Source organism: Myxine glutinosa, chromosome 13, assembly GCF_964187855.1.
Source record: "Myxine glutinosa chromosome 13, kmMyxGlut1.1, whole genome shotgun sequence".
In the NCBI taxonomy this organism is placed as follows: Eukaryota; Metazoa; Chordata; class Myxini; order Myxiniformes; family Myxinidae; genus Myxine; species Myxine glutinosa.
The window spans coordinates 17,390,361-17,512,506 of NC_136273.1; the positions used below are offsets into that span (position 1 = coordinate 17,390,361).

Below are 122,146 nucleotides of genomic sequence, written 5' to 3' on the forward strand. Positions count from 1 at the left end.
ATCCAGGAATTTTTTGGGGAATTTTTTGGGGAATTTATTTTCTGTTTTGCTGCATTAAAGCTTTTATTCTTATTCTTAAACGATGTTTTTCTCCTCGAATTCCGAGATATATCAAAATAAACTCTGTGACAGTTAGGGCCTACTTTCTTTTTCATTTATTGTTTTGGGGAGAGGGGATGTCAAACAAAACGTATTATTCCAACTTGACCCACGGCGGGAGTATGCGCTCTACTGAGTGGCGTTCTAGTTATTTGTGAGACCACTCGGTCAAAAAGTCAGGGTCACAAATCAGCAATTTTCTTCCGATCGACGTTTTATATATATATATATATATATATATATATATTATATATATATATATATATATATATATATATATATATATATGTATGTATGTATGTATGTATGTATGTATATATATATATATATATATATATATATATATATATATATATATATATATATATATATATATATATATTGTTACAGACACGACTTTGATGTTAGGGTGGGCCGAGCGGAATGGCCGCCGTGTCCGCACAAGTTACCCGATTATACTCGAACCTTGGCCGAGTCGCGCTACGCTAGATCAATGAAGGAAAAGGACACAACGGCTGGGATTAAAATGACACGACACCAGGGATACGGTTCTCAAGACCTCCGGAGGAGGTTATAATATGGCGGAAGGTTAGATTACAGGAATGAGAGGGACAGCATAGGAAGATAGGCACTTAAACACGGTCTTATACTAGCCCCGACAGACGACAGATAAACGGGACAAGGCTGACTCACACGGGGATTGATGGCAAGGAAAGGCGGGTAGTCGATGGCTCAAGGTGCACTCTTGGCTCAGGGACAGAATCGACCCGGTCCAGTCCAGAGATGCGGGAGGTCTCTCTCTCAGCGCTGGAAGGTGACGTTCTTTCTCCAAGCTGGGGGCGCATCTCTCGTCACATCCGGTCAGTCGCTGCGTATATCCGGCGGGGAGTGACACACCCTCGGCTAGTTAGCTCCGCCCCAGATGGAATCGGTCCGCCCTTCTTATTGGGTGCGGGGGGGTTACCGGCTCCGCCCTTGACGAGGAGCTGACAGCCAGCCCCTTCGTGGTAACCCCGTGGGCGCACATGGCAATGGCGGCTAACCAAGCCGGAGTGAGGACGCACACTCCCCGCGCCGCATCGCCCCCCTCTGCTGTTGTAGTTGTTGTTGTAGTTGTTGTTGTAGTTGTTGTTGTAGTTGTTGTTGTTGTAGTTGTTGTTGTTGTTGTGGGGAAGATGGGAGGAGGTAAGGGGAGGTCCTAAACTCACTACTGGTGCCATACAATCACATTCTGGTGCAACGAAGAGTCAGAATTAATGGAAACGAGTCCTTAACTGACATAGACTAAGAATAACTAGCAAGATGTCCGAAAGTTGTCTACGTGAGATGCGGTGGACCTGGGCACGACATTTAATGGGGGAAAAAGGGGAAGGTCGGTTCTACAGAGTGTTATTTACAGGCAATGGGACTAGGGAATGGGGGATTGGGGATAGTTGGGGAGTATTGGGGAAATAGGGGAATATTTACAAGCGGATATGGAGGCCAAATGCCATATCCGCAACAATATATATATATATATATATATATATATATATATATATAAATATATATATATATATATAAATATATATATATATATATATAAATATATATATATATATATATATATATATATATATATATATATATATATATATATATATATATATATATATATATATTGTTACAGTCTGCGGTTAAGGATGGTATGTTTGCCGAGCGGAGGCTCCGCGACCTCGAACAGTTGTTCCCCGACTAAACCCGATTCACCCAAACGTTGGCCGTATCGCGCCACAGATACTCAATGTGGAAAAGACTAAGACGACGAATGCAAAGAGGAAGAAGAAGAAGAAGACGTACAGAAGAGTAACGGGGTTTATTATTATTTACACACATAAGCAAAAAGAGCAGTCACGGGTATTTACAGCGGACATGAAAACGCAGGTGACACAGTGAAAATTACTAGCTTATACAGACTTAGTTACTACCCAGGACAGCACGAACAAAACAAACTCAGGTACGCAAATGGGGAACTTGCAGGCAGGAATGGCTGGAAAGGATGAGCAGGTGGGATCACAGGGCACAGCGAGCAGGTCCACTCTGGGCGGGAAGCGGGGAGCCGGCAGCTCCCTGTATTACCGCTTTACAGCGCACGCCGGCAGCTCCTGGTATTCGGCTTTACAGCGCATGCCGGCAGGGTCACTCGCTGCCCTGTCAGGGCTTCACGCGGCTGGTTGAAACGGGCCTGGACTCATCTGCCGTATCTCTTTGCAACTCGTTCGTAAAAGTTCCTCTGCTTTCTCTTGGACCCTTTCTTTGTCGTGTACCTCTCCACGCAGCTCAGCTCGTATTTCCTTCCTCTCACTTCTCTCCAGCGCGGGACTGACACGCCCTCTCCCCCGTGCTCTGTTTCGTGACCTTGTATCGTAATCCCACGGGCTTGTCTCCTTCTTTTGGGCATGGCGCCGACGGCACGCCCCTCGTGGCGAGCCACGGGCTTGTTTCCTTATTTGGGCATGGGGCTGAATAGCCCCGCCCTTCGTGGCGCGCCCTGGGCTTGCCTCTCCCTGGCGACCCCGCCCCTCCTGTTCAAACAGAGCACGGAGCACATATTCACCATCACAGCGAAATGAAGAGGGCGTGCATCCACGCTTGTGAACTGCTTTACCCACAGATGGAGAGTTTGGCTGGGAAATGGAATTATTGAAGGGGAGCTATTCTTAATTGATTCAGTGCAATGGAGTGTCGTTCTAATGGAAGACAAGGCCTTACTCTAAAACACATAATAAGATATAAGCTACTGAACAAGGGTTTTATCGTGTCCTTCAATGTGGTGTTTCATGGAATAAATACCGAGACGCCCTTTTTACCTTTACACAACTCTGGAGGCAGGAGGGGCCATATCCAACCAAGGTTACACAACAATTTACCACTACAATACACACAATCAAAAAAATGCAATCCTCATATCTGCAACAATATATATATATATACAGACTTGGCATTTAATATGGAATATATTTTTTTTCTTGACTTGGGTTTACTTTCTTAACTCAGTATATCAATCTGTGAGTTTCTTTTACACTTTGGTGATTTATTTGTTAAAAGAACCATGTCACTGATTGTCTGTCGCAGCAAGAATTCAACAACAGGATTATATCACAGGTGGCGTGGCAAAATGTACGGACAGGTGCATTTGATGATTGGCTTCACAGTCGGGTATACAAGGGTTGTTGCGTTCTGTGTTAGTGGAAAACAACTGCTGCAGCTGCACGTCTCCAAAAGTTCTTGCCGCTTCCTCTGGAGATGGTCCGTCAACTCGACAATGCTGTTTGTCATGGAGTGGTGGCTTTACGAAATTACGGCATGAAACAGCGTGCTATTGCTCGGCAGTATGGCATCACTCAAGGTCAGGTGTCAAAGATCCTGAAACGAAATGCTCAGAGGGGTGTCCCTACTCCAATACCGAGGCCAGGACGTCCCCACAGAACCACAAGGAGGGATGATCGCCAGCTGCACCGGTTAGTCCGCAATGGCCGTACCAAGTCAGCGAATCGGCTTAGGGCTGAGTGGCAGCAATTGACAAATGTGCCTGTATCCAGAAGGCGAGTCAACCAACGACTGGTTCAAGGAGGCTATCGTGCCAGGCGTCCCCTGAGAAAGCCACGCCTGACCAGACAACACTGCCAGCGCCGATTGCAGTGGGCCAGAGAGCACCGTCAATGGCAGCCAGGACACTGGAATCACGTGATCTTCAGTGACGAGTCTAGATTTCTCGTCTATCGTCAAGATGGCCCCGTCCGAGTGCGCAGACACGTGCTTGAAGCCTACAACAAAGATTGTATAGTGCCAAGAGTCCAAGCTGGAGGTGGTGGGGTGACCGTTTAGGCTGCTTTTCATGCAGGGGGCAAAACTGACGTGGTTGTTCTGAATGGAAACCTGAACCAGTTCAAGTACAGGGCCATTCTGGAAGAAACATTGCTTCCATTTGCTCGTGCAGCCTTTCGAGGAAACTTTGTCTTCCAAGATGACAATGCACGGCCTCATCGTGCTCGCATGATCCAACACTTTCTTGCTGACCGTGGTGTGGAGCATATGGAGTGGCCTGCCATGTCCCCGGATAGGAATCCAATAGAGAACTTGTGGGCAGAATTAACGCGTCAAATCAACCACTTGGACCAGCAGCCGACCTCCGTCCATGAATTGCAGCAGGCTATTGTCACTGCATGGCAAGCGATTCCTGTCCAAACCTTGGCAAATCTCGTGAACAGCATGCCTCAACGTGTACGTGCTCTCCTGAATGCTCGTGGGGGTTACACGAAGTACTGAACTGTAATTTTACTGTCCGTAATCCCAGTCGTAATTTAACTTTTGTTTTTGTTAAAAAAAAATTGGGCTAATGTGCAAAATAAAGAGATACTTCTGGAAAACGTACAGAAGTTTCACACAGTACTGTCCATGAATTGAGTTCGATATCAGTTTACATCACTTTCAAGGATCAATTTATTTGTTTCGAAATGTCAAATGTGGTTTTTGTTTCTTTTAAAGGTCACATGAACAAAATCTAGAATAATTTCAACATAATTCAAATGAACTTTTGGTTCTAAGACATCTTGAAAAGTAAGTTCACCCCCACAAAAAAAATATTCCATATTAAATGCCAAGTCTGTATATATATATATATTGTTACGGTTTTTAGAACCTTCACTTTGTAAATTTAGTATTAAAATTTCCTATGTACATTTCCCCTTTAATTGGCTGTTAATTGAAATGAGTGCACCGTAGCTAGTCCATGTACAAGCACGTAGGCCACCATATACCCTTCTAAATAGTTATTTCCATTGTTATGTGTATTAGCTTAAGGCTCTGTTTCCCACTAGTTGACCCTGCATTGCACCGAATTGAAATAAGATAGATCCCCTTACAATTGCCCCAAAACCTCCATTTCCAACTGCGTCATTGCCATTCGCATTGTCAGCGCCTTTGCCTCCATTACGCACGTGGTCAAGCCTCGGAGAAGAAGGGGGAGGAGCTACATTACGGGCATGGCCCGCACCTCGTCATCAGGAGGTGGAGCCAGGAAGCCCTTGCGCCCAACCAGGACTCGGTGGGCACGGCTTGGTAAGGTGTGGTCATGGCTTGGTAGGGCGTGGCTATATAACCCGCGGCACGACGCCCCCACCGCAGACGATTGAGGAAGGAGATGACCAAGGAAGCCCCCACCAGCGGATGACCGAGGAAGCCCCCACGAACCAATGAGTAAGGAGTCCACCGCAGCGGAATCCACCGCAGCTTTGAGACCACCGCAGCTTTTGACCACGGCAGCTTTGCGCTTTGACGGCAGTTGCGGCCGCGAAGCAACGCTGCTGTGCGAACACGCTTGAGGTGGGTCGGCGGCTGCTCACCTCGAGCCGCGCGATCACACCAACCGGACCCGCATCCTTCCCGGCTGTGATCCCACCTCCTCGTCCGTACAGCCATCCACATCCTGCCATTCATTCCTGCTTCATTCCCCGTGTAAGTCTGATTGTCGTCTGTCCTTCGTGTTGTCCCTGGGTATAAGTTAAGCCTGTTTAGATAAGCTAGTATTGCTCTGTGTCCTTCTGATCCTCCCATTTCCCTGTATATTACTTTGATTGCTTTTCTTCCTTTAGTTGTGTGTAAATAATTAATAAATCCTGTTCTTCCTACTGTTACGTGGTCCCCTCGGTGAATACCTGGTCTCAGTGACCCCCGGACCGTGAGAGGAACTTCGCCAGAAAGCTGTATTATATATGCGCTTTCGCCACGCAAGCCATATGAATTTCACCCAAGAGACAACTGCCGTTCCAGGATATATTTCAAGGGTAATGATACCAAACAATTTCAATGACACAACCATCAACAATATTTCAATGACACAACCACGGAGATTTTCCCCGAGCAATCAACAATACATAATCCTCACCAATTCACAATTCACAATCAATTCCCTATGATTAAGATGGCCATCTTATACATGTGTGTCCCGGGGAGTACTCACGAAACCCTTTTGGCCTCGGTCCCGCACAATGTCTCTGGGCCCCTCTTGACCAAGAGGATGGTCACCGTCACCGCACTCGGGCGGTTGAACGAGCCCCGGGCGGACGTGCTCCAAACGTGCCGTCTCGTACCGGGGACAGCTGTTGCAGCGCACCTCCTTGCCAAGCAACGGGGCAAAACCCAGCGCGGCTTCCAACGTGCGCGAGGCCCCGAAGTGCGACCCGTACGCGTCCTTGTAGACGGGGCGAAACCCAAACGCGGTTTTTCACCGCGTGCGAGGTTCGACGTGCGACCCGTACGCGGCCTTATAGATGGGGCAGAACCCGGCGCGGTTTGCAACGCGCGCGCGGCCCAACGTGCGACCGCTTGGTTCCGTGCACGAACTCACGGGGACTTCACGTGTCAACAGGTAGTTACGCGTCCAGGTAACTCCTCTCTCGCCAAACGGGTTTCGGAACGCCGCTGTTTTCCGCGCAGCGCAAGGTCGATTCCACCTTCTGTCGTCGCGGGGCGAGGAAAAAGAATCACCGTCCTTTTCTCTCCTCGTGTCTTTTCTTCTCCCGTTTCCGGCCACTTCCGTTTCCGGCCACTGGTTCCGAAGGGCTCCTGACCCTCCCATCACAACAACCCTTAATATAATACACACGGATAAGCAACCTGAATGGTAATTCACATACATTCACATAAATATGTAACACTCCCCCCCTTCAGGAAAGAAAGTTTGAACCCAGCGAAAACTTTCTTTGCCGGCCAATTTGGAGAAACAAACCAGATAACTCAACCCCCCCCACATTATCAGTTCCCCCCGGGCACAGTTATCACTTAAAAATAAAGCAACCAAAATTTCACCCCAACCCCTCCAGATTACTCCCTCTGGACTAAGTACCAACAACGACCTTGTCCCTGCCAAATCAAACTCCATCTCAGGACCCTCTGACTTTGCCCGTCCGTATCTTGGGAATGAAGGTTAAGGGGTTGATCAAAGATCCAAAGTTACGCAACTCGCTAGCACTTTTTTCCGGGAGGCCAAGCCGAGTATTCACTACCTGGATGCCTTTAGGAACGCGGAGTTCACGGTTAGTCCGTGCAGGAAAGTTCTCTACATGGGCGCCTTGAGGAACGTGGAGTTCACGGTTAGTCCGTGCATGAAAGTTCACTACCTGGACGCCTTTAGGAACGGCGTTCACGGTTAATTCGTGTAGGAATCTTGGCTCGGCGGCTCCGCCGCCTTCAGTGCTTCCACTTCTCAGAACTTCCCTAATAATTAGGGTGGGACCACTGGTCCCTGTAGTCCCATGAATAGCGGTCTCCTTCTCGGCCACCACCAAAACTACCGCCCAGTTGTCTTCTCCTGTAGACCTCTCGACGCCTACGAAATGCCTTCCCTACTGTTATGGTCCGACCCTCCAAATCCTTGCCATTCCAATTCTTCTCTGCCTCTCTGGCGTCTTTTGTGCTGGCAAACGTGACAAAGCCGAACCCTCTTGACTGTTGCGTTTCCCAGTCTCTTACCAACCGCACTTCCACCAGCGGCCCATATCTGTTGAAGACAGAGGTCAGAACCTCTTCCTCTGTTTTGAAGTTCAGTCCCCCTACAAATAGCTTGGCACTTTTGTCGCCATCCCGAGCTGGTGTGGCGTTATTTTCCCTGCTGGGCTCTTTACCAACCCTCAGGTTACCATAAACTTGACCCCCGGCCAAATCATTCCCGATAACCACAGATACACCCTCTACAGGAAGCGTGGCTTGTAAACCGACGGTGACCGGTCCTGACACCAAATCGGACTCCAAATGGATGACATGAAGGGGAGCACTAACACCGCCCCCGATCCCCTGTAAACGCACACTATCCCCCGTTGCCGTCTCCTCGGACCATGGCAAAATGCCTTCAAGCATTAAAGATTGATGGGCCCCTGTGTCCCTCAATATCCTAACCGGTCTCCGGTTAGTCGAGGCTCCATCCAGTGACACAAACCCCTCTGAAATAAATGGTTGGTAACCCTTTTGATGGCGATTTCTTACGCTAGCCATCGCATTCGGAGTTGTAATAGTCGGACTCCGCTCTGGGTTGTCCCTTTTCCTGAGGTAACAACTGGACATCAAGTGTCCCGGTTTCTTGCAAAACGCGCAAGTAGGCCCGGAGGAAAAACTCGGGGTCTGCCTCGGGCCCCCCGAACTATAAGTTTGTCTTGGGCCCGCATCCCTCTGATTTAGAACCGGTGGGTTATCATAGTTGTCCCCATAATCATCTCGAGGCCGCCGCCATGTATGGTCGTTCTCCGCACCTGCTGTTCCCCACCTCCCCTGCGGAGATCTAGGCGAGGAGTTAGGTTCGTGGACCCCTATTCGGTGGGTTAAGGCATAATCATCTGCCATGGTGGCTGCGTCCCACAACTTTGGTACCTTCTTTTCCTGCAGGTACACTTTGATGTCCTCGTGGACACACTGCTGGAATTCCTCCACCAGGATCAAGTCCCGCAATTTCTCGAAGTCTTTCCCGACTCCTTTTGACTCACACCACCGATCAAACATGTTTTCTTTCACTCTGGCAAACTCCACATGGGTCTCACTCTCCCTCTTCCTGGCATTCCTGAATTTTTGCCTGTAAGCTTCCGGAACCAACTCATAGGCCTTGAGGATGTGCTTCTTCAGTACCTCATAATCTGCACATTGGTCCATTGGTAGCGCCGAATAAATTTCCTGAGCTTTCCCCACCAGCACACTTTGCACGAGTATGGTCCAGGCCTCCTCCGGCCAGTTTAATTGTCGAGCCACTTTCTCAAAGTGTGGAAAAAATTTCGCGACTTCTTTTTCACTGAACGGTGGAACCAGCCTCACATGTCTGCCCACATCCCAGGTTTTCTGGTTAGGTGTCGACCCCGTCAGCAAGGGTGGTGCCTCTCCCCGTTCTCTCATTAACTCCAGCTCCTTGAATTTGATTTCTTGCTGAAGCTCCATGTCACGTTCCTTTAATTCCCTTTCCGCTTTTCTCTCCTCTGCTTCGAGGTCCCTTGCAGCTCTCCTTTCCTCTGCTTGTTCCTTTTCTCTTCTTTCCTGGAGTTCTCTTTCCACTCTCCTTTCCTCGGTTCTTTCTTGTGCTGTTTTCTCTTCCAACCTTTCCTGGAGTTCTCGTTCCACTCTCCTTTCCTCTGCTTTTTTGTCTTCTAACCTTTCCTGGAGTTCTCGTTCCACTCTCCTTTCCTCTGCTTGTGCTTTCCTTTCTTCTTCTTTTAACCTTTCCTGGAGTTCTCGTGCCACTCTCCTTTCCTCCGCTTGTTTCTCTTCCCTCCTCTCTTCTGCTTTCCTTTCTTCTTCTGCTCTTTCCTTTTCTGCTTTCCTTTCTTCTTCTTTAATCCGTTCCTGGCTCCGTAACTGCAACTCCAGTTTCCGGAGCTCAACGTCTTCTGGTTCTTCGGGTAGCCACTCCCAGGCTAACTCGTCCCATTTTCCTAATCCCACCATAGATTGTATCACCGTGGCCTGCAACTCTGCCTTCCTCAAATTAGTTCGGACCTCCAAGTTAAAATGTTTGGCCAATTTCAAGAGGTCCGACTTTAGCAACGCTCGGAACTGTGCCTCACTTGGTGTTACCCCAAAGTTCTGTGCCACAAACGCCATGGTGCCTATCGTTAACACCTGTTAACCTTCACCCAAGACTTTACCCCAATTTCTCAAAAAAAAATATATATTTACCAATTAATAATTAATTAATAAATTTTAATTAATAAAAAATATTATTATTTTATTATTTTATACAATTTTAAATCCCGGACGTAGACCCAATTGCGAAACCGCAAATCGTAATTTGGACGAGCCCCCAATTCTGTTACGTGGTCCCCTCGGTGAATACCTGGTCTCAGTGACCCCCGGACCGTGAGAGGAACTTCGCCAGAAAGCTGTATTATATATGCGCTTTCGCCACGCAAGCCATATGAATTTCACCCAAGAGACAACTGCCGTTCCAGGATATATTTCAAGGGTAATGATACCAAACAATTTCAATGACACAACCATCAACAATATTTCAATGACACAACCACGGAGATTTTCCCCGAGCAATCAACAATACATAATCCTCACCAATTCACAATTCACAATCAATTCCCTATGATTAAGATGGCCATCTTATACATGTGTGTCCCGGGGAGTACTCACGAAACCCTTTTGGCCTCGGTCCCGCACAATGTCTCTGGGCCCCTCTTGACCAAGAGGATGGTCACCGTCACCGCACTCGGGCGGTTGAACGAGCCCCGGGCGGACGTGCTCCAAACGTGCCGTCTCGTACCGGGGACAGCTGTTGCAGCGCACCTCCTTGCCAAGCAACGGGGCAAAACCCAGCGCGGCTTCCAACGTGCGCGAGGCCCCGAAGTGCGACCCGTACGCGTCCTTGTAGACGGGGCGAAACCCAAACGCGGTTTTTCACCGCGTGCGAGGTTCGACGTGCGACCCGTACGCGGCCTTATAGATGGGGCAGAACCCGGCGCGGTTTGCAACGCGCGCGCGGCCCAACGTGCGACCGCTTGGTTCCGTGCACGAACTCACGGGGACTTCACGTGTCAACAGGTAGTTACGCGTCCAGGTAACTCCTCTCTCGCCAAACGGGTTTCGGAACGCCGCTGTTTTCCGCGCAGCGCAAGGTCGATTCCACCTTCTGTCATCGCGGGGCGAGGAAAAAGAATCACCGTCCTTTTCTCTCCTCGTGTCTTTTCTTCTCCCGTTTCCGGCCACTTCCGTTTCCGGCCACTGGTTCCGAAGGGCTCCTGACCCTCCCATCACAACAACCCTTAATATAATACACACGGATAAGCAACCTGAATGGTAATTCACATACATTCACATAAATATGTAACACTACCTTGCCTTCTTTCCTTCACATCCGTTCATCCTTGTCTTTTCCACATTGAATACTTGTGGCGCGATTTTGGCCAACGTTTCGGAATCGGGTTAGTGAATGCTAATGACTCGAACTTCAGGTTGCTAAAGACCGCTCGGCAACTAGACCATCTAAAACCAGGGTTCGAGCGGTCCCCTGCTTTGCGGTCAGGAGTGGCACTTAGGTCCTTGGGACTGTTCATAGACCAAATACCCTGGCTGCTCCCGACCGGAAGGAGCGTTGGGACCCCCAGGACTCACGTCGGTCAGTTGCGGACAAGGGGATTAATCCCCCCTTCTTAAAGGGAAAAGGGGCGACGTTGAGATCTGTAACAATTGGTGTCAGGGTGGGATTCGGACCTGAAGTGCGCTTAGCACACTCAAATTCCGAGTAGTAAATTTTTTATATTTTATAACACCACTAAACTTTAAAATCGTGCCATGGATAGTCAAGGTGATTGGGTGCCGGGAGGGTAGTTAGAAGAGGGGTTAGAATCAACCCAGGACCCCAGGGAGGAGGTGGGAGTAATAATGCCCTAACTGCGCATGCCCTAACTGCGATCATTTTTCACAACTCTTGGATTGCGCATGCACAAGATTGGAGGTGACATCTATTCAAAGCTGTCCCTGCGCGCACGCTTTCGAAGTTAAGTAATTTTTCACAATTGTGTTTTTATCGAAACTGTATCTTTCTTTCGGTGTATGTACCTATTGGGGTGTCTTTAATAGGATTCTCGGTGTTGGTTTTCATACCTGTGTACAGAATCGTCGGTTCTTTCGTATCGCGTATTCTGAGGCCGAGTGTAGTAGGCCACCGTGTCCGACCTTGGCTTGAGGCTTTGTTTTTGTCTCAGCGGTTCTTCGATCACGCTGCAATTACTTTCGGTCTCTGGTTTTCCCGGTCTTTTCACCCCATACTTCCTTGTTTTAAAATCTCCTAAAAAAAAACTCAAAAAAATATTTTCCTTCTCTGTTCTTTCCGTTGTTCATTCTTATTTGTTCGTTCGTTCTTCGACCACGTTGTTTGTGATCACGTGATCACGTTGTTAAAATATGTTTAATCTGTCCCCTGAAGAACTGTATTCTGTCATATTCTATAACACCTTTTTCTTCTTCTTCTATAAAAGGATGCTTTCGCCTTGCTCACCAAATGTATTCATTCCAAAAAAAAATTCCATCTCTTATAGTGCATCTTTTTTTTTTTTTTTTTTTTTGGAATACAACATCGAGGCTCGTGAAAGAGCGAACATTAATCACACAGAAAGACAAACAGACACATAAAACAAATAACATCGGGAGCGTTAGAGAGAGGGGGAAGGACACAAACACAACATTTGAGAGCAGGGACCGAGAGACATGGAGACATCAAGAGAACTGTGGGAGGGAGAGGGCTTTGGGGGGGAGGCATGGGAAGGGGGGGGGGGGGGTGGGAGAGGTATAAAACATATGGACACTGCCAGGACTTCCAGGAAAGAAGTTGGAATTTCAAACAAGGTGGATCTGTGGTGAATTAGTGGGGGTAGAAAAGATCAAGGTTTTGGATGGGGGAAGATAAGAGATGGTGGTGAACAGCTGTTTTAAAGACCTGGAGGGAGGAGTGTGATTGAAGTGAGTGTGGGAGTTTGTTCCAGAGGTGGGAGAAAAGAGGAATGAAAGAGTGAAGGTGAGCAGAGAGCCGAGATTTCGGCAGTTTAACCATCAGAGGGTGGCTGGCAGATCTTGTGCGACCTGTAGGAATATTTGGGGGACAGAGCACAGAGAGAGCTGGGGGAGCAAGGCCGGAGAGGAGTCGGTAGAAGACAGAAAGACCACCGACCTGCCTGCGGTGAGTGAGTGAAAGGCCCTCAGAGATAGCTTCATCGCGGGAGATTCCAATGATTCTGAAAGCTTTGGATTCAACAGCGTGAAGCCGAGCCAGGTGTGAGGCAGGAGCACCAGCCCATAGGGGAGAACAGTATTCCATTGAGCTGCGGATGAAAGCCTTGTATGTGGTGAGGAGCTCAGGTGTGCCTAGGAATGGACTTCGCATGACGGAGGATGCCCAGTCGGCGACTGGCTTTGGAGGCCAGCTTGGAAATGTGGTTTTCCCAAGAAAGATCATGGCAGATAGTGAGACCCAAAAGCTTGAGCGACAGAACTTCTTGGAGAGGATTGTTGAGAAAGTAGATGGGAGGGTTGTCCAGTCGATCTTTTCGGAGAGACATAGTAAGAGTGTGAGATTTGTCAGGATTGAAAGACATGTTCCACTTGTTTGACCAGTCTGTGATTTTGTCCAGGTCTTTAGAGAGTGAGGAGGCTGCAGACTGCCGATCTGCGGGAAGAGGAATGGAGCGGCAGAGAGTGGAGTCATCAGCAAAGAGATAGAGAGGATTTTCCAGAGAGTCGGAGAGATCATTGATAAAGACCAGAAAAAGCACAGGGCCCAGCACACTGCCTTGGGGAACTCCAGCCTGAACAGGAAGGGGAGATGAGAGAAATCCATTCAGGGCCACACGTTGACGACGACCAGAGAGGAAGTCTGCAAGCCATGCATGGAGATTTCCATGGATACCATAGGAGGAGAGTTTGGTGAGCAGAGCTGGGTGCCAGACCGTATCGAAGGCACGTGATATGTCAAGGGAGACAGCTCTGATTTCCTGTTTGGCATTGAGGACCTCCATCCATTGTTGAGACAGCAGAAGCAGCATGTCCAGAGTAGAGTGACCTGGTCTGAAACCAAATTGATGATCAGAGATCAAGCCATTGGAGAAGAGGAAAGATTTCATATCCCAAGCAATGATGGATTCCATGACTTTGCTGATAATTGGGAGCAGGCTGATTGGTCTGTAGTTGCAAGGATCTGTTTTTGCACCTTTTTTGTGTAAAGCGGTAATGTTTGCTGATTTCCAGGATGCTGGCAGATGACCTTGAGCAAAAGATAGGGTGAAAAGAACAGAGAGAGGGTGAGATAGAGCGGCAGAGCAGGATTTTAGGACCCGTGGGCTGATGCCGTCTGGTCCAGTTGCAGAATCAGAGTCGAGGTTTGACAAAAACTCCTCCACCTTGTCAGGAGAGAAGGACACAGAGTCCAGGAGCAGTTGGGTTCGACTGGGAAAGGTGGGAACAGAGAGAGATGGGTTTGGGACTAAGGATTTTGAGGCAAACACAGAGTTGAGGCATTCGGCTTTGTCACATGCGATGTCAACTGTGTGGCCATTTGAGGTAAGGGAGGGGATGGAGGGGGAATCTTTCATTCATTCCCTAAACTCTCCAGCACTCCACCCATCCTTCAGCGTCCTCAAACGTATTTTTGACTCGAATGTCTCAAGAAACTCATTTTGCAATAAATGTTCGTTTTCCAATAAACGTACACTTTTCAAAATCCAAGCTCACCCCTCCCCTCCAAAACTTCCCCATCACCCCTCCCCTTCAAAACTTCCCCATCACCCCTCCCCTCCAAATCTACCCCTTTGCCCCTCCCCTCCAAATCTTCCCCATCACCCCTCCCCTTCAAAACTTCCCCATCACCCCTCCCCTCCAAATCTACCCCTTTGCCCCTCCCCTCCAAATCTTCCCCATCACCCATCTCTTTCAAATTTTCCCCCTTGCTCCTCCCCTCCAAATCTTCCCCTTCACCCCTTCCCGCCAAATCTTCCCCATCACCCCTCCCCTTCAAAACGTCCCCATCACCCCTCCCCTCCAAATCTACCCCTTTGCCCCTCCCCTCCAAATCTTCCCCATCACCCCTTCCCTCCAAAACTTCCCCATCACCCCTCCCCTCCAAAACTTCCCCCTTTGCCCCTCCCCTCCAAATCTTCCCCATCACCCATCCCTTTCAAATCTCCCCCCTTGCCCCTTCCCTCCCAAACTCCCCCCACACTCCTCCCCTCCGAGACTCTCCCTCACTCCTCCCCTCCTCGACTCCCCTCTCACCCCTCCTCCTCAAAGCGTCCTCCCCGCTTCTTCCCCCTTCCAACTTTCACCTTCATCTCCCTCAACCTTCTGCCTCACTCTTCCCCCTCCTCAAATAACACCTCACTGCGCCTCACCCAATCACCATCAAACCTTTTGTCCGTCCCATTCTTCCCTTTCTCCAAGCTATTCTGTAATCTCTGACACACCTTCAACAGCTCTCCCTACCTCTTCCTCCTCTTCCACATCTTACCCTACCGCTCCCCCCCCCCCCCCCCTGTTCTGTATCTGATGCTCCCCCTTCCTCTTCCTTAACGGTATGGACCTCAAACATCCGGGGCCTTCGCTCAAACTTGACTGACCTCTCCATACAGGTTGCTTCTGACTCGCCCTGCACTGCCCTCTCTCCACCTCACCCGCAGGAATACCTTTGGCTACGGGTTCCCCTTCGCTCCCATCTTTTGTTCATATGTGTGTTGTACCGTCCACCAAACAGTGATGACTCCATCTACATCTTGCTGTCTGATAATATGGACCAACTTCTATCTACCCATCCCAACTCTCTCTTCCTCATATGTGGTGATTTCAACTATCACCATGCCAGTTGGCTGGGTGTGGGTACCTCTCTCACCAGCCATGGCTCTTCAGCAAAGGACTTCTGTGACTCACTGGGACTGACACAATCTGTCAATTTCCCGACCCAGATCTCAGTCAACGGAGCATCTTCTCTTCTGGACTTGGTTATGACTAACTTCCCTGAAAATGTCTGCTGCTCTTCTTCTGCTCCAATCGGCTCTTCTGATCATGTGCTTGTTAAAGTGGACAGCTCTCTGACCATTCTCAGAGAGCCTCCTCAGCGTCGACAAGTCTGGCATTTCACTCAGGCCAACTGGCACGGTCTTCAAGCAGCCATCAATCATCTGGACTGGTCTCCCATCTTTACCGCCTCTGACATCAACTCATCCTGGGAATTCTTCCAAAGTAAATTGCTCTCTCTCATGCACAGATTTATCCCATCTCGTTTTCAGTTGTCATACCCTTCCTCCCGTCCATGGTACACTGAATCTTGTGGTGAGGCTATTGCCCAGAAACAACTTGCTTTCGTCTCCTGGAAAGCAAATCCAATGGAAGGAAATCTCATTTCCTTTCACAAAGCCCGAAACAAGTGTGTGTCCACCCTCAGGAAAGCCAGGAAACAATATCTCCGTTCTCAGGACAGAACTCTCTTATCTGTCTCCCTCTTCCAAATCCTGGTGGCGTCTGGTCAAATCTGTTTCTGGTGTTTGTTCCCCCTCCATCCCCTCCCTCACCTCAAATGGCCACACGGCTGACTCCGCACGTGAAAAAGCTGAATGCCTCAACTCTGTGTTTGCCTCTAAATCTTGTGTCCCAAACCCATCCCTCTCTGTACCCACCGTACCCAGTCGTACCCAGTTGCTCCTGGACTCTGTGTCCTTTCCTCCTGACAAGGTGGAAAAGTTTCTGTCAACCCTCGACTCTGATTCTGCAACTGGACCTGACGGCATCAGCCCACGGGTCCTAAAATCCTGTTCTTCCGCTCTTTCACTCCCTCTCTCTGTTCTCTTCACCCTCTCTTTTGCTCAAGGTCATCTTCCATCTGCTTGGAAATCTGCCAACATCCCCACTTTGCACAAAAAAGGTGCAAAAACAGATCCCAGCAACTACAACTACAGAATCAGCCTTCTCCCAATTATCAGCAAAGTCATGGAATCCATCATTGCTTCAGATATGAAATCTTTCCTCTTCTCCAATGGCTTGATCTCTGATCATCAATTTGGTTTCAGACCTGGACACTCTACTCTGGACATGCTGCTTCTGCTTTCTCAACAATGGATGGAGGTCCTCAATGCCAAACAGGAAATTAGAGCAGTCTCCCTTGACATATCACGTGCCTTCGATACGGTCTGGCACCCCGCTCTGCTCACAAAACACTCCTCTTTTGGTATCCATGGAAATCTCCACGCATGGCTGGCGGACTTCCTCTCTCGTCGTAGTCAACGTGTGGCCCTGAATGGGTTTCTCTCATCTCCTCTTCCTGTTCAGGCTGGAGTTCCCCAAGGCAGTGTTCTGGGCCCTGTGCTTTATCTGGTCCTCATCAGTGATCTCTCTGACTCTCTTGAAAATCCTCTCTATCTCTTTGCTGATGACTCTACTCTCTGTCGCTCCATTCTTCATCCCTCAGATCAGCAGTCTGCAGCCTCCTCACTCTCTGCAGACCTGGACAAAATCACAGACTGGGCAAACAAGTGGAACATGTCTTTCAATCCTGACAAATCTCACACTCTTACGATGTCTCTCCGAAAAGACCGACTGGACAACCCTCCCATCCACTTTCTGAATAATCCTCTCCAAGAAGTTCTGTCACTCAAGCTTTTGGGTCTCACTATCTGCCATGATCTTTCCTGGGGAAACCACATTTCAAATCTGGCCTCCAAAGCCAGTCGCCGACTGGGCATCCTCCGTCGTGCGAAGTCCTTCCTTGGCACACCTGACCTCCTCACCACATACAAGGCTTTCATCCACAGCTCAATGGAATACTGCTCTCCCCTCTGGGCTGGTGCTCCTGCCTCACACCTCGCTCGTCTTTATGCTGTTGAAACCAAAGCATTCAGAATCATTGGAATCTCCCGCGATGAAGCTAACTCCAAGGGCCTCTCACTCACTCACCGCAGGCAGGTTGGTGGTCTTTCCGTCTTCTACCGACTCCTCTCTGGCCTTGCCCCCCCCCCCCCCCCAGCTCTCTCTGGGCTCTGTCCCGCAAATATTCCTGCAGGTCACACAAGATCTGCCTGCAACCCTCTTATGGTTAAATTGCCAAAATCAAGACTCTCTGCTCACCTTCACTCCTTCATTCCTCTTTTCTCCCACCTCTGGAACAAACTCCCTCACTCTCTTCAATCCCACTCCACCCTCCAGGTCTTTAAAACAGCTGTTCACCACCATCTCTTATCTTCCCCCATCCAAAACCTTGATCTTTTCTACCCCCGCTAATTTCACCCCAATGCCACTTTTTTGAAATACCAACTTCTGTCCTGGAAGTCCTTGGTGTTCTTGTGTTTTATATTTCTCCCTCCCCCCCCCCCTTCCCACGCCTCCTCCCCCCAAGCCCTCTCCCTTCCACACATCTCCCTGCTCTCAAATGTTGTGTTTTTGTGCTTCCCCTTCTCTCCCCATCTTGTCTTCCACTCCCTCTTTTTATATATTTTGTTTGTCTGGTTGATTTGTTTGTGAAATAAATGTTAGCTCTTTCACGAGCCTCGATTCAGTATACAAAAAAAATAAAAAAAAAATGGGGGAGGAGAGCAATGAGGATGTGGTTTGCAGAGGGTTCAAGCACACAAAATGGCGACGCCACGCACGAGGTTGGAGGCGCACAAAATGGCGGCTCGCACGTGGTTGTGGCAGCTGAGCCCGCGCCACCAATGAATTTGGACCTGTTTATGAAGCAGATGATAGCCTTTATGGTAAAGACAGACAATAATTTCAGGGGAATGGGGCAGCAAATGGGAAACCAAATCGGAGGTTTGGAAAACAGAATGGGGGAAGCAATTGGGAAATCAAATCGGGGGGCTAGAAGCTAAATTTGAGGGAGACAACAAATTTGAGAGTTTAGACAATAAATTTGAGGGGTTATACAACAGGTTGGAAGGGCTAGAAGGTAAATTGGGGGGCCAACTAGAGGACATGGGTAATCAAATTTGGGAAATGAAGGAGGGGTTAACGTGGTTGGAAAATAGAATGGCTGCCCAGGAGAACCAGATGGAAGGGGTGAAGAATGGGTTAACGGGGTTAGAAAACACCATGGAAGGCAAATTGAGGGAAATAGGGGAGCAATCCGCCCGGGAAATTAAACAGATGGGAGATCAGATAGAGGAGGTGAAAATCGGGTTGGAAACTAAATTGGATGCCCAGAGGAATGATTTGGAACAGATGAGGGCAGCATCTACCAAGGAAATGGGAGAAATGGGGGAGGAGATCAGACGAGGTGTGGGCGAGGAGGTCGCGGGGGTACGCGAAGAGGTAAAGCGGGGTGAGGAGCGTATGGAGAAAGAGGTGAGAAATAGTACGGCTAGGTTAGAGGGGGGCATAGAAGATCTGACACGGGGAGTAGAACAGCTGACGGTGGGACAAAAAGAATTAGGGGAGCAAGTGGAGAAGAACACTGTGGTAATAGGGGGGTTAAAGGCGACACAGAAGGAGATAAAAAAGGAACTAATAGCGATGAAGAGGGAATGTAAGATGGTACATGAGGGGTTGACAAAGAGGTTGGATGAGGTAACAGAGGCAATTGAGACAAAAGAACGGGAAGTAAGGACGCACATAGAAATGACCAAGGTGGCATTAGAGGAAGAAATTGAGGGGGCGCACCGGGAAATGAAAGAGGTAAAGCAAAAATTAGAGGAAGTGGAAGAGGGGGTGAGTGAAATTAAGAAGAGACGGAGGGAAACTAAGAGGGAGATAAAGGAGGAGGTGATGGAATATGTACAAGGTCTGTACTCAAATCGTGATGATGTACTTACTGACCAAATAAAGAGTTTGCAGGTGGCGGAGGAGCGAAGACGAGGTGCCGAGGTGAGTGGCGATATTCTCGGAAATGTACATGGTGTGAGGGGAGATTCAGTCAGCTTGGGTGTTGGTTTAGACCCGGGTGTTCGTGAGGGACCAATGGTGAGGTGTATGACTGGTCCAGAGTATATGGAAAGAGGAGGTGTGCAAGGAGGTCCGACTATGGGGAGTGAGAGGGGTATTGGTGAGCAAGGGTGTGCGGGTATGGAGTGGGTAGCGGGTTGCGGAAGGGCGACCCAGGCATCGACACCAAGAGGGGTAGTGTTTGGAGGGACGGGGGATGCACGGGAGACCCCCGGGAATAGTGTACTGTGGGGGCCCGGACAGTTTGGTCCCGCGCTGATCCCGCAAGGAGTGACGCACAGGGTCCGGCCTTCGGGCGCCCACAAGGTCCCACTTGCGCCGTATGACGGCAAGAGTGATCTGAGGGCGTACCTGGCACAGTTTGAATACGTGTCTCGAGGCAACGGTTGGAAGCCGGACGAAGGTGGAGTACACCTTGTGGGGGCACTGCACGGTGCAGTGGCGGAGGTGCTGACAGCTTTACCACCGGGTGCTCTCACCCTGCCAGCTCTCCGTGCGGCCTTAATTAATCGTTTTGGTATTGAACAGCAAAGCGAGCTTGTTAAAGCTCAGCTTGCTCCGCGAAAACGCAAGCCCCAGGAGACCATCAGGGAACTTGCCCATGACATTCGCCGTGCAGTCAGAATCACACACGCGGACATGGCAGCGAGTTCCCAGGAAAGCCTGGTGCTGGATAACTTTATCCAGGCTCTTCCGGATCCAAAGCTCCGACAACAGCTCGCCATGTGGCGCCCACAGACCATGAGTCAGGCGGCCGACGCTGCAGCCCGTTGGGAGGCAGCGAGGCCGCTGGCCCGGGGAGGCGAGCGCCACACAGTGGCGGTGCGTCAGGTAGGGCCCGTGATGGGTGGCGGCCCCCCTAGGGGGCCCGCCCTGGAAGGGGGCCCCGACCTGGAGAGCATGGTCCGGAGGCTGGTGGATCGGCGCCTGGCGGGACCTGGACCATGGCAGGTGGCCCCAGCGGTGGCACCCGGTAGTCCACGACAAAGTACACCAATTCGGACATTCAGGGGGGGAAATTTGGAATACCGGAGGCAAGCACCTTACCAGGTGAGGTGCTATAATTGTGCTCGGCTGGGTCACCGTGCATGGGAGTGTCGAGCTCCGTGCCGGGAAGGTCTCCGCCAGCCGATGCCGTCAACTCCGCCCCGTATCGATCGGCCTAGCCGACCTCAGACACCCCCCCCCCCCCCCCCCGCCAGAGCCCGGGAAACTAGAACGTGCCGGGCATGCAGGGTGGTGTTCGGCAGTAGGGGATGGAGAGGAGCCCTCATTGACGCGACAGGTACAGAGTGTAACGGAGGAAAGGTGTGGAACAGAGGGTTGTGTGAGGAAAATGTGCGCGCCGAGGAGTGAGTGTGCTGTCGAGAGTGAGTTGGTCGTGGCGCGGGTGCGGGAGGCACATTGAAGCGCATGATGGGGAGTGTTACAGGGGATGTAACGGAAGAGTGCACACCTGTGGTGAGTGTTACGGAGGACGTAACGGGAGAGTGTGCACAGGAGGATGCACGAGAAAGGTGTGTAACGGACGGGTGCATGATATTGATAACAGAGTGCGCTGTCGAGAGTAAGGGTGAATGCGCGACCGAGTGTAGTGGTGAGAGTGACGAAAGCGACACGGAACACGAGTTGGTTGTAGCAGGTGAGAGAGGATGCACACCTGGAATGGAAGGATGCACACCTGGAATGGTCGAGCGCGTGTGGGAATGCACACTTGGGTTGGTAGTGAAGCACGTGATTGGGTGTGCGGAGGAGAGCACACCCATGGTTGTCACAGAGGATGTGACCGAGGAGTGGGCGCGAAGAGGTGTGTTGGTGAGGTGTGCGAACGACGAGTGTGTGCCAAGGTGTGCTGTGATCAAGTGTGTAGCGAAGTCGGTGAGCGGCATGAGTGTACCTGGGGGGTGTGTAAGAGAAGGTGCAATGACGAAGTGTATGGAGACAACTGGATGCGTGAGCAAGGAACGGAACGCGGGGTGTGAGCATGCAAGTGAAGCATCGACGTTAAATGGAGCAGCGGTTAGATCGACTTGTAGCCGAAGCAAGCCCTCGGTTCGTGCCGGGCTTTGTGTGCAGCGGGAACCAGCGGGGATCGTAACCACGGCGGTTTCGAAAGAACCGCCGTGCGCGATCCACGCCGGGCCTCACTCTGAACGGTCGCGTCCGTGCTCCGCTAAGCGGAGCGGGCGGCCCGGTTCGAGGACACCTAGGAAGGGTCAACACGGCGACCCCTTGTGGTTGCAGCGCTCCGGCCGGCCGAGATTGGGGCATCGGACGGTTCCGTGCCGAGATGGTGCATGGAATCTCGGCCCGAGTAAGCCTCCTTCCCTGCACCGAATGCCGGACGGACCCAACCGCCGGCAACGAACCACCTGCATTCATTGCTCGGCTGAACGAATTGACGCACCGAGGCTCAAGTTAAAGGACATTTGGTAGGGATAGGGAATTTGTGATTGGCAAAAATTTGATTGGCAACTGATTGGTAGAATGATTGGCAGTGATTGGCAAATTTTGATTGGTTGGAATTTGATGGCAAAATTGATAATGGGAGATGCCCTATGTGGTGGGATGGCAACTTTGCCATCCCTCACGATGGGGCACATGAGCTATAGGTTTATGGGGTTATGGCAGTGAAAACTAGCCCGGGAGGGTTAGGATAAAATGATAGGGATCTAGAGAAGAAGGACCATAGGTAACAGTAACGTTAAGTAGCGACATTCCACCTGTAGTGGGGACGTAGGTAGATTAGTTTGGATTATAATGACGAGGGAGCGCAATAGTATAAGGGGCGACTGGGAAGCGCGAGTTTCAGAGGGAGTAGTTAGATCAGATGATGCCGTGTGTGTGTAAAAGTGTATTCGGAAGTGTATTGTGAAAAGGGTGAGGTGATTGTGAGTTGTATTGAGCGTGAAAGTGTATGGAGCAGCGCATGAGGAACAATGGTGGTTGTGCATTGTATTGAATGATTGAAGAAGCCTGGGAGGAAGGAGGGTGCAGGAAGCACCAGGTGTGATGGCACAGGTGTGCAAGTGAACAGGTGTATGGAGCAGTGTATGACTGAGTCGTGGTGATTGTGTGTTGTGTTGAGCAAATGGTCCTGGAGGAAGGAGGGTGCAGGTGGCACCAGGTGTGAATGCACAGGTGTGCAAATACAGGTGTATGGAGAATGGTTGTGTGGAATACATGGAGTATGGAATGTATGGAGTATGGAATGGATGGTGTGGAGTGAGTATGGTGGAAACTGTGGAGTGGAGTGGATGGTGCGAAGGTGTGAATGGGGGAAGGATGGACCCCCATCACGAATACCCGGGGAGGGTAGTGTAAGTGTTAGGTAGAGGGTATAGGTAAATTGTGGATGGATATTGGCATCTGTGGTGCGGGTGGAAGAATGGTGATTGGATGGGTGCATTAGTGACGGGGAAATGGCTGGGCGTGTGGCCTGTTAGTGTGTGTAGTTAAATGGGCACTCCACCACTGTTAGGATGTCGGCCAGGTGAGGCCGCAGGTGGGCTCTGGGAGCCGGTAGAGTTGTTGTGGATGGGGCCCAAGGATCCGGAGGACGGACCCGGGTAGCCCAGTGCCAGAGAGGGCACCGAGTGGGGTAAGCGCCAAGGAGGGCCTTCCCCAGTTAGATAGGTTAGGTAAGGAGCAGGTAAGCTCGGAGGCAACTGCAGTGGTGGAGGTGTGCAGGTGGGTAGATCTGCTGGGAGAGCCACACGACCCAGTCCTGAAATTGTGCAAAGGCACAGGGAGTTGAATCGGGGGAGTGAGACCCCAAATTGATGAAGCACCACAGTTTGGTCAATGGGAATTTGGTTCTTAAAACCGCATAGAGAGTAAGATGGCCAATGGTTTGGCAGGGAAAGACCCCGGGTAGTGTAAAGTGTATTAAAGTCATTTAGAAGGTAGTTAGGATTGAAATCTCCTTGCACCATCTACATCCACTCACCTGAGGTGACGCAACTCCACACCATGCCATGGTTGTTGTTGTTTTTTTTTGTGCAAATGTTTGGAATGTGAGATGCATCATGACGTGGGTGTGACATTGTGTTGTTGTTCCATCTCTCCCTCCTTATGAGGATTGATGATGAATTGGGTGATGGCAAATTTGGTTAGAAATTGGGATTGTGGATGAATTTGGTATAGGTGAAATATGGGGAAGACGCGACGGTAGAGACGAATTGTAAATTGTTGTAAATATGGGGTAAGGGCAAGGGTAGCATAGGTAACAGGGGGGGTGACGTACGGTAGGGACGAGCTTTTCTCCGCTCAGTCTCCAGACGCACCTCACTCTGCATTGCCTTCGTTGATGTGTACCCTTGTGACCTTACCCCTCACTCACCTGTCTTCTCTGTCTTCCTTCCCCGACCCATGGATCGTGCTCTCTGGGCACTGAGGGCAGCGTGCGGGAGTTCGCCATTGTGTGCCCGAATCCCCGCAACCAGCTGCCTGTATCCACGCACCACTTATGGACCACATGTCTGTGGCTGAGCACCACTCATGGACCCCACGGGTTGGGGCATGGCCCCTCTGCTGGGACCGGCCACGATGGCCCAAGATCTTGCTTGCGGACCCGGTGAGGTGGCACCAAGCCCACAGGTGAACCACCCATAGTCAGCCCCTGTGGGCCATAAATAAAAATGGACACGTTCTGTGCTTTTTATAACCACCAAATAGGCCGCCAGTAAGAAGAACAAGTTGACAACATCTGGAAGAACAACGGCCAGCAGAGGGAGCCGAAGAGGAAGACCAGCATCAGTTTGTTGTTTTATTTGAACTATGGTGACTGTGCACTCTGGTGCTTTATGGTGCTTTGGTGTTTTGGTGCTCTTTATTGGTGCTGGTGCATCGATGCAGTGCATGTTGTCTCCTCCCCTCCCACAGGATTTTCTTTTTGTTTCCCCCAAAGAAAAATCACAGGTCCTGGGTTGCGTTTTGTAAATAGTCCAAGTAACGTCACTTGTAAATAATGCTCCCCACCGTCAATGTTTAGTTTGCGAATTAATTCCGCAATTCGGTTATCCTGTGGGCGTGAATCTGTTAGGCAGAGTGCAATGCAGCAGAGGGACATACTTATTTGTGTTTTAAAACTGTCACACTCAGGGTCAGGTTAATTGTAAAGGGGACTACACCTACGTGCCACACTAAGTTAACGTTTTGTCGGCCCGAGCCGTGCCGTGAGGAATGAGGGTGCTGTGTTACGGTTTTTAGAACCTTCACTTTGTAAATTTAGTATTAAAATTTCCTATGTACATTTCCCCTTTAATTGGCTGTTAATTGAAATGAGTGCACCGTAGCTAGTCCATGTACAAGCACGTAGAAAATCATATACCCTTCTAAATAGTTATTTCCTTATTATGTGTATTAGTTTAAGGCTGTGTTTCCCACTAGTTGACTCTGCATTGCACCGAATTGAAATAAGATAGGATCCCTCCGATGCCCCCATGGCATCTTCAAAATGCCAGTAACTTTGAGTGGGGTTATTGGCACCACCTTCTCCCCAAGACTCCATTACGCACGTGGTCAAGCCTCGGAGAAGAAGGGGGAGGAGCTACATTACGGGCGTGGCCCACACCTCGTCATCAGGAGGTGGAGCCAGGAAGCCCTTGTGCCCAACCAGGACTCGGTGGGCACGTCTTGGTAAGGTGTGGTCATGGCTTGGTAGGGCGTGGCTATATAACCCGCGGCGCGACGCCCCCACCGCAGACGATTGAGGAAGGAGATGACCGAGGAAGCCCCCACCAGCGGATGACCGAGGAAGCCCCCACTAACCAATGAGTAAGGAGTCCACCGCAGCGGCATCCACCGCAGCTTTGAGACCACCGCAGCTTTTGACCACGGCAGCTTTGAGCTTTGACAGCAGTTGCGGCCGCGAAGCAACGCCGCCGTGCGAACACGCTTGAGGAGGGTCGGCGGCTGCTCACCTCGAGCTGCGCGATCACACCAACCGGACCCGCATCCTTCCCGCCTGTGATCCCACCTCCTCGTCCGTCCAGCCATCCACCTCCTGCCATTCACTCCTGCTTCATTCCCCGTGTAAGTCTGATTGTCGTCTGTCCTTCATGTTGTCCCTGGGTATAAGTTAAGCCTGTTTAGATAAGCTAGTATTGCTCTGTGTCCTTCTGATCCTTCCATTTCCCTGTATATTACTTTGATTGCTTTTATTCCTTTAGTTGTGTGTAAATAATTAATAAAGCCTGTTCTTCCTACCTTGCCTTCTTTCCTTCACATCCGTTCGTCCTTGTCTTTTCCACATTGAATACCTGTGGCGCGATTTTGGCCAACGTTTCGGAATCGGGTTAGTGAATGCTAATGACTCGAACTTGGGGTTGCTGAAGACCGCTCGGCAACTAGACCATCTAAAACCGGGGTTCGAGCAGGAGTCCCTCCCCTGCTTCGCGATCAGGAGTGGCACTCAGGTCCTTGGGACTGTTCATAGACCAAATACCCTGGCTGCTCCCGACCGGAAGGAGCGTTGGGACCCCCAGGACTCATGTCGGTCAGTCGCGGACAAGGGGATTAATCCCCCGTTCTTAAGGGGAAAAGGGGCCGACGTTGAGATCCGTAACAATATATACCGTATAACCTAAAATCTGTCTGGTGGGGTGAACCCTCGGACGATGTTGGTGAATACTCGGTTGACCCATGTCGGTATGCCTATTAATTACCTCCATCACCAAAAGGTGGAAGGAGGTCGTTTTCACCCCTGACTGTTTGTCTGTCTGTTTGTGTGTAGGATCTGTGTGTGTCAAAACGTTGTGGATGGATTCGGATGAAATTTGGTGGACAGGTTGAGTGTGTGAAAAGGACGAATTGTTTCAAATTTGGTGCAGATCCGAATCTGGATCCGGATACGAGAATTTTCTAAAGTAATTCTTCACCATTGAAAAATGGGCCCAACGCGATATATAGCATGTTTCAAAAAGTTATTGTCGTGCTTGAACGAAACTTGGTAGACCGGTTGAGTGTGTGACAAGGACGAATTGATTCGATTTTGGTGAAGATCTGAATATAGATTTGGATACGATAATTATTTAATTTTCAAGTGATTCTTCCCCATTGAGAGATCGGGCAAAAAGCGATATATATCATGATATTTTAAAAAGTTATGGACGAGTAATGACGAAACTTGGTGGACGGGTTGGTTAGGTGACAAGAACAAACAGATTCGATTTTGGTTCAGGTCCGAATCCAGATCCGGCCTATCAGTGGGATACAAAACATAAACTCTTCAGCCTGGCAGAGGTATGTGCTCTACCGAGTGCAGTTATAGTTAATTTTCTGAAATTTGGAGAATTTGCTTTTCACTTTGAAGTTGTGGGTTACGATGTGTAAATAAATGTGGAAAAAGTCTGATTTAATGCAATTTAAAGGGAAAATTTTGAAAGAGGGTGTAGACTTTCTATCGGCACTGTATATACTATATACACTGAAGAAAACTCGATATTCACGGGGGATAATATTGTTACGTTTGTGGGCGTAGGGGATGAATTACCATAGTGGACATATAACTGTGCAGCGTAGCATGGACCGCATGCGAGGAGTAGGAAGCCAATCTCGATGTATTTAAGTAGAAAAACTGTGAGCTTATGGTTGTTTATGTGTTCTTAACATGGGGGGGGGGGGGGTGAAGACATGCTAATTCGCTCTAGGGTTTAAGATTAATCTCCCCAGTATGTGATTGCTTCATATGACCTTTTCCCCTGCGTTTTTTTTACAACTACCGGGCCGGCCATAAAAACGCACGTCTCTAACCAACAACAATAACAACAAAGGTCCATTAAACCACAATTACTGGCCTAAATGCCGACAGAAACTCGAACATTCCCGATTGGGCTAAACCCCGCCCCACCACCGCCGACAGACCCAAACATTTGCCGATCAACAATTAAACCCCGCCTCTAAAGGTTCGTAACTGACAGGCCACGCCCTGGGCTTCATGATTGATCATGGAGACATGGGATGATTTGACAGAGCTCAGGCATTGGAGAGAGTGTGGCGTCATCGAGAGACTTTGAGAACGGAGGAGGAAGAATCTCTCTCTTGTGCTTGCTTTCGGCTCGGGTGGTCGCTTTGTCTCATATGCTGTTCGGAGCTCAGAGAACCTTTGCAGCGTTGGAGCCAAGGGTGTTGTTTGACGATGGTGTTTTTTTGGGGGAGCTGGAGCGGCGTCACGTTTCGGAGGGAGACAAGAGCGAAAGAGGACCGGCCGCATGAACCCCCTCACGTTCGTGGCGACATGCAAGAGGAACTTTGCGCCATCTTGTGCATTTTTCGCGCGACCAGCTTCGGGCGGCCTTATGCTGCCGACACCACATTCAACAATCTCGTTGGGCAAGTTGAGTGCTGGCCGATATAAAAAAGAACATTGTTTTATCTTTATTTCATCCTTCCCCTTGTCTGTTTTCATGTCTAAGTGGAGACGTCTCACCGTAGGATTTATTTTACCTCAACATTTATTTGACATTTTATTCTTTAATTGAATTTAATTATATTAATTATTGTGCATTTCATTTGAAAGGTGGATCAGATTCGGCAACGGTTGCTGGAGTGAGATGTGCATGGAAGAAGTTTCGGGAACTGAGTCGCGTGCTGATGATGAGGGGAGTGTCGTTGAAGCTGAAGGGAAAGGTGTATGCTGCATGTGTGAGAAGTGTTATGATTTATGGGAGCGAGACATGGGTAATGAACGTAGAGCAGCAACGAAGGCTGGAAAGGGTGGAAATGCGAATGGTTTGGTGGATGTGCGGAGTATCGTTGAGAGAGAGAAAGACAAATGATGAATTGCGAAAGATGATGGGAATAGAGCCTGTGATGGATGCTGTGAAGAGAAACAGTTTGAGATGGTTTGGTCATGTGTTGAGGAAGGATGAAAGTGACTGGTGAGAAGAGTGATGGAAATGAATGTAGAAGGAAGTAGAAGATGGGGAAGACCGAGAAAGACTTGGCTAAAGGTGGTGGAAAAAGAAATGCGGGCAAGGGGGTTAACAAGGGGAGATGCAGAAAATAGGGCAAAATGGAGAAGATTGTCATGGGGCCAGCAAGGCTAACCCCCGCTCTAGCAGGGAAAATGGCCTTAAAATGCCCGTTGTTGTTGTTGTTATTGTGCATTTCATTTGTTGTCGTGTTTCTGTGTTTGTGGGTTTGAGTATAAGCCCTGTGAGCTCCGTGCAGGTAAGCACCTTGGTTCTGTCCCGCGCATGCCAAAAAGATTTCGGCAATTAAGGACCGTCCGGCTGTCCGGCCGAGGCTGGTGTTCATTGGCTACGGACATGACAATATACCTGAAAAATGCCACAAATGTCGAATCCACGAATGTTGGGCATTATTCCAATGGTAAAAAGGGGGATAGGTTCCGAACGGTTCGTGATTCATGAAAAAAGAAAAATACGAACATGAATGCATATCATTACAGTTTCATTAAGAATACATACACATAAAAGAACAGCAGCAGCAGGTACTGTTTCAAATGTTTAGTTAAGATGTGGTCCGATTAAGATATGGGGATCGTGGTGGGGGAAGATGGTGGCGGTGGACGGTTTATGCACATGTACAGCTGCTTGACGCATGGATGCGACTGATGGGAAATGATTTTTGTGCCCATGAAAAAGAATGAATACGCGATGCACAGGGCCGTGCGTGTTGAAGCAGGTCACATTTTATGAACCGCAAATTTGTGGGTTCCGCAAATGACAAGCCCACAAATGTTGGGGTTTTACTGTAGATATACATATAATCCAAAACAATGCCCTTCCAACCCGATAAATGCAACACAGGGTTAAACGCCATGGGCGCTAGCGTACCACTTCACCTCCGGCCCTAGATATCTCTCCATGGTTATTCCCTCCTCCGGTATGATAGACCTCAGTCGTCCTGGCAGCGGAGTTGCTCTCTTCATCAAACATTACATTCCTCACTCTCCCTGCAGTGCCCTCACTCAACCACACCCCCACGAGTACCTCTGGCTACAGCTTCTGCTCTGCTCCCACCTTTTGTTTATATATGTGCTGTCCCATCCACTAAACAGTGATGACTCCATTTATATCTCGCTCTCCGACAACATGGGCCAACTTCTGTCCACTCATCCAAACTCTTCCTCATACGTGGCAATTTCAACTGTCACCAGGCCAGTTGGCTGGGTGTGGGTACCTCTCTCACCTACTATGGCACCTCAGCAAAGGACTTCTGCGACTCATTGGGACTAACACAATCTGTCAACTTCCAGATCCGGATCTCAGTCAATGGTACATAATCTCTTCTGAATTTAGTCATGACGAACTTCCCTACAAATGTCTGCTGTTCTTCTTGTACTCCAATCTGTTCATCTGAGCATTTTTCTTGTTAAAGTGGACATCTCTCTGATCATTCTTAGAGAGCCACCTCAGTGCTGATGAGTCTGGCATTTTACTCAGGCCAATTGGCATGGTCTTAAAGCAGCCATACTGTAAATCATCTGGACTGGTCTCCCATCTCTACTGTTTCTGACATCAACTCATCCTGGGAATGTTTCCATGGAAAATTGTTCTCTCTCATGCACAAATTTATCCCATCTCCTCTGCAATTGTCTTACCCTTCCTCCCGTCCATAGTACACTGAAGTCTGTGGTGAGGCAGTTGCCCTGAAACAACTTGCCTTCGCCTCATGAAAGGCAAATCCAACTGAAGGCAATCTCAGTTCCTTCCACAAAGCTCAGAACATCAAAAGGCACAATTAAATGCATGATCCCCACACGTGCACCTTCCCTCAGGAGACCCAGGCAACAATATCTCTCTATGCTCAAGATTGAACATTTTCAAACCTTCCCCCCCCCCCCCCCCCCCCACTTCAAATTCTGGTGGCATCTGGTCAAGTCTGTTTCTGGTGTATGGTCCCCTTCAATCCCTTCCCTTACCTCAAACGGCTACACAGCTGGCACTGCCCATATAAAGGCTGAAAGCCTAAACTCTGTGTTTGCTTTGAAATATTGTGTCCCAAACCCATCGCTCTCTGTAGCTACCTTACCCAGTCCAAGCCAGCTGCTCCTGGACTGTGTCCTCTTAAAAGTGGAGTGGAGAAGTGGCTGTCAAACCTCGACTCTGATTCTGCAACTGGACCAGACAGCATCAGCCCACGGGACCTAAAAAGCTGCTCTGCTGCTCGATCACATCATCTCTCTATTCTATTCACCCTCTCATTTGTTCAATGTCATCTGCCATCTTCTTGGAAATCAGCAAACATTACTTCACATAAAAACGTGCAAAAACAGATCCCTGCAACTACAGACCAATCAGCCTACTTCCAATCATCAGCAAGGTCATGGAATCCATCATTGCTTCTAACAAATTCTTCCTCTTCTCCAATGGCTTGATCTCAGATCATCAATTTGGATTCAGACCAGGCAACGCTACCCTGGACATGCTGCTTCTGCTGTCTCAATAATGAATGGAGGTCCTCAATGACAGACAGGGGATTAAAGCCATCTTGAGTCTTCAATTGACATATCATAGAAACAGTCTTCCTTGACATATCTCGTGCTTTCAATACGGTCTGGCACCCCACACTGCTCACCAAACTCTCCTCTTATGGTATCCATGGCAATCTCTACTCATGGCTTGCAGTTTTCCTCTCCTGGCGTAGTCAACGTGTGGCTCTCGATGGAATTCTCTCATCTCCTCTTCCTGTCCAGGCTGGAGTTCCTCAAGGCAGTGTTCTGGGCCCTGTGCTTTTTCTGGTCTTGATCAATGATCTCTCCGACTCTCTGGAAAATCCTCTTTATCTTTTTGCTGATGGCTCCACCCTCTGCAACTCCACCTTTCATCCTTCAGATCAGCAGGCAACAGCCTCTTCATTCTCTACAGACCTGGATAAAATCACAAGCTGGCCAAACATGTGGAACATGTCTTTCAATGCTGACAAATCTCCCACTCTCACAATGTTTCTCCGAAAAGACCTTCTGGAAAACCCTCCCATCGACTTTCTCAACAATTCTCGTGAAGAAGTTCTGTCACTCAAGCTTTTGGGTCCCACTATCTGCTATGATCTTTCCTGGGAAAACCACATTTCCAAGCTGGCCTCCAAAGCCAGTTGCCGACTGGGCATGCTGCCTCATGTGAAGTCCTTCCTTGGTGCTACTGAGCTCCTCACCACGTGTGAAATTTTCATGCACAGCTTCATGGAGTACTGCTCTCCCCTCTGGGCTGGTGCTCCTGCCTCACACCTAGTTTGGCTTCACACTGTAGAAACCAAAGCTTTTAGAATCTTTCGTATCTCCCACGATGAAGCTGATTCTGAGGGCCTTTCACTCGCTCACCGCAGGCAGGTTTGTGGTCTTTCTGTGTTCTACCGACCCCTCTCCGGCCAAGTTCCCCCTGCTCTGTCCGTGCTCTGTCCCACCAATATTTCTGCAGGACGCACAAGGTGGGCCAGCAACCTTCTTCTTGTGAAACTGCCAATATCAAAACTCTCTGCTCACCTTCACTCTTTCACTCCTGTTTTTTTTCCGCCCCTGGAACAAACTCCCACACTCTCTTCAATCCCACTCCTTCCTCCAGGTGTTGTTGGTGAACAGCTGTCCACCACCATCTCACATCTCCCCCCATCCAAAACCTTGATGTAGTCAATCTCCGTTAATCCACCCCAAATCTACCTTCTTCAAATTCCCTGTTTTCTTTCCAGAAATCCCCTTTAGAGTCCATTTAGTTTATCCCACGTACCCATCCCCAGCCCTTCCCTTCCAAAGATTTCCCGATGTCCCTGTTCTCTACTGTTATTGTGCTTTCGTCTCTCTCTCCCCTCTTATCTCCCGCTCCCTTTATTATATGTTCTATGTGTTAGTTCTCACACGAGACTCGACTTAATACACAAAAACAAATGCCCAGTACCTTTTTTTCTGGTGGTATAGACAGACAAAGGGTTTTTTCACATTTTGTCAATGTTTTAGCAACTTTGTAATAAAATTGTCCTCTCTGACTTTCTTTCCCTTAGTTTGTTCAGCATGGTGCCCTCCTACAGGAGTGGAATGGGAGATTCAGGAACATTCTCCAAATGGTACCCCTGTCGAGAATATAACTGTTCCTGAGGGCCAAAACCTGATGGTTAAGAACAACAAGTATTTCGAATGGATTGCTCCTCACCTTGTTGTAAAGGATGGAACACTCTTGAATCGCTCGGTAAGGGAGTTCAAAGCACAATAAATTCTTGTGAATTTTTTTCAGGTTAAGCAAAGTAACTTAATTATAATATGATGATGAATCGCATTAAAGGACATATAGATTGAATGTATATTTCACACGGAAGAAAATGCAGGAACAAGAAAGTCCCCGTTCATTGCTTGACGGGTCTTGTCATATCAAATCAAAAGAGGCTGAACCGATGGGGACCAGGGCCCAGTTGCTAGAACCCCAGATACCCTAACCACAGGATAAGTGCTGTGGTTAAAATTCTTATCTGGTGGTTAACTATCTTCTTGTAAAAATCAAGTCTACAACATTGTCCCAACAGTAGGTTTAATTCAGTTTCGATCTCTGGCAACACCTGTAAGAAATCAAGAAGCTTTGTTTCAGTATTCCGTAATCATAGAAGTAACAGTGGATTAGCAATTAGTGCAAGCAAGCATGGAACATCTAGCAATACGCACCATTCGAGTATACACTACCACACAGAATAAATGTCACAGGAATGTGTCGGAGCGATGCCCATCCGAGTTCTTATGGGAGCCTCTCAGTGGTCGGAGACAGCATAACACCTGGGTTCAACTTAGACACAATTTCATTACATTCTCCCCGCCGTTAAAACTACACTTCCGCTAGGGCAGAAATCAAGCTTGCAGCACATAGCAGCAGAGTAATATCAGTGAGAAGCAGTTGCCAGTCCATATCAGTCAGTCCAACCATAGCGGTCGGGGCGGCGAATTTCTCTCCCGGCGTGGGTCCGGTAACTACCGTGTACTACATCCCCAAGACTGGAGTCCCCCGCATCAGAGTATCCGCCTAAATTGGGTGACAGCAGTGGCCCCACAGGGCCAGCCAGATCGGGTGCATGTAGCGGTGAGGAAGCCGGCAGATGCTCCATTGTCGGATCAATGGGGTCGTAAGCTGGTTCGTCAACTTCCCCGCATGGGGCCAGGTGGCGTACTGAGACCGTTGACTCATGTCCATTGGGCAACAACACACGGGCGTGCTCAGGATTAGCTTGGAGAACCTGCACCTTGTCCACCAGCAGGTCATATTTACTCATGCGAACTGCGCGTTTGAGAAAAGCCGGTCCCGGCTCAGCAAGCCAACCCGGTAAAGGTCGGGTACTGCCCGAACGCCTCGGGTAACGAAACATCCGGTCGTGGGGAGTTTGATTTGTAGCAGTACACAATAAAGTCCTGATCGAGCTTAATGCCCCGGGTAGTAACCAAGCCCATTGGTCTAGTCCTAGGCCACGGGACTTAAGACTCAGTGTAACGGCCCTCCATATAATGCCATTAAAGCGTTCTACCTCTCCATTTGCCTGTGGCCTATACGGAGTAGTATAGCTAGAAGCGACATTATGCTGGTTCCTCACATCCTGGGACAAGAAAAGAACACCGCGCCTCGATCGGTGCGCACATAGGCCGGATTCCCAAACATAGAAAACAAGTTCCGCAGGCACCGGATAACCATAGCAGCAGACATATCAACGCACGGGAAATCAAAAAGGAATCTGGAGAACTCATCAACTATCGTGAGTAGACAACGAGAATTACTCGAAGCCGGTGAAGCCGACAGGGGTCCTTTGAAGTCCATGCTAATCTCTCCCATGGCCTAGTGGCTTGGAACAGCGTGCCCATAGGAGGGTTGTAGAAGCGAGGTTTGAGTTCAGCGCAAACGGAACAAGTGCGACAGAGCTGCCGAGCATCCTCAACGGAATAGGGCAAGTTACGACTGCACACATAATGAGCGAAATGCGTCATGCCGGGATGACACAAGGTGTCATGAAGAACGCGCAGATCCTCAAAAGAGGTGAGGCTCGCACACATCGCCGGCCACGATAAAGCATCGGCAACGAGGTTATCCCGGCCTGGGCGATATTTGAATGTGTAGCAGAAATCGGCGAGCTCGATCCGCCAGCGAGTGATTTTCTCATTCTTAATGCGTTGAGCATGCTGCATGTCGTACATAAATGCAACACTCTGTTGATCTGTGATAATTTGGAAACATCGTCCGAGCAAATATGGACGCCAACGCCTGATCGACTCGACGATGGCATACGCCTCCTTTTCAACAGATGAATGTCTCCGTTCCGTGGAGGAGAGAGTCCTTGAAAAGAAGGCCACAGGGCGCCCCCCCCCCTCCCCCACCCCCGAAGAGAGTGTCACAGCTATCGAGTGATCCGGCGCATCGCTTTCCAAAACAAAGGACTTATTTTCGTCAATCGTCGACACAGCGGCGCCGGCGATGTCGGACTTCAGGCCAAGAAAAGCGGCCTTGGCAGCGGGACACATGGGAAACGCATTGCAATCCACAAGTGGGCGAGCTTGTAAAAAAAATTTTGAACCCACTTGGAATAATGAGCAAACAGCCCGAGAGAACGCTTCAATGAAGCACGATCGCGGGGCGGGGCCATGTCGAGCAAGGGTTGCAGACGCTCCTTATCCGGAGCGATAGAGCCATGGGTCATGGTGTACCCCAGGAGATCTATCATGCGAGCAGAATAGCGACATTTAGCCTCGTTCATAGTCAATCGATACCTGTGCGCAACCTCGAGGAAGCGCTTTAGATTAGCATCATGATGTTCTTTATCGTATCCGCAAACCGTGAGATTATCCAGATAAACAAAGACATCGGTTAAATTCTCCTTAGCGATGACATCATCCATAGCCCTTTGGAAGCACGCAACCCTGTTCGTGCCCCCGAAAGGTAGCCAGGTGAACTAGTACAACCTCTGGCCTGTTTCAAACGCAGTGTAGATGCGATCTGCCGCGGAGATGGGAATCTCATGATACGCACGACGTAGATCGAGAGTGCTATAGACCGAGTACTGTGCCACCTGTCATACCAGGGAGTCCATTCCCGGGAGTGGGTAGGCGTCCAATTGAGTAAACCGATTAATTGTCTGCGAATAGTCGATTACCATGCGTTTGCAATGTGATTCGGTTCGTACCACCAGAACTTGGGCCCGCCAAGGCAACCGACTAGGTTCTATGATACCTTACTTTAGTAGCTGCGCAGTCTCTTCCGCAATGAGATGGGAGTCGACAGTCTCGGTACGCCACCTGGCCCCATGCGGGGAAGTTGACGAACCGGCTTACGACCCCGTTGATCCGACAATGGAGCATCTGCCGGCTTCCTCACCGCTATATGCACCCGATCCGTCTGGCCCTGTGGGGCCACCGCCATCACCCGATTTAGGTGGATACTCTGACGCGGGGGACTCCAGTCTTGGGGATGTAGTACCCGGTAGTTACCGGACCCGCGCCGGGAGAGAAATTCGCCGCCCCGACCGCTATGTTTGGACTGACTGATATGGACTGACAACTGCTTCTCACTGATATTACTCTGCTGCTATGTGCTGCTAGCTTGATTTCTGCCCGAGCGGAAGTGTTGTTTTAACGGCGGGGAGAATGTAATGAAATTGTGTCTAAGTTGAACCCAGGTGTTATGCTGTCTCCGACCACTGAGAGGCTCCCATAAGAACTCAGACGGACATTGCTCCGACACATTCCTGTGACATTTAGATGATTATTTAGGAGCTTCAGCCAATGTATCAGTTGCGCGGCCGCGTCCGGCGCTTGGGAGTCCGCGCTGAAAACTGGAACTTGGATCAGCTTATGAGCCATGTCATTCTCGTTCAGGACGAAGAGAGGAAACTGAATTAATTGTTGTAAAAATCAAGTCTACACCATTGTCCCAATAGTAAGTTTAATTCAGTTTCGATCTCTGGCAACACCTGTAAGAAATCAACAAGCTTTGTTTCAGTATTCCGTAATCATAGAAGTAACAGTGGATTAGCAATTAGTGCAAGCAAGCCTTGAACATCCAGCAATACACACCATTCGAGTATACACTACCACACAGATTAAATGTCACAGGAATGTGGCGGAGCGATGTCCGTCCGAGTTCTTATGGGAGACTCTCAGTGGTCGGAGATAGCATAACACCTGGGTTCAACTTAGACACAATTTCATTACATATCTTATGGATAAAGTAGGGTTGGATAGCTATCCCCCGGATAAGGGTTGAATAAGATGTGTATAAACGTTTGATTGGTAGATGGCATGTCAATGTCCCACAATGCATTGCACTGTCTCATCCCCTTGCAATGCTATCATGGCGGCTGAAGTCAAACATACTGGAAAGAGGAAGGCAAACCTTAGGCCCACCGAACGGGATCTATTCTGTGTCTGGTGAAAGTAGATCATATAAAAGTCGTCTCATACCTGCTGTATCACATGCTGTAGCTGCGTCATCATGCTCGTACCTGCCGTATCAATCGTATCATCATGTCATCATGCTGGTACCCACCGTATCACCATGCTGGTACCTGCCATATCACCATGCTCATACCTTTGTCATCATGCTCGTACCTGCCGTATCATCATGCTCGTACCTGCCGTACCATTGTTGTAAGAAATCAAGATATACAACATTGTCCCAATGGTAGGTTTAATTCAGTTTTGATCTCTGGCAACACCTGTAAGAAATCATCAAGCATTGTATCAGTATTCTGTAATCATGGAAGTAGCAATCGATTAGCAATTAGAGCAAGCAAGCATGGATCATCTAGATATACGCACCATTCGAGTATACACTATCACACAGAATAAATGTCACAGGAATGTCCCAGAGCGATGTTCGTCCGAGTTCTTATAGAAGCCTCTCAGTGGTTGGAGACAGCATAACACCTGGGTTCAACTTAGACACAATTTCATTACATTCTCCCCGCCGTTAGAACTACACTTCCGCGACGGCACAAATCAAGCTAGCAGTACATAGCAGCAGAGTAATATCAGTGGGCGGCAGTTGCCAGTCCATAGCCGTCGGGGCAGCGAATTTCTCTCCCGGCGTGGGGCCGGTAACTACCGGATTCTACATCCCCAAGACGGGAGTCCCCCGCGTCAGAGTAGCCACCTAAATCGGGTGACGGCGGTGGCCCCACAGGGCCAGCCGGATCGGGTGCATGTAGCAGTGAGGAAGCCGGCAGATACTCCATAGGCGGATCATCGGGTGGATCAACGGGATCGTAAGCTGGTTCATCAACTTCCCCGCATGGGGCCAGGTGGCATACTGAGACCGTCGACTCCCTTCCATTGGGCAACAACACACGAGCGTGCTCGGGGTTAGCCTGGAGAACCTGCACCTTATCCACCAGTGAGTCATATTTACTCATGCGAACTGCACATTTGAGAAAAGCCGGTCCCGGCTCAGCAAGCCAACCCGGTAAAGGTCGGGTACTACCTGAATGCCTCGGGTAACGAAACATCCGTTCGTGGGGAGTTTGATGGGTAGCAGTACACAATAAAGTCCTGATCGAGCTTAATGCCCCGGGTAGTGACAAAGCCCATTTGTCTAGTCCGAGGCCACGGGACTTAGACTCAGAGTAATGGCCCTCCATATAATGCCATTAAAGTGTTCGACCTGTCCATTCGCCTGTGGCCTATATGGAGTTGTATAGCTAGAAGCAACATTATGCTGGAGCAAGAAGTTCCTCACATCCTGGGACAAGAACACCGTGCCACGATCGGTGTGCACATAGGCCGGATTCCCAAACATAGGAAACAAGATCTGCAGGCACCGGATAACCGTAGCAGCAGACATATATCCGCACCGGAAAGCAAAAGGGAATCTAGAGAACTCGTCAACGATCGTGAGGAGATAACGAGAATTACTCGAGGCCGGTGACGCCGGCAGTGGTCCTTTGAAATCCATCGCCAATCTCTCCCACGGCCTAGTGGCTTGGACTAGCGTGCCCATAGGAGGGTTGTAGAAGCGAGGTTTGAGTTCAGCGCATATGGAACATGTGCGACTGAGCTGACAAACATCCTCAACGGAATAGGGCAAGTTACGACTGCGCACGTAATGAGCGAAATGCATCACGCCAGGATGGCACGAGGTGTCATGAAGAACGCGCAGGTCCTCAAAAGAGGTGAGGCTCGCACACATCGCCGGCTGCGATAAAGCATCGGCAACAAGGTTATCCCGCCCTGGGCGATATTTCATTGTGTAGCAGAAATCGGCGAGCTCGATCCGCCAACGAGTGATTTTCTCATTCTTAATGTGTTGAGCATGCTGCGTGTCATACATAAATGCAACGCTCTTTTGATCTGTGATAATTTGGAAATATTGTCCAAGCAAATAGGGACGCCAACGCCTGATTGACTCGACAATGGCATATGCCTCCTTTTCGACTGACGAATGCCGCCGTTCCGCAGAGGAGACAGTCCTTGAAAAGAAGGCCACAGGGCGCCCCCCCTGAGAGAGTGTCGTAGCTATCGCATGATCCGACGCATCACTTTCCAAAACAAAGGATATATTTTCATCAATCGTCGACACAGCGGCGCCAGCGATGTTGGACTTAAGGCCAAGAAAAGCGGCCTTGGCAGCGAGACTCATGGGGAACGCATCGCAATCCACAAGTGGGCGGAGCTTCGTGGAAAAATTTTGAACCCACTTGGAATAATGAGCAAACAGCCCGAAAGCACGCTTCAATGAAGCACGATCGCAGGGCGGGGCCATGTCGAGCAAGGGTCGCAGACACTCCTTATCCAGAGCGACAGAGCCGTGGGTCACGGTGTACCCCAGGAGATCTATCGTGCGAGCAGAGTAGCGACATTTAGCCTCGTTCATAGTCAAGCGATACCTGTGCGCGACCTTGAGGAAGCGCTTCAGATTAGCATCATGATGTTCTTTGTCATACCCACAAACCGTGAGATGATCCAGATAAACAAAGACATTGGTTAAGTTCTCCTTAGAGATGAGGTCGTCCATAGCCCTTTGAAAATACGCAACCCCATTCGTGACCCCGAAAGGTAGCCGGGTGAACTGGTACAACCTCTGGCCTGATTCGAATGCAGTATAGATGCAATCCGCCGCGGAGATGGGGATCTGATGATACGCACTACGGAGATCGAGAATGCTATAGACCGAGTACTGTGCCACCTGTCGTACCAGGGAGTCCATTCCCGGGAGTGGGTAGGCATCCAATTGGGTAAACCGATTAATCGTCTGCGAATAGTCGATTACCATTCGTTTGCGAAGTGATTCGGTCCATACCACCAGAACTTGGGCCCGCCAAGGCGACCGACTAGGTTCTATGATACCTTCCTTTAGTAGCTGCGCAGTCTCTCCCGCAATGAATTGCGTGTCAGCTCGTGAGTAACGTCGCGATTTAACCGCAACATGTGTACAGTCTGAGGTCATATTGGGAAACAGCGACAGTGGTTCAATTTCCATCCCTGCAAGGGCACACACAGCAAGAGTATCAGTACCACCAAATTCCATTTCCAAGCGCCCATGTCGCCGGAGAAAATCATGTCCGAACAAAACTTCTGCACATAATGCTGGTAAGACCATTAAATGCACATCCGGAAACATTCGACCCTTAATGACAAGCTTCAGACGACATTCCCCCTTTGTGCTAAGCCATAGCCCTTAAGAAGCCATGAGGATTCTGCGTCTTGTCCCAAGAATCAGCCATCCATGTCTCCGTACAAGTCGAAAATCAACATAACTATCAGTGGATCCCGTGTCAATTAAAGCATTTGCAAAAATTCCTTCAATCATGAGTGGGATAATCGCACGTGACAGGCCAGGTGGCCCTGTAGATGTCGAATCGTCAAGATTAGGTGCTCGAGCCTCTCGTGTGGATCCGACGCCAGCTAATGTCTTTCGTGCCGTTGAATTTGCTTGTAGGCCAGTCGTGCCGCCTGCGGAGGGCGCTCGTGCCACGCGCGGAGTTTCAAAGCCAGCGTTCACCGATTGGTTGGCCGATCCCGGAAGTTGGCTGGGTTTTGAAAGAATTCCTGTCAAGGACGGTCGTGCCGCGTACTGAAGTGATTGAGCGAATTGTTTAGTCGGCGCGGCGAGTCTCATCAAGGTCGAGCTCTCAGCTCAGGGCCCAAGGAAAGGGGCGATCCCACTCAAGGTCGGGCGAGGCACGCCGTTCGTACCGCGGGCGCGGAGATAAGCACATTCAACGTCGAGCGAGCTCGCCGGCCTCGCGAAGCTCGACAAACTTTTGCAAAGTGGCCCGTCTTTGTGCACAAGTGACACTTTGCTTCCTAAGCCAGAAAAACTGACCTGAGATGGTTCCGGTTCCCGCAGAAATAGCACTTAGCTTTACTTCCTGGCTTGGGTCTGGCAGCAGCTGCCGCCATCAACCCCTGATCGCGATCCTCGAGTGTCTCTGTTGTCCCCAATTCCGGCGGAGGTGCAGATGCTGCATCCTTGAGCTCGGCGGTAGCTCTCTCCGGTCGTGTCTGTCGAGATATCCCCGCAGTGACATGGGCGTTCATACGTGCCGGATTGTTCCCGCGCTTCGGTGTACACGTGAGATAACCGAAGGGCTTCTTCTAGCGTCAGGTCGGGTTCTTCAAGTAGTTTTTGTCTGACGACTGGCGATCTTAGACCTGAGACGAAAGCATCGCGGACAAGGTCATCACAGACTTGTTCATGGGTGTGTACCGTAGGGGTGCTGTCCTTGGGGTACTCATTACAGTACCCCCGTAGGGGTACTCATTACAACCACCATGCTCGTACCTATGTTATCATGCTCGTACCTGCCATATCATCATGCTCGTACCTGCCGTATCACCATGCTCGTACCTATGTCATCATGCTTGTACCTGCCGTGCCATCATGCAGCGTGTGCCGACACTGCATTAAATTGCCATGATGAGTAATGAATATCGTTGTTTTCCACCAGTTCGCACCACACACTTATTTTCTCGCGCGATGACGTCATGACGCATGTGGATTGCTTATTTGATCGCAATTGAAGATATAGTTGCATGTCCACGCATGACACATTGGATCAACACGTTTGTACATTCGTACACGACATGGGACCAATACGTTTGTACATCTGTACATGAAACATTGGATCAACACGTTTGCACACACGTCCATACATGACACACTAGATCAACACATTTACATGTCCGTACATGACACACATGTTGTCCATGACATGTGTAAGTATACATGTATACGTGCCCAAAAGTTGTCATGACATGTATACGTGTCCACGTGTAAGGCCCATGGCACTGTAGTCAACCTCCCTGAACGTGGCCGCAAGAGAAATATTTGATCGTAGATTGCAGCGAAGGATTGTTCGAATGGTGGAGAAAGCACCTCAATCAACTGCCAAACAGATTCAAGCTGACCTTCAGACACAAGGTACAACCATCGGCCACTCAATGAAAGGGGGTTCTATGGAGAACACCACTTCTGAGAGAAAGACATAAGAAAGCCCGACTGCAGTTTGCCAAAACACACCTGAACAAGCTAAAACTGACTCTTGTGGTGAGGCAGTTGCCTTGAAACAACTTGCCTTTGCCTCTTGGAAGGCGAATCCAACTGAAGGCAATCTCAGTTCCTTCCACCAAGCTCGGAACAAGTGTGTGTTTCCCCTCAGGAGTGCCAGGAAGCACTATCATTCCATCTCAAGACCGAACTCTCTTATCTGTCTCCTTCCTCCAAATCCTGGTGGCGTCTGGTCAAATCCGTTTCTGGTGTTTGTTCCCCCTCCATCCCCTCCCTTACCTCAAATGGATACACAGTTGACACCGCAGGTGGCAAAGCCGAATGCCTCAACTCTGTGCCTCAACCCTCAACTCTGCTGCTCTTTCACACCCTCTCTCTGTTCCCTTCGCCCTCTCTTTTGCTCAAGGTCACCTGTCATCAGCTTAGAAATCAGCAAACATAACCGTTTTACACAAAAAGGTGCAAAAACAGATCTTTGCAACTACAGACCAATCAGCCTGCTCCCAATAATCAGCAAAGTAATGGAATCCATCATTGCTTCGGATATCAAATCCTTCCTCTTATCCAATGGCTTGATCTCCGATCATCAATTTTGTTTCAGACCAGGTCATTCTACTCTGGACATGTTGCTTCTGCTGTCTCAACAATGGATGGAGGTCCTCAATGTTAAACAGGAAGTCAGAGCTGTCTCCCTTGACATATCACGTGCCTTCGATACTGTCTGGCACCCCGCTCTGCTCACCAAACTCTCCTCCTATGGTATCCATGGACATCTCCACGCATGGCTTGCAGACTTCCTCTCTGGTCGTAGTCAACATGTGGCCCTGAATGGATTTCTCTGAGCTCCCCTTCCTGTTCAGGCTGGAGTTCCCCATGGCAGTGTTCTGGGCCCTGTGCTTTTTCTGGTCTTCATCAATGATCTCTCCGACTCTCTGGAAAATCCTCTCTATGTCTTTGCTGGTGACTCCACACTCTGCCGTTCCATTCCTCATCCCTCAGATCGGCATTCTGCAGCCTCCTCACTCTCTGCAGACCTGGACAAAATCACAGATTGGTCAAACAAGTGGAACTTGTCTTTCAATCCTGACAAATCTCACACTCTCACTTTGTCTCTCCGAAAAGACCAGCTGGACAACCCTCCCATCTACTTTCTGAACAATCCTCTCCAAGAAGTTCTGTCACTCAAGCTTTTGGATCTCACTATCTGCCATGATCTTCCCTGACAAAACCACATTTCCAAGCTGGCCTCCAAAGCCAGTCGCCGACTGGGCATCCTCCATCGAAAACTTCGCCAAATTTGTTATGCATAACAATCAATCATGTAAAACAATCGATAGGTGAAATTATTTAACTCACAAAATTGCTGTTTCCATGGAAACTATTGTTTAATCGGATTTCCCAAGTATTGTGCTATGTACGACATCCTACTTGTTTATTTTCTTTTCAATATAATAACATTGTGATCAATAATACGAGCTCTCCACGGCATCGAAGTTTGAGTGTTTTCCCGTTCTTGTCTTTGTCAAATTTCCACTGGTTATTTTGCTGTGTACGTGTTATTGTGTGTTTCTAGTTGGTGTTGGTTTGTGGGTCGTGCAAACTTGTGTGTAATTCATCGTTTTCTGGGTCGTACCTCGTGTGCGGCCTGGTGACTTGGGGCTTCCCTTCCCCCGTCGGTGTTTTTTCGGTTTGGGTTATTTCCTTCGCTGTATTGCTTGTTTCTTTTATTTTGTTTTCTCCCCCTCACCTCACCTCCCGAGACAAAGAATTCTATATTGATTCTTTCTCCTCCCGGACACGTGCTTGTTTGCTCTCCTCCTCGTCTCGGCTTGTGCCCCGCCCCCTGTATCTCGTTTTTCTTCCGCCTCTGCTCCTTCTTTCTCAAATCCACGTTCTTGCTTGGAGACTTTTCCCGGATTGTTTTTCATGGTTTTCATGGTTCTGTTTGGATATTGTTGGAATATGTTTAAACCGCAGCCGTGATGCTGACGCCCCCCTCCCCCCCCCCCCCAGAATTTACATGTTTTAAACGTTTCCCAGTGTGTACCCTGGTCAGAATAGGTACACCGTATCCCTGCGTGTCGTAAGAGATGACTAAGAGGGTTGGCGTCAGGAAGGGCATCCGGCCATAAAAACATTGCCTCAAAAAGAGAACCATGACAATTACAAGTACATATGGGCAGGGTGCAGCCCGAAGTGGAGATCGGTTTCTGAGGTTTGGGACATGGAATGTAGGGACAATGACAGGGAGATCAGGAGAAGTGGTGGAAGTATTGGTCAGAAGAAGAGTGGACATATGTTGTGTGCAAGAGACGAAATGGAAGGGAAGTGGTGTGAGAATGGTGAAGGGTAGGCAGGGACAGAAATACAAGTTTGTGTGGCAAGGGTGCCCAGAAGGCATGAATGGTGTTGGTGTCCTGTTTTCTGAGGAGTTTGTAGACAGTGTGATGAGTGTGACTAGAGTGAGTGATAGGTTGATGATGGTGAAAATGATGATTGGAAAGCTCTTGGTGAACGTCATCTCGGGATATGCTCCGCAGGTTGGTCGAAGCCATGAAGAGAAGGAAAAGTTCTGGTGTGCGATAGAGAAGCTGATGGAAAACGTGAAAGATGAGGAAGTTGTTGTGGTGGGAGGAGACCTGAATGGACATGTGGGAAGGAGTATGGATGGTTTTGAGGGAGTTCATGGGGGTTACGGATATGGTGTGAGAAGTGGAGAAGGTGAAAGGATTTTGGAGTTTGCTGATGGAGCTGATTTGTTGATTTGTAATACTCAGTTCCAGAAAGAGGATAATAAGCTTGTTACATACACGTCAGGTGGGTCGACGACAACCGTTGACTACCTGATGGTGCGTAGGCGAGATAGGGGGCATCTCCGGGACACAAAGGTGATCCCGGGGGAAGAGGCTGTTTCACAGCACCACTTGGTTGTCTGCGACATAAGGGTGAAAGGTGCGAGGAGAGCTCGGCGGGTGAAGTACCAACCGAGAATGAAGGTGTGGAGGTTGAAAGAGGTGACAGTAAGGGAGGCATTAAAAGAGAGGCTGAGTAGGGTCGAGGATGATGTGGTTGAGCTTGAAAGTGGTTGGATGTCAATGAAAGCTAGTCTGTTGGGAGCCGTTGGTGAGGTATGTGGATGGACAAAAGGACCACCGAGGCACTCGGAAACATGGTGGTGGGATGATGAAGTTGGAAAGAGGATTGACGAGAAGAGGAAGAAGTTCAAGGAGTGGCAGAAGGCGAAGGGTACGGGAGCAGAAACAGCAGAGCATGAAAGTTATAAGGCAGCTAAGAAGGCTGCAAAGAAAGAGGTAGCAAAGGCGCAGGAGGCATGTAGGAAAATGTTCGGAGAACGCTTGGATTCGGAAGAGGCTCAGAAAGCAGTACTCAGGATTGCAAAGCACATAGCGAAAGAGAGGTGTGATGTGATGGGGGTGAGTTGCTTGAAGGATGAAGTGGGACAAATCGTTGTCGACCCAGATGGAATTAAAGGAAGATGGAAAAGATATATGGAAATGCTGTTGAATACAGAGAATGAATGGGATGGCAACATAGACAGTAACCCAGTTTTAGGACCGGCAGAGAAGATAACTGAGAAGGAAGTTGAGGAAGCGATAAAAGCAATGAAGAGTGGAAAAGCGGGAGGGCCGACGGGAGTTTTGGGAGATATGTTGAAGGCAGCAGGAAGTTGGGGTGTGAACAGAATGACAGAGATCTGTAATCTGGTGGTGAAAGAAGGCCGCATTCCAGTGAATTGGGAACTGAGTGCCCTCATCCCTCTATACAAGGGGAAAGGTGACCCTCTGGAGTGTGGCTCGTACCGAGCGATAAAGTTATTGGAGCATGGAATGAAGGTATTGGAAAGGGTGTTGGAGAGGAGGATAAGGAAGAAAGTGAAGGTCGACGAAATGCAGTTTGGATTTATGCCAGGAAGAGGAATGACAGATGCGCTTTTCATTGTGAGGCAGTTGCAGGAGAAGTACATGGAGAAGAGGAAGAAGTTGTTTCTTGGGTTTGTTGATCTGGAGAAAGCATTCGATAGGGTTCCACGCAAAGTATTGACATGGGCAATGAGGTAGTTAGGAGTGGAGGAATGGTTGATCAGAGTAGTGATGGCAATGTACAAAAGAGCGCGCACAGCTGTAAGGACGAAGGACTGGAACAGTGGTGAGTTTGAGGTGAAGGTGGGAGTGCATCAGGGGTCGGTACTAAGTCCACTACTATTTGTAGCTGTGATGGAGGTGCTGGCTCAGAACGTAAAGGAGGGTTTACCATGGGAGTTGTTGTATGCAGATGATCTGGTGTTGATTGCGGAGAGTATGGATGGACTGAAGGAAAAGATGAACAAGTGGAAGGAATGTATAGAGACAAAAGGTCTGAAGGTGAATATCGGAAAGACGAAGGTGATGGCAAGTGGTAAAGCATGTGGTGAGGTGGAAAAAAGTGGGAAGTGGCCGTGTGCTGTGTGCAGGAAGGGTGTCGGAGTGAACTCCATTCAATGTACAATGTGCGCTGAGTGGGTTCATCAAAAATGTAGTGGTCTGAGAGGGTCATTTACCAGTGTGGCAGCTACATTCAAATGTAAGGTGTGCACAGAGGGAGCTGCAGATGGAGGAAATGTTGAGTTGGATCTTGGAGACGGCGTGAAGCTGGAAGGTGTGAAAACATTTTGCTACCTTGGAGACATGCTGAATGGAGAAGGTGGATCAGACTCAGCAACGGTTGCTCGAGTGAGATGTGCATGGAAGAAGTTTTGGGAACTGAGTGGCGTGCTGATGAGGAGGAGAGTGTCGCTGAAGCTGAAGGGAAAGGTGTATGCTGCATGTGTGAGAAGTGTTATGATTTATGGGAGCGAGACATGGGTAATGAACGTAGAGCAGCAACAAAGGCTGGAAAGGGTGGAAATGCGAATGGTTCGATGGATGTGGGGAGTATCGTTGAGAGAGAGGAAGACAAATGATGAATTGCGAAAGATGATGGGAATATTGCCTGTGATTGATGCTGTGAAGAGGATCAGGTTGAGATGGTTTGGTCATGTGTTGAGGAAGGATGAAAGTGACTGGTTGAGAAGAGTGATGGAAGTTAATGTAGAAGGAAGTAGAGGACGGGGAAGACCGAGAAAGACTTGGCTAAAGATGGTGGAAGAAGAAATGCGGGCAAGGGGCTTAACAAGGAGAGATGCAGAAAATAGGGCAAGATGGAGAAGATTGTCATGGGGACCGCAAGGCTAACCCCCGCTCTAGCAGGGGAAATGGCCTTAAAATGCATGTTGTTGTTGTTGTTGTGAGAATGATTTTGATTAATCATTGTTCAGCCTGGAAATGTTCGTTTTAGGCCATAATAGACATTTGATTAAAATAATGATGAAGGCTTGCATTGCGTGCTCTACTATAATTGTATTAAAATGTATTGTGACCCACAAAGTGTGTTTTTTGCAGATTATGACCATGACTTCTGTCCCGTTAACGTTATATTGCACAGAAAGCAAAACCCAGGTACGTACCATATTCGTAGTAAATGGGTAATGACAACACAATGAAATAAAAATGGTGTTTTCTATATCTTTGTGATCTGAGTATTTCCATGACGTTCGTTGGCATGATGGGGGGGGGGGGGGGGGGGGGGGGGGGAGGAACTCGAATTTCAATTCTCGTTCATGGATTTCTTCATTGTGATGTGTCTTTGTTCTGAAATTAATTACAGTCCAAAATAAAAGTCATGGAACAAACATGATTTTCATTGAGAATATCTCAGCCTTGTCCGACAGTGTGGTGTAGCTGTGGCACACTTTCCTCCGAGCTGTCACGTCTTGGTTTCGATTGTCGACCCGATTATAAACTGCCAGATTGGTGCTTGGCATGCAAGGCTTTGTTTGCATCAATGAGTATGGCGTCCCTTTGCTGATGTTGAACCGGGCACCCTTCTTTTAGCATTTACTGCTGGGAGTTGCTGATCCGTGCTATTCCATGGAATGCATGGCTTGATTAACTGTTTCTGCTTCACACCCTTCCTTCACACACACACACACACACACACACACACACACTTTGTGCAAATTAACCCACAACGGCCAATCCCCTCCCCTCCCCCCTCTAAAATGATTGTGTGTGTGCATGTGTTTAGAAGTTCTTTCACTAGTTTTGAAATATCGAAGTAAAAAGGACCTACTTTGTAAAAAAAAAATATATATATGTATGTATACGTTTGATTTCCTTTCGTACCACCTGTTCTTACCATCATTCCACTTGTTTAAAAAACTGAGTTTGCCATTATTACCCTCGCCAGAGGAGAGGGTATTGCATTTGAGGCAGTTTGTTTGTTTGTCTGTCTGTCTGTCTGTCTGTTTGTTTGTTTGACTGCACAGAATAAATTTGATTCTCTCTGCAACCGTTGGTCCGATTGACAGGAAATTTTCACCATAGGTGCAACTCCACTTGTATACTTTTTTAATGAAAATTATGACGTCATAGGTTACGTGGTATAGGTGCCATCTTGGAAAAACCGAAAAACTTTGCACCTCCATATCTCCGAAAGCACTGCATAGAAAAAAAATTGAGACATGGCTCATTGTAAAGAATTCTCCATGTAGAACAACATATCTTAATGATGATGTCATAGGTGCCTCCATTATGACGTCATAATTTGGCAAGTACAAAACTTCATCTGATCAAGATGAAATTTCTTAAGCATCATCGAGGGATAAATTGGTGGAGAAAATAATAATGATGACGTCATCGGTCACGTGGTTCGGCCGCCATATTTGTTTTAACACAAAGGCCTTTAAAAACCACTGAAAACACGTCCTGGCGAGGGTCGGCAATCTCTGATTACTCTTTCTAGTTCTAAATGCAGACAGGAAGGTGGGACAATGACTTTGTTATTCTTTCCAATCCATCACAGTATGCGTCTATTTCCGTGTTGGATGTGAATGATTTCCCACCGATTTTCGACGAACATTCACTATCACGCATTCCTGTGTCAGAGGTGAGGCTTGCACGAATGCTATTTTCAGTTTTGATACATTTAGATTACCATGAATTGATGAATTCTAACTTTTCTAATGATGGGACATGTCTATAATGTGTCCATCAAAATTTTCTTTTTTACACTTACGCACACACACACACACACACACACACACACACACACACACACACATGCATACGCGCACAGACACGCACACACACACACGCATACACACACACACACACACACACACACACACACACATGCATACGCACACACACGCACACACGCACACACATGCACGCACACGCACACACACGCATACATACACACACACACACACACACACACACACATGCATACACGCACACACGCACACACACGCTCACACACGCACACACAAGATTGAGTCCATCAAAATATGGTATAAAAATATATTATGGCAAATTATTTTGGCATTGCTGTTTTACAGATACACCGTTTCCTTTATTTTCATAAATGTCAACACCCAAACCATATTTTATACCTAATGAATTTGAAAGGAGGTGGACTTGGGGGTGGGGGCAGGGTGGTTAACAGGAGTGGGAAAATCATGGTTTCAGATGGGGATGATCTGAGATGGTGGTGAACAGCTGTCTTGAAGACCTGAAGGGAAGAATAATATCTACAGACTTGGCATTTAATATGGAATATATTTTTTTCCTTGACTTGGGTTTACTTTCTTAACTCAGTATATCAATCTGGTGAGTTTCTTTTACACTTTGGTGATTTATTTGTTAAAAGAACCATGTCACTGATTGTCTGTCGCAGCAAGAAGTCAACAACAGGATTATATCACAGGTGGCGTGGCAAAATGTACGGACAGGTGCATTTGATTATTGGCTTCACAGTCGGGTATACAAGGGTTGTTGCGTTCTGTATTAGTGGAAAACAACTGCTGCACGTCTCCAAAAGTTATTGCCGCTTCCTCTGGAGATGGTCCGTCAACTCGACAATGCTGTTTGTCATGGAGTGGTGGCTTTACGAAATTACGGCATGAAACAGTGTGCTATTGCTCGGCAGTATGGCATCACTCAAGGTCAGGTGTCAAAGATCCTGAAACGAAATGCTCAGAGGGGTGTCCCTACTCCAATACCGAGGCCAGGACGTCCCCGCAGAACCACAAGGAGGGATGATCGCCAGCTGCACCGGTTAGTCCGCAATGGCCGTACCAAGTCAGCTAATCGGCTTAGGGCTGAGTGGCAGCAACTGACAAATGTGCCTGTATCCAGAAGGCTAGTCAACCAACGACTGGTTCAAGCAGGCTATCGTGCCAGGCGTCCCCTGGGAAAGCCACGCCTGACCTGACAACACCGCCAGCACCGATTGCAGTGGGCCAGAGAGCACCGTCAATGGCAGCCAGGACACTGGAATCACGTGATCTTCAGTGACGAGTCTAGATTTCTGGTCTATCGTCAAGATGGCCGCGTCCGAGTGCGCAGACAAGTGCATGAAGCCTACGTCAAAGATTGTATAGTGCCAAGAGTCCAAGCTGGAGGTGGTGGGGTGACCGTTTGGGCTGCTTTTCATGCAGGCGGCAAAACGGACCTGGTTGTTCTGAATGGAAACCTGAACCAGTTCAAGTACAGGGCCATTCTGGAAGAAACATTGCTTCCATTTGCTCGTGCAGCCTTTCGAGGAAACTATGTCTTCCAAGATGACAATGCATGGCCTCATCGTGCTCGCATGATCCGAACACTTTCTTGCTGACCGTGGTGTAGAGCATATGGAGTGGCCTGCCATGTCCCCGGATATGAATCCGATAGAGAACTTGTGGGCAGAATTAACGCGTCAAATCGACCACTTGGACCAGCAGCCGACCTCTGTGTGTGAATTGCAGCAGGCTATTGTCATTGCATGGCAAGCGATTCCTGTCCAAAACTTGGCAAATCTCGTGAACAGCATGCCTCAACGTGTACGTGCTCTCCTGAATGCTCGTGGGGGTTACACGAAGTACTGAACTGTAATTTTACTGTCCGTAATCCCAGTCGTAATTTAACTTTTGTTTTTGTTAAAAAAATTTTTTGGCTAATGTGCAAAATAAAGAGATACTTCTGGAAAACGTACAGAAGTTTAACACAGTACTGTCCATGAATTGAGTTCGATATCAGTTTACATCACTTTCAAGGATCAATTTATTTGTTTCGAAATGTCAAATGTGGTTTTTGTTTCTTTTAAAGGTCACATTAACAAAATCTAGAATAATTTCAACATAATTCCAATGAACTTTTGGTTCTAAGACATCTTGAAAAGTAAGTTCGCCCCCACAAAAAAAATAATTCCATATTAAATGCCAAGTCTGTATGTTATAGATTCTGTCTGTCTGTCTGTCTGTCTGGGGGTGTGGCTTACTCCGTTTGCAGAGTAGCTTCACCCATTCTTGGAGAGGCTTCATGTAAACAAATATCCACCATTTTATTAACTCGAATAGCTTTGAGGCCTGTTTCGTTAGGCCCATGCTGTCTTTCTCTCTCACACAGGTTTATTTCAACTCAAATTCGATATATCATTTCATTTGTAACAGTCGCTAACATAGTTTTAGACTCGGTTGAAGACAATCCCATGAAAGTTTCCGTTTATAGAACGAAATGATTTCTCAAAGGCCTGTAAAATAAAGCCCATTCCTTGATTCACCCTCACGATTTTATCTCGAATTCACCATCTGATTTAATTTTTATCGATGGTTTTAGACTTGGTGTCAGAAATAATTGAGAACATTCACGCACACACGGGAAAATGCCGAGATATATTTTTTTTTAATCGCGGCACGGTTGGTTATACACCGCCTAAAATAACAGACGGGAAAATGGCAAGATACGTATATTAAAAATTCGTGGCGGACTTTTCCATTTGATGACAATCGTCACGATTAAATATTTAATTTATACGTTGTCACAATAATGTGGAGAGAGGGGCAAAGCTTCGTTCACGTATCGCCACAGACGGGAAATTGCCGACAGATATTTCTTAGTTATTATTTCATTCATCATTATTATACGGAAGTAAAGGTAATCCTGTTTAAACTGGCATTTATTCCAGCGAGGGGATGGAGAGGAGCGAGGGGTAGGAGAGGAGCGAGGGGTTGGAGAGGAGCGGGGGTTTGAGAGGAGCGAGGGGTTGGAGAGGTGTGTGTGTGTGTGTGTGTGTGTGTGTGTGTGTGTGTGTGTGTGTGTGTGTGTGTGTATGTATATATATATATATATGTGTGTGTGTGTGTGTGTGTGTGTGTGTGTGTGTGTGTGTGTGTGTGTGCATGTGTGTATGTATGTGTGTGTGTGTGTGTGTATGTGTGTATGTATGTACATGTATGTGTGTGTGTGTGTGTGTGTATGTATGTGTGTGTGTGTGTGTGTGTGTGTCTGTGAATAAGAGAGAGAGACAGAATTGTGAGGAACAGAAATGAAAAAACGAGATGTGTTTGTGTGTATGTGTATATGTGTGTGTGTGTTTGTGTGTGCGTGCGTGCGTGTATGTATGTGTGTGTGTATATATATATGTGTGTGTGTGTGTGTGTGTGTGTGTGTGTGTGTGTGTGTGTGTGTGTGAATAAGAGAGCGACAGAATTGTGAGGAACAGAAATGAAAAAACGAGATGTGTTGTGTGTGTGTGTGTGTGTGTGTGTGTGTGTGTGTGTGTGTATATATCTGTATGGGTGTGTGTGTGTGTGTGTGTGTGTGTGTGTGTGTGTGTGTGTGTGTGTGTGTGTGTGTGTGTGTGTGTGTGTGTGTATGTGTGTATGTGTGTATGTGTGTGTGGCTGTGCACGCACATGCATTCACATGTTATCAGAAGTAAATACATTGTGTAGATTACATCATTTGTGCATCTGATAAATTGCCAGTAACCATTTTGTGAAACTGAATGTGCAGGTGCAGCATCTAGCTCAATATGTCGAAATGGCACACACGTCCATGCCCGTGGGATTCCCACGGGTGACCCCACTAGTTGAAAATAATGTCCAAGCTGATTCCACAGGCAGGGCAAAAAAGAGGAACAAATGAGTGGAAGTGAGTAGTGATCCTGGATTTTGGAAGTTTCACCAGAAGGAGGTTGATTGTTGCCCATGTGCACCCTGCAGGAACCGAGGTGGGACAAATCACAGAAAGAACATAAGTGCAAGATCAGAAAGGAGGAGTTGCCAGAAAGTCCTTCCAAAGAGATATGGAGAAAGAGATAGAGAGAGAGAGATGGAGAGTCATATTCAAAGTGTTTGACCAGCTTGTGATTTCTTTTTTAATGTCTAAAGACAGGAAAGAGGCTCCTTCCTGCCTGTGTGAAGGATGAGGGATGTCATGGCACAGGGTAGAGTTATCAACAGATAGATAAAGAGGATTTTCCAGAATCAGGAATGAATGATCGTTTTAAGGCCATTTTTCCCTGCTAGAGCGGGGGTTAGCCTTGCGGGCCCCTTGACAATCATGGTTCCCTGTTTGAGGCAATGTTTTTTTATGGCCGGATGCCCTTCCTGACACCAACGCCAAGGATGCCCTTCCAGAGTCAGAGAGATCATTGATAAAGATTAGGAATAGTATGGGGCCTAGAACACTCCAGCCTTAACAGGGAGAGCAGATTAAAGATTCCGTTGAGAGCCACACGTTGGATACGAGAGTGGAGGAAATCAGTAAGGCATGTGTAGAGTTAGCGATGCCATCGGCAGAGAGTTTGGAGACTCCAAATGATGATCTGAGATGAGGTTGTTGGAGAGTAGGAAGGATTTCATGTCCACTGTGTTGATGGATTCCATGACCTTGCTGATGATTGGAAGTAAGCTAATAGTTCTGTAGTTCAGGGGATCCGTTTTTGCACCTTTTTACGTAGTGCAGTGATGTTGGCTGATTTCCAAGCAGAGGGAAGATGACCTTGGGCAAATTACAGGGTGAAAAGAGCAGAGAAAGGATGTGCAAGAGCAGCAGTGCAGGTTTGTAAGACACGTGAGCTGATGCCCTCCAGTTGCAGAGTTAGAGTCAGGGTTGCTACAAACTTCTCCACCTTCTCAAGTGCAAAAGACATAGTCCAGGAGCAGTTCGGTACGACAGTGTAGGATGGCTACAGAGAGAGAGAGGGGTTGGGGATAGAAGAGATGGAAGCAAACACAGAATTGAGGCAAACGAATTGAGGAAGCAAACACTTCTCATGAGCAGAGTCAGCTGTGGTGCCCTTGGCTACGTGGTATGGGTGTGGTATGGGTGCACCCTTGGCTCTAATAGGTGGTATTTCCCCCTTTGGCAGAAACAACCTCAAGTAGGTATTTCTTATAACTGTCTACCAGTCTCTGACATCGACTGGGAGAAATATTTGCCCACTCCTCCATGCAGAATTCTTTCAGCTGTGCGATGTTTGAGGGGTTTCTTGCATGCACAGCTCGTTTCAAATCCCCCCACAACATCTCGATGGGATTTAGATCCGGGCTTTGACTTGGCCATTCCAGAACCCTCCATTTCTTTCTTTTCAGCCATTCCTTGGTGGATTTACTGGTATGTTTAGGGTCATTGTTATGTTACAAGGTCCTTCTTCGGTTGAGCTTCAACTTTTTGACAGATGGCCTCACATTATCCTCAAGCACCCTCTGGTACAATGAATAATTCATAGTGGAATCTATGATGGTGAGCTGCCCAGGCCCTGATGCAGCAAAGCTGCCCCAAACCATAATATTTCCACCACCATGCTTTGCAGTTGGTATCAGGTTCTTGTGGTCAAATGCTGTCTTTGATTTTTGCCAAACATGTCTTCTGGTACTGTGGCCAAATAGCTCTACCTTTGACTCATCTGTGCAGAGCACATTGTTCCAGAAGTGCTGGTCTTTGCCGAGGTGTTCATTGGCAAACTTTAGTCTTCCCCTGATGTTCTTTCTGGACAGCAAAGGTTTCCTCCTGGCACACCTCCCATGTAGATCAAATTTGTGCAGCCTCTTTCTAATGGTAGACTCGTGCACTTTGACATCAACAGTGGCAAGAGCTACCTGTAGGTCCCGTGATGACATTCTGGGGTTCTTAGAGACTTCTTTCAGCATCTTGCGGTCTGCTCACGGGCTGAACTTGCTGGGGCGGCCTGGCCTGAACAAGTTGGCAGTTGTTTGGAATCTTCTCCACTTGTAGATGATCTTCCGGACAGTCGAATGATTGATTTCAAATTGTTTGGAGATCTTTTTAAATCCCTTCCCAGACTCGTAGGCATCTATAACCTTCTTTCTGAAGGCCTCAGAGAGCTCTTTTGATCTAGGCATGGTGATGCCGCACACTTCAACAACAAAGAGTAAACCAAACGAAATGTCTGAGGTTTAAATAAGACAGGTTCCTCCAACATCCTCTCTAACGATGTTCTAATCATTTGCACCTGAACTGGTGCACCTGATTCTAATTTTAGGTATTTGAAGTAGTGATAAATGTAGGGGTGTACTTACTTTTTCCACATGCGAAATTTGCATTTATGTCAATTTAAATTATACAATGGACTACAAAATGTAAATGTTTCATGATATTTGTTATCGTATATCACCTTTATCTATCAATATTGTTGAAATAAAGATCAAATAGCTGTATGTTGAAATATGTTGAAAAAGGCAAAACTTTACATGGGGTGTACTTACTTTTTCACGTGACTGTAGTTGTGTCCTGCCTAGAGTGGGCGTATTACGCCCATTGTGGGCGGAGCGACGCCCGAAAAAGATGTCTTTTTAGGGGGTAATCGAGTTCAAGCTACATCTTCTCCGAGGGGTTTGGTGGAATCTGACAGGGGTTTCAGTATTTGGTTCGGCCAATGTCATGTGTCTAGCCCCACGGAGCTCGATTTTTCATTTTCGCCCCAAGGTCAAGGTCACAAGGTCATGAAATTTAGAAAAGTTGATTTTTGATGGTTTTATTACATTGTTCGCTTCCTAATAGGGTGAAATGTCGTACATGATCTTATATTATCACATACATCATGAAATACAAGTTTTCCAACAAATTTCAGAATCTTCGACCTGTGAAGGTCACAAAGGTCAAATTTTCAAAGTTGTCGGAATCGAACCGAATTTTCGGTATTGTGTAGCTAACTAACCTCATAACTGATTATACATTATTTTCTATCTCATTTCAAGGTCAGTAACCTTCGTTTTGACATTTGAAGGTCACAAAGGTCAAATTTTCAAAGTTGTCGGAATCGAACCGAATTTTCGGTATTGTGTAGCTAACTAACCTCATAACTGATTATACATTATTTTCTATCTCATTTCAAGGTCAGTAACCTTCGTTTTGACATTTGAAGGTCACAAAGGTCAAATTTTCAAAGTTGTCAGAATCGAACCGAATTTTCGGTATTGTGTAGCTAACTAACCTCATAACTGATTATACATTATTTTCGATCTCATTTCAAGGTCAGTAACCTTCGTTTTGACATTTGAAGGTCACAAAGGTCAAATTTTCAAAGTTGTCGGAATCGAACCGAATTTTCGGTATTGTGTAGCTAACTAACCTCATAACTGATTATACATTATTTTCTATCTCATTTCAAGGTCAGTAACCTTCGTTTTGACATTTCCAGGCCAGCACCACATGCAATTACGTACAGATGGCTCTTAAAGGCCTGCGCATGCAGCGCATTGGGATCCTTTGTAAATAGGCATGTACACCGCATGTCAGGGGCCGACACCTGCCACGACACCTGGTCGACACCCGACCCCCCAGTCCGGGCCTGTTTCGGTTATAGTCCGTCCTTTGTCATTGAATACCGCTCGCTCGTGAACCATCGTCCTCTCCTGACTTTTCTGAATTTGCATTCATTATTATGTACCTTTTGCAAACAAAGGTCCTGCCCGGTCAAATGTGAAGCGTCCTCACAATTTATTATCTTCGTAATTCTGTTCAACTTAGTCATTTGTTTCCGCACCATATTTTTATGTATCCATCGTCCACCATTTGCTTTAAAGTTTGGTCTTGGCTTAACAGTTAGTGTGGCTGACTTGGGATCCTCGGGTCCTGAGTTCAAATCCTGATCAGCCGTTGAATTTAACACTGGGTGGGGTTGAAATTAATAATATTAATACCATTAACAATAGGAATTATTGATACTACCTGCAGTCCTGTGCTGTATACGAAAAAAGACCATTTGTTTTAATTGCGTGTTCATCCATATATCCATGTTGCTTATTTATCTTTCGCCAGTTTGAACGACCTGATAAAACAGTTGGTACCTTCATTGTTTCTGATGCTGATTGGAACCGATCTGCACATTTTGACTTCTCCCTCGAAGGATTCCTGGTAAGCAATACATTGGCGATGCCCACACTTTATTTTTCAACAAACATTGTCATGTAATCAAACCTTTAAACATGTAAAAGCTTTTCTACCCATCCTTTGCCTCCAGTCTTTCCAAGCTCATCACCTACAATTTTCTTTCCTGAATCTTCAATTTCCCATTTTCCAACTTCTTACATTGTAATTGAGAACATTTTTCTTGCTTTATATAGATTGTTCAATTGTACTCTTCCCTCCAAGGCCTCAATTAGGTGGTGCACCACCATCTCATGTCGTCACCATGATTCCTATCCATAATATTTTCTACCCCATTTAACCCAACCCTTTTACTTCACGTTACTGTGTTTCCTCACTGCCTCTCATCTCTTTTCTCTTTTCTCGTTTGTTCTTCCCCTTGCTGTCTGTGTCCAACTGACCCCACTGTCAGTACATTTGCATTTTACCCTGGGTCTCATCATTCCTCCATGAGACGAAATTGTGTATACAAAAACACTCTCAGTAAATTTCACACAATTCATTTATTCTGAGTCATCATCAAAAATCCTCGAGATTTCTACCTATATTCTTTGTTTTTTTTCTTATCCTCAGGCCAAAAATTACTTAAAGGTAGACGGATCTACTGAGGCAAGTATCAAGATCATGAAATTATTTGATTATGAGCTTCTTCAGCATGAAGATTTGACCGTCCGACTGATTGCAAAGGTGAGGATGGGTGTTGTGACTAAATAGTAAATTATGAGTGCACTAAATGATATCGGTCTCTGGTTAAAAAGCACAGATTGACCCATTAATAAATTGACCCAGGCCATGAGTCAAGTTCAAGATTAAGAACATTAGGTTATATTGCACTATAGTCTGATGTTGTTGTGTTCTTAACTGAAGATTTCAATTCAATAACCCTTTAGCTCAAATGTGGGCTAAAATTATATGAAAATGAAGTCCATGTGTGCGTCTTACATAAAGATCATATGATTTCTCATGTGATGTCATAAAACAAATGTTGTGATAGTCCCATCAGATGTGACCAGCCAACTGGATAAATAGTTTTATGGGACACAGCTCAGGGAATCGAAGCAATATTCTCACCACCTTGGTGATAATTTCACCATCTCTCAGAAAATCCTGTCTCCAAAGTTGCTAGATTTAAGAAATTCTCCTGAATTATATTGTTGTGTGACTACCCTGCTGTGAACACCACAGGGCGACACGGATGACCAAATGAGCTTTAAACTCCAAGGCGTTCAATCCAAAAATGACGGTATTCTTTACACGCGAGGGAAAGGAGGATGACAAACTTACCTGGGCGGCTTCCACCCTATGACCTCGCACCTGGATAATCAATCAACTCAAACGACACAGAATTCAATGTACAAAAATACCGGCTTTATTGAAGAAATTCCGGTAACCAAATGATGCACGATAAAATAAAGTCCTAACTGGAGCGCCCCCACACAGACGCAAATACAAACAATGGGAAAAATAACTGTGAAAATAAATGCGTTAATTTGTGTGTACTTAGCTCCGAGTCGCTCTTGAACCCTGTCAGGAATCGTAACCGGCCGTCACTGGCTTCCACGTCCTTGCTCGCGAAACCGCAGGCTGCACTGCCCGTGGCGCACGAACTAGGCCTCGCCACATGGTCCGCTCACTCTGGGCTCCGTGCGCGAAGTGAACAGCCCGCATCCGCTCGGTCGCTCCAGCCACGCTTGTCCTCACGATCTCGTTCACCAACACCAAAGACAGTTTTCACCAAACTTGGTATGATTATATATTATGATGCAAAGATAAACTGATTCGATTTTGGGATCAAGAGGTCAAAGATCAGAGGTCGTGTTAAGTTACAATTATTTAGTTACCGCGATAACAGCTGAAGGGATCGAAGTCAAACTTGGCACAGGTAAGTATAATGATGAAACGATGAACTGATTACATTTGGGGGTCAAAAGGTCAAAGGTCAGAGGTCATGTTAAGTGAAATCTATGTTGCCATGCCAACTTGTGAACAAGTGATGGGATTCTGAACAAATTTGGTATAAGTATCTATGATGCAAAGATTAACTGATTGGATTATGGCATTAAGAGGTCAAAGGTCACAGGTCATGTCAGGTAAAAATGTGATAACTTGAGAACAGCTGAAGGGATTTATATTCAACTTAGTACAAGTATTTACAATGATGTAAAAATGAACTGATTATATTATGGGGTCACTAGGCCAAAGGTCAGGTCCTGTTAAGTAAAAAATCTGTTAATATTCTAACTTGTGAATCGGTGATGGGATTTCGACCAAACTTGGTATAACTATATATTTTGATGCAAAGATTAACTGATTGTATTTTGGCATCAAAGGTGTGAGGAGTGAGGTTTTTGATGTTGTGATTTTGGTGAGGTCAGAGGTCATGTTAGGTAAAAATGTGATAATGACGGAGGCATATCAGTCGACGTCGTGACGTCACAGAGTGTCGTTCTTGGTTTGCCTTGGTTAAAGGTGCGCATTTGTTGTTGCGACAAGCTTTACGGTGTGCTTTGTTCTTGAAGTTCGAGTACATGTGTTTATCTTTATCACAATGTTTCATCAGCTCCTTTGTACCTAACATATATAGAAACTAGCAGAAGTACCTGGCATTGCCGGGTGGGGGAGGAGGAGGGGAGGGGGAAGAGGAGGGGAGGGGAACGGGGGGGGAGGGGGGAGGGGGAAGGGGGGGAGGAGGAGGGGAGGGGGAAGAGGAGGGGAGGGGAACATGGGGGAGGTGGAAAGGGGGGAGGGGGAGGGGAAGGGGGGAGGGGAGGGTGTGGGGGTGCCTGGGGGAAGAAGGGCCCCTCCCCCCCGTTCCCCTCCTCTTCCCCCTCCCCTCCTCCTCCCCCTTAACACCAGGGGGGTTGACTCTGCCTGTCATCCTACCGAGGTCGGCAAATTGAGTACCAGTTCACTGGTAATTCCCTGTGTGCCGCAAGAGGCGCCTAACAGGGTTGGCGGCACGAACCCGGAAGTCGGAACTCATTGTCGTCAAATAAATGTAGCATGTATGTTTCACTCTCTGTCACATGCCGTTGGTCCCATGTCAATCGGATGAAGTTGAAAAATTAACATTACGAAGTTTCTCTGGGACGTACTGATTCCGAATAATGAAGTTGAAAAATTCACGTTCCGAAATACGCTAATTACGCTAACAGAAGCGCTGGCGCTGCGAAGCGCTAGAGGGAGCGCTGCGCTCCCTCCCTTCGATTCCCTCCCTCTTCTGCTAGCGCTTCTGCGCTAATACGCTTATTTTAAAACCCGAAGTTTTTTAAAATTTAAGGTGTGCTGTAGTTGCTCTGAGACGTACTGATTCCGAATATGCCTTTGGTTTTTCTCTGCGATGAGTAGTTCTCGAGTTATAAGAGGACAAACAAACAAACTTACTTTACTGCTTTATATATATAGATAGCCTTTCTTATTTTACAAACACGTGCCAAAGACTGATGCTTTGAATGCTGAGCTTAAACACTTCGCCTTAACGGTTGTTGTCTTTGGTAATTTACAGGGAGATTTGAAAGAGACATATTTATGTTATTGAATTAAATTTGCCATCATTAATGATCTACTCCTGATTTGGTTGTTGCCATTAAACTTATACAGTGATGAGTTTTCTTTTCTTTTCTACACGTCTACCTTCTTTTTTTCCCCAGGATCGATGCAACCACCCGTGCATTGCAAATTATCCAATTAAAACATCAAGTTTCACTTTCACTATTGACATCAAACAAGAAGATACCCTTCCACCAATATTTCTGCCCCCTCATTGCATTCATTTTGATGTCGATGGTGAAACCCAACTTGCCTGTGCAAATGCAATGTACGATGGTATGGCCATTCATAATACGGTGAGTTCTGTGTACATCTGGATTTGGGGTGAGATTTTATTATCAATATTTTTGGGATGAATATTTTGATTTTGAAAAATAAAATAAGATTTTGGGATGTCGATGCAGTAGATTTTGGATTTTTTTTGGAGATGTAGATTTTGGGAAACCAAAGGAGGAGCAAGATGAATGGTGATTTGATCTCTTAATCCTCTGATTAAAGTCAACAATAATGATTCTAAAAGCATACATTTCTCTGTTTTTCTTGCAGACAACGATCAACATGATAAATCATATCACAGCAAAAGATGGAGATGAGCAGCTGAACGCATCAATAGCTTATCAGATTGTAGGCGGTGAGCTGCCTTGGTTCTTATTGACTCACTCACTGATTTTATGCTGACTGCATTGGGAAGCAAGTGTTAACGTTGTGTCAGACAGAGCAAAAGAGCTTTGCCCTCGTTTGTTCCGATGAAGCGTTAACGCCTGAAACGTCAGCTTATCCTTGCTTCCCATGGTGATTAGCGTATCTCGATCAACGTTATTTTGACGTCATACATTATTTACTGACCAACGAGAAAATCGAGAGGCAAATTTACCTGAAAAAAAGTGAACTCAAGAAGAGGAAATATAGGGTTGGAACGAAGAGATGAGTAAATTATTTCAATTAATTAAAAGTGACAGGTTGAAGGGGGGATCGTTTGCAGAAGGAAAACAAGATTTCAAAATCATAAATATCCTGCAGACACTGTATTTGTCACAGATGTTATGTGAGATTGTATACCAACGAGGGTGGTGGAAATAAAGACAACAGAACATTAAAAAGGAGAATTTCACATGCACATAGAAAATAAAAGTATGGACTATTGCTGATGGAAAGTCTACACCCCCTTTCAAAATTTTCATCTTTTGTTGCCTTATGCTTATAGCCTGAAATTAAAATGCGTTAAATCAGACTTTTCCACCTTTATTTACACATTTTAACCCACAACTTCCAAGTGAAAAACACATTCTACAAATTTCTGAAAATTAAGTAAAAATACAAAACAATAATATTTTGGTTGGATAAGTGTCCACCCCCTTCACACAGCCGGAGAGGAGTCGGTAGAAGACGGAAAGACCACCAACCTGCCTGCGGTGAGTGAGTGAAAGGCCCTCGGAGTTAGCTTCATCGCGGGAGATTCCAATGATTCTGAAAGATTTGGTTTCAACAGCGTGAAGCCGAGCTTGGTGTGATGCAGGAGCACCAGCCCAGAGGGGAGAGCAGTATTCCATTGAGCTGCGGATTAAAGTCTTGTATGTGGTGAGGAGCTCAGGTGTACCAAGGAAGGACTTCACACGACGGAGGATGCCCAGTCGGCGACTGACTTTGGAGGCCAGATTGGAAATGTTGTATTCCCAGGAAAGATCATGGCAGATAGTGAGACCCGAGAGCTTGAGTGACAAAACTTATTGGAGAGGATTATTCAGAAAGTGGATGGGAGTCGTTGTCCAGTTGGTCTTTTCGGAGAGACATAGTGAGAGTGTGAGATTTGTCAGGATTGAAAGACATGTTCCACTTGTTTGCCCGGTCTGTGATTTTGTCCAGGTCTGCAGAGAGTGAGGAGGCTGCAGACTACCGATCTGAGGGATGAGGAATGGAGCGGCAGAGAGTAGAATCATCAGCAAAGAGATAGAGAGGATTTTCCAGAGAGTCGGAGAGATCATTGAAGACAGTTCAGCTATTTATTATATAGATCATACATATTACGCACACACACACACACACACCGATACACCTATATGTGCACACACACGATATGTATATATACAGACACACACACATACACACACACATACACACACACATACACACACACACACACACACACACACACACACACACACACACAAAGGGTGTCCCATATGTCTGGAACCATAGGGCAAAATAAGTTATTCATGATTTTTTCACGATTTTTTTTCGATTCTCCGATCACAGCCCAATGGATTTTTTTTTTTTTTTTTTTTACCTCTGATCACTTGAAGGCATTGGTGTATGCAAAAAAAATAAATTCAGAGTGCTGTACCTTTGCGGGAGCACATCAGCGACACATGTGACACCATCACTCCTGACACCATTCGCTGTGTGACTGCTGACTGGTACATCGTCTGCATTTTTGTATCAGCCATAATTGTGGACACATTGAACACATTCTGTGAATACAAGGTGTTTTCATCATTTTACCCCATAGTTACAGATTATGGGACTTAGTTTGCAATAGAGTGTGAAATATTTAGGGAGTTTGACAAGAATGTTCTTTGACAGCATAATGGCAGGGGCCCATGGAAATTCCTCGGGGTCTTTGGGGTCTTTTTGGTCATTGGGGTCTCTTGGTTGTTTGGGGTCTTTAAGGGTCTTTATGGGATTTCGGGTATTTAAGGGTCTTTTGTGTCTTCGTGGTCTTTTGGGTCTTTAAAGGTCTTTAAGGTCTTTGGGGTATTTTGGGGTTTCAGGGTTTGTAAGGGTCTTCGGAGTATTTAAGGGTCTTTTTTTCTTTTCTTTTTCTTTTTGTATACAAGATCGAGGCTCGTGAAAGAGCTAACATTAATCACACAAAAAGTCAAACCGACACACAAAAGTCAAACCAACACACAAGTCTTCGTGATCTTTTGGGTATTTTTGGTCTACTGGGTCTTTTGCATTTTTTAAAGTCTTTAAGGGTCTTCGGGGCATTTTGGGTCTTCTTCATTCAAATGGAAATGTGCTAAATGTGTTAAAGGAGTTGATCCAATTTGGGAACCTTTCCATTCGGTCACTGAACCAATCACACATTGTTGCTTGTCTTGCCATGTCATTCGGAGTTAGTTTATGCCTTACAGATATGATGTTGGGGTAGAGCTTGAGTTCAGAAGTGAGAAAGCATCACAAGGATATGGCTGAGATCACCAGTTCTTGGGAACGCTGACTGGGATTTCTTAGGACTTTAGATAGAATCTCTCACAAGATCAATGTTCCCTTGGACCCTGGTAACACTAGGTGGTCGGCCATTGTTGCCTTTATTTTGATTGTTCATGCTTCCATGGGTTTGAAAGTGCTGCACAAACCACTGAATGCTCCCATTGGAAGGTCCATTATGGGTGTGAACATTGTGATACTGACAGTATCGTCAGATTTTCTAACAGCAATATCACTCATTTTTTGGTTTCAGAGGATCATAGTATGAGATTACAACCAATGTCTGTGTTTTTTTTTTAATATTAAACGACTGCAAGATTAACTCGCTGAACATGGACGCAATCTCTAAATAACAATTCGTTACGGTCCCAGATATGACTCAAAGTCCTTTGATTGCCCTTTGACACTTACATCATGACCTACAAAACAAATGTCTGTATAACCGATGACATTTTCCACATGTACAAGGTGTTTACAAAGTCCTGTTAACTCCTCCACAGAACTTGATACATGAATATAATGAACACGAGAGGAAAGGCTCACATTAATTGTTAATTAAACTTAACATTAAGATTAACATTAACATATACTCGCAGCGGTACCCGTCCTATGGGCGGGGCTTCAATTGGGAGGCCCAAATGAAAAGGTAAAATATCAGAAATTGAAGGCTTTTTTTTATTTTAAACGATTTATATAAACATCCGTTAAATCATATCACACGCAAATCATCAAAATCTAAACAGTATTTGTAGAATTTCAATAAAAGCCACATCACTGCTCGTATCGGTAAATATTATTCCATCGTGTTTGGAAAAACTGGAAAATTGGAAAAATTGGAAAATTGGAAAAACAATATGGCCTATTTTACTCCAGGGGGTCCCAGGATTACCCACCCAAAATTTCGTTGCGATCGGTGCAGCCGTTTTTGCGGCACCTGGGAACAGACGGACGGACGGACAGACAGACGGACATTTGGTGAATTAATTATAGTAAGATGCAAAACATAGCAAAGTAGATGATGATCGGAAGGTAATATGACTTTGTAAACACCCTGTATAACTTTGTTTGTTCTGAGATTGATGTCACCCCATTTATTTATTTTTAAGAATAACAGATGAATTGAAGGAATGTGACTGTTCTTTCGTTCAGGAAATAATGAACACATTTTCAGCATTGGAGATGATGGCCACCTGACTCTGAATGACGCAGTAAAGAAGAAATACAACGATACGTACAATCTGGATATCTTGGTAACCTTATTTATTACCATCAACCCTGATATCTTATCATTATTGTTATGGTCAGTTTGACCATTTTTAAACTCGAGAGTAACTGAATCACAATGATTCGTTGCTGTTAATACAGGGTAACACAACTGCGGAAAGAAAACACGTATTAAAACTCGCTCAAAGAAGCAATAAATGAAATGATGCAAAAGTTGGCTTAGTGGGTAAAACAAAACATAGACAAACAGATACAGACAGGATACAAATGTTATCTTTATTTATTTTTTTAAATTTATGTTATCTGTCCGGCAGGCGGTGCAGAAAAACAATAACTTGAGATCTGCCCTCACAACTGCCAAAATACGAGTCATTCAAGAAAACAAGCATCCACCAACATTTTGCAAAGGCAATTGTGGATATATCCCATCTACTGAGTACATGGTGGTTGTGTTTGAATGCAATTCATCATCTGCACTGCATGTTGTTGTCTGCGACGACGACTATCCACCAGAGGTTTGCCTCTTTTGTTTTCTGAAGTCATTAAAGCTTAATTGCTCATGCTGTGGCAGTAGATCGGGTATGTGAGCATTGCTGTCGTCCCATCTGTGTGCTTGTCTGTTTGTCGGCAAAATAACTGGACAACAAGGGCAGCTAGAATTGCCAGATGTGGCGCGGAGCTTCATGTTGTGAATGTCTTGGACAAGTTCAACTTTGAGCTCACAAGGAAAAATAGAAAATTAATGTTAGTACAGAACTAGATTTGCTTTATACGGTACTGTTTTTAGTCTGAACTGGCATCGCTCAAAAATGTATTTCAATTCAAAGCCGAGGCCCATGGAAGAGCGAGATGACAGAGGGTAAAGAGGCAACAAGTTAACAGTACGACAATGGGGTCACACTTGGACAAAACCAGCAAGGAAATGAACGAACAGGAAAAAATGAAAGGAGGAGGGGAGGAAACATGAACTTGCAAGTAAGATGGCTTTTTTTTTCTTTTCTTTTTTTTCTTTTTTTTGTATACTGAATCGAGGCTCGTGAAAGAGCTAACATTTATTTCACAAACAAATCAACCAGACAAACAAAACACACAAAAAGAGGGAGCGGAAGACAAGATGGGGAGAGAAGGGGAAGCACACAACCACAACATTTGAGAGCAGGGAGAAGTGTGGGAGGGAGAGGGCTTGGGGGCAGGAGGCGTGGGAAGGGGGGGGGGGGGGTGAGAGGTATTTCCGCTCCCTCTTTTTGTGTGTTTTGTTTGTCTGGTTGATTTGTTTGTGAAATAAATGTTAGCTCTTTCACGAGCCTCGATTCAGTATACAAATTTTTTTTTCTACCCCCACTAATTTCAGTCCCCTTGCTTGGTTATATTAGGTAGGGTTAATGGGTGTACAAAAGACTGAAGGTGGCGATAGGGGGTGATATGAGATGGTAGTGCATCGCCTGTTTGAAGGCTCGGAGGGAAGAATGGGATTAAAATCCTGGAGGGAAGAATTTATTAAAGACTTCACTGAAACTATTGAATATTATACTGGAAAATACCGTAGTACGACATTTAAAGTAAAATTGGAGGGTGTCTGGGATTGGTTCAGTGATAATTCTTGAAAGAGCATTCGGAACAAAGAAGTGAGTGCAGAAGAGGCTCTGAAAACATCACAACTTAGTCCTCAAAACTTCCTTGTAAAATGAAGGGGATACTTTGGGCTCTGGAAGTGCTCCGTTCCAGTTTCTGACATCCACTAAAGGAAATTACAAGACATGAGGAAACGGTTTTGGAAAGGCGTACTGCTATAAATTGCTTCATGAAGGATTTTGTCATTGCAAAGACATTTTCTGCACAATGTAGAGGAAAAGTAATCTCTCAAATATTTTCTTTACCAATATTCTTTATGTGATATTTTCTTTCTGCAGAACATTAATCCAAACGCAAAAACGACAATCATTCCTGAACAACCAAGTTGGGCCACACTTACCGCAGATGGTTACCTTCTGGTAAATACTAGCAGAATCCTTCCTCAAGGCCTCCTCCTACCTTCTGTCATGGTGAGCACTGAGACATTGGATTCGCATCGTCGGGATGAGAGCCATCTCCTCGCCATTTCATACCTTCCTCTCCAAAAAAATCTCCAAAAACATTCATACCTTCCTCCTTACCTTACATGCACCTGTCCCAAATTATATTTGTATATACTTGCATAACCCACTACTTTTCATACTCCTTAAAGTTTGTTTATGGTATTTAGCGGGATTTGCTTTGTTTTAGTGTTGTACGTATTTATATTTCCTTTTTCTGAAATCGCAAACTCTTCCTGTTTCTCAAAATGCATTTGCAAATTAACAAACAATGTAGAGGAAAATTATTATTGAAATATTGAAATTGAAATTGAAATATTGAAAAATATTATTGAAAGTTGTTAAATTGTCTGAAAAATGGAGCATATTCTGTACTTTATTGTGAGATTAAACTACTATCGTTTTACAAACATTAAAAAATTATACCATTGGTTCAAAAGTTAGTTACCATGAGGATAACACAGTTGCATTGTGGGAGAAGTAACCAGACTCAGTGGCATAATGGTGAGACCATTAGACCATTCGCTCTGAGCCTGGGAGGTCCATGGTTCAAACTCTGTGTGAGTATCCCATCTAACACAACACTGTTGGGCCAACGTTGGGCCAACGTTGGGCCAACGGTGTTGTGTTAGTTGGGATACCAAAGACTCCAAAAAGTCATACATATCATCATATTTAAAACGTGCTGTTTCCTTGGTTGACAATCAGCATTTTAAGGACAGAGCAACGACAAACCCCATCGGTGACATCCATTGGGATGAGGAAATTTCTCCTTAGTTTCCCCACTGTGTGGAAAGAAAAGCGACGTCATCAAAAAAAAACAATTGGCATCGTTGGTACCTAGAGTGCTCTGGGAAGTGATGTCACTTCCTGTCTTTCATCGGAAATTGTTCACAAGACGTAGCTTCCTCTATAGAAAGTTATCAGAAATGTACTTGTGTTATATTTCTGACTTAATGATGCATTTTTCCCTTGTGAATGAATGAATGAATGAATGATCGTTTTAAGGCCATTTTCCCCGCTAGAGCGGGGGTTAGCCCCGTGACGATCATGGTTCCCTGTTTGAGGCAATGTTTTTATGGCCGGATGCCCTTCCTGGCGCCAACCCTTGGTCGCCTCTTACGATGCGCAGGGATACGGTGTACCTATTCTAAACCGGGGTACACACCGGGATCATTCATCCCAGCAAGCTGGTACTCAATTTGCCGACCTCGGAAGGATGACAGGCTGAGTCAACCCCCCTGGCATTAATTCAGCGATCGCCCGGGATTCGAACCCAGGATCCTAGGATCCCAAGCCGGCACCCTAACCGCTAAGCCAACAGTAACACCAACACCAACAACACCTTGTCATGAAGGAAAATGGAAAACTGAAACATGCAAAATTTCTTAACAATCAGATCTACAGTAATTCTTAGTTGTTTTTTTTTTAAGTCTGCCTTTAATTCACATGACTTAAAATATATATTTCGGATGGTTTTGGACGTTTTTGCTGAAGCTGTTGCTGTCTTTGTTGCCATCGAATCGACATTGTCATTGATTTATCAATTCCTCTTGCTTTTGATTTTTTGTTCATGTTCTCTCCCCTAAAGGTAACAACCACAGATATGGAAACTCATGAAACTGTCACAATGAAGATTTCTCTTACAACCTCAAAAGGTACGCTGCAGTTTGAAAAGCACTTGATGATCAAAAATATTGGATAGGCAGTCTGTTATGGAGCTTGTATTTCCGATAAGAACATTGAGAAAAGTTGGGAGAGTTTGAAAAGTTAAGCTAATTAAAAAAAAATGGCGTTATGAAGTTAAATCATTTCTCAACTTTTCAATTTAACGAATCTCGTGGATTTTGAAGCCTGAATTCCATAGATCTGTTTGTGCCATTGAAGAAGTACTGAATGACATCACAACCAGCACAACAATATAAAGAGTACTACCATGACCACATTACGTTTTACACCAAATTAAATAGACGAGGGATAAAACCAAACAATTAAAGTTCAGAATAATAATCAGTCTCCTCCAAATCATCCACCTCATTACCAAAGCGCATACTATGCACACCAGCACACGTTTTTACATTTGAGTAAAAAAAATACATATTCCCAAGGCATCCCCATTTACAGGCATGTCTTCAACCATGGAATCATCAACCATCGTTACCACCAGCTCAGCATCATCTTCTTCAATTACAGACCAAACCACTGGCCCTTCTACCACAGCAGCAAGTTCAGTAACCCCAACCACCCTCTCTACAGGCGCAACAACCTCAACCACTTTTTTCACAACCATTGCCACTTCATCCTCAGGTCTATTGTCCTCATCCACATCTCCATTGTCCTCACCCACAGCCCCATTGCCCTCATCCACATCTCCATTGTCCTCATCCACATCTCCATTGTCCTCATCTACATCTCCATTGTCCTCATCCACAGCTCCATTGTCCTCATCCACAGATTTCACCACTTTATTAATAGATACATCGACATCAGTAAACTTGCTAACAGGTTCCACCATAAACGCAAGTACATCCGGAGCATTTTCGGTTAGTCCAACTAGTTCAGTAAGCTTCTCCACACGGGCTTCTTCAGCTGTAACAACTTCAAGCCCCTCATCTACAGGCAAAACCACTTCAATCACAGACATCATCACCACCTCAGTTTCACCTCAAGTCATCACCACCCTGATGCCAGACACCTCAAGTCGCTCAACAGAATCCATAGTAACCGAGGACCATACTGTGACTTGGAGTACAACTGGAGCACCTGAGAAAGGTATTGGAATGCATGTGAAACTTGTGATACACATAATAATGTCTCATTATTGTATGATTTTTTTTTTTTTTTGTATACTGAATCGAGGCTCGTGAAAGAGCTAAAATACACAACGTCTCATGTATTCCCAATGGAGAATTATAATAGAGCCAATATGTTTAATGAGAAAATATTTGCTATCAACAAATGGAAACGGTACCTTGTAAAAATCTCTGTCAAATTTAATCAACTGCTAAAGTGCTCGTCAGTTATCATTTCCTCATATAATTGGGTGTATAATAATATAATACCCAATAATAATATAATTAATAATAAACTAATAATAATATATTAATAATATAATAATAATATATATTATAATAAAATATTATATTATATTATTATTTAATATTTATTTTATTTTTATTTATTTAATATAACCCAATTACACCAATTTATTATTGATTATATTAATTAATTATATTATATTACCCACCACAATATTATTAATGTAATATGATTATTATATTATTAATAATATAATATAATATTTTATTATAATATATATTATTATTATATTATTATTTATTAATATATGATTATTAATTTATTATTAATTATATTATTATTGGGTATGATTACACCCAATTATATGAAGAAATGATAACTGACGAGCACTTTAGCAGTTGATTAAATTTGACAGAGATTTTTACAAGGTACCTTTTCCATTTGTTGATAGCAAATATTTTCTCATTAAACATATTGGCTCTATTATAATTCTCCATTGGGAATACATGAGACGTTGTGTATTGGATAAAAGTTTCATTTTTTTGATTTTGGGTATTTTGGATACAACAACAACAACAACATGCATTTTAAGGCCATTTTCCCTGCAAGAGCAGGGGTTAGCCTTGCGGTCCCCATGACAATCTTCTCCATTTTGCCCTATTTTCTGCATCTCCCCTTGTTAACCCCATTGCCCGCATTTCTTCTTCCACAATCTTTAGCCAAGTCTTTCTCGGTCTTCCCCGTCTTCTACTTCCTTCTACATTCATTTCCATCAATCTTCTCAACCAGTCACTTTCATCCTTCCTCAACACATGACCAAACCATCTCAACCTGTTTCTCTTCACAGCATCCATCACAGGCTCTATTCCCATCATCTTTCGCAATTCATCATTTGTCTTCCTCTCTCTCAACGATACTCCGCACATCCACCGAACCATTCGCATTTCCACCCTTTCCAGCCTTCGTTGCTGCTCTACGTTCATTACCCATGTCTCGCTCCCATAAAACATAACACTTCTCACACATGCAGCATAATACACCTTTCCCTTCAGCTTCAACGACACTCCCCTCCTCATCAGCAGGCCACTCAGTTCCCGAAACTTCTTCCATGCACATCTCACTCTAGCAACCGTTGCCGAGTCTGATCCACCTTCTCCATTCAACATGTCTCCTAGGTAGCAAAATGTTTTGGATATACAGTATTATTTTGGATATACAGTATTAATTGGATATTTTGAAAACATAGTGGTGAAAATTCATTTCTCGCTGGTGAAGAATCACACGTGAATATGAAAAAATCATTGTATCCGGACGCAGATCTTCACCAAAATCTAATCATTTCGTTCTTGTCACACACCCAACCTGTCCACCAAATTTCATCCAAATCCATCCACAACTTTTTGAGATATCCTGTTCACAGACAGACAGACAAACAAACAAGAAAGACGTCATGCAGAGCACGATACTTGCGAAATCCCTAAAACAAATTTGACCTTCAAAATAATTGATGGTTGAATTCGATCACCAAATATGGAAATCCTCTTCAGATTTCAAGTGAATTGGATGAAAATTGAGGATTTTAGAAATTCGACCTAAGTTGTTGACATTTTGACCTTATAATCAATAGGATTCTTGCTCATGACCAACTCTAGCATTTGGTGAGGTTTTGTGAAGATCGGTTGAAAATTGTGACCTGTAGGCGATTGACATACAATACAGGCAGACGGAATAACACACACGACCAACCAATACACTTGAAACATCTTTGATTTTCGCAAGTAACAGAGACACAGACAGGGGTGAAAATGTAACCTCCCCGTCAGCACTCGGTAGGGAGCAAACCTCCGCCAGGCTCAACATTATACGTTTTGTATCCCACTGATAGGGTGGATCTGGATCCGGATCTGAACCAAAATCTAATTGGCTCGTTCTCGTCACTTAACCAACTCATCCACCGATTTTTTTCATTACTCATCCACAACTTTTTGAGATATCGTGCTATATACATGTAGTTTTTGGCCTTATCGCTCAATGGTGAAGAATCACTTAAAAATTTATCTGATCCGGATCTGGATCTTCATCAAAATTGAATCAATTGGTCCTTGTCACACAACAAACCTGCCCACCAAGTTTTGTACGAATCTGTCCATGTTTATTCGAGATATCCTGTCCACAGACAGATAAACAGGGTTAAAAACATAACGTCCGTCCACCTCTAGTAGTGAAGGTAAGGATGGGCAGTGAGAAGGATGAGCCATGATGTACATGGAGAATATTCCACAATTGGGAGAATACAGAGACAAATTAACGCAGATGGGCAAACAGCCTGGAGTTGGTGAGGAAGTGAGGGTTTTGATACAAGGCAACCACAGTTCCTCCTGTTTCAGTAATTATTGTCATTTGGACAACTGTGCCAAGACACGACTACCTTTTCATTTCCTTAAAAAAAAAAAATTGTGGTATTGCCCTTTCATTTCTTAAAATTGAACCATACAAATGTTTTTTTATAAGACTTATTCCTATATCTTGTCTTGGATGCTTCTAAAATGTTGGAAGAGTAAGTAGTTAAATTATCTGTGTAAGATCATTCACGTTGTCCCGTCCAATCACCTTCCTAGCTTGCTTCTCAGCTTCAGATATGGGCTGGCTTGGTGGAGTGCTTGGAGCCATTTTATTTATTTGTCTTCTGGCCCTTGGCTTTCTGATTTATAAGCTCTACCGAGTCTCAGGGCTCAAGTCTGACATGGTGAGGAACTTGTGTGTCTTATATTCTTGTCTTGTAAGAATGAGTGTTTACATTTATGCAGATCAATTTATTAACCATTTAATTCCACACAAAATTGAATTATTTACTTCATAATGATTCATTCTTACATTTATTTTTCACCTTTAAAAGTGTGCAATTTTATATTTATGAATATATAATAATGTCCTGTCTGTAGCCGATGAACACCATCCTCGGACGAATAGCCGAAACGGTCCTTAATTCCAAGGCGAGTAGCCGAAAATTGGTGGTTGATCCACCGCGCGCGGGTTAAAGGAAACAAAGTGCTTACCTGAACGGAAGCACACGGGTTTATTCCCGAACCCACAACGAATAAACAAACACAACGAATGAGAAATGCCACACAATGAATTTAATGAAGTAAATCGAGGAATAAATAATTCCGACGGTGAGACGTCTCTACTCAGTCACAAATATAACACATAGGGAAACTAGAACAATGCGACTGTGTCGCCAATATGCCTCCACATAGTCCCACAAAGGGTAGATGCCATCACTCTGCATATGTATGGGTAGGGGATCACGCTTGTGAAGTTTCGTGTTGATCGGATAAGGTTCGTTTTTCTATCCAAGATGGCTGGCAAAACCACGTGACCTATGACATCATTTTCAAACTATATGCAACAGTGCTGTTAGATGATATTTGTAAAATTTCACATCGATAGGGTGAGCGGTTTCAGAGATATAATTATTTAATATTTTCCTTCAATCCAATATGGCTGCCAAACCATGTGACCTATGATGTCATAAATTTAATATATCAATACAAATGGGTCATACATCATGTGCATGCAATTTCAGATTTTTAGGATAAGGAATTCGATTAAAACATTTTTGGCTGGTATACCACTTCACCTATGATGTCATCATTATCACGATTTTATTCCCCATTTGGAGTACTTGGCAACGTGCCAAGTTTCAAATTTTTCCATTCAGCGGTTTCCAAGAAATAATTTTTTCATTATTTGCTTTTAATCAAAGATGGCTGCTGTGGTGAAAATGTAAGTTGAACCCAGGTGTGACGCTCACTTAAACCACTGGGCGGTGTCTATAAGACCTCGGGACGTCCGCGACTCGAGGCCACTCCTGCGACTTTATACAATGACATGTAGAATTGAATGGTACGTACCCACTTATATTCTAGGCTTGCTTGCATTGACTGATATATCCAATCTTTCTCATATGATGCCTTGATCCTGACATATATGTTGCATGGTGTATTTTACAGGATGATGTTACGATCTAATTGAAATTAAACCTATCTATGGGACGAGTTGTGGATCTGGTTGATTTTTCACGACACTTAATTTCAATTATGATCTTCGGAAATGGCGGGACACGAGTCTTGCGATGGCCGGATGACCGCAGATCACAGACGAGCGTTCCCGACATTCTCTGCGCTCCTGCGAGGCCCACCTCGGAGAAGGATGACCGGCGGAGGACCCGTCGAGCTAGCTCCAGCTACGGAGCTCCGACTACTCTCGCCGCCGGTCTGCCTCAAAAGGACCGGATGTGATGGGGACCTCGCAAGCCTTTTGCGGGACCGCGTCGTCAAAACGCAAACTGCTCTCCTGAGGCCCGAACGCCGGAGCAGGCATGACGGACTCCGGCAAGGCGCCTGCTGAAGGAGGCCACTGGGAAATGTCCTGGGCCGCAACCCCGTCGGAACGACGGACCCGCTTGGCGCCGCAGGTACGAGTCTAGCCTCGGTTGCTCGAAACGCTAACGGCTCCGTCCGAGAGAATCATCCTAGATTTGCGTGCCTCGGCCCGATATGAGATTCCCACGTGAGTGATCACGACTCCCATGTCGGCCATGCCTCCACACGGCCGGCACACTCCGACCACTCGCTACTCGGTGGAATCGCCTCCTCCGCGGGGGGCCGGCACACTCCGACCACTCGCTGCTCGGTGGAATCGCCTCCTCCGCACGGATCACGCACTGCTCGTCGGGATCACGCCGTGCCTCACACGGCCGGCTCACCCTGACCACTCGCTTCTCGGTGGAACCACCTCCTCCATGCGAATCACGCACTGCTCGTCGGAATCACGCCGTGCCTCACACGGCCGGCTCACCCTGACCACTCGCTTCTCGGTGGAACCACCTCCTCCGCGCGAATCGCGCACTGCTCGTCGGGATCACGCCGTGCCTCACACGGCCGGCTCACCCTCACCACTCGCTTCTCGGTGGAACCACCTCCTCCACGCGAATCGCGCACTGCTCGTCGGAATCACGCCGTGCCTCACACGGCCGGCTCACCCTGACCACTCGCTTCTCGGTGGAACCACCTCCTCCGCGCGAATCGCGCACTGCTCGTCGGAATCACGCCGTGCCTCACACGGCCGGCTCACCCTGACCACTCGCTTCTCGGTGGAACCACCTCCTCCGCGCAACTCGCGCACTGCTCGTCGGAATCACGCCGTGCCTCACACGACCGGCTCACTCCGGCTGCTCGGGCACTGCGCCCTTCGCGGGCACCACTCTGCTAGGCCGGCGATTCTGATCGCGGCTCGTCGACATCCCACCTACGCGCGAATCACGCGCTGCCCCATCGTGGGCACAACCCGATCAATCGCTGCACGGTGGAATCACCTCCTACGCGCAAATCGCGCACTGCGCACCACTCTGTGAGGCCGGCGATTCTGATCGCGGCTCGTCGAAATCCCACCTACATGTGGCTACTCAACGAGGCCGGCGAACTCCGCTGCCCGGAATCGCCTCAATGGAGGCTCGCTTGGCACCATGCGAGGACTCGTCGCAGCACGGATGAGTTTCTAAGGACGTCGAGCGGGACCTTCATAGCCTTTCACGACACTCGGGCTTATGCTTATGATAGATGATCGTATACCATGTGTATTCTATATGACTATCATCGTATACCATGTGTATTCTATATGACTATCAGCCTTTCACGACACTCGGGCTTATGCTTATGATAGATGATCGTATACCATGTGTATTCTATATGACTATCTATGTCTAAAACTCCGGACAAAACACGGCCCGAAAGCTAAACAAACGAGACGCTACTTCAGGGCGTGATATGTATTCGATCCTTTGACCCGAAAGCTAAACAAACGAGACGCTACTTCAGGGCGTGATATGTATTCGATCCTTTGACCCGAAAGCTAACAAACGAGACGCTACTTCAGGGCGTGGTATGTATTCGATCCTCTGACCCGAAAGCTAACAAACGAGACGCTACTTCAGGGCGTGATATGTATTCGATCCTTTGACCCGACAGCTAAACAAACGAGACGCTACTTCAGGTCGTGCAGTCTATCGCTGCCAGGCATGCTCGCCCTCTCGACTCGGCGTGCTCACCCTCTCGACTCGGCGAAGCCGCACTGGTTCAACGGGCCGAGCTCAACTTTCGGTTTCCCTCGTACGCGGTGCGCCCTAGATAATACTTTTCGCTCGTCGGCCGGGTTCGTATTCCGTACACCGATCTCGAGCCCGCTCGAATGCTGCTGCCCAATGGACGCGAGACTTTAGATTTCGGAGTGCTACTTTACTCCGTCTGGGGATACTGCTCAGCTGGAACTCGCCGTCAAACCCGCCCGCACGCGCCCGAACCAATTGATGACGTCATCGACTAAATCACGCGTTTGCTTTACAGCACCATTTAACTGTTTCCCGCGCTTGCGTCATCAGAGTTCGTCTACCTGGGTACCTCTCTACAGATAGTAATCTGACCGCCCCTGCCCGAAAGTGCGTGTCATAACGTGGCGGCCTTCGAGGGCGACTAGCCAACATCGCGGACTTATGCCGTTAATCGATAAGGCACGGGGCATTTGGGGGTGCACGGTGACCCCATGACACGGTGACATTGAGCGTTGCGCCCGACTCCCTCGTCTCAGGGCACCGGCCCGCCGGATCGCCCTTGACTCTGGGCTTGTTGCTTCTAGGACAGGTCTCCTGGCTCGCCTCCACACATTTCGAGACTGCGAGATGCCTCGCCCGGCCGCTGCCTGATTGCGTTCCCTCTGACCCAGACTGTGAAGGTCGCTCGCCTTCGGTGCGCGATGCGCGGCTGTTATCTCGCACTTCACGACGGGGGTGGGGGGATGGATGAGTGAGGGGGTGAGGTGCTGATCTGGGATGTCGAGCCATCCATCCGGGCCATTCTCTTGGATGTCGATCCATCCGGGACATTTTCCATTTCTCGATCTCGGCCATCCTCTTGGATGTCGATCCATCCATCCGGGCCATTCTCTTGGATCTCGATCCATCCGGGACGTTTTCCATTTCTCGGTCTCGACGTTTTCTCTCTGGGACACTCCCTCCGGGACGGTAGCCGGTATAGCCGATCTTCTCCGATCCTCTGCGCGGGCGATTCTGCGCGCTTCGCTGGGAAGGCGCATTTCGGTCGTTTTGTGCGTCGTCGTATCTGCCATGCCGGTCGTTCGGGCTGCCTACGGAGGGCACTCGTGGCAATCGTTTTGCTTGAAACTATTTGCCGGAGCTTGTAATTCGTACGCGCTGCCGTCAGGGAGCGCTCGAGTCTCGTGATTTCAAAACAGGGGGACTCTGGGGTATCGCGTAACTCTCGTTATGGCTCTCGTCGGTTCTCTCCCTCGGCAATTCCATGGCATGGATCTATTGTGGATCGACCATGTACCCTTGGGAGCCAAGGCAGGTACAGACTTACTGTAATGGACTTACTGTAGTGGCCTCCTGTCATGTAATCTTACTTACTGTTACAGCTTACTGTAAAGAGGCTTACTGATTTACACATCTTCCACATCGACACATCTTCCTGTAATGTGTTGCTTTGCGACGAATAGACATGGCTTACTGGTTTACACATCTTCCACATCGACACATCTGCCTGAAATGCGTTGCATTGCGACGATTGGACATACACATCTTCCACATCGACACATCTGCCTGAAATGCGTTGCATTGCGACGAATGGACATTCGCTCTTCGACAAGGTACACCTTATGTAATGAGTTACATATCGCAAAGGTACACCTTATCCAGCACATAGGCCTGTGAGACTAGCCTATTGTGACCCACAGGCTCATCGTCTGCCAGTATCGAACATGTTTGCTAACCAGGCTATGAGTGCGCCTAGAGAACATCTGCCGTCCCTCCCTTCGCCTGATACACCCCTGCCTGAAGCGGTGAGGGCACTGAGGTGCCCCTCCGACACCTGCCTCCAGCGGCTACTCCGAAGCAGGGGACATCCTGGATTTGGGGACGACGTACCCGGTAGTTCCCGAACCTTTGCTGGCAGGGTAATTCGCCACACTGACCTCTACGGATGGACCGACTGACCTGTACTACTGATAATGGATTTGTTTCGTATAGCGCTTTCCAGGAAGCCCTAAAGACGCTTTGACAGTGTGCGAAACATAACACAATGGCGCAAAGACAAGAATCAATAGGGATATTTCTTTGACACCCTAATAATGATATAATGACTTCCTCTACCTATTAATGCTGACGCGCGCTCGCTTCCTGCCTAGTGGCAGCATAGTTCTAACGGCGGGGAGAATGTGGTGAAAATGTAAGTTGAACCCAGGTGTGACGCTCACTTAAACCACTGGGCGGTGTCTATAACACCTCGGGACGTCCGCGACTCGAGGCCACTCCTGCGACTTTATACAATGACATGTAGAATTGAATGGTACGTACCCACTTATATTCTAGGCTTGCTTGCATTGACTGATATATCCAATCTTTCTCATATGATGCCTTGATCCTGACATATATGTTGCATGGTGTATTTTACAGGATGATGTTATGATCTAATTGAAATTAAACCTATCTATGGGACGAGTTGTGGATCTGGTTGATTTTTCACAACAGCTGCCATACCACGTGACCTATGACATCACATTTATCATAACATTCTGCATGGGTGTCACACCTACCCTGAAAGTTTCGTCTCAATCGGACATATGATTGCTGAGAAAAACGAGGTTTAGCCCGTACGGACGGACGGAAAACCCGAAAACATAATGCCTGTTATTGAAAATAAAATGGTTATTTTAGACGGCCGGCACTCAGCTTTAGCCTCAATGAGGACTTTTAGGAGCTTGGTGGTTGTTGAAGCCCCACAGGTGGGAAGCGTGCAAGTTGGCCATAGAGTCACGCACCTCAGCCCCACAAACATGAGGTACTTTGTGAGGGCGGTCCTCTTTTGGGTCCCTCTGCCATCCGGGGAAGCACAACGCGGACCCAGTCCATCACGACCTCAGCAGTGCCTGAAAAACCCCTCAAAATCCTGCCGACTCAGCCAAAGCGATCCTCTCGGGCGCACACACAAAATAAAAGATGCAGCTCATCCTCCAACGTCCGTTTCTCTCCAAAAACCCACACTGAGAGCGCGAGCGAGACATGCTCTTCTTCCTCCAACTCCTCTCGAACCTCCTCTCCTGAGGTCATACCGACCAATCGCCGAGCTCTATTGAATCACCCCACGGTCTTCTCGCCCAATCATGAACTTCGGGTTGTGGCCTGCCGGCTTTGCTTGGCATCAGTGTTAATTAAGGCGGGGCTTACTTGCCGATCGGCAATGTTCGTGTTTTGTCGGCGGTTGTGGTGGTTTAATGGAGGCTTTACATGACTGGCCTTGTGTAGTTTTAAAAACATAGGGACAAAATCACAGAGGGAATATCACGTACTGGGGAGAACTAACCTTAATCCCTAACTAGTTAACACAGCTTCACCCCTTGTGTGAAGACACATCAACAATCTTAAGCTCCAATTTCCGTACATAAATACATCGAGATGTCTCCTACGCATCCACTGTCCATGCTATAACTATACAATCCTATCTTTACTATGGGATTCCTCCATCTACTCCCAAAAAAATGTAACAAAAATATACTTAACCAGTCTTATTGAGACAGATACAGAATATTGATCAATCAAGCCCATTTTACAAATTAGAGGAGCTCTGCTATGTCTCCTTCCCACTTCCCACAATCACTGTACATAAATAGCCCCATCGTTTGGCCGTTTGTACATTATTGATACAGATACAGAATTAAAGTTAGCAATACCTCCAATGAAAGTGCATTGACATATGGGAGTACATACGCAAAAGTCGCTTCTTAGCTCCTTATATATGTACATTGAAAGTTCGCTATAAAAGCAAATTGCTGTCACTATCACCATCATTCTGAGCACTTCTAAAATTATGACAGCTCATTGAATATTGACATGATGTAAGTAGTTTACAATTAAGATTAAAACATCCCGTATTTAAACGTGAGTAACAAAAATGAACGTAAAATGTATTTGTGATTTCACGTACTGTTACGTGCTCCTCCCCGACCCCCTGGTCACGGTGTACCTCCGAGCCCCGAGAGGAGTCACGCCAGAAAAAAGTTTTATTCCGTATGTCAAAGATCAATGGTGAAGCCACACCAATTGTTACTCACAAACAAATATTGTATTAAGATCACACAAGAATAACAGTACAACAATAATAGGAATCAAAAGTACAATCCATATATCCTATGATGGTACCATCAGTTTCATAATATATAACTCACTGTGCTCCAAGTGAGTGAAACCAGAACATTCCCAATGTCTCTTTCCTGGCCACAAACCCAAGTTGATTCCGGTTTCAAGCCAAAGTCGATTCGCTCCAGCGATCGCCAGAAAGATGTCCAATCGAGACCAGAATCCCGTGCGGATGGCAAGTACAGTCACACAGCCCAAAGCTGCACAAAGGCGCCCTCAAGGCGACTGCGAAATCACACCCTTGGGTATGGACTTTCACGGCTCACTGTCGGCGAACCGCAAATTAATCTTCAAAAGCCACGGTGCACACACACACACCAGATACATCTGAAAGCGGTGAAAACGGCTGACGAAGTAAAGAAACCCTGCTCGACACACGAAGCGCGCGAGTCAAAATGGCCGACGACCCGTTCTTGAGACGTAACGGCCCGACGATAATTCTCCTCGGAATCCACCGCCAAAAACCTGACACGCAGGTTGCTCGGTCACAGCGATGACAACTCTGTCGCAGGAATCCCTTTCCCGGGAACCCAAAAGTTCACTTGTGACTCTTGCTCGCCAACGTTCGCTCCAGACCGCAAGTAGCTCGGCTCCTTCTTGTCCGACTCACTCGCTCCGCCCTCTTTTTCTCCTCTTCCTCTTCATCGCCATCCGGTTCCTGTTTCATTTAAAACATTAACCTTTTACCTTTTGACAATAATAATTGCTATTTCCCTCAAACAACAATAATAATAATACATGGAACCAGAAATGTTTCAAGTGAATGAAAACCACAACAACGGAAGTGACGAATCCGTAACAGTACATTGTAACTACACTATCAAACAGTAATTTTGGAAGCCAGACCTAGCTACCCATTTTTAATATTAAGCCCTTCCCCCCCCCCCCCCCCCTCCAAATAGAAAAATCAAACTTCGCCTTTGTACCTGTTCATAAACAAACATACAGACAGACAGACAGACAAACAGACAGGGGTGAAATATAACCTCCATCCATCCTCCTGCGGTAGTGGAGGTAATAAGAACATTAATGATAGCAGTATAATATTAATGTTATTACAAAACAATATCGATAGTAATTATGCCGGGTACCAAATGCCGCCCTTACCAATGAAGATGCCATCCCATGCTGCCCGTTCCTATGACAATTTCACCCCACGCCACCCACTCCAATGATGATACCGTCTCACTCCGCCTGTTGCAATGGCGATGTTATCCTATTTTGTCATTTTTTATCAAACTATATTTACCATAGCTATTCCATCCCAAATACTGCCAATTAGAACTGCGGGCAGTGATTTATACGTGGGCACTTGCAAAACTGTGAGCTGCCAGGAATATAAAGTTTAATCAGTATGATGTCATAGTTCACACCATTTGGCAACCATATTGGATCTAAGGAAAATGTTTTAAAATGCTCCGCTCTGGACCTTGTTCACCAATTGAAGCGAAACTTGAAATATATCATCCACTTCCCATGTGGAAAAAGGTGTGCCTTTAAAAATCATTTTCTCTGAAACCACTTAACCGATGATGTTTTATCGTCATGGGTACTCAATGATATACCGAGTTGTTGGTAGTGGAGTAGCAGTCGAAACCCGAATCCTATCCAGGTTCCTCCTGATGACTCCATCTTTGTCTATTTGGGTTACTCACGATACTTCAACGCCCTATCTGGTCAGCTATTTGATCCAAAACCTTTGCATTGTCACATCTACCCTGTAGTGAAGACCTCAGGGCGAAAGATGACCAAACGAGCTTTAACTCCGAGGCGTATACCCAACTATGGCTGTACCTTGTGCATGTGCAGGGTTGGTGGAGGGTAGCGAGGTCCTTACCTGTACGGACGGACGCGACTGGGGTTTATTCCCCGAACCCACGAATGAATAAACGTACAAGACAAGAAATTGAAAATGTAACAAATAATGGTTCAATGAAAATTAAAGCCAGGATAACAAAGAAATGTACGGTAAAATCTAATTCCTATATGGAGGGACCCTCCACAAGGACTCGTATACAACACAAGGGGATGAAGAAAGCAAAAATAATTGTGTGGTGTGGGGCGTTTGCTGATACTCCGCCTGGCGTCCTTGACCAGTCTCGGAACCACCATGGCGTGCAGTCGTGCCCATAGTAGCCATCAACCCGCAGAGCGACGGCAAACTCCCTCCTCCTCCGATCGTCGCGATCCACTGAGCTCCACCACTCGCTTTACTAGCGCGCACTGCTCCACGCGCAGCCGCCTCCGTTGAGGGCACAGGGAGAGCGAGAAAAATGGGTCCACCTTCCACGCAGACAGGAACAGAGAGAGAGAAAATGGTGGGACTTTTCCTTTTTACTCTCTGACGTCACACTTGCTCCAATCATCGAGCACCGCCCGCTCACCCCATCGTTCTTTAACCAATCAGTCTTCGGGGCATGGCCTCACGGCCACTCTTGGCGCCAATCGAGATGATTCGGCTAGGTGGTGTAATCACGTCTGGGTGTAATCGGGTGTAATCTGGGTGTAATCGCAAAAAGTGGCTACACAGCATACGGCTCACACTAATCTATACAATGCTACCTTGACTACGGTATTTCATTACCTACCCCCATACACGTAACTTCATGCTTTACAAGGTCTCCAAACAATTCAACCTTAGGGATGTCTTCGGTAGAACAGTTTATCAGCGCTACAGTTGACAAAATTCCCTGGGTTGGCAGATGCTTTAAAGTTTAAATGATAAGTGGTACGACATGCCTTAACAAAATATATCAGAAAACATATTTATGCAATAAAAACCAATGATCACCAGCAACCGCCGATTTCACAAATTCTGCATTCGGAATCTTTTGATAGCGATTCCGCGAACCGCCAGCCGAAGCGAGCGACCCGTGCTACTCACAGCAAATGCCCTTTTTTATATTTATGCAATTTTTATATTTATGCAATGAGATACTGTAATATGACCTGTCGTTTCGGAGCCCCGCTTTGTACACAAAGTACAACACTAGATCCACAGCTGTCCAGTCTCAGTTGTCAGCCCGCTACTGCATTCAGATGTATGACATCGTTAATTGATAGCTAAAATCATGTTTTCTCCCCTGTAGTGTACTCATTTAAATAGTTTTGAACAATAATCCCAATAAGATGTTGTGAGCACAAACCATAGGTGTATTCCACAGCCTATTGATATAAATGTTACTTGGCTATGTCGCATCCCTATATTTTGTGGCATAGTATATTCCATCTTAATTACCATTTTATTAATAATAATCGATTTTTTTTTTTCAATTCTTTGTCAGGCCACAGAAGAAGGTACCAATTGTTATTGTACTTCCCCTTCCAAGCATTTCACTACCAATAGTGAAGTGGGATGGATTAACAACGGTGGATATGATTCTCTCAATGACCATAAAACAAGTGATGAAGTGGTCAATGGTGAGTATGACAGTGATTGTGGGACTGGAGTGAGCGGGGAAGGATCTGGAAGCGATGGAGGGGGAGGCGGAGAAGAAGAGAGTGGGGAAGAGAAAGGAAGATCAATACTGGCTCAAGGAGGATCACCAACCCCTGGTTATAAGGCCGTATGGTTTCGGGATGAAGTTATTCCAGGGAAGAATGGAGCACAGGAAATGACTCAACAGCATCAGCAAAATGGAGAAGAAAATAATCAATCAGTACTTTTGTGAAAGCATTTTCTGCAGCATCTTTCCTGATCCTTACCCAGTAAAATGTATTCTGACGCAGAATTTGCTTCTTTTGTTAGTTAGAAACTGAATTGTTTGAATGAACTTTCTTTTGTTGCAAAACTTCAAGAACAAAACTGATATCTATTCATTAATTGCACACTGAAATAGTTTCTTTTTAATTGTTCAATTGTCTTAATTGGAGATGTTTCTAATAATTGCAAACAATGATTTCCATAATAAAGTGATCCATTTGCTTATTGATTTTCTAAGTAGGCAACGATATTTTAGATTACGTTCACAAAACAAATCAACATCCATTCATAATCAATTAGGCTTTTTGTGCTTTGAAGTACAATGTAATATTTTAATTGTGAGGTGCCACGTTTGAAAGACAATGCAGTATTTTATGATTATGATATTTTTGTCTGTAATTGTGAAGATATCCTTTCGATGATGTCCTTTACCGCACGTGTTCCAGGAATCATTAAAAGACTATATATTATGAATTTTACTAACTTTCTATCACATTATGCAAGTCACACCCCCATTTTGGATGACTGGTGACCCCTTAAGCAATGCCTTTTTATCAAAATGGAATAAGGTCGCACCCCTTTTCTGCTTGTATCATGACTTTATTCCTTGTACATTATACATATCTGAGTACAGTAATTTCATTAAGAGTCGTAAGTTCCGGCTGAACTTCTGCACTAAGCAAAATAAAAATGTTTAGTTTGGAAGATTCATATTCCAATCTGACGGAGTGGCCATTGGTATAGTTACCCAGTAAACAATGCTCAGTCTGGTGTTTTAACTAGTGAGAGTTGGTATGGAGGATTTTCCTCCCAGTACACCCCCAGGAATGATCATTTGACCAAACTCAGACAGTTACAGGAGAATTTATTAAAGGGAGGGGATGCACATGTACATGGGAGAGCTGCCGTGTAAGCTAGTAACGGGCCAGCTTCTCAAAATGAAACACAGCAGGCCAGGGTTTATATATTGTACAGAAAATAATGAAAGGAGACTTTAAAGATAGGAAGGCATAACAATTGGGGGCTGTTCAGTAAGGGAAAAGCTATGTTCTCGTCCACGCAGCTTTGCCCAAAGTCGGAGCCTGAAAACTTCAACAACAGGCTATGTTATTACAGGTGAGGGGTTGATGCTGCTCAGTTTTGTTCAATTCCCAGAATGCTCAAGGGCTACCTAGTAACGAAGCCAAATGTATGAAATCCCCAACATTTGTTCTACATCCTGGATTGTGGAAGTATCATGTGCCTGATGTGAAGTATCCTACTCAGGGGGAATTTGGCATCACATGACTGCAAAGAGCAGACAGTGAGACCCAACTTCCATGAGCCTAAATCTTGTAATGTATGGATGCATCACAGATGAGGGTAGGATTTTTATGAATTTGGGTAACAATTTGGCTCCTATGCAGGCAGGCAACAGTCAGAGAATGAACTGTAAAAAGAGTACACAAAACAGATGTACACTTTTTTTCTACCTTTTACATGATCTAACTCTCATAAACGAACATACACAACAAACACAAAGCTGTTTGATGAGACAAACAGCCACTGAGCTTGGGGGAAGTGATGTCACTTCCAGTGGTACTCTGGGTACCAGCGACATCACCACAATGGCGCCGTTTTTCTCACCACGCTCAGAGGGGCGTGTCCTATGGAGGAATTTCTTGCTCCCCATGGATGCCAAACTTGATTATTAAAGCTCTAATACCCTCAGATCCAGCATCGGCCCAGGAGTCAAGAGTAGTCAGAAATGTATCCACCTTAACACAATTTATTTAAACAAACAAAAAAAAAACTGAAAAAAACCAAGTAATTTATCTTCAAAAGTTTCTGTTGAATCTAAAGCTTTCAACATTGTTGGGATCTTACACAATGAGGCCAATGCAGGTTCTGTTGCTCTCACACATTGCATATCGGTCTGTGGCATTTTTTTATATATATTTTTTTAACCAAATCTTCTCTGGTTCATTAGCTCACTCTGCTCCTCTACTCTCTCATCCCTCAGACCCTCCCCATCATCTCCAGGATACACACATTCCTACAGCAAACCCCTCTTGTTAAACTTCCAAAAAGAAAACTTCCAAACAAAAATAATACAAAAACACCTCAAATATTTTGTTCCTCGCTTCTCCCAACTGTGGAACCACCTTTCTGAGACTGTTCAATTGCACTCTTCACTCCAAGACTTAAAGCAGGTGGTGCACTTCTGTCTCGTGCCATCCCAAACCCCACTGGTAAAATTAAGTAGATTAACAAAGATGAAACTATAATGCACTTAATGGAGGTGCTGGAATTATACCGTTGTTTTCTCCGATTGCAATACCCACCCAAGATGCTAACCTAGACTAATGGTGTGGGTAAAATATAGTCCTGTGCTAAATTTAATTATATATATTTTTTCTGTAAGCTCAAAGTTGAACTTGTCTGAGATATTCAAAATATGAAGTTCTGTGCCAAATTTGGTCATTCTAGCTGCCCTAATTGTCCAGTTATTAACGCACAGGTTGTAAACCTGGTGCGTTATAGCGTTTGCCTGGGAATTTCTGTCTCTCCAAAAGTGAAGCTCCAACAGTGTCGCCAGTTTCTGTCGCTCAGATGTGTAAACAGTTTCTGTCGCTCAGATGTGTAAACATGACGTCATCAAATCTATATTTAGGCTAACCATGGGCTACCCCTTTGGCTGGTACGCGGCCGCTCGCTAGTACATAATATAGGATATATTTGTTATATATGTTATGTTATAGGATATATAGGATATATGTTATATGATATAGGATATATATAGGATAGGTTATAGGATATATATGTTATAGGATAGGAATAGAGGACCCAAATGACCCAGAGGACCCAAATGACCCAGAGGACCCAAATGACCCAAATGACCCAAATGACCCAAAGGACCCAGAGGACCCAAATGACCCAGAGGACCCAAATGACCCAAATGACCCAGAGGACCCAAATGACCCAGAGGACCCAAATGACCCAGAGGACCCAAATGACCCAGAGGACCCAAATGACCCAAATGACCCAGAGGACCCAAATGACCCAGAGGACCCAAATGACCCAAATGACCCAGAGGACCCAAATGACCCAGAGGACCCAAATGACCCAGAGGACCCAAATGACCCAGAGGACCCAAATGACCCAGAGGACCCAAATGACCCAGAGGACCCAAATGACCCAGAGGACCCAAATGACCCAGAGGACCCAAATGACCCAGAGGACCCAAATGACCCAGAGGACCCAAATGACCCAGAGGACCCAGAGGACCCAAATGACCCAGAGGACCCAAATGACCCAGAGGACCCAAATGACCCAGAGGACCCAAATGACCCAAATGACCCAAATGACCCAGAGGACCCAGAGGACCCAAATGACCCAGAGGACCCAGAGGACCCAGAGGACCCAAATGACCCAGAGGACCCAGAGGACCCAAATGACCCAGAGGACCCAAATGACCCAAATGACCCAAATGACCCAGAGGACCCAAATGACCCAGAGGACCCAGAGGACCCAAATGACCCAGAGGACCCAGAGGACCCAAATGACCCAGAGGACCCAGAGGACCCAAATGACCCAGAGGACCCAAATGACCCAGAGGACCCAAATGACCCAGAGGACCCAAATGACCCAGAGGACCCAAATGACCCAAATGACCCAGAGGACCCAAATGACCCAGAGGACCCAAATGACCCAGAGGACCCAAATGACCCAGAGGACCCAAATTCTATGTATGTTTCTATGATGATGTATGTTTTGGTGAAAGTACATAATGTGAATACTAGTAGCAATTTTACAAAAACCATGGCATAATTTCAAATCTTGACCCGAGATGATAATTATGCTACATCATAATTTCCATGTGCCAACCTGGGCGGAATCCAAGTGGATTCACTTGACTTGTTTTACCATCAAACAGATAAACCCACAGACCAGATGATCGCAATACTCATGTATAAGGCATAATTATTGTGGTCTTAATTTTTCAAAAGTGGATGGTGGGCCAAATGGCCTCCTCCTGTGTCCAACTTCCTGGTATCTCTTTTTTTTTAAACTCTACCTCAGCCAATCAATCCTCTTATTGGCAGTTTCCTATGTTTCCTCTTCTCCTCTCTCCTCCTTTCCTGTTCCTTCATTCCCTTGCTTATTGTATCCAACTGTTGCCACACTGACTGTTGCATTTTTATTCTCCATCACCTCACTCTTCCATGAGCCTAGATCTTGTAAAGGATGTAATAATAAATAAGGTGATGACATGCATGTACACTGATGTAAAATACTTTGGTTCCGCCAAAGCAATTTCTTCTGCGTCATGACCTCCTCCTGCGTCTTGATTCCTCGGGTAAGGTTGTGTGGAGTATCGTGTTCTATGAACTCTCTAGTGTTACTCGTTTTGAGTACAGGGTAGTTATCAAAATGTAAGGCCAGAGATGGAAAGGTTGAAGGGAATATTTGCACACAATTGCAGAAAGGATTGTTACGCGTTTTGCATAATTGCCAGTGCCAGTGATAGGCTGCAGCTTTTCAAAAAATGAACACCACATGACAGAGTAAGGGTCGAGCCCCACAACCAAGAGGGGCCTAGTTTATAGCTGGGTTGAGATTCGATCCCCACGAGACAAAAAGGAAAGAAGATGGGAAAATGTATTAAAATTAGTGAGATCTAGACGATGGTACTGGGACCTTCGTCAATCCATCCACTGAGCAGTCTTCACCTATTGACCTCACAGTTGTCTCCTCATCTGCAGCAGTGAGGTGCGAATGGTGTGTCCACTCTGACAGCATGGGCAGCGACCACTTTCCGGTGATCACCAGCCTTAAATTGGATAGGGACCCAGATCTTTTGGCCAGATCCCCCTCATCGAACCTTTCCAAGGCCAACTGGGACCGCTTTTCAGGTTGCTGCTCTGGGGAAGTGATGAATGAGATTTCTAACGAGGACATTGGCAATTTTAACAGTAATTTAGTCAACACTATAAAGACCTTTGCCCAGGATTCAATCCCCATCTGCAAAAGTTTAGCTGGTCGGAAAATCAAAGTTCCCTGGTGTAATGACGAATGCAAACGGGCTATCTGGGCTAGGACGGCCGGTCTCAAGAGTAAGAAAATCCCTGTTGATTAAAGATGCCTTGGAGCTCAAAAGGAGAATAACTCAAGCCCAGCGAGCAACCAAACGAGCCAAGGTTGCGTCCTGGTGCTGCTTTTGTGCATCCATCAACTCAGACTTATCTCTTTAAACCATCTGGAGAAGAGTGAAACGTATTAACGGAAGCAAAGATGGAGGGAGAACTATCCCCGTGCTCATCAACAACAACGAAACCCACTGTCTGAACAGTGACAAGGCCTCTACTTTGTGAGTTCACTTCTCCAACCCTTTTGGAGACACCAACATCGAATCTGAGCTCAAAGCCCATGGGTGTCAATTTGCCAATCAACACAAAGCCATCATCTATGACACAAGCCCAGTAAGCTGTACGCGCAACCTGGACTTCTCACTTTCGGATCTCAAGCAAGCCATTTAAAAATCCAAGAATAGAGCACCTGGTCCTGAACAGTTACCTTACGGTTTGTTCAAGCACTTGGATGATAGGGAGCTGGGAGTGTTCCTTGACCTTTTCAACAAGGCCTGGCCTTTAGGGAAGCTTCCCCATGACTGGAAACACTCCGTTTTCATTCCCATTCACAAAGTCGGGAACGATCCCTCTAACATATGCTCCTACTGACCGATCATGCTCATTTCGGTGGTCAGTAAATTAATGGAGAAGATGGTCAATGAACGCCTGGTCTTCTTTTTGGAGAAGAACAACCCGGTGCACAAGTACCAAAGTGGGTTCAGAAAGGGTCGTTCCACCACTGACCACATTCTCTCACCAATGACATCAGGAAGGCGTTAAACAATCACGAGTCCCGATTAGGAGTATTCCTCAACATTCACAAGGCCTATGACTCAGTCTGGAAAGAAGGCCTCCTTTACAATAAATACAGGCTGGGCATCAATGGAAAGATGTTCTGGTGGCAAGAAATCCTTCCAAGTGAGAGTAGGGCAAACCCTGTACTCTGTGTTCCCCATGGATGATGGTACTCCCCACGGTAGCTGCCTTAGTCCCACCCTTTTTAACTTCATGATCGATAATGCTGCATCCCCTTCAGCGTCCCATTGCAGGTTATCTGTATTTGCGGACGACATTGCCATGTGGAGCCGGAGCAAAAACCCTTTTTTTTAAAGCCCTGGAGTTTCACGATTTACGGACCCAAGTCCAAATTCATAATTTTCACCTGGACAAGGAAGGTCAAGGACCTATCGATAACAATCGATGGTACTTCCATTAAAGCTTCCCCGGATGTGTTCTTTCTGGGAATTACCTTCGACAGGGGCATAACCTGGAACCCAAATATTTAAAAAGAAATTGCTGCCAAATGTGCAAAAGGCCTTAACCTTCTACGAAGTCTAGCAGGTGCATATTGGGGAGCTCATTGGGAAAGTTTCCTTCTCCTGTATAAAACCCTCATCCGCTCCCAATTTGTTTACGGCAGTCAGGCCTTTTGGGACATGTGCAAAACTAACTGCCAAAAGCTGAAAAACATTCCAGCCAAATCACTACGGATGTGTCTGGGTGCTGTTAAAAGCACTCCAGTTTGGTCCCTCCTTGTGGAGTCTGGCGAGATGCCCTTGTCTCTCCGTTGGAAAATGGCCAACTTGAGGTATTGGGCTTAGAGCGTTTCCACTGGGGGCAACCATCCAGGTAAAGCGTTGTTCTCAGAATATTGGGAATACCTCTTGGCTGATTCTCCAACCCACCTCCTTTCAGACTTGCGTGTATAAGAGCAGCTAAGGAAATGGCTTTGGATTCTTTGTCGATGAACCCTTTAAACAAAGTGGCAATTTGGCTCCCCTTGGACCCTAGAAACCCCTTGTATTCAGTTGGACCTTTGGGGGAAAACTGAAAGGGATAAACGTAGTTGTGACTTGTAACCAGGCTGTGGAATATGTCAACACGGTTGGGAGTCAATCCTTACACGTTTACTCTGATGCTCGAAAGACCCTGGACGAGTGATAACAGCGGCTGCTTTTTGCATTCTGACTATCATTCGGTTTTCTCGGCTGAACTCTTTTCCCTTGTTTTGGACAAGAATGGATAATTGACTTCAACCCCCTTAGCGCAGTTATATTCTCCGATTCACGTTCTGGTCTGAAAGCGTTGGAGTCCCTGCAGTCTGGATTTAGGCATGACCTGGTTCTTGAGATGCTTCACCTTATTAACACAGTCAGTTGGAGGGGCACGGTTGCTAACCTGTGCTGAATCCCTGCCAACTTGGGCATTGGAGGCAATGAAATTGGAGGCAGCCAAATGGGCACTAAGGTCAGATTTTGAAACCCTAATCCTTCTGGGTCAGACAGAACTCTCTAATCTCAGACAGGTCAGACAGAAGGATTCACATCAACAAAAAATGGCAATTTCAGTGGGAGACTTCCAACAAATATATATATATATATAATATAATATATATAATATAATATAATATATATATATATAATATAATATATATATATATATATATAATATAATATATATATATATATAATATAATATAATATAATATAATATAATATAATATAATATAAAATAATATAATATAATATAAATATTATATATATATATATATATATATATATATATATATATATATATATATATATATATATATATATATATATATGTCGAGATCATGCCTTTTATTGTGCCTTATGTAATTGTGGTTTGCATTTAATAATGGTTGCTTTGTGAAAAGGATTAAGCTTACTATGTTCCCTCTTGCTTTTTAACTATGCTATATTTTCCAACTGTGCCAAAAAATGTAGAAAGATAGTGAAACCGCTTGCTCCGTTAGACCCCCTAGTGAAAACGCGTCTGTCTGTCCTTGACCAAAAGCCAACATGGAAGATAAGTTTTGAGAATGTCACGGTGCTCTTTCTCCCTCCCGCATCTTGCCCTTTGCTCATGCCAAATAAGATAGGACAAGGGTGGGGGTACTGGTCAACGTTTCCCCCATTGTGTATTATACTGCTGAAACTTGCCAAAATTAGCGGAGATTTTTATCACACTCTGCAAGTATATAAGGAAGTTCTTTCTGTAAGGAACTCAGGAGTGTATGTGGCCATGCTGTTCAATTGTGAATGGTATGACTCTTACACCCTCCACAGCGCTGTGATATTGGTTCATCATTAAATCTTGTTATCTCTTGAACTCAAGGTGTGGAACATGGTTCTATTCTCGTCATTTTGGTGTCAGAAGTGGGATCCGACTCTGAGCGATATTTGGGAGGCAGACCCTGTGGGGACTCAGCGGAGAGGCTGGCCAGCACTGATTCGATTAACGTGAGTTTTCATACTGAGGGGTCTTTCCAAATTGAGCTCCGTTTACTCACTCAGGCTGTCTGTCTTCCATTTCGTCGTTCCGTGCTTGGATCACGAACAAATTGGAATCTGGTGTGTAAGTACAGGCCTATTTGGCTCGGGTAACAAGTTGTCTATTGATGAACCAAGAAATGGGGGTCAGTTAGCAAAAAGGGGGGACTTCTTGGTAAAGCCAAGAACTTCCCAGGCAGGGCAGTCTAGAGACAAGATGGAGTTGATGGGGTTGATAGTAACCAGAGAAAGTATTGGCTGCGGACTAACGGAGGGGACCCAAGGAGGATGGCCAGGATAAGTGTTAAGCTAAGTTAAGAAGGGAGAACCCCTTTAGGAAAGCCCTGGCATGGGTGATAAGTTAGACAAGTTAGAAGCGCTATACAAGCATTGACCGCGAGTTAGCGCCGCGGGAGGACCGGATTAGGGAAATATCGGCGCGGTAAACTAAAAGGCAGGATTTTTCGGTGGATGGCCTCGGGGCGCTTCCTTGCGCCTTGTACGCATCACGAGCTGCTTCTTGCAAATGGGGGTCGTGCTGCCGTGCGCTGGGAGCGACCGCCTGGGCGCATGGATGGGAAAATGTTCCGTGCACGTTAATTAAATATCTTAAGGGAGATTAAGGTATGTCGGAGTAATACTCAATCTGAAGTAAACTAGAATGATTTGAGTTCTGGAGACGGAGTGCGTGTATTCGACGTATTCGGGTGGCCGAGTCAGGCGAATAAAGGATTAAAATGAGCCAGGTAAGATGCGGCTGGTTGCACCTTTATAAGGATATGGAAGAATAAGGATAAGAATGGGTAATAGATATTGGTGTTAAGAATACTCCGGCGTGAGTACTGTGTTAAGAGAAGGGTATTACAGATCGGGGGGCGGCCCGATCTTCGACCCGCTGGAGGGACTAGCCCAAGGAAGGTAGGACGATGAGTATTTTAAGTTAAGCTACGCACTGGATGTGTGTATCTGATAAACCCCCCCCCCCCCCCCCCCCTCAAGGCCTTCTTTGTCCTGTCTCAGGATTTAAGGCATGCACATCCGGTGCAGTTTTTACCCAAAGGAAGGAGTTCTGACAATATGCTATAGGTAGGTCAAGTATTAGCTCTTTCTGGACAAGAGATGAGGTTAGATCTGGAGAAATAAAACAGAGAGGATTATAATGTACGAGGTGTGTGGAATCCAGCTGTGAACACGCGAGCCGAGACATGCAGGCAGGTTACCGGGGCAACGGAGTAGCTGCCTCGCGGGGAACAGCGAGGTGGGACAGAATCGAGACAGGAATGCGGACCATGCTGTGCACAAGCAGGGGACGCATTCGTGTGTGTGAACAATGCGAGTGATGAGGTAGCTTGAAGTGATGTGTTGGAGTGAGCACATGTATGTTGTGTGCTGAGTGGAAGCGGTGCTGCATTGTCGAGCATGCTTCCAAGGAAGACTTTGGGATGCTAGAGTTGGAAGCGTTTTGTTTTGTATCTCAAGGGAGATATTGGTTATTTCTTATATGTGGAAATAGGAAATGTTTATGTGATTTTTGGAGAAGGATAAATTAAACTGGAATCAGAAAAGCGCAGGTACCAGATAGGAGAAAGGCATGGAGAATGAAGGGTCAGTCACATGGTATGTGTGTATAAGGGAATGAATGATCTGTCATAGCAGCGTGAATTTGTGTTTATTGTGTGTGTGTCATTGATGTGTGTCATTGATTGACAAGGGGTTCCCCAAATTGCCTGCAGGCGTTGGGCAATCCCGATGAGTACTTTGGAATGATATTATTTATATGTTGTGAAAGTGAAAAATTAATTGAGTACATTTAGGAAGAAATAAAAGGTATCAGTTTAGATTTTGAGATGCCATGTGGGACTCAGTCTGCTGGGGAAAATTGGCAGGGAATAATGAGTATGTTATGGAGAGCATGTGTAGACAGGGCTTTAAAACAAGTGTTCAATTACATCCCCACATTAACGGCTCTCCAGATGTAGCAAGGGAGAATGGGAGTAAAGGTCAAAAATGATAGGCTGTCAACCGACTGGGTGTTTATTCAACGGCATGGCCGGGGCTTGTATTTGGCCGACTTGGGATGGCAGAATGCGTTGAATGAAGGCAAGAATGACATGTGATGCTGGCGTGAGTCCAATCGGAAGGATGGATGGTTATGGTTTCACCCGGTCTGTTTATCTGTCTGTCTGTCCGGACACGGAGCTCTTGGGGAGAGCCAGGATGGGTTGGGGTGACCAAGATGAATGTGGACAATATATTAATTGTTTGCCATTGTGAAAATTTTGCCCTCGATTTGGGACGAAGACATATGGCATTTGCTGTCCGGCTCATTGATACTCCTATGTGATGCGGGGTATGTGTGTGGTGATGGTGTCTGGGGCCTCGGGGTTTGCCCCTGCCTATTTGCCGGTCCGTCTTGGCTGTCTGTTACATTTGACCCTCAGAAAAGGTTTCGTGAAAGGGGTTACACTTGATGGGCCAACTTATGGACAGGAACATGGAATTTGTACAGAATGCAGGCGATAACCCACCTGTGTCTATCTCTGTGTGGGTGTGTCCGTATTTGTCTGGCTTTCTGGCTGTCCATGGAGTCATGTCTTCGAACACTGATTTTGAGGGAGTTGCGGGTGTGCCATGGAGTTCAGGTGCACCTGCGGTGGTTGGAAGGTGATTTGATAGTAGCCTACAGATTTGGAGCGGGTGCGAGGATGCACGCTTGGATTAAAACATGTATTTAATTATCCGAGGATGTGTGCCGAGGTGCAGTGTGGATCAATTAAGGGAGAGGGCACTTCGACTTTGTACATCAGTGGACTTTGCCATGCGTGTGAAAGCGCAAGTCGATGATAATAATGTCTTGTCCAGCACAATATTTTCGCAACTATGGAATGTGCTCGAATTCCATGTTGGTGCAATACGAGTGTGATTCCCGCCATGCATGCCGCGAGAGATACATTGTTTGTGATGGGACTGTGGCGAAAGGTTGGATAGCAATGTGTAGAATATAAGATGCGTCGGTACATTTGTGTTGATCGATGCGCCGAAAAAGAAGTTGGAGGCGCGTGATGGAGTTGCAGGTGCGGACCAAAGCGGTGTCCGCGGTATCTACTGGGGGTCGAATGTCACTCCCTCAGTGTCTGCAGACTTGTCGTTCGGCAGTGTCGAAAGACAGGTTCGATTGTCAGTCTGTCTGCTTGATTTTCGGGTCTCACTCTGAGTATATGGTATATACTCTGAGTATATGGTCGTTTTCTGTTTTGTGCTTTAATGGTGGTTGATTTGACTTCCCTGAAAGGGGGATAATAAATATTTGGTGTTAGCTGTTGTCATTTCGGATGTTTGCAGTTGTAATGTGGAGCCAGTCTGTCTGTCCGACTGGGTGTGTCTGACTGCGTCTGCAGATATGGATCAAGGAGGAGCAGTGTCTGCGGTGTCTGTTATGGTGTCGAATGTCATTCACTGTGTCTGCTGACATGTCGTGTGACTATGGTGACTATGATGGTGTGTCCTGGCGGGAAGAATCGTGGCAGCCTACAGATTTGAATGGAATGGCCTCTGTGAGACCATCCTGTTAGTACGTTGGGGGTTCGTCTGTCTGTCTGTCTGTGAATGGAAACTCAGAAAATTGAACTGGACTTCGACAGAAGGCAGGTGGGTGGTCACCTGCTGTGAATTGTGGTGGAACATTTGTGATGTCCCCTAATACGAGGGGACGAATTGGTTTGTAAATGTGTTGTGCAGGTACTTTCTCTGTAGGTAGCCAAATTCTACCTGGGGTAAGTCAAGGTGGAGGGGAGTTGTCTCTGATGCCTTGCTCCACGGGGCAGTACTATTGTTGTCAAGTCTCATGTAACCTTGGTTAACGTATATCTACGGACAAGAGCTGCACTTTATTTTAGTAAGTGACTGGGAAAGTTTGTTTTAAAAAGTGCCAGTGGAGTTGTTTAGAGTTATGGAGGTCACAGCTCGCTGGAACCTCTTTGTTTATGTTTGGCTGACTTACACTGGCTAGTGTATGGGAAAAAGGGGGACTGAAAATGCTTTGAATTTGCAGCCTGGCGGACAAGAGCTGTGTTTGGGAAGGTTAGAATCCAGCATTTTGCAGCCCCGAGCAGAGGGGATTGCACATTGGGCATGTTTAGGATTTAACAGAGTGGTGGAGGTCTGTGGAAATATGAATCCAATGTTTGATGTATACTGGTCGGTGTGCTCTGAGTTTGAAGGAAGATGATGCGATTATTTCAGATTTATCATAGTTAAGTTTGAGAAAGTTGATTTCAAGCCAGGATTTTATTTCAGTGATGCAGTCCGTCAGGATAGAGTTGAGCAGTGGATTTGTGTCTGTCAGAGGTAGGATTTGAACCAAGAAAGGGCGGTGCCGGTAATGTTAAAGGTGCGATTCCAGGGAGGGCTATTCGGGTACTTTGAAGTGATTTACATCGGAATGCATCTCATGGAGGACTCCCGCTGTTCAAGGAAGGAAAGGTGTGAAATAGTGACGTCATCCTCGCTGGAAATGTGGTTGGGAATGGCAGGATTGACGCGAGAGTCACAGTGGGTGAAAAAATTGACCAACATAAGAATTCGGTCTATTTCAATAAATAGATCAGGTTATTTTATTTTTATTATTTGTTTATTGGGCAGCTATTGGGCCAGAGGCTAAAACAGGTGTCTGCAACAGGTGCATGGGATGCTAAGAGAGGTATTAGAGGACATTGGATTAACTTTAAATTGAAATGAAAATTGAAAAGGTGGATTAGAAAAATGAGTTTGTTCAAATAATCGTGGCATCTGTGGGATGCAACAATTTTGTGCCAGAATAGTGTATGGGGAACCGTCATCTGGGAAGCGTCGTTAAATGGCAGTAGGTTTAAACAGGTATTGAAAGGGTTCGTGCAATGTCATTTTGGGGCACCACTCGACACAAGAGTGGTAGAGAGCTGAAGTGAATTCTGCCAATATGGTGCAATAGGGTGACAACTGAGTTTTGTTTGGAAAACTATTTGTTTGCAATCTTGGTTCGTACATAAGCTGGCAAAGAGATTATGCCAGTCTGAGGGAGTTTGTGTCCTTTGGATGGGAGCTGGAGCCTTGTAGGGTTGGGGCTTGTGGCTCGCCATTGTCTGTCTGCCAGTTATGGTAGGCAGAGGGAAGAAGGAGTAATGATGCTCCTGCCTCTTGCTTGGCAGAAGGTAGAGGTGGTGGTGGGCCGTGGTGGGCCAAGATGGGTCAGAATAGGCCATGGAACAAAATTGAGCTCTCAAGAGCTGAGGTGATTTTAACCTGAGGATGCATCTCTCGATGGACCCCAGGCTGGTCCGAGGTGTGAAATATGGTGACATTGTCTTGTGGACACTTTGTGAGTGGCTAGACATGCGCCTGAAAGGGGAAATTGTATTCATAACTCATGTGGGTTGTGTCTGAAGGAAAGGTTTGGGAGAAAGTGTGAAGAAGGTCGTGGAAAGTGCAAAGATGATTGGATTGGAAAGTCGACTCAGATGGATTATCTGTCAATGACAGGTGACTGCAGGAATTGTTGAGGAAGTAGAGGAAAAGGTTGTAAAATGCTAATGGAAAAGACAGGAAATAAAGGAAAATGGTTAGTTATGGACTGTTGTTTTTGAGATAAGAAGGTGATACAAGGGGTTGGCTTGCACTGGGGGGACCAATGAATGTAAAGTTTAAAAACGTTGTGTTAGATTGCTACATGCAGAATGACCCCAATCGAGGAGGTGATTGGGGGCTGGTGAAGATTGGATCACGGCTCTGCAGACCAGGTGAACAAACTCGACCAGGTATGTGGGAATCACATCAATTGAATTATTGCTCAAAGGGAGGTGATAGAGCAAAATGAAGAAAATTGTCATGGGGACCGCAAGGCTAACCCCCGCTCTTGCAGGGAAATGGCTTTGGGAGGCTAGTTGTTGTTTTTGGTAGACTCTAGGTTCTAAAACCTAAGGCAAAATGCATAGGAGGGTAAAGTTGGTGATTGCGGATGGAGATTAGCTAGAGAACTTGGAGACGATTTCGTTATTTTTCAGATAATTTTTCCAGTGGGTTTATACTGGTGTGAAATTCGCGTATCTAGGAAGGAAGGGAAAAAATGTCCAGGTATTGATAGGATAACAGTGAAATTTTGAAGGGGAGAATACCGATTATTTCCATTGACCGATTATGGTTGGGGGGGGAAATGGTTGGTAAATCATGTATTATTAGATGTAGGGAAGATGATTAAAAGGAAGGTATTTTCGGAAATTGGTGAAAGTAAATATGGCATTTGAATTTCCAGACACGACACAGGAAATGTGGCTATGAATAAGCCAACCATCTGAGAGATAAGGTAACTAAATGCCAATTGGTGGGACGGGGGGCTAGGAATTTGATCATGGTGTGTGTAAGAAAGTATTTTTCAGGATGGACGATGAAGAAACCGCCGTCGGAAGACCATGATCTTGACCACAGAGGCCGTCGACCTGAATGGGTCCTTCAACAAGGCAGATGTGACCGGCGCTTCAGAAGATTGTATTGATTTTTGTGATGACTGTGATACTTGTGTTGAAAATCCCTTGTGGGAACTGGCTGATGCCTGTATTGATGTTTGTGATGGCTGTGATACTTGTGTGGTAAACCCCTTGCGTGTACTGGCTAACGCCTCTTATGTATTACAAGCTCACAGCTGTACACCCCCTTCCGACCCAACTATGGATCTGATTGCGACGCTGGGTCTGGCAGTCGAGGGACCCGACATGGATATCCTAGACCCGCAAGCCAACCAGGCGTCCATGGGAGACTTTGACATAAAGGAAGTCCCTCCCTTTGCTTCAAATGTTTCGGATCTCTTTGCTTCAAGTGATTCGGATTTTAACGCTCTGTACCCTGACCAGGAACATGAGACACAAGATACTGACAACATTATGTATTCCCCAGAACAGCAGCACGTGAGAGATCTCATGGGCATGATTGTTGATTAACTTCGAAGATCTGCAAGGACCGCATCTGCAAAGGGTGGGGGGAGCAAGTTCCGCAGGGGAGGTAGCAGGCCCCCTGGCGGAGCAGAACCTCATCTGGACCAGACGCCTTCGTTGTGGATCCGAAACATTAATGGACTTTCATGTTCTGAGCCTTCATGTTCCAAACACGCACAACATGACACCTTTCAAACATGCATGCGAGGTACTTTATGTGCATGGCATGCCCTGGGAGGACACACATACAACACTCAATAAAGCCCGATGTGGCCACATATAACACTATTCTCTTTTGCTTTGCAAATAAAGCCGATGTGGCCTGGTCTCTGTGATACGTAGTCTCGTAGAGACCAAATGGGGGAATGTCGAGATCATGCCTTTTATTGTGCCTTATGTAATTGTGGTTTGCATTTAATAATGGTTGCTTTGTGAAAAGGATTAAGCTTACTATGTTCCCTCTTGCTTTTTAACTATGCTATATTTTCCAACTGTGCCAAAAAATGTAGAAAGATAGTGAAACCGCTTGCTCCGTTAGACCCCCTAGTGAAAACGCGTCTGTCTGTCCTTGACCAAAAGCCAACATGGAAGATAAGTTTTGAGAATGTCACGGTGCTCTTTCTCCCTCCCGCATCTTGCCCTTTGCTCATGCCAAATAAGATAGGACAAGGGTGGGGGTACTGGTCAACGTTTCCCCCATTGTGTATTATACTGCTGAAACTTGCCAAAATTAGCGGAGATTTTTATCACACTCTGCAAGTATATAAGGAAGTTCTTTCTGTAAGGAACTCAGGAGTGTATGCGGCCATGCTGTTCAATTGTGAATGGTATGACTCTTACACCCTCCACAGCGCTGTGATATTGGTTCATCATTAAATCTTGTTATCTCTTGAACTCAAGGTGTGGAACATGGTTCTATTCTCGTCATATATATATATATATATATATATATATATATATATATATATATATGTCAAGCAACAGCTCTTTGTTCGTAAAAGAAGTTCACCAACAGCTTGAGAATGACGAAGCTTTATTAAATACCACTTATACAGATCCGGAGGAAGCGAACTTCTACAGCACGAATCGCCGTCATGCCACGTCCAGCCTTCCTGAAAATGCATTGATTCACAGTCCGCTTAAATAGGGACACGTTTATCAGAAAATCTCCGAGAGAACAAAGGAACTACGAGAGTTCCTCCCACCGTTATCCCTAGCCCCCACCGTCATCCGTTCTTTCATCTTGGGGGAGTGCAGCACGCACCGTCAGGATCCGGGCCAGATGTGGTTTCAAGGATCCGAGGTGACAGAAAATGTAACTCACTGAAGGGAGAGTGCATTCTTGGTCCTGATAAGACCGTAAAGTAAATGAGGTTTGTTCTGATGAGTCCCAGGTGTTAAGAGCACCTTCAGTTCACATTTCTCATTTAAACATAAATTCAAAGCATATTTATTGTAACTCAAGCGCCGCGGTGATTATACGAAATATAATTAATGTTTTGGCCGTTTATCAAAGGTTATATGTCTGCGGTCCGAGCATCCTACATGAAGCTACACATTCCACGCGCACATAAGCGTTCTCCTGCCCGCGGCTCGAGGCGCCGTCTGCGGATCGAAGGGGGATTTTACGACCGGACTTATCTAGCCTCGAAAGGGCACGAGCCATTTGTCCAGCACGACCGAAGCGAGTATTTTCTCATTTTAAACTAAAGCGAAGCGGAAAACCCTTTATTAACTTATGAAATAGCATTTTTAAACAACATTTAAATCATAACGCATTAGTCAACCAACGTCTATAACTGAACATTAGGCAATAACAAATCTACGACCTGACATTCCTTCCTCTTGTCTCGTCGAGACAAAGTATCTCAAGAGACAACGTGCCACATCGGGCTTTATTGAAAAATAATTGTGTAATGCGGGTATCTCCCAAGGGCATACCGTGCGCCCAAAGCGCCTCGCCCGTGCATTTGGGGAACGTGTCGTGTGGTGCGTGCTTGGAACCTGAGGGCTCAGAACATGAAAGTCCATTAACGTTTCGGATCCACAACGAAGGCGTCTGGTCCAGATGAGGTTCTGCCCCGCCAGGGGGCCAGTCACCTCCCCTGCGGAACTTGCTCCCCCCACCCTTTGCAGACACGGTCCTTGCAGATCTTCGAAGTTAATCAACGATCATGCCCATGAGATCCCTCACGTGCTGCTGTTCTGGGGAATACATAATGTTGTCAGTATCTTGTGTCTCATTTTCCTGGTCAAGGTACAGAGCGTTAAAATCTGAATCACTTGAAGCATTTGAACTTAAAACTTTTGAAGTAAAGAGAGGGACTTCCTTTATGTCAAAGTATCCCATGGACGCCTGGTCGGCTTGCGGGTCTAGGATATCCACGTCGGGTCCCTCGACCGCCAGACCCAGCGTCGCAATCAGATCCATAGTTGGGTCGGAAGGGGGTGTACAGCTGTCAGCTTGTAATACATAAGAAGCGTTAGCCAGTACACGCAAGGGGTTTATAGCACAAGTATCACAGTCATCACAGACATCATTACAGGCAGCAGCCAGTTCCCACATGGGATCAACACAAGTATCACAGTCATCACAAAATTCAATACAATTTTCTGGAGCGCTGGTCGCAACTGCCTTGTTGAAGGACCCATTCAGGTCGACGGCCTCTGTGGTCAGAACCATAGTCGTTGTCGGCGGCTTCTTCACTTTCCATCCTGTAAAATACTTTCTCATACAGAGGAGGACTAGAGATTTCATTAGTGCCCCCCAAATTACTACCCCAATTATCACAGCCAGTGCGGTCAATAACCACTTCACTATGGTGCCCGTCCATCCCCGGAACCAGTCAGTGAGCCAGCTAAATTTATAAGAGTTCTCGCGCGCGATCCGATCGATCGTCAGGGCGTGGCTAGTTTCCCTTAGTCTCACTATTGCGGCTGACACTCCTTCGGATGGATCGGGTATGTAAGTGCAACATTTTCCCTCTATTATTCCGCATACCCCTCCTTTCTCTGCCAGGAGCATGTCCAAAGCCACCCGATTCTGCATCACCATTGTACGCATGTGAATCACCGTATCCAATAGTATGTCATGAGCCGTAGCGGTGTCGTTTGCCACCTTTTCTAGGGCCAAAGCCCAATATGTGTTTTCACCCTTCTTTGGGGCCTTATCCTGGGGTTGCGGCGTGAGTATGTATTCGTTGCATCGTATGTAGTTCTTTTCGCCACCGGCCGCGCCAGGGGTCCAGACGCTGCACCGGACCTGCATAGTCATGTCTTTCTCTAGGCGTGTGCGTGTTTGTAGCTTAAAATCAGGGGTTCCCCATTTGTATCCTGGTTGGGCCAAGGTCTCAATGCTAGCTTGCCCGTTTTCCCGGAACTCTCGTTGCTTTCGTAGTACAATGCCAACGCGTCCAGGCCCTGCCGACAGTGCTAGCCATTTTACGCTTACCCAATTTGTGTGCAGGGCTTTCTGTTCGAAACATGGTCGTGATACTCTTTGTCCCCATGTTACGGTGAGGTGTCGGGTTTCGTTTTCGCATCTATTGGGATCGGAGCTTCCCCTAGCTGCTGTCGCTATCAATAGTATCGTACCTATGATTAGGCCCATCCTTACTGTGGTTGCTGTGGTGTAGTGTCTGGTGCTTGTATGGCCAACTTACAGTGCGTGGCGTGGATCCACGAGGTCTTGCCCTCGCAAAAGACTGCCGTTGGTGTAGTCAGCAACACCTGGACTGGTCCCTTCCACCTTGGTTCCAAGGCGTTCTTGCAGGTGAAGTGCTCCACGAACACCTGGTCTTTTTCCTCTGGTGGAACACCTGGTCCACAAGCGCCCTGGGAACACCTGGTCTCCAGGTCTCCAATTCATAGATTCAATTCATTCAATTCATAGTTTCATAGAACACCTTTTCTCCAATTTCCTAATCCACTTTTTCCAAGTGGATCCAATTTTATCCAATATTCAATTTTAAATTCAATCCAATTTAATCCAATCCAATTCAAATTAAATTCAATCCTTCTCTTCAGCATCCCAATTGCCTGTTTCCTACATCAATAATAAATAAAAAATAAAAATTAAACGAAAATTACTTCAGCTAGAGTTTCAACTAGAATTAACACAAACAAACCACCATTAACCTCCATGAACCTCCCCCTATTATTTATTTATTTTCACGAATAAACAAATAATAGAAATAACCTGGTCTAATTCCAATTCCAATTCTGGTCAGTTCTGGTGTCTGGTCACACACAATGTTTTTCTCACCCACTGTGATTCGCTCAAAATAGATTCTCACTGTTATGTCTGAAATTCGTCTCATGAAAACCCATTCAAGAGTCCGGTGTAACAGACAGACAAACACATAGACACGCTGAAGACCCCAGGGTACCCATCAAACTAGCTAGTCCGCAGATTCACAACACAGCGAAACATGTAACTTTACTAAAATAATCACTTACTCATAACTAATACTCATACCACTAATTACTCAAAATAATGTAATATCCCAATCTTCACCCCCTATGCAAATCGAAGCACCCCGGACAATCCACAACCAATATCAACCACTGTAGCCGCCTTCCCGACTCCAGGCAGCCACACACAGCCACATACATCTCCACCCACGTCACACAAGACAACAGCCAACGAGTGTGTCCACCACACAGAAACCTTTGGCGATGCAACAACCGAAGTTGGCGGTTCCAACTTAATCCAGCTTCACATACCGATTTCCCCAAAAACTCGTGAAACTTCACCCCCATTCTGGAAAAACCCTGGACTAAACCCTGACACCCTAAATAACTTCAGACCCATCTCCAACCTACCCTTTCTGTCAAAAGTTTTGGAACGTGCTGTGGCCACTCAACTCAAACATCACCACTCTGCCAATAACCTGTATGAAACATTCCAATCCGGATTCCGCTCCAACCACAGTACTGAAACTGCTCTCCTCAAAATCACCAACGACCTTCTCTCTCCTCTGACGCCGGCAACCTCCTCACCTACAGCACTTCAAAGATGCCCTCTACTCCGCCTACTACTCTCAAATTATCCACTCTGGCTCCGGAATCCCAAAAGCACTCTTCTCTACAATAAACAAACTAAATAAACAAATAAATAAACAAACTTTACAACGTGAACAAACTCCTCAGCGCCCTGGATACCACCACCTGTTATTCAGAGTAGACAACTGCATCTCCTTCCTTTCATTCATCCAAAGCAAAATTGACATCTACAACGGCTCAGTCACCACAACCCACTCTATCCTGACAAACTGCATCACTGAAATAAAATCCTGGCTTCGGATCAACCACAACCGACAACGACCTCAACCACCCATAACTCTGCCCTCAACATAGATGGTTTTCCAGTATCCACCTTCCCTCACATCCGGAATCTTGGCATCCTCATTGACCAAACCCTCTCCTTTGACAAATACACTAAACAGATCATAAAGACAGCCTTCTTTCACCTTAAAACATCGCCCGTCTCCGTCCATCCCTTTCCTCCACGGCTGCAGAAACCCTCATCCACGCTTTCATCACCTCCTTCCATCTCCACCGCCTCTTACACTTAAACAGATCACAATTACTCACTCATACACTGTTGCATCATCGAAGCTGACTACTCCCTTCTGAGACCTGCGCTTTCCGATGTTTGATCCACTAATCTGTTACGTCCTCTACTACAGGTAACTCTTCCTCAGCGAGCTTACACTGCCATATTTCCATTACCTATAGCTTATTTATGCTATATTTCACACCTTATGTATCTAAATTTACTTCCAACTTTGATCTCGTTTGGTCCAGTCAAAAGTAGACTTTTATCAACGCATTCACCATGCCGGATGACATCATGAAATCCCAGTAGGTTGTTCTTCAATCCCAACCATCATGTGATTGTCGACGTCTCCATTTATTTCGTTCCTCATGGGTTTGGTGTTTTATGGCCTTCACCTCCTACCCAATCACACTGCACATCATCCCCCGTCCTTGATGGATATATTTGCTAGCAGTCAGTATTTACAATTCTACATCCAGATGAGCACAGCATCCCATTTTTGCATCCAAAAACATCCCCAAAACCCCTGAAACAAACCCCTGGACTCCTTGCAGGCTGGACCAAAACCCCTGGACGAGGTTGTATCCCAGTACTGACTCTGCTGTCTTCTTGCAAATCACTTCAACTCCATGAATTTTACATGTTTCGTGAACAGAACAAAACACTCTGTAATCATCAGATTGAAACTGCCCCAAACCAGTCCATATAAACTCCATTGTTGTCCTGTCCATCTCTCTTTGTTACATCTACCTTTCCCCGATTCATCCCATGTCCAAATTTTGTGACCATTTGAGAAGCCCAGAGTTCGATTTTCAGTTCTGGCAACCTCAGCGACTGAATTTCCTTGTGGGTTTGATCCATTCCCATGAGTACCTGGGCCCAGTACTTGCCTCCATGGAACAATGACGCCTGAGCACTCAATTAGCCCTCCATAGGATCACAGACTTACAATCAGACAGACAGACAGACAAATAACACAGGCGTGTCACCAGCCTCAGCCCAGGACATCACTTCTCCAGACAGGCACAATATAATCCACAGTATCGAAATGCCAACTTCCACCCTGCTCCATGCTTGCTCCAAGCTCCACGCTCCATGCATGCCTGCTCCACCTCCACCCATGCATGCGTGCTCCACCATGCAACCCGATCTGTACTCGGTGCGCCCCCCATAATCAGTAAGTTATAATAACCACAATATACCTAGGCACCCACCTCTTGATACCACAACTTAATCCATGTTACTTGCATCTCTTTGCATCTTCCCAATTGTCCTCCATTTAACATGACTATCCCCATTGCTCGATCAAACACGTCACTGTACTTGACTCGGTTAAATTAAATTCAAGCATACTGTACCTGACGCTTCCGGTCGGCACCGGAAATCTGTTTATTTCTTGAGTCCCCTGAATCGAGACGTCAACGACAATTACAACAACAAACAGAACTCGATATTCTCTGTTCACTAATTACGTACATGATTTCAGTTTAACCAACAATATATGTCCCGATATTCTCTGTTCACTAATTACATACATACAGTATATGTCCCGATATTCTCTCCAGATTTAAGTTCTATATCCTGCCGTTAAAGCAACACCCAGTAGACTGACAGCCTGTCGTTCTTCCAAGGTTAGTGAATTATCTCTGACCTCTTTCCCTTGCAAATCTCGAACAAAAGTCAAATAAACTTCGAAAGGTCAAACTTCAAATTGGGGTAACCAGCGCTTTCATCCCACAACTAATGCAAGTCCGGCGACATTCCGTCCTTGCAAGAACTCCACATCCGGACCGACAAACGACCATTATTGAGGCTCTACATCGCAAAATGCCAGCTTCTACGAATCCAACAACCGTCACAATCCGCCCAGGAACTTCCGTGGGAGACATGCTTCACAATGCAGCACCCTTACTACCTGGTGCACACCTTTCGCACATCCCTCCTTGTTCGCACACTTCATCAACACACCTCCTCGCGCCCACACCTTGGCACAAGCCACACCACATACCGACAGTTGAAACCTCGACCGTCCTCCTTCCTCGGATAAGCGTTCTGTTGAAAACGTGACATTTCTGCTCAAATTATTGAATTTCCAATACTCTCCCTGCAGCGCCCGTGAGGCAGCTTGTCCCACATTATCTGCCCCCAGACCCATATGCATTTTAATAACTTAACCTTACCAGCATCGCTCGCCAGCAAACCCTTTGTCCGGCGCATCGATCAACACAAATGCATCGATGCATCTTCCAGCCGCCACTCCGCACCTTGATCTTGCAACTGCTATTCTATATTTCATCTGCTCTAGACTACCTCAATCAGAGATCTCTCTGAATCTCATCATTCGCACTGTACCTCACTTACTGTATGAACAAGACTTCCTGTTGGCACCGGAAATTAATTACTCTGTCTTGAAATCCTTCATTCGACTACGACAATCACCTCATTTTATATACTTCGCGTACTATCATCGTTTATTTAGCATTCCCCTTATATGAATCCATCTTAAATAACGTATTCCTCCTGTGACATTGCATGGCATGTATGTCGCAGGCGCCCACTATTCTGACATGGCTCATGTCTGATTCTGACATGAATGTGCTGGACAAATGGCTCACAGCACTCTGCCTGAAACACACGACCGTCTGACATGAACGTCCGACATCCAGCAAAGTCGCAATGACCCACAACCCCAATGCATTTGGGCACACATCCTCCGAGCAACCTCATAGCAGTATTCTCCCCCTGTGCGGGACACATCCCCTCTGAGAGAGGGCAAGTTATCACCGGCACTCTGAGCAAATCCCATGCTCCGAACCCAATTCAACAAACTCAACAACAACTGCCCAAAACCGAGAGCCCCCCATACAGCGCACACGTGACTCGCGGCTCGCTCAGCTCCTGCCCGAACGCACAATAACTATACCCAAACTTCCACGGAGCCGCACGGCGGAAACCACAGGTTCGTACCACACTTTAATTAAACGAACATCGCCAGGATCCTCGGATAGACGCTAAAATTCACAATACACACGACAAAAATCCGATTTAAATTCAGAGGTCGCCGATCGACCTGGCACAACCAACTCAACGCGGCGACGCCACGCCGCCCCCTGTCCCGGCACGCACCCTCGTGCCTCCACACGAATCCCAACACTCCCGCCTCGCGGTTTCCTGCGAGGCCCGTTGCCGTGGCAACCAGACTGCTCGCCGCTCTATTCGCGTTCACGGCGGGGTTTACCTCACATTGGGACATGAGTCCTTTCAAATGAGTTTGGCACCTGTCAACCAGTCAGCTGTCATAACATTGAGCTGTCATAACATTGAGCTGTCAGAACAGTCAGCTGTCATTAACTCATCCCTAGCTCGTAATCATCGCAAAAAAACAGGATCTCTGACGCTTGACCTCTCTGACCCAAAATGCACTACATGACATCATCATCCTAAAGGTGAGCTGCCTCAGGGATATACCCCACACATACAATACACAATATCTGCCATTGAATGAACTCTTCAATTCAAGTCAAACAAAAATCCGATTTAAATTCTGAATTTAGTTCAACAAATTCCAAATTTCTGCCCGACTGCCACTCGACAGACAAAAGCAGCCCATCTTGTAACCATCTCCAAGAAACCACTTCATATCAACGTTCCTCCGAGTGCTTTCCTGACCCGATTTATATCAAATCGCTCCCAAACACTCCAAAACAGATGAAAATCCGGACTCAGTTAAGGACCTCACCTGGTCCCTCGGATAGACGCTAAAATCGACATTCCCGGCCTGAATTTCCCGCACGTCAAGCAGACCACTTACAAAGCTTCACACCGAAACCCTCTGCTTTGCATATGTCATACAGACAAATACATTGGCCAGATACACACGTCAATTAATATCCCAATATACATTCATTCCTCATTCATATACCAGTGAGTCTCCCAGACTTCGCGCGAAAATCAGATCGACTCAAATCATGCCTTTCTCCAGCCACTCCCATGTACAATCTTTGTTCATTCATATTACGTCTCTCATTCAAGGAAAAGGATTTTTTGGGACGGGTTGGACGGGGTGGGTTGAGGTGGAAAGGGAAGGCAGGGCGGGGGTGTTGGGGTGTTGCCTAGAGCCCCGGGACTGAGCTCAGGTCTTGGGGGGTGGGGGGTGGTTTGGCATCTGGTCCAGCGGCATCAACCGCTGATTTACTTGCTTAACTGCTTACTTAATTGTCCTCTGTCCTTGTAGCTTCAATAACCATAGCTATAATGCTTAAAATTTCAATATTTCAAAAACCACTTCTGTCCTTCTTACCTGTGGTTACCTGGCCCCTTGCTGTGAGCCTATTTATTTTCTCTTGTTCACCTGGTCCTGGCCTGTTTCTATCTGGACCTCTGTTGCTTGCTTCCTCTGTCCCCACAGCTTCAGCAACTTTCCTGCCCTCTTGTCTAAAGCCCAGTCTCGAGCTTCCTGGCTTGACCTCGTAGTTGTCACTACCTTCTTGTCAAGCCTACCTAGTACCTGCGCGTTTCCCTATTCCTGGCCATGTTCCTTTGGCCCTCTAAGTTAGCCACAGCCCTTCTTTCCCTGGCATGCAATGGCATACCCCGTCTTGTCTCTGGGCTGTTCCTTCCTGGAAAGTTCTTGGCCACCTGGCTCAACCTTTATGGCTGTCCGACCTCACGTTTCCCCCTCCAACTTGTTAACTATAACGTTATCCTTACTGATATCCTACACAAAATCTATCCTTAGCTTTACTCTTAATGTTATCTTGCGAAGATACTACCCTTAGCGTTTCCTGTTACCCTCTTAACGTTATCCTGGTAAATTTAATAAAGGCTCGCCATTCAAGGCTTGAAATTAGCCTTTACTTACAATTTCTGTTCGGAGTGCAGGCAGTACAGGTGACAGGGGAGACGAACTGTGCCCGTTCGAGGAGGGGGGTACGAATTTGGATTGCCCTCTGATAAAAAAACAATGCTCACCTTAAACAAATCAGCGTGCCGGCGTCCCGGCCTCAGGCAGCCCCCCTCGGGTCGTTCAGGATTCGCCTCGACTGTCACTGTCCTGTTGCACCCCACTCCTGGTACCAAATGTCAAGCAACAGCTCTTTGTTCGTAAAAGAAGTTCACCAACAGCTTGAGAATGACGAAGCTTTATTAAATACCACTTATACAGATCCGGAGGAAGCGAACTTCTACAGCACGAATCGCCGTCATGCCACGTCCAGCCTTCCTGAAAATGCATTGATTCACAGTCCGCTTAAATAGGGACACGTTTATCAGAAAATCTCCGAGAGAACAAAGGAACTACGAGAGTTCCTCCCACCGTTATCCCTAGCCCCCACCGTCATCCGTTCTTTCATCTTGGGGGAGTGCAGCACGCACCGTCAGGATCCGGGCCAGATGTGGTTTCAAGGATCCGAGGTGACAGAAAATGTAACTCACTGAAGGGAGAGTGCATTCTTGGTCCTGATAAGACCGTAAAGTAAATGAGGTTTGTTCTGATGAGTCCCAGGTGTTAAGAGCACCTTCAGTTCACATTTCTCATTTAAACATAAATTCAAAGCATATTTATTGTAACTCAAGCGCCGCGGTGATTATACGAAATATAATTAATGTTTTGGCCGTTTATCAAAGGTTATATGTCTGCGGTCCGAGCATCCTACATGAAGCTACACATTCCACGCGCACATAAGCGTTCTCCTGCCCGCGGCTCGAGGCGCTGTCTGCGGATCGAAGGGGGATTTTACGACCGGACTTATCTAGCCTCGAAAGGGCACGAGCCATTTGTCCAGCACGACCGAAGCGAGTATTTTCTCATTTTAAACTAAAGCGAAGCGGAAAACCCTTTATTAACTTATGAAATAGCATTTTTAAACAACATTTAAATCATAACGCATTAGTCAACCAACGTCTATAACTGAACATTAGGCAATAACAAATCTACGACCTGACATTCCTTCCTCTTGTCTCGTCGAGACAAAGTATCTCAAGAGACAACGTGCCACATCGGGCTTTATTGAAAAATAATTGTGTAATGCGGGTATCTCCCAAGGGCATACCGTGCGCCCAAAGCGCCTCGCCCGTGCATTTGGGGAACGTGTCGTGTGGTGCGTGCTTGGAACCTGAGGGCTCAGAACATGAAAGTCCATTAACGTTTCGGATCCACAACGAAGGCGTCTGGTCCAGATGAGGTTCTGCCCCGCCAGGGGGCCAGTCACCTCCCCTGCGGAACTTGCTCCCCCCACCCTTTGCAGACACGGTCCTTGCAGATCTTCGAAGTTAATCAACGATCATGCCCATGAGATCCCTCACGTGCTGCTGTTCTGGGGAATACATAATGTTGTCAGTATCTTGTGTCTCATTTTCCTGGTCAAGGTACAGAGCGTTAAAATCTGAATCACTTGAAGCATTTGAACTTAAAACTTTTGAAGTAAAGAGAGGGACTTCCTTTATGTCAAAGTATCCCATGGACGCCTGGTCGGCTTGCGGGTCTAGGATATCCACGTCGGGTCCCTCGACCGCCAGACCCAGCGTCGCAATCAGATCCATAGTTGGGTCGGAAGGGGGTGTACAGCTGTCAGCTTGTAATACATAAGAAGCGTTAGCCAGTACACGCAAGGGGTTTATAGCACAAGTATCACAGTCATCACAGACATCATTACAGGCAGCAGCCAGTTCCCACATGGGATCAACACAAGTATCACAGTCATCACAAAATTCAATACAATTTTCTGGAGCGCTGGTCGCAACTGCCTTGTTGAAGGACCCATTCAGGTCGACGGCCTCTGTGGTCAGAACCATAGTCGTTGTCGGCGGCTTCTTCACTTTCCATCCTGTAAAATACTTTCTCATACAGAGGAGGACTAGAGATTTCATTAGTGCCCCCCAAATTACTACCCCAATTATCACAGCCAGTGCGGTCAATAACCACTTCACTATGGTGCCCGTCCATCCCCGGAACCAGTCAGTGAGCCAGCTAAATTTATAAGAGTTCTCGCGCGCGATCCGATCGATCGTCAGGGCGTGGCTAGTTTCCCTTAGTCTCACTATTGCGGCTGACACTCCTTCGGATGGATCGGGTATGTAAGTGCAACATTTTCCCTCTATTATTCCGCATACCCCTCCTTTCTCTGCCAGGAGCATGTCCAAAGCCACCCGATTCTGCATCACCATTGTACGCATGTGAATCACCGTATCCAATAGTATGTCATGAGCCGTAGCGGTGTCGTTTGCCACCTTTTCTAGGGCCAAAGCCCAATATGTGTTTTCACCCTTCTTTGGGGCCTTATCCTGGGGTTGCGGCGTGAGTATGTATTCGTTGCATCGTATGTAGTTCTTTTCGCCACCGGCCGCGCCAGGGGTCCAGACGCTGCACCGGACCTGCATAGTCATGTCTTTCTCTAGGCGTGTGCGTGTTTGTAGCTTAAAATCAGGGGTTCCCCATTTGTATCCTGGTTGGGCCAAGGTCTCAATGCTAGCTTGCCCGTTTTCCCGGAACTCTCGTTGCTTTCGTAGTACAATGCCAACGCGTCCAGGCCCTGCCGACAGTGCTAGCCATTTTACGCTTACCCAATTTGTGTGCAGGGCTTTCTGTTCGAAACATGGTCGTGATACTCTTTGTCCCCATGTTACGGTGAGGTGTCGGGTTTCGTTTTCGCATCTATTGGGATCGGAGCTTCCCCTAGCTGCTGTCGCTATCAATAGTATCGTACCTATGATTAGGCCCATCCTTACTGTGGTTGCTGTGGTGTAGTGTCTGGTGCTTGTATGGCCAACTTACAGTGCGTGGCGTGGATCCACGAGGTCTTGCCCTCGCAAAAGACTGCCGTTGGTGTAGTCAGCAACACCTGGACTGGTCCCTTCCACCTTGGTTCCAAGGCGTTCTTGCAGGTGAAGTGCTCCACGAACACCTGGTCTTTTTCCTCTGGTGGAACACCTGGTCCACAAGCGCCCTGGGAACACCTGGTCTCCAGGTCTCCAATTCATAGATTCAATTCATTCAATTCATAGTTTCATAGAACACCTTTTCTCCAATTTCCTAATCCACTTTTTCCAAGTGGATCCAATTTTATCCAATATTCAATTTTAAATTCAATCCAATTTAATCCAATCCAATTCAAATTAAATTCAATCCTTCTCTTCAGCATCCCAATTGCCTGTTTCCTACATCAATAATAAATAAAAAATAAAAATTAAACGAAAATTACTTCAGCTAGAGTTTCAACTAGAATTAACACAAACAAACCACCATTAACCTCCATGAACCTCCCCCTATTATTTATTTATTTTCACGAATAAACAAATAATAGAAATAACCTGGTCTAATTCCAATTCCAATTCTGGTCAGTTCTGGTGTCTGGTCACACACAATGTTTTTCTCACCCACTGTGATTCGCTCAAAATAGATTCTCACTGTTATGTCTGAAATTCGTCTCATGAAAACCCATTCAAGAGTCCGGTGTAACAGACAGACAAACACATAGACACGCTGAAGACCCCAGGGTACCCATCAAACTAGCTAGTCCGCAGATTCACAACACAGCGAAACATGTAACTTTACTAAAATAATCACTTACTCATAACTAATACTCATACCACTAATTACTCAAAATAATGTAATATCCCAATCTTCACCCCCTATGCAAATCGAAGCACCCCGGACAATCCACAACCAATATCAACCACTGTAGCCGCCTTCCCGACTCCAGGCAGCCACACACAGCCACATACATCTCCACCCACGTCACACAAGACAACAGCCAACGAGTGTGTCCACCACACAGAAACCTTTGGCGATGCAACAACCGAAGTTGGCGGTTCCAACTTAATCCAGCTTCACATACCGATTTCCCCAAAAACTCGTGAAACTTCACCCCCATTCTGGAAAAACCCTGGACTAAACCCTGACACCCTAAATAACTTCAGACCCATCTCCAACCTACCCTTTCTGTCAAAAGTTTTGGAACGTGCTGTGGCCACTCAACTCAAACATCACCACTCTGCCAATAACCTGTATGAAACATTCCAATCCGGATTCCGCTCCAACCACAGTACTGAAACTGCTCTCCTCAAAATCACCAACGACCTTCTCTCTCCTCTGACGCCGGCAACCTCCTCACCTACAGCACTTCAAAGATGCCCTCTACTCCGCCTACTACTCTCAAATTATCCACTCTGGCTCCGGAATCCCAAAAGCACTCTTCTCTACAATAAACAAACTAAATAAACAAATAAATAAACAAACTTTACAACGTGAACAAACTCCTCAGCGCCCTGGATACCACCACCTGTTATTCAGAGTAGACAACTGCATCTCCTTCCTTTCATTCATCCAAAGCAAAATTGACATCTACAACGGCTCAGTCACCACAACCCACTCTATCCTGACAAACTGCATCACTGAAATAAAATCCTGGCTTCGGATCAACCACAACCGACAACGACCTCAACCACCCATAACTCTGCCCTCAACATAGATGGTTTTCCAGTATCCACCTTCCCTCACATCCGGAATCTTGGCATCCTCATTGACCAAACCCTCTCCTTTGACAAATACACTAAACAGATCATAAAGACAGCCTTCTTTCACCTTAAAACATCGCCCGTCTCCGTCCATCCCTTTCCTCCACGGCTGCAGAAACCCTCATCCACGCTTTCATCACCTCCTTCCATCTCCACCGCCTCTTACACTTAAACAGATCACAATTACTCACTCATACACTGTTGCATCATCGAAGCTGACTACTCCCTTCTGAGACCTGCGCTTTCCGATGTTTGATCCACTAATCTGTTACGTCCTCTACTACAGGTAACTCTTCCTCAGCGAGCTTACACTGCCATATTTCCATTACCTATAGCTTATTTATGCTATATTTCACACCTTATGTATCTAAATTTACTTCCAACTTTGATCTCGTTTGGTCCAGTCAAAAGTAGACTTTTATCAACGCATTCACCATGCCGGATGACATCATGAAATCCCAGTAGGTTGTTCTTCAATCCCAACCATCATGTGATTGTCGACGTCTCCATTTATTTCGTTCCTCATGGGTTTGGTGTTTTATGGCCTTCACCTCCTACCCAATCACACTGCACATCATCCCCCGTCCTTGATGGATATATTTGCTAGCAGTCAGTATTTACAATTCTACATCCAGATGAGCACAGCATCCCATTTTTGCATCCAAAAACATCCCCAAAACCCCTGAAACAAACCCCTGGACTCCTTGCAGGCTGGACCAAAACCCCTGGACGAGGTTGTATCCCAGTACTGACTCTGCTGTCTTCTTGCAAATCACTTCAACTCCATGAATTTTACATGTTTCGTGAACAGAACAAAACACTCTGTAATCATCAGATTGAAACTGCCCCAAACCAGTCCATATAAACTCCATTGTTGTCCTGTCCATCTCTCTTTGTTACATCTACCTTTCCCCGATTCATCCCATGTCCAAATTTTGTGACCATTTGAGAAGCCCAGAGTTCGATTTTCAGTTCTGGCAACCTCAGCGACTGAATTTCCTTGTGGGTTTGATCCATTCCCATGAGTACCTGGGCCCAGTACTTGCCTCCATGGAACAATGACGCCTGAGCACTCAATTAGCCCTCCATAGGATCACAGACTTACAATCAGACAGACAGACAGACAAATAACAGAGGCGTGTCACCAGCCTCAGCCCAGGACATCACTTCTCCAGACAGGCACAATATAATCCACAGTATCGAAATGCCAACTTCCACCCTGCTCCATGCTTGCTCCAAGCTCCACGCTCCATGCATGCCTGCTCCACCTCCACCCATGCATGCGTGCTCCACCATGCAACCCGATCTGTACTCGGTGCGCCCCCCATAATCAGTAAGTTATAATAACCACAATATACCTAGGCACCCACCTCTTGATACCACAACTTAATCCATGTTACTTGCATCTCTTTGCATCTTCCCAATTGTCCTCCATTTAACATGACTATCCCCATTGCTCGATCAAACACGTCACTGTACTTGACTCGGTTAAATTAAATTCAAGCATACTGTACCTGACGCTTCCGGTCGGCACCGGAAATCTGTTTATTTCTTGAGTCCCCTGAATCGAGACGTCAACGACAATTACAACAACAAACAGAACTCGATATTCTCTGTTCACTAATTACGTACATGATTTCAGTTTAACCAACAATATATGTCCCGATATTCTCTGTTCACTAATTACGTACATACAGTATATGTCCCGATATTCTCTCCAGATTTAAGTTCTATATCCTGCCGTTAAAGCAACACCCAGTAGACTGACAGCCTGTCGTTCTTCCAAGGTTAGTGAATTATCTCTGACCTCTTTCCCTTGCAAATCTCGAACAAAAGTCAAATAAACTTCGAAAGGTCAAACTTCAAATTGGGGTAACCAGCGCTTTCATCCCACAACTAATGCAAGTCCGGCGACATTCCGTCCTTGCAAGAACTCCACATCCGGACCGACAAACGACCATTATTGAGGCTCTACATCGCAAAATGCCAGCTTCTACGAATCCAACAACCGTCACAATCCGCCCAGGAACTTCCGTGGGAGACATGCTTCACAATGCAGCACCCTTACTACCTGGTGCACACCTTTCGCACATCCCTCCTTGTTCGCACACTTCATCAACACACCTCCTCGCGCCCACACCTTGGCACAAGCCACACCACATACCGACAGTTGAAACCTCGACCGTCCTCCTTCCTCGGATAAGCGTTCTGTTGAAAACGTGACATTTCTGCTCAAATTATTGAATTTCCAATACTCTCCCTGCAGCGCCCGTGAGGCAGCTTGTCCCACATTATCTGCCCCCAGACCCATATGCATTTTAATAACTTAACCTTACCAGCATCGCTCGCCAGCAAACCCTTTGTCCGGCGCATCGATCAACACAAATGCATCGATGCATCTTCCAGCCGCCACTCCGCACCTTGATCTTGCAACTGCTATTCTATATTTCATCTGCTCTAGACTACCTCAATCAGAGATCTCTCTGAATCTCATCATTCGCACTGTACCTCACTTACTGTATGAACAAGACTTCCTGTTGGCACCGGAAATTAATTACTCTGTCTTGAAATCCTTCATTCGACTACGACAATCACCTCATTTTATATACTTCGCGTACTATCATCGTTTATTTAGCATTCCCCTTATATGAATCCATCTTAAATAACGTATTCCTCCTGTGACATTGCATGGCATGTATGTCGCAGGCGCCCACTATTCTGACATGGCTCATGTCTGATTCTGACATGAATGTGCTGGACAAATGGCTCACAGCACTCTGCCTGAAACACACGACCGTCTGACATGAACGTCCGACATCCAGCAAAGTCGCAATGACCCACAACCCCAATGCATTTGGGCACACATCCTCCGAGCAACCTCATAGCAGTATTCTCCCCCTGTGCGGGACACATCCCCTCTGAGAGAGGGCAAGTTATCACCGGCACTCTGAGCAAATCCCATGCTCCGAACCCAATTCAACAAACTCAACAACAACTGCCCAAAACCGAGAGCCCCCCATACAGCGCACACGTGACTCGCGGCTCGCTCAGCTCCTGCCCGAACGCACAATAACTATACCCAAACTTCCACGGAGCCGCACGGCGGAAACCACAGGTTCGTACCACACTTTAATTAAACGAACATCGCCAGGATCCTCGGATAGACGCTAAAATTCACAATACACACGACAAAAATCCGATTTAAATTCAGAGGTCGCCGATCGACCTGGCACAACCAACTCAACGCGGCGACGCCACGCCGCCCCCTGTCCCGGCACGCACCCTCGTGCCTCCACACGAATCCCAACACTCCCGCCTCGCGGTTTCCTGCGAGGCCCGTTGCCGTGGCAACCAGACTGCTCGCCGCTCTATTCGCGTTCACGGCGGGGTTTACCTCACATTGGGACATGAGTCCTTTCAAATGAGTTTGGCACCTGTCAACCAGTCAGCTGTCATAACATTGAGCTGTCATAACATTGAGCTGTCAGAACAGTCAGCTGTCATTAACTCATCCCTAGCTCGTAATCATCGCAAAAAAACAGGATCTCTGACGCTTGACCTCTCTGACCCAAAATGCACTACATGACATCATCATCCTAAAGGTGAGCTGCCTCAGGGATATACCCCACACATACAATACACAATATCTGCCATTGAATGAACTCTTCAATTCAAGTCAAACAAAAATCCGATTTAAATTCTGAATTTAGTTCAACAAATTCCAAATTTCTGCCCGACTGCCACTCGACAGACAAAAGCAGCCCATCTTGTAACCATCTCCAAGAAACCACTTCATATCAACGTTCCTCCGAGTGCTTTCCTGACCCGATTTATATCAAATCGCTCCCAAACACTCCCAAACAGATGAAAATCCGGACTCAGTTAAGGACCTCACCTGGTCCCTCGGATAGACGCTAAAATCGACATTCCCGGCCTGAATTTCCCGCACGTCAAGCAGACCACTTACAAAGCTTCACACCGAAACCCTCTGCTTTGCATATGTCATACAGACAAATACATTGGCCAGATACACACGTCAATTAATATCCCAATATACATTCATTCCTCATTCATATACCAGTGAGTCTCCCAGACTTCGCGCGAAAATCAGATCGACTCAAATCATGCCTTTCTCCAGCCACTCCCATGTACAATCTTTGTTCATTCATATTACGTCTCTCATTCAAGGAAAAGGATTTTTTGGGACGGGTTGGACGGGGTGGGTTGAGGTGGAAAGGGAAGGCAGGGCGGGGGTGTTGGGGTGTTGCCTAGAGCCCCGGGACTGAGCTCAGGTCTTGGGGGGTGGGGGGTGGTTTGGCATCTGGTCCAGCGGCATCAACCGCTGATTTACTTGCTTAACTGCTTACTTAATTGTCCTCTGTCCTTGTAGCTTCAATAACCATAGCTATAATGCTTAAAATTTCAATATTTCAAAAACCACTTCTGTCCTTCTTACCTGTGGTTACCTGGCCCCTTGCTGTGAGCCTATTTATTTTCTCTTGTTCACCTGGTCCTGGCCTGTTTCTATCTGGACCTCTGTTGCTTGCTTCCTCTGTCCCCACAGCTTCAGCAACTTTCCTGCCCTCTTGTCTAAAGCCCAGTCTCGAGCTTCCTGGCTTGACCTCGTAGTTGTCACTACCTTCTTGTCAAGCCTACCTAGTACCTGCGCGTTTCCCTATTCCTGGCCATGTTCCTTTGGCCCTCTAAGTTAGCCACAGCCCTTCTTTCCCTGGCATGCAATGGCATACCCCGTCTTGTCTCTGGGCTGTTCCTTCCTGGAAAGTTCTTGGCCACCTGGCTCAACCTTTATGGCTGTCCGACCTCACGTTTCCCCCTCCAACTTGTTAACTATAACGTTATCCTTACTGATATCCTACACAAAATCTATCCTTAGCTTTACTCTTAATGTTATCTTGCGAAGATACTACCCTTAGCGTTTCCTGTTACCCTCTTAACGTTATCCTGGTAAATTTAATAAAGGCTCGCCATTCAAGGCTTGAAATTAGCCTTTACTTACAATTTCTGTTCGGAGTGCAGGCAGTACAGGTGACAGGGGAGACGAACTGTGCCCGTTCGAGGAGGGGGGTACGAATTTGGATTGCCCTCTGATAAAAAAACAATGCTCACCTTAAACAAATCAGCGTGCCGGCGTCCCGGCCTCAGGCAGCCCCCCTCGGGTCGTTCAGGATTCGCCTCGACTGTCACTGTCCTGTTGCACCCCACTCCTGGTACCAAATGTCAAGCAACAGCTCTTTGTTCGTAAAAGAAGTTCACCAACAGCTTGAGAATGACGAAGCTTTATTAAATACCACTTATACAGATCCGGAGGAAGCGAACTTCTACAGCACGAATCGCCGTCATGCCACGTCCAGCCTTCCTGAAAATGCATTGATTCACAGTCCGCTTAAATAGGGACACGTTTATCAGAAAATCTCCGAGAGAACAAAGGAACTACGAGAGTTCCTCCCACCGTTATCCCTAGCCCCCACCGTCATGCGTTCTTTCATCTTGGGGGAGTGCAGCACGCACCGTCAGGATCCGGGCCAGATGTGGTTTCAAGTCTCCGAGGTGACAGAAAATGTAACTCACTGAAGGGAGAGTGCATTCTTGGTCCTGATAAGACCGTAAAGTAAATGAGGTTTGTTCTGATCAGTCCCAGGTGTTAAGAGCACCTTCAGTTCACATTTCTCATTTAAACATAAATTCAAAGCATATTTATTGTAACTCAAGCACCGCGGTGATTATACGAAATATAATTAATGTTTTGGCCGTTTATCAAAGGTTATATGTCTGCGGTCCGAGCATCCTACATGAAGCTACACATTCCACGCGCACATAAGCGTTCTCCTGCCCGCGGCTCGAGGCGCCGTCTGCGGATCGAAGGGGGATTTTACGACCGGACTTATCTAGCCTCGAAAGGGCACGAGCCATTTGTCCAGCACGACCGAAGCGAGTATTTTCTCATTTTAAACTAAAGCGAAGCGGAAAACCCTTTATTAACTTATGAAATAGCATTTTTAAACAACATTTAAATCATAACGCATTAGTCAACCAACGTCTATAACTGAACATTAGGCAATAACAAATCTACGACCTGACATATATAGTTATAGGCTATGTTGCCGCAGATTCACGCGGGGTGCATAAATCCTCGGAGTCTAAGTAAATGTCTACTGTGTAGCGCCACCTGGTGGTGGTGGTAGAGGGCATTATTGGTATATAATAATAGCCGGCGAAGCTGGTCTTGTGAATGAACGCGTACGGATTATGTTGAAAAGCCAGATTTTTATGGATCCCTTGAGAATTTCGAAGCTTTGACGCACCAAATCGCTCAATGGAGGCCACCTTCTTGCTTATGCGGAAGTATGCATAACAAATTGAAAAAGTTCAATAGGAGTTTGTTTCACCCATCTTTTTTTGATTCACAATCTTATGCACCTCTAATTTGTAATTAAAATACTTTAAGACCAACCTCGGCCCGCACGGGCCTGGTTATCTTCAACGAAAATCGTCACCAAACACCGGAACCAATGAAATTTGAGCATTTGAAAAATTATTTCAAAAAAGCTTTTTACCGTTTGAGGCTGAAAATGGCGTCAAATCTATCTATAATTCCAGTAATCTCTGTGTGTGTGTGTTTGTCTGTGTGTCTGTGACCGCTGTTTCTCGACAACCACGGGTCCGATATACTTTAAACTTGCCAGGTATATTGCTGGGGACCCGAGGATGTGCCTTTTCAAGGTTTCATATTAATCGGAGAAGTAGTTACCGAGCTATGGCGATTTCTTTACCAAACTCCGCAAGCCGTTCGCTTTGGACCAAACCATTTCATGTAAATAGAGGGGGGGGGGGGATTGTCACCGTACTCGCAAGCCGTTCGCTTTGGACCAAACCATTTCATGTAAATAGAGGGGGGGGATTGTCACCGTACTCGCAAGCCGTTCGCTTTGGCTTTGCGAATGGACCAAACCATTTCATGTAAATAGAGGGGGGGGGGGGATATAATTTTAGATATATATATAGTACGGGCATGCCCTAGTATTCTAAAATTGACGAAGAATTATTTTTTAGAAATCTCGCGGCCGAAGGGGATAGTTTTTCACGGCCGGAAATATCCGAAGTTGAGACGGAATTCACCGAATTAATAAAGAAGTAAATTTTATAAATTTTAATCTCATCCAGAATGCAAATGGTGTCATTTTGAACTAGGTACGGTACCTACTACCAACTACCTAACCCACTGATGCCATAGTGATGGGTAAAATAGTGGCAAGAGGGTTTGGCTTCGCCGGCTCATTGCGGGTTTGCAGTCGGTACTAGTACAACATGCAATGGTGGTAAATTACAATTTCCTTTACCTGGGCAACACTGAGGTTAAAGCATTCTTCGCACGGGTAAATTTGTTCTCCTTCCCTTCTATCTCCCCCCCC

General features: G+C 46.3%; 1 protein-coding gene, 1 long non-coding RNA gene and 1 other non-coding gene across 3 annotated transcripts; 2 read left to right on the forward strand and 1 right to left on the reverse strand.

Annotated features, from left to right (window-relative positions):
* The first annotated feature begins 28,805 nt into the window (after positions 1-28,805).
* On the forward strand, positions 28,806-84,751 carry LOC137438315 (cadherin-related family member 5). Its single transcript, XM_078766987.1, has 16 exons — positions 28,806-28,869; positions 32,497-32,681; positions 47,399-47,455; positions 48,861-48,944; positions 57,106-57,201; positions 57,787-57,900; positions 60,864-61,058; positions 61,309-61,393; positions 65,122-65,222; positions 65,511-65,711; positions 67,107-67,238; positions 68,860-68,926; positions 69,393-69,575; positions 69,888-70,040; positions 72,926-73,053; positions 83,859-84,751. The coding sequence occupies exons 1-16, from the start codon at positions 28,806-28,808 to the stop codon at positions 84,243-84,245; spliced, it is 2,232 nt and encodes a 743-aa protein (XP_078623113.1). The 3' UTR covers positions 84,246-84,751.
* On the forward strand, positions 74,150-74,365 carry LOC137438646 (uncharacterized). Its single transcript, XR_010986759.2, has 2 exons — positions 74,150-74,213; positions 74,321-74,365. It is a non-coding gene; the product is annotated as an uncharacterized LOC137438646 (long non-coding RNA).
* LOC137439197 (U11 spliceosomal RNA) lies at positions 83,344-83,474 on the reverse strand. Its single transcript, XR_010986871.1, has one exon. It is a non-coding gene; the product is annotated as a U11 spliceosomal RNA (small nuclear RNA).
* Positions 84,752-122,146: the final 37,395 nt, after the last annotated feature.

Excerpts from the sequence above, each read along its gene's own strand:
- LOC137438315 (XM_078766987.1), top strand. The coding sequence starts at position 28,806 with ATGACAATATACCTGAAAAATGCCACAAATGTCGAATCCACGAATGTT. Across the intron at positions 28,870-32,496 it reads TGTTGGGCATTATTCCAATG|TTTGTTCAGCATGGTGCCCT; the intron begins GTAAAAAGGGGG and ends TCTTTCCCTTAG. Across the intron at positions 61,059-61,308 it reads GTATGGCCATTCATAATACG|ACAACGATCAACATGATAAA; the intron begins GTGAGTTCTGTG and ends TTTTTCTTGCAG.